Source organism: Elgaria multicarinata, chromosome 4 (genome assembly GCF_023053635.1).
Source record: "Elgaria multicarinata webbii isolate HBS135686 ecotype San Diego chromosome 4, rElgMul1.1.pri, whole genome shotgun sequence".
NCBI lineage: Eukaryota > Metazoa > Chordata > Lepidosauria > Squamata > Anguidae > Elgaria > Elgaria multicarinata.
In genome coordinates, this window is record NC_086174.1 from 121,104,921 (window position 1) to 121,249,099 (window position 144,179).

The window sequence follows — 144,179 nt, forward strand, 5'->3', positions numbered from 1 at the left end:
AACCACGAAATTCTTCATATGCAGAAAAGAAAGAAGTTGAGATAGGAAAACTTCAAATGCAGGAGAAGGTAAAACTGGCAGATGCGTCCATCCCTATGTCTTTCCAACCCTAGGAAGTGTAGCCTGCAACAACATCCGCAACCAGCATTAGCATTGAGCGAGACAAGCCACAGAAGGGTATTGTAAAACTTTGATCGATTACTAATAATTAGGAAGTCAAAATGTACTGAGCACAGTTGACAGAATTAGTATTTGACACAGCTTAAACTTCCCCAAGTTCTTTACCGATATTTTTCCAGCTTTCAAGCTGAATAAGATAGGTGTGTGTGTGTAAGAAGTAGGTAAGTCCGGGATCGTCCCCCCTCCCTCCCCAAAGGCCCTTAGGTGTAGAAAGGGGGACAGATACACACACACACACTTACCTGCTTCTGGGATTGTCCCTGGGCATCTAAACAGAAGCGCAACATCCCGCAAGGGAAGAGGGACATCGCGCCCATCACGCCTGCCTTTTTTTAAAAAAAAAACAGGAACCGGAGCAGAATTGTGCTCCAGTGAAAAAGTAAGTTAAAAAATAACCAAAAAAAGTCCCAACCCCACTCCCCCTCAATGCCCCTGGACTCCCCCCAGCCCGGCTCCTTCCCTCTGCTGACCCCCGCTAATCGCGGGGAGGAGAGAAGAAGTCGATCCCTCCCGGGAAAATGGAGGGATCGACCCTGCCTGCTGCAGGAATCCCCTGTATGTTATTTGGACGCACAGCAGTGATCCTGGGGAAAATCAAAGGTGTAGAAAGGGCCTGTGTGTGTGTGTTGGGCATAGGGAACAACCTCTAACCTGGACATCATTTCAGATAGCATCTTCTCTTCAGCTAACCTACCTGCTTAAAAAAATATTCACATAACCGTTCTGTGCATGACTGGCTGCTTTTGTTTTAACAGCCTGGACTGCACTGTGCATGAGACAAATGGATTATCTGAGTAATTCCCCTAGAAGAAATATTATTTTGATGATGATGCACAACCATTGTGATTTAGCCTGATGTGCAATGATTCTGCTGTCCTTTTTGCCATGTGCACAGGGTAGGCCTATGGTCCATTTGGAATTCACCAGGAGAAGAGCCTTTAGTGTGGTGGCCCTTTCTCTTTGGAACTCCCTGCCCCTGGAGATCAAGCAGGTGCCCAACACTAGGCTGCTTCCAGCACCCTCCTGAAACTCACTCTATTTCGAGAAGACTTTCTTAACTCAACTGACTAGCCACTGTTTTTACTGGTCCTTTGTTTTTAAAATTTACAATTTTAATTAGCTTTTTAAATCTTTTTGTGAACCGCCCAGAGAGCTCCGGCTATTGGGCGGTATAGAAATGTAATAAATAAATAAATAAATAAATCTTCTTTCTTTTTACTGTTTTTATCTATATGCACCACTCTGGAATCTATTTTAGATATGGAGTGGTATATAAATATTGTAAATAAATAAATAATAAATATAAAAAGAAGTTCCAAGAATTGCTCCTAGGGCTGAATTATTTGAGCACTCAGCAATTTCAAAACATCTGAATTCCTTTAAACTGTTGCTCTTCCACCAAAGCAATACTTCCCATTCATTCCCCCTCACTATAATTCTGTGGATTTATGGGAAATAAAGATGAAGATCCTCCATAGAATTAGTCTTCGTGCTGCCTGTCAAGCTAGTCTTCTTTGCTCAGGCTCTTAATATAGTTCTTAACATGCCAGCTTAATCTCTCAAAATCGAGCCTCATGTCTTGGTAATATGCATATTTCAGTGACAAATTAGATTTAACTGCTTCAAAGCAGTTACCAAACTGTTTTCATCATCATCATCGTCGTCATCATCAACATCTGTTGGTGGCTTGACTAGAACATAACAAATCTGCCAAGCACAGCTAAATCTGAATCAAACCAAAATAAATAAGAAATGGGTTTTCTACTCCAGGTTTATTTTCAGATTGGTCTGTTAGCACAGGCAGACTGTAGAGTCGACACCTGCAATTAATTTTAATAATAAACAATGATCTATGGTTCCAACATTAACAGACAGCTCTGCTACGAAATGTTGGACCTACCTGCTCTCCCACTAAACCTCACGCAGGCTTAGGAATGGATCCAATGTTCATTTCACCTCTATTAATTAGGTGCAGGGGCTAATAGAGATGCATATACTCCACCAACTCTACAAATTAAACTCCAGAAATGAATTCCCTTGACTACTTTCGGCTATGCAGCCAACACAAATCTATAATCCAGCAGAAGGCAAAGGAATTAGCTTTCTGTGAGAAAGGGAGGGAGAGAGGGAGGGAGGGAACAGACACGCTCTATTTCACAAAATACATACCTCCAGATTAACAGGATGCTGTATTCATGCTCAGTGCCTGCAAAGACTTTTCTGTGCTCCTTTTGTACCTTTATTTGTTTGTGAGTGTCTGAGTGCATAAAGTGGAGAATTCCCATCGTTACCATTACCCTTTAGAAAAGGAAAAGGAAACTGTAGTAAATTTCATTAAACTTTCAATACATTTGGAATGTGTTATTAACGGCACGATTCAACGATCATGTCAGAAGAATGGGGGAGTGAGTGAATCCCCCTTAGCTCAATTTTACCACTTTCACGTTGAGTTATCAGTTGCATCGCAGGACCTTTTCGTGATGCAAAAAATAATTTTATTTTGCCCTATAGACATTAACATGCTGTTAAGTGTAGATACTTTGCTATTATATTATTATCTAGGCTGCAGTAAAAATGAGATGTCGTTTCTATGCCCTGGGAACTGAAACACTTCTCACTTTAGCAATATCATAATGTTCAATGGAATGTTTAGATAATAAAAATTCCTGTTGTAATTGAAGTATTACAAGTAGTGTATCTGGGAAAATACTATACAGAAGGACACCAAATGGCCATTGAAAAATGCATTGGTTAATTCTGAATGGCCATAGGAAATCAATTGGAGGAGTTTAGGGACAATCTTCAAATCAAAACACCTGCAACAGATAAGCAGTTGGTTTTTTGTAACAACAGCAACTCCAAAATACATTCTTACAGAGGTTTTTAGGGAGTGTGAATATAATTGATGGTTTCATGTAATGTTTACTAGGGCTGTGCAAGGACTTCCCAACAGGTTTCAGAATCAGCCCCAATCTGCCTCTGCTCACTTCAGACCCAGTCCAAGCCACTTCGGATCTGGATTTGAAGTGAGATTCAGACATCTGAAGCAGGTCAGATGTTGTGGACTTACCTGACCTGGGCAGGATCTACACTGCTGCTTTATAATGGTTTATAATGGTTTTGACAACTGTTCATTACATATACCGTTTTCAAACTGTTTTCAAAGTGTTATAACCTGCTTGGTGTAGATCTGGCCCTGCCCCCTTGCACCCGGCAGCTACCCATCCTTCATGAGAGCTACTATGTTTAAGGAAGACGGAGGCTTTCTATTGTCATAGATCCACTGTTGTAAGCAACGGTAGCCTTAACGGGCCATTTCTGGAGTACGTCAGACCTGATCTAACCTTCTCCATACCACTTCAGCCCAAACCAGATTTAGACCAAAGTGGTCCAAATCAGTCCACTTCAGTTTGGAATTCGGACCCAGATCCAAAGTGGTGCACAGCCCTAATGTCTACTTTGTATGGCTCTTGTGACGTATCTTTGTATCTGTGTGAGCCTGATGCCTTGTTTTGTTATTGTCAAAAGCCTGCCTAGTAGTTGCTGGGTGATATTCTGAAGTGGCTAGTGAAGATCAGGTGTAGGAAGCAAGTGGTTGTGTTTTGCCAGGAAGCTGCCCTAAGATCTTGCCAAATGACGGTTATACAAGCAGACAGTAAAAACCCAGATAAATACTCCAAAACAGTAATGAATGCAACAGGAGGAGCTTTGGGAGTCAAAAGAAGAATGTACCCAAGAGCAAGACCTGGTTATGGAGGCATTTGGCTGGGGTGGAGGTTTGGGAAATTTGGCCTAAGGTAAAAGAAGTAATTCAGATGCTTGTAGTAGCAACAGTGTTTCTTGAATCCTTAAAAATTATCAATAAGCAGTCTTTTGAAAACCCCAAAGTAAATATTAGTATTCCCTTATGTACAAAATATCCCTTTAATACACTAACTTGTTTAATACTTCATCTCTCTGTTGTTGGTTTCCATCTTATATCTAAGCCTCTTTTACCAGGTACTGGGAGATTTTAAAGTATTCTGCACTCCCCTCCCCCCGTTATACTGAAAAACAAAGGAACAAACAACTGCTAGTGAAATATAGCTTCTGTTTGCAGGACATCTGGAAACTGAGGTGCTTCTCTTGATATCACAATTAGTAAGTTCTACATTGTATTAGTCTTGTGCTGAATTCCTTCTCACATTTTCACTCTTCTGCCCCAGCTTGTCTGCCTGCTCTAGATATGAACTCAAGGCACTGCATTGGTTGGGTTGCCTGAAGCATTACTTGGGCACATACTCTACCAACACTCACTGGACCAGATCAACACCAAGAAGGATATAACACTATGGCCCTTTCTACACCTAAGGGTATAAAGGGAAGGAGAGGGCAATCCCAGACTTACCTGCTTCTGGGATCGTCCCAGGGCACCCAGGCCGCAGTGCGACATCACAGAAGGGGAGAGGGGCGTCATGCCCATTGCGGCCGCCATTTTTTTAAAAAAGAAGAGGAGCTGGAATGCACTTGCACTTCAGCAAAAACTAAGATTAAAAAGGCCCACCCCCGCTCCCACCCCCACCCCCCGAAGTCCCTGCATTCCTCCCAGCTCATCTCCTTACCTCTGCTAACCCCCACTACTTGACGGGAGGAGGGAAGAAGCCAGGATGGACGCCCACACCTCCCGTGGTCTCGGGATGATCCCGAGACCATGAGAAGAATCAGGTTTTCCCACGGGTTTTTTCTCCCTTGGAAAACCCATGCCCGTGTCCTCCCCCCCTGCCCCCAGGAGTCCCTGTATGTCATTTGGATGCACAGGGACTCAGCTGTGACCAGCCCAGACTATTGGGCTGGTGTAGAAACAGCCTATGAAAGCAGGTTGAAAACATTATTTGGAATGTGTCATGGGCCCCAACAGTTGTCAGTGCACTTCAATACCATTATAAAGCAGTAGTGTTGTTCCTACCCTGGTCAGATTGAATGGAAGATGAAATCCATCTTCTGTAAAAGAGATGTCTGGAAACTGAACCAGATTTGGGCCTAGGCAGGCCAAATCAGCCTGCTTCAACTCAGATTCAGACTTTAGGACTGAGGCAAAGCACAGCCCTAGTGACATGCTTAATAATTGCCACCAGGTGTTTTACTTGTAGGATTGTCATGGGGCACATTTGATCCCATTACTGGATTGGTAAAGTCACTTTTTCAATCAATGGAGGATTAAAAGGATCTGTGTTAGGAGAGTTTGGCAAGAACTTTCATGTGACCTGTTGCTCCCAGTACAGACAACTGTGAATTGATGGAACAGTGTCCTGGCTCACTATAAGAAAGTGTCATATCTAACATTGTCAACACACCTACATTCATTTGAGAGAAGGGGGTGATACAAGCTGGGAAAGTATTTTTAAAAAGCTCTTTCTGTGCCACATGCTGTTTGTATGTGTAAAGCCAAGCTCTAGAATGAATAAATCATCTTGAGTACAACTCAAGTATTAATTGGATGTAGACTAATTGGTCCCCTCACTTTTTGTGTGAAATAAAACAACCGCTTTGTGTTTCTCTCGAAGTGAAAAATGTACAATTCAATTTTAATGGCATTTTAAACATTTCCATCTGAGAAAAGTTGAAGTATTAATTTAGTGGAGCCGCTTCTGCCGAAGAAAAACTCTACAAGCAGATTGTAATTTACAAAAACAAGTTCTTCAGTGTTTCTATATCTCTATATCGTCACATAAGTAGTGGACTTCAATATGATGTTTGGTTTTAACCAGTTAAACAAATCTGTATGTTTTAACTAATTCCTTTATAGTAGGGACATGGGAGCACAAATGAAATGATCCATTGCAATTTCTGTTTAATGACTTTGGTCTGGCATGATATTCCAGATCTAAATATCAATAAAAGCAGAATGGACCATAACAAAATAAAGGAATGAATTGTTTTGTATCTTTATAAGTGACCTATGTGGAAGACTGCTTCCACAGGCAGGCCTCACTTACTCGATGGAGGAAACAGTCTGTTTAGAACAAGGGCGGGCAACATGTGGCCCACAAGATGTGTGTGGGCCCCAGTGGTCTCAGGTGTGGCTTGGGCCACTGAAATTCATGGCTGTGCCCCCCCCCCAAAATAATCTGTTTGCTGCTGAATGTCATCAGCAAACTGCTGCAGAAGGATAAAAAAAGACAACAGTAACTTGAAAACGAGCTAGGTTTGACCTTTTTACCCCTACACAGTGGTAATTCAGTAGTAAACTGCCAATATTTTTTGTTGCTGCCAGATTCAGCAGCAGGGGTGTGGTCTGTGAGGGAGATCCAAGGGAATCAACAATGACCCGTGGAACACTTGAAGCTGCCCAGTCCTGGTTTAGAAGCTGCATGTTCCAACCAATGCACAATTGCTGAACCCCTAAGAAACTCACTCCCAGGTTTCCTGAAGTCCATCTGGATTCCCATACTTGAGTTGCAGGGTCTGTTCACATAACACACTAAGGCCATGGCTAGACCAGGCCTATATCCCAGGATTGTCCCAGGATCATCCCTGAGCATCCAAATGACACACAGGGGATCCCAGGAGCAGGCAGGGACAAGCCCTCCATTTGCCTGGGATAATCCTTAGGTCTAGCTAAGGCCTAAGTCACACTCAGTGGTTGAGTCCGAGTTGTTTTGAACCATGGATCGTTTCTTGAACCGTGGGCTATTGTGTTGTCTGAACGCAGCTAGGGTGTCTTATTAATCTTGCAGTGTGGCTTGTTAGCCACCCTGAACAATCCAAAAACAAGCACTGGTTCCCAAGGTACTTGGGGGGGGGGGAATAATGTACACTGCATGGTTAACAAGCCACATGGCTGCATTCAGACAACCCACACTCAACCCATTCACATGATCACGGGGGGAGGGAGTGTAAATTATTCATGAGGCAGGGAGGGGTAGGAGAACCACGATGTATGCGGCCATCACATGACCATTATCCCTGCAAAGTGCCACGGTTTACTTATCCTTCCCGAAACCATGGATAACTTTGCAGCCTGCTGCTACTTCTCCTGCATATCCTAGTGGGTGCCGTAGCGCAAATCAGGCCACAAGAGCCGACTCAGCCGCTTGATGGGCAGCGCAATCATAGAAAAAATCCACACCGGCAAGAGCACGTTGTTCTGTTTGTTTTTGTAGTGAGAAGAAATACCCATAGAGTTCTCGTCAGATGACACTGGAACCAACATGGATGTCTGCTAACCCTGCTGCAGCAGGTGGGTAGTGGGCATGGGTATTTCAACCACGGGGGGGGGGCACCCACCACACAATACGCTAAGCCACCATGGACCGTGTTTTTGAGCAATCCATGGTGGGCTAATGTGATGTTTGAACAGGTCCTTAGAGTGTTGAGTGGACAGCCCCACTGAAGTAAATGTACAAGAAATAATGGGAAGAGCTCCAGGATTCCTTTGCTCAGTTCTCCAGTACACTTGATATCAGGTTTATAAGGAGCACAATTGCATTATCAGAAATGAGGAGATGGTTAAATCTTTCTACTGGATCAATGGGGGAAGGGAGTATTCCTTGGAACAACTGCATCACATGAACACCTCTCCAGAGCTTCTCAGCATTTAGACTTGGCGCCAACCAAGGGTTGCCAATCAAAATAGAGTTGAAACCACAAGAAGTTGTTGAAACCAAATGAAGCTGTTACAAAATAAGGGTGGAGGGAGCAAGCATGGGTGTCCCGCATGCCTTCTTTCCCCCTTCAACAAAGTATAAAAATGGGTCTAATTTATTACCTCACATGTGGTGAGCTCCAAAAGTCCTTTGAGGCCCACTGTGAGATCTACATGTTCCACCTTGCATGTTACAAGAAGAAGAAGAAAAGCAAACACCATCTCTTGTACTTCTTGTTTCATAATGTCTGTACTTGTTCTGGAGTGTGTAGAGAGTTGAAACATGGATGGGAAACTGTTTGAATGCACGTTAAAGCCCGTTAAATTACAATGCAGAGTGTTATTGCTGGGAATAAAGCAAGTCTGACATCACTGGTCTTCGTATCAGAAATATGAGTACAAATCATGCGGGCTCTGTGAATACGGAGCCTGCCTATTTCAGAGCAATATGAATGTTCAGAGGTCTTTTGGCATTTCAAGCGAAACAAATGTAAACTCTCAGCACTGCAGCAACTACAAAAAAAACCTGGTAACTTAACAGATCCCTAAGCAGGTGGGGGAAATAGATATTTCAATAACATCTAATATTAGCCCTACTTGTAGCAAATGCCACATGCCCAGTTTTTATTGGGCTGTTTATATTGTTATGTTTATTGTTGTTTTTATGCTGTTGTATTTTATGTTCACTGCTGTGATACTTTGTGAAAAGCACTATATAAATTTCAGGGGAAATATGGGGCAGGGGCTTTGTGAAAAGCAATATATAAATTTGGAAAAAATACGGGGCGGGGGCTAAATTGGTGGAGATCAGGTAGCAGGTGGGTCTTGCATATTTTATTAAAGGCCCCTCTGCTCCCCCCCAAAATAATCTGAGCACTCATTTTGTCTACCTGCTTGAAAGGGCTCTGACAGATTCCACCCGCCCCAGGCCGTGTTTGTTCAATGCCGCTTTGCCTTCTGATTCCCCCCAAACCTCAGAGCATCGCAGCTGCGAAGTGGAATCAAAAGAGCTACATGGCAGGAGTGAGTGTGGACTAACTAGCCTGGGGAAAATCCCAGCGCTGTCGTCAGACAGCAGGAATGGGAAACTGCAAAGCCCTTTTCTTTTTTAATGGTAACTCTGTGCAACTTTGAAAACATGTAGCAGCTCATCTGCGCCGCTACAGTTCATGCATTATATATCTTCAATGCCCTTACTTTCGTTCTCCAACCTTTACATTGCTATGGCTTGTTGAGCCCACCCCCTGTTCTGCATTCCCGCACCTACCTTGCACTGGGATCCACTTCTTGGTACGCCCACTCACTTAACTGTATATAGACACATTTCTCAAGCTCCTCCCACTCTTACTCAGCCAATCTGCACTCCCCCTCAACCACCCAATCAACACTCAGGCATTCAACCCCACTCTACAAATTGTAAATACCTTGAGGCCTACTTATTTCCTGAACCTTATACATAATATAAACAATAACTTTGTATATATATTTACATTCATAACATATAAGGCAGCTGAACATCACAGGAGCAATTGATAAAGTCATGGTAAAATGACACTTCAAAAAAGTGTAGTTTCACAGGGAAAAGCCCAGTACAGCTGCGAATTTGCAGCTGCGTCATTTAAACAATGGGGCGCAACTGTGCAACCATGACAGGGGTATATAGGGTGTATAGACAAGAGTTTCTTCTGATAAGAAACTCATTTTGCCATCATGAAATCTCAAGAATGTTTTCTGCTTTCAGAATTAGACCTCACTGGAGTGGGCCAACAGATACTCCTACCTAACTGGAACTCTTGAAACTGCCTATGTAAAGAATTATTGCAGTTGAGTCTATCAGGTTTTAAGGAGAGGCAGGCAGGCATAAACTTTGAGCAGCTCGATATTATTCTAGTGAGTTGTAATTCTGCCAGGCCCTAAGAGGCTTATATTTGTGCCTTAAACAGCATGGATTTTATTTGCCAAGGAGACGCAGAAACATTCCCTGCTAGGATTGTCCTATTTTCTGCCAGTTCACTACAGATCTTCTCCAGACTGGTGTCTCTGGCTTCAGATGTTGCTTTTAGTTCTTTCACTAGATTAATTTCAGCAAGTTTGGTGTAGCAATTATGTGCAAAAGATAAAGGCCATAGTTAAGATCTTGAAATATATTTGGAAAGCTGCAGAAACATACATTGCTCTGACAGGAAAAACTCTCCAATACAATAGATAATACTTATCATCAAAAAGCAGACATCCAAGCAGCCAGTCAGCTTCTACATGTGATAATGTGATCACACTGAGACAACTGACGGAAGGATGGTGTTGTGCTGAAGGATAATTTCTGTACGAACGTTAGTTTTCTGTTAAAACATTTTTCCCAGATGAATACTCCTTTGATACTGCTAAAGGGGCTTTCTTGGATCTGGTCTTTGCAATTAAACAAAATTAGCTCTTGTGCTTAACCAGACAAAGTGGAATCTAAAACAGAAATAACGTTTAAAGAAATGGAATAAGCTGTTGGCCAATATTTTTACCCTCACATATAGATTATGTACAGAATCTCTCAGAGGAATTGAGACAACCACCAGTTAACTCACAGAAGGGACTACATTCAATTATATACACAGGCAGAAGACGATAATAGAATAGCCTTCCCCCGACCTGGTGCCATCCAGATGTTTTGGGTGACGACTCCCAGAGCTGTCATGGGAACTGTAGTCCAACACATCTAGAGGGCACCCAGTTGGGGAAATCTGTAATAGTCAGCAGACAGTCTGAGAAGCCTATTCTCCAGCTGCATTCAACCTGCTGCATTCCAGGGCTGTTGGACTATAACTCCCATCATTCCCACCTCAGTTACACCTCATTCCTCAGCAAATTCTAGAGCTAGGCTGAAAGTTACTCCCTACCTTTACAGCCCCATTTTCTAGTGGCAAATGTGAGGAGGCACTTCCTGTGATTTGCAGGGCTGAACAGGAGAAAACCTACAATACTTGTGTTTGAAACTGCTGGTGGCAGAGGCTCATTTCCCCCTTTCTGTTTTGTGTTTTTTTAAGGAATTTTTTCTACAGCAGACAACATCACCACACACACACACACACACACACACATATACCTCCATGGAAGGACTTTATACTGTGATGCAATATCCTTCCAGGCAGGGATGTTGCAAGACACTTACTAGATTCAAGGGCCAATCTGTCTATTGGCAACAATGGAATGTTTCCCCCCCTAAATTTAGCTGTCATGTGGAGGGGGGATTTGGGGGCCACAGAGCATAGGGAGGGTTGGCTTAATCCTCCCCTATGTGATCCCCCTGGAAATCCCACCCCACCTCACCCAGAGAATTAAGCTTTAGCGGACGGAGGGATCTCATTGTAGCTATATTTCCAGGTCCATCAGGTACACATGAATGTGAATTTCTGTACTTATGCGAATGTGCAGAAATAACTTTTTGTTGTTGGTTGTGGAATGTTCATTGTTTGTGAAAAGTGTTCCTTTTGTGTAGAATTCCTCATGAGATTTCCCCATCAGGGCCACGGAGTTCTGTGGCAAAGAATGTGTGATGAGCTCTACCTGGTCCAATATGTGTTGGTGGGATGGATGACACCATGGTAGAGAGCTTACCATTGCTGTGAATTAATGGTTGCCTTGCCATAATGGATACTGCGTAGGCATCAGGGGGGAGCTATGTTGTGATTTGTGGCTGGCAGTAGAGCAACCTCCCCCAACCTGGTGTCCTCCAGATGCATTGGACTACAACTCCCACCATCCCCAGCCACCACCCATGCTGGCTGGGGATGGTGGGAGCTGTGGTCTAATACATATGGTGGGTGCCACATTGGGGGAAGTTCCACTGGACGGACAGTGGCTCTATCTGTTGCTTCAACTGGTATTATTTTATTTTCTGTGTTGCTGTTGGGAACACCTAGGATCATCATTACATCAACCAGTACAGTGCATAGTGGCCGCTGATGCCAAAGATCAGATTTAAGTCCTTAAAGCATGGATGTACAATACGCAACATGCAGGCCACATGCATCCTCAACCAGCTACCCTTGAATTTGTTTTAGAAAATGTACTCCAAAACTGGTGTCCTCTGTAGTGCTCCGTAGTGCTACAGAGCAGTTTGCCACCAAATATCTTTCCTCATGGGGAGGAGGGGGGGTCCATGCAAATTACACAGCACCCCATGGTGGGGGGGTGCAGTGCCCAGGGGGCAAAAATGGTCCTTGGACTGTCCAAACTTGCCCAAACTGCCTTAATAAATTTATTATTATTTTTAATGGCTATAAGTTAGGGTGACCGTATCGAAAGGAGGACTGAGCTTCTGTATATTTAACAGTTGTATAGAAAAGGGAATTTCAGCAGGTGTCATTTCTATGCATGCAGCACCTAATGAAATTCCCTCTTCATTACAACAGTTAAAGCAGCAGGAGCCCTGCCTGAGTGACCAGATACAAAAGAGGACAGGACTCTTGCAGCTTTAACTGTTGTGATGAATCAGGAATTTCACCATGTGCTGCATACATACAAATAGCTCTTGCTGAAATTACCTTTTGAGTAGAACTGTTAAAGTTACAGGAGTCCAGTCCTCCTTTCCATATGGTCACCCTACCATAAGTACATGCTTGCCAGGTGGCTTTTCTGCAAAAGGTTGAGCTTCAGCTGTGATTATCCATGTGTCTCTGAGGTGGAAGTATTTTTATTTGTATTGACATGAAAAGAGGCAACTTCAATCAGATGTTTTCGAATTCAAGATGTCTGACACAAAAATGGATAATTATGCTAATTAGTACAAAGTAATTTGTTCTGCAGTCACACCAACAAATGCTGGAAGAATAGAAAGGGCAGCACATTTGTCTAGATAAAGAGGGCTTATTTATGAGTCTGCGTCCTAAAGATAAAAGCATGTCATTAAAGCTGTACATCACATTGTTTTGTCTGGTGTGTTGTAGGAAGTAAACAGTCCGACAAATATAATCAAGAGGGTTCCTTGTGCAGATAAGATGCTTTTGTGACCAGAAAACAGATATGGATAGAAGTAAACACTTAATTATAAGGATTTATTTTCCTTGATAAAATGTGTTTTCTGGCACAAATGAAATTATAGGCCATTTAATAATAACTTTAAGGTGTTGTGTTATTTTCAGATTTACCACCGGGCTGTGAAAATAAAATAAATCTGTTCTCCTACTAAAACATCCATGAGTATAGAGGAACAAGGGCATCCATTTTTACATTTCCAGAATGTTACAACTGGAGTCTCCAATTCTACGTATGTAATCATGATGAGAGTGATTTTTAATTGGGATGGTTCAGATTTTTTCTTTCTTTCTACAACATCTCCTTAGTTGTGAGAAGGTTAACTGGTCAGTCAAGGCGCTTTGGGTTGAATCCAGTAGCTGCACTAGCAGAAGGCAAATTGTACAATCCATCTTTCTTGCTCTTTCCTCTGGAGCCCCCTGTAACATCTAAAAATCTTCTCTAGATTGTCAGAGGGACATCGTGAATAGGTAGGCTGTGTTATAAAGACGTGCGGTTGGGGGGTGGGGGAATAATCTGAAATCAGGTTGAGGAATTTTGCACTAATGGATTTCCACTCATGCAAGGTCCTGCCACCCAGTTTCAGATGGTTCCTTCCTCCTGCTGTAGTTCCATACAGCACTATGAGAGTAAAGACCCAATGCTCTAGGCAGACTTTTTTGTGGGGAACAGTGCTTTTATAGGCTTGGCCTCGTCCCTGCCTCACTTGGCCCACGTGCAACACATGAGGCCTTTATTCCCCTCCTCCCCACTGCAACTACTGTTTCTACCCCTCACGCTATGCCGGCCGAGGGGGATAAACGATTCTAAGACCTGAACAGTGGGGCCTAAAATGAAATGTGTAAAGACGTAAGATCTGGTTGCATAGGGTGACCATATGAAAAGGAGGACAGGGCTCCTGTATCTTTAACAGTTGCATTGAAAAGGGAATTTCAGCAGACGTCATTTGTACATATGGGGAAACTGGTGAAATTCCCTCTTCATCACAACAGTTAAAGCTGCAGGTGCCCTGCCCTCTTTTAAATCTGGTCACTCTAGTGTAGCTCCTGCAGCTTTAACTGCTGTGATGAAGAGGGAATTTCACCAGGTTCTCCATATATACAAATGACACCTGCTGAAATTCCTTTTTCTATGCAACTGTTAAAGATACAGGAACCCTATCCTCCTTTTCATATGGTCACCCTATGGTTGCAGGAATTTCCATCTCACTTTATAATGACCATTTGCAATGGTTGTGTTGCATGCTATATGTATGTCTTATTGTATGTAAATCTCAGTGTCCTAAGAGCCCTGTAATATCTAACAGACTGCATTTTGATTTCACCTAATGTGTAACATGCAAAGATAAATAGGCTGCATTATTGCAAAAAAAAAGCACCCATTTCCTGGAAACTATAATTTGCTGGACCTGTCCTTGTCCCTGGCAGAAGTATAATGCTTTTAATAATCTCTTATTCCCTAAGTGATGTGTTTGCATCAAAACGATTGATATGAAAAGAGCTAGAAGAATTTTTAAGGACTCCTCAGTTTTATTTCGTTCTGTTAGTGCCACCTAGAGGCCTTGTCAAAGTACTCAACCATTTTGGAAAGAGCGTGCCTTATTTTCTCCCTCAAAGTTTCCTTTCAGAACAATCTGTCCGTTTACTACCACATAGGGTACAATTACCTCAGTCATGCTTTCTCTCCACTCCACTGCACCATATGTAGATAGTTTTGTATTAGGCATGTATTTCCTTTGGGCTAGAAGGAGCAATTCTCACCTAAGGACAATCAAACCACAAGAAACCTTGCATCCATTTTTTAAAAAAACAAACAAAACGAAAAACAAAAACAACACCTGTAAATTGCCCTTGTGAGGAAAATGGCACAGGACTTACTTCAAGCATATCAACAGTGCACTAATCAAAGATGATATAGACGAAGCAGGTGCTTAGAGGCACGGAAGCTTCACATCGGCCTGCCAACATGAAAGAGCCGGAAGCAACCTCACACTGGCTGACATCTTGCCTGCCTCCTGTGACCAGCCAATGATGCGCCATTTCATACTGTGATGGCCTAGAAAAGCACAAGAGGAAAGTTGCCCAACATGTCGCTTGCTGGCGAGACAAAACATGAGTCTGATAACGAACATTTTCCATTAGGAGCAGCTAATGCTCCATAATGGGCTCCAGCATGGAGGGAAACAGGACTCTGAGCCCCTGGCTGCTGTCATTTGCCACAGCTTTGTTGCCTTCAAGAAAGGGACACTGTTTGACAACAGTTATCGAACCCAGTTGATAAAAGCATGCTTTGGTCTCTCACTCAACCATAGTGTGTATGTTTTAATGAAAGCTAATAATAGGAATTGTGTCATCAAAGATTGAGTTTGCTCAGCTGCTCTGCGTGTGCAGCTGTGACCTCAAAGTTCACAGCAGCCTAGCTGAGCTTCGCATTCTAGAAACCAATACGCATGGTATGGAGAATGTGGATAGGGAGACATTTTTCTCCCACTGGCAAAATGCTAGAGCCCGGGGTCATCCCATGAAGCTGATTGGTGGGAGATTCAGGACAGATAAAAGGAAGTATAGAATCATGGAACATTAGAGTTGGAAGGGGCCTAAGGCCATTGAGTACAACCCCCTGCTCAATGCAGGAATCCACCTTAACTACCTCCCTAGATAATTGTTTCCATTGTCTTTCTGCTCTAACAGTCAGGAAGTTTTTCCTGATATCCAGCTGGAATCTGTCTTCCTGTAACTTGAACCCATTATTCCCTGTCCTGCACTCTGGGATGATCGAGAAGAGATCCTGGCCTTCCTCTGTGTGACAACCTTTGAAGTACTTGAAGACTGCTATCATATCCCCCTCAGGCTTCTCTTCTCAAGGCTAAACATGCCCAGTTCGATCAGTCTCTCCTCATAGAGCTTTGTTTCCAGACCCCTGATCATCCTTGTTGCCCTCTTCCACACCCCCTCTAGCTTGTCTGCATCCTTTCTGAAGTGTGGTGCCCAGAACTGGACACAATACTCAAGATGAGACCTAACCATTGCCAAATAGAGGAGAACCAGTATCTCACGTGATTTACACTTCTATTAATGCAGCCCAAAATAGCATTTATTTATTTTTTTGAAGCCACATCACACTGTTGGCTCATATTCAGCTTGTGATCTACAACAATTCCAAGATCCTTCTCACATGTAGTATTGCTGAGCCAAGTACCCCCCTCCCATCTTGTAACTGTGCATTTGGTTTCTTTTTCCTATGTGTAGAACTTGGCATTTATCCCTATTAAATTTCATTCTGTTGTTTTCAGCCCAACGCGCCAGCCTATCAAGATGGCTACAATCCCGAAGTCCATGGCTGCTATGCCGCCCCACCCACCCCTTTGCCAAGCTGTTGCTTTTTGCTGCGAGCTCCTGACTCAGCAAAAAGCCAATCCGCTGTCAGGGGCGTGTGCATGGGCATTGCCAAGTTTCATCACTGAGTGTCTTTTTTAAAAAACAACAACACCATGGGCGGATCTGCACGTCGGCCCCAGAGCGCATTTATGCGACTCTAGGGCACCCCAGAAACGATAGTCTGTACTTGCCTGTAAAAAGAAACTAGGAAGAGACGGAGCCGCCGCCACTGCCGCCCAGCTCTCCCCGGCCGGCTCCTCAACCGGGATGGAGAGCTCGGTGGAAGAAGGTTGGGTGGACAGCGGAAGAAGCTCTCTACCCCCGCCTTCTTCAAAAAGAACTCTCCGAGCCAGCTGGGGAGAGCTGGGTGGCGGCGGTGGCGGCGGCGGCGGCGGCGGCGGCTCCGTCTCTTCCTAGTTTCTTTTTACAGGCAAGTACAGACTATCGTTTCTGGGGTGCCCTAGAGTCGCATAAATGCGCTCTGGGGCCGACGTGCGGATCCGCCCCATATCTCCACGCAGGAGCACATTTTCAAAACAGTACCTATCCTTCCCCCCCCCTTGTGTTGCTGCATGTCTGCACAGGTGTGCATCTCTCAGGAGTTACTAGCCATCTGCCTAGTCCTGCCCACTTCCGCTGATACACATTCTGAACCTCCGTAACGGGGCACACATGCTCCCACAACAGCTCTCCTTTAATTGTGGGAAACATTGGTGGCGTGTGCCCCGTAAGCGCCGATCCCAGAAGCTGGGAACCATCGCAATCATCCCTCCTCTGTTGTAAAAGGGCTGTAGATGTAGATTAGGCCTCTGACTTTGCGGTGGGAGCAAGATCAGTATGGCTCTTCTGCCACCTGACCTCACTCCAGGGCTGATCCAGGGGGCAGTCCTGGTGGAAGGCGACAGGCGCTTCGTCACTGGAAACCAAGGAGAAGACGGGGCAGCTCCAGTACCCAGATGACCATCAGAAACCGTATACTCCCTCCGGATTACCTGATGCTACCCCAGGTAAGGGAAACTGCAGGGTTTGGGGGGAAGGTGGCACTAACTCGCCATCATGAAGACAGCCCCCAGGGTGCTACATGTGGCCTACAGGACATATCTTGTCCACTATGGCTCTGTTTGCTTACCTTCCTTATGCTATTGAACTATTTCGATCTGATCCAACAGCACATTTGCAGAGCAGATAGAGCTGAATGTTTGTAGACCAAAAATAACTGCCAGTCACCTACTTGGCAGGGAAGAGAGGGGAATACTGAATCCAAAGTGTGTGCTTCCTCAGTGGTTGGAATAGGAAGGTAAAGTATAAGGTCTGTGCCTATTTACATGCATGAGTCACTCTGTGGGTAAGGATACATGCACTAACGGAAGCTTCAGTGCTCATATACCCCATATTGTGGGTTGGGGATGGACGGACACTATTTTAATGTTTGTTACTTATACACACCTTTTTTTAAAAAAAAAAAAAATCCAAATAAAGTAAAACTGCTGCCCTGCATGCTGAAAAAATATATAAGTGCTTATTACAAATCTTCAGCCTTTTAAAAACAGTGTTCCAGCAAGTGCAAATTTCTCTACTTCAGCAAAGGATTAAATGTCACCATAAATTCTTCCCCCTCTACCTGAATGGAAATGGCTGGAGCTAAGTTAGCTAAAATGGACAAGCTAAAGGGACAGCTGAGATGAGTATAACCTTGTCTGCCATGACCAAGGATACTTCTGGAAGGCTGCCATAACACACAATAATCCAAGGGCCTTGCTAGACCTACCTGATTCAGGCGTGGTTCAGGCGAGGCCGCTACAATTAGCACGGGCCATAGCACCTATCTACACGTCAGACGCGACGAAGCCCCGTCGCGTCCACCATTATTATTTTTTGTTAAAGGGGCCGCACTGGAAAGGTAAGGGTTTTGGGGTTTTTTTAAGGATTTCCCAGGGGGCCCTGCCCCCAAGTTACCTCCCTGGCCGCGAATCCCCCCGCGATCTCCCATTTCCTCCTGGCCGTTGACTCCCGTCCCCCCCATGTCGCTGGCTGCTGATTCCCGTCCCCCCATGTCCCTAGTCCCCATTTCCCCCTGCCGCCGATGTCCCCCGGACTGTGATGGCCACCACCAATCTCCCCCAGGCCGGGGGAGATTGGCGGCAGCAGGAGCGCTGCAGCCCATCCGCCGCTGTTCCCGGCTACTCGTGTGTAAGTGCGGGAGCTGGGAACAGCAGCAGAACAGGCTACATGCCCGCAGTCTCGGGCTGAGTCTGAAACCGTGGGAAAAACAGGCTAAATGGGGTTTCACCCCTGCCTGACCCCGGGATCCCCTGTGTGTCATCTGGACGCACAGGGGCGAGCACCGGGCTAAATCTCCATCTAGCAAGGCCCCAAGTCTCTTCTAAATATAACGTACTTAGTGTAAATGGGGGGAACACAAACAGGCTATTCTGTATGTTGTGTTAGCAGTTCCTAACTGAATTCAGTAATGCTTTAACTTGTGATGTACAAAGCCCTCTATTTGTTCAATTTGGAATTGACTCCGACAAACCAAGTTACCAACAGAGTTAGAAAATATCCTGGATTTTGTTTTCATTCCCAGTCTTGAATTTGGAAATCTTATTGCACTTTCAGTGATACCATTTGGAGTATGATTGTGTTTTTGAACACTTGCCTCCAGCAGCTCACAAACACTGTGAATTCCTAAACCCTGCTCCACCCCTTCTCCCAAGCATCTCCAGCAGCAGAACAGGGGCCATGACAAAGTCTGTCTCGGGAGGCTCATGTCTCCTTCTCTCGCATCACAGCGTTGGAAGGGGCCTAAAAGGCCATCAAGTCCAACCCCCCTGCTCAATGCAGGAATCCACCTCAAGGGTCAGACTGAGGACTCCTAGGGATTCCTTGGTTGCCAGGCGTCTAGGACCCTGCTGCTATGGTATTCTAGAAGCCAGAGACAGGGAGGGGCCTGAGGCCTCCAGAGATCTTGCTGACAGGGCTGGCACTACCATTAGGCAGAATGAGACAGTTGCCTTAGGCACCAGGTACTTGGGAGACTGCAGCAAGGTGCTGGAGGAGAGAGCTCTGTGCCATGTGGCCTCACTGTGCTCCCTAAGCTAGCTGGTTGCCTTCAGGTGCAGTAGGGGATGCTGTCCCATCCCCAGTACTGAAGTAGGTTTCAACTACCAGTCCAGCTGGCTTTTATACATGGAATAGGAAGAAGCACCATCTTGTTCTTTGCCTCAGGCAGCAAAGTGTCTTGGGCCATCCCTGCTTGCTACTTGCCCTACTCTTCCACCAGATTGGTTTAGGAGCAGAGGAGGAGACGGACGTAGGGAGATCAGATTCTAAATCAAGCCAGAGAATTCTTGAGGTTATGAAGGCCAGCCTTGGGGGCTGCTTGTGCTCATGGTCTGAGCCTAGAAATGGCGAAGTTCAGCAATATCCCTCATTTAAACTACCTCATATGTCATAGGTACTAAACTGCAGGGCAAAAACAGAAAGGCAAAATTATGTGCTTTCTTTGTTTATGAAGAAAGTGAATTAAATGTCCATTGATGTCACACTGGTGCTTATACGGGACTGAACCGATGCAAGTGATGAGTGGATTACCCTCTCGAAAGATTTTATTTTCATTTTGTCATGTCGTGATTATGTGTATAGTGGTTTTTATAATCTAAGCTACTCAGCACTTCAGAAAGGGCAGCTTTTCTCTGTTCAGAGATAATCTCCTTTTTACATAAAAAGTTTTAATGAAGGAAGTTCATCAACAAAGGCCCTTAAAGTTAGTTCCAGCTAAGATAACCTCTGGAGTTCTCTAATTGGTACCTCTGGCATACAAAATAATCTGAATTTGAGGAAGACAGATAATGCCAGACTGTTGGATTTAGCACACCTCCAATCATTCCTAAACTAGTTGGGATATGCAAACACAGGCTGAAGTCTGAAACTGAACACCTGCAAGGCAATTCTCTGCTGGCCAGATATGAACATGTTATAGATTAGTTGTGCCACCTGAATGGCAACCACGCAGAAGAATATAATTTCAGCCCCTCACCCCACTATTACGTACCTCCTATAAAAGTCATGAGTAATCTCACCAGAATGATGCACCTGCAAGTGGTAAAACATTTCAGGACTGAGCTTTGGGGCAGCCTTAACACCTTAGAGAGAGATTTTACTTCGTCTTCCTGGCATAAGACCCAACCTGGAAATATAATTATGCTAGGAAGCTACCAAATGGCATAGGTGTCTCCTGATACTAGTTCCGAACTGCTTGCTGACTACGCCATAAAGTGCAAAATTAATGTAGTAAGTGGCATGGAGTGACAATGATTAACCATAATTTGTTTTCTTTATTGTAAGTCCATTGTCTGCATGCTACCAGCTGTGAAATTGTGCAATAAGCCGTAATTAAACAGAGAAAAAGAGTAAACAGAACTAGTTAAGTGTAATTTGGTGCAGAGAGAAACACAAGGTGACTTTTAAAGTTTTTTATTAGCACAAAGCAGGGTGGGGGGAAGAAACAAACAAACAACTGTGAAACTTATGGTTTAAATGAGTCCACGGTGATTGTAAAATACTACTGAAGATCAGCTAGTGCTACAAAACAGCAATGCCACAAAGGATAACTTTAGAAGGTCATTTTTTCAGCTCATCTGATTTATTTGGGGCTGCAGTCTTGAATGTGTTTACATCTCTGCAGCCCTCTTGAGCTCAGTGTGGTTTTACAAAAGCATCAAGGGTTACAGCTCAGATTAAGAAGTGAGATTCCTTAGGCATAACTAAACAGTCTGCTATTGCAGTTGCAATATGAAGAGTTGCATCCCACAATAATGATCTGGATATAATGACAACTGTTGATGTCAACTGTCACTGCAGTGGCCTTTTGTTGTTGGCAAGCCACATCCCATTTCTATACATGATGATGACAAAAAGCTCAACTCTTCCTTGGACATTGCCAATTATCTACTGGGGGAAAAAAAAAGAAAACACTACAGAACAACTACAGCTTCTTTCTAGCCTTTTATTCGTTAAACACACTCCTTCCAGTTCTACATCTTGCCACTTTCTCCAGCTTAATCCTGCATGGTGGATTCTTAAACTCCTTCCGGAGGTACTAGCCTTGCTTTACCACCTGTACCAAGTTTAATGTCAGGCACCTCTTCACCATGTTTGTACACACTTACAGTGACATCCACCATCTCACCGCCATACTTGTTCTTGACATTGATGCTGTACTTTCCTGAGTCCTCTGATGTTACCCCCTTGATGACTAAACTGGCATACTTTCCTTGCTCCAGTTTAACTACATAGTGGTCATTAAGCTCCAGCAACTTGTCATTTTTAAACCAGACCAATTCAGGGTCAGGATTACCAAACACGGTGCAGGTCAGATTCAGGGTCTAAAAGAAAAGGGAGGAAAATAAATAAATTAGGCACTGGCTTCCTCTGTTGTTGTTGTTGTTGTTGTTGTTGTTATCTCTTTCTCGCTCATGGTGGTTTTTCTAGACGGACATGATGGGCATTGCCAAGTCATGCTGTCTTTTACAGTTTCAGGAATTTCCTGACAATTGAGCATGTTTTAAGTATGACTGCTTTCTGGATGTTGGTGTGGATGTATTTTGGTAGGCCCAGTTTCTGAAGGTTTTCTGTGTAGTCCTTTGATGTGATGCTGGTGACTGATGTGACTAACAGAATAATTGTGACCTTTTCCTCTTGCCATACTTCTTTAACTTCCATAGCCAGTGGTATATATGTTTCTCTCATTTCCTCTTCCTTTTCAACAACATTTTTGTCATTTGGTATTGCTATGTCGATAAGGTATGTGTGTTTTTCTTTTTTGTCTATGACTGTTGTGTCTGGTTGGTTGCAAGGTATTGTTTTGTCAGTGTGTATTGTTCTGTCCCAATATATTTTATGATCTGCATTTTCCAAGATTGTTTCAGGTGAGTATGTGTAATATGGTGTAGGTTGTTTGATAAGGATGGATTTGATGGCCAGTTGCTGGTGAATTATTTTTGCAACTGTATTGTGTCTTTCCGTATAGTCCATTCCTGCCAGAATTTTTACATCCTCCCTTTACATGGCTTATTGTTTCTTGGAACTGATAGCATTTCCGGCATAGGTCTGTTGTTACATTATCTTTTATGATGTATTTTTGGTAGTTCTTGGTTGCTATAACTTGATCCTGTATAGCTATTAGGAATCCTTCTGTTTCTGGAAATAGCTCACCCTTCCTGAGACATTCATACGATTGTTCTTTGCTTATTTGTGGGTTCTGTATTATGTTGTAGTGCTTCCCGCGGAGTGCTTTTTGTGCCCATTTTTCTTTTTTCTCTAAAAGTGAGAGTGGTTGTGTTTGGTCTTCGTTTTGTAGTGCTAGGTTAAGTGGGGTGTAGTTTTTAATCTGCTTTTACTATGGCTTAATAGATGGGGGTGTTTTTAGTGTGGAAGAATTCTCTGAGTGATTTTATCTGTTTAGCATGGATTGTGTTAAAGCCCAGCAGACCTCTTTCTTCTTCTTTCCTGCTGATTGTTTAATAATAATAATAATAATAATAATAATAATAATAATAATAATATAGACCAAGTGCTTTCCCATCACAACTACTCTTCAAGAAACATTGGCTTTGATCCTAAGATAAGTGAATGGAGGAAGTTAATGGAAGGGACGTTTTTCATATCCTCCCCCACTCTTCCTTTGTTTCCTGATAAGCTTCAGGTACCCATCTGAACAATATGGGATGGAGACTGCTGGGAGAGTAGGGGAAATTGGTCAAAATGGGGTAGATGCTTCTACCTTTCGGGAGGCAGCTTCCCATTCCCCCAGCAGCCCCAGTACCCCCATGTTTTAAAGATGTTTTAATCATGTATGGTATGTTTTTAATCAGTTTTTAATGTGTATTGTATATCATGTTTTTATACTGTTTGTTTTATACTTTGAATGGTTTTAGTTTTTGTGAACCGCCCAGGGAGCTTCAGCTGTTGGGCGGTATAAAAATGCATTATTATTATTATTATTATTATTATTATTATTATTATTATTATTTGTTTAGGAGGACCCCCTGGTCATCTGAAGATGCTTTTCAGAAGATAAACTGGAGGTTGTAGGGGAGAACAGGGGGTGGACACTGGGCACTTTGCCTCCATTCACTTACTTTAGGATCCAAGTCATCGTAATGAGCTAAACGCTCTTAAGAATGCCTGATATATATTTCAGAAATGTGGTTTTACACTGTCAGTATGCACTCTGCAGTTCATTAATATTGCACATGCGCTTGTTGAAGTCTTGTCCTGGCTGCAGTACAAAGGCATAAAGCATATATCTCCAATGCACTCGATTTAGATGCACCTCCATCTTAGCAGCAGAGTAGCATTCCACACAGACAGTCAGCTGGAAGGTCACTGCAGACTTGCCTGAAACAGGCCCCCAATCCAACCATTAGCCAAACACGATGTTCAAATAGTCATACTTTTAAAAAAAAAATCTTCGAAGTTTCTCCCCTTTCATAGCACTTGGGATTACTGAACAAACAAGTTCAGACAGAGTCAGAAACCTCAGGGGAGCTTAATTAATTTCCATTTCATTGTGGAGTTACTTGTACTGCTGTTTTGTCCCTGGTGTAGCCCAGCCTTCTTGAACAGCCGCAATTATTGCAAAAAGGTCAGGAAAAAGCTCTCAACTCCCAGACTTTCACCTTTTTTTTTTTTCACGTCTGTTTGCATCCTGATCTTGTGCTGCTCTGTTGCCTTTTTAATATTGCGAATTGCCTGCCCTCTTGTTTCAGCCCTGTTAATGAGAACTAATATGAATGCTAGGCATATTAATAGTGCATGCCTATGCATGGCTGCTCAAAGGGAAGCTCCCAAGTGAGGGTATATATCAGAAGCGGGCAACTGGTGGCCCTCCAGATGTTTTGGCCTGCAACTCCCAACATCCCTAGCTAGTATAGCCAGTGGTGAGGGATGCTGGGAGTTGTAGGCAACAGCATCTGGAGGGGCACAAATTGCCCACCCCTGGTGCATAGGACTGCAGCCCAAACATTACTTTAAAAAATAATAATACCCTTGCTATGTGCTGCCATAAATAATTGCTTGGCTTTAAAAGCAACTGGGGGAATGAAAAGATGCTTTTTGTAAGCTTGTTGCTGTGTACTAACAGGCATGCTAATGCACATTACAAGTCTCTTTTAAAAAATCTGTTGCCATGTGCTAGTGTGCATGAAAAGTCTTCTTAAGGCTTGTTGTTGCTGTCTACTGATATGCATCAAAGCCTGGATCAAAATCATCGTCGTCGTCATCATCATCTAGAAAACCTACCTTTCCATCAGAACATTTTCATGTCTTTCGAGTACCTCCATCAAACCCCACCAAAATTCGGGGATGTTTTTTGAGGACTGGAGGAAAAAAAATGTTTGCCAAACTTGTCCCTGCTCTGCATTTCAGCTCAACATTGGACACAACTTAATTCTGAAAAAAAACACCATTGCAGATACTTCCCTGGCTAGGAACACACCCAGCCAATTCTTAGGAGGATAGGTGAAAGGCTGCTGCAGCTCTGCCTTGCCCTAAGAACAAGATGCAAACACAGACCGGGGGTGAGGGGAATGGATCATTGCAGTGGTAGTACTGCTGCCATGCGATGCCAAAAGTGTGGTGTGCTGAAATTACTGTGTGAACAGAGAGTGCTGGACTAGATGGACCCTTGGTCTGATCCAGCATCAGGGCACTTGTTATGTTCTTACTTGTCTAGTAATGTTTGACAGCAAAATATTGTCTGTAATCAGGCCTTAAGCGTTTATAGGTATGTTTCAAATACCAGTCTAATTTTATTCATTGACCAAGTGTTCTTAGGCTTTTTCTACTGGCCCTACGGTGCCATTCAAAACTTGCCGATATAGCCAAGCAATGTGTTTTATCCTTACCTTTCCTTCCATTATGGTCACAACATCGGGCAAACCACCAAGCACTTTACCACGATCTATAAATATAAAGCAATGAAGTTATCATACAATAATTGCCAGTGCATATGACCTGTAGTAGAATAATCATGCAGAATCTTAGATTACTGAAGGTGTCCTCCAAGCTACCACATATGTGGTTTAAATGCTAGGTTAAAGGACTCTTGAGACAGCAGCCACTCCCAACACAGGATTTTAAGGGATATACAAAATGTGAAATCACTGCATGCCAAGTTAGCTGGCGCATATATATAATGCAAGCTATTACACGGCACAACCTGTTTTACAGTATTTCTATACTCCATGCTTTCTCAAAGCTTTCCATTTACAACACGTTGGATGCTCCAAACCCTATGAAGTAAGGTTTCTGGGAGACTTGAAAAAGTTGGAAGTGGGAAACAACTAAGCTTTGGTGCACTGAAAAGCCAAGGAATTTGTGGTGACTTTGACACATACTTTATAGTCTCATGTCACGTTTACTCAGCTGGAAAGGCTTCAGCCTGCAGCGGGATGGATGACTGTATGTGGATGTTGTCTGCTATGGATTATTCACAATAGTCAAATGCTACCCCTAGCAACCCCCACCCCGATCACGAGGAAAATTCTACTCGTGTGCAAGCAGACGCAAGTAGAAGTCTTCTTCAGATTGTGCTATTCAACACAGCAAGATTGGAACTCATGATGTGGGGGCAAAATAAACTGGGATGCAGGAATCGGGACCATACCCTGTTCAGGCTTAATACTTGAACATGAATATTAAGATAAACATGGTCAATATCCCAGAAATGCAAAAATCCATTCTAACATGTTGAAGTACTTTGGAAAATCAAAGTTTCCCACTTCTTCTGGCTCAAAGGTGGCTCTTTATTACTATACACCCAGATCTGGACAAAAGTCTGTTTGGGCTTTTGCTGGTCAAGGTGAATTAAAAGTTGTTCCTTTCTCTCCCACCACCCAAGTTTTAACATATGCTGAGCAGCGTAACAATAGCACATTAAATGACTGAGAGTTGACTGCGATGTTAGTATGATGATTATTATTTCTTTTACATTTTATTAACCTATCACACTATTGCATTCCACAATTTTGTTAATCTGGCCTAAATACTGCTTCGAGAACCCCCATTTAACCTCTAAGTAGGCACTGAATAAGCAAATCAATCTAAAAATGCAAGCAGCAGTTCATCTCTTCAAGGCATGAAATATTTCATCTCAGGAGGTTGCCTAGTTTGCATCTATGGATTTGGTTGCCCTGTGTATATGCACTAGATAAATACCTAAGCTGACCATTTCAGGTAAAATGATTGCCACAGGAAATATGAAATGACTAGCTTCTGTCATCGTAATGGTTCATCATAATGTCATCATAATGGTTTAGAGAAATCATAGTGCAATATGATGAACTAAGATATTCCCCTGGAAGCTACAATTTTAGGCTACAATTCTAAGCTTATTACAGGGAAGTAATAAATAAATACGCTTAAGGTCAGGGTGCCAAACTTATTGCCCATGTTGTGATTGACAGAGAGTCTTCCTAACTATATTATCACCTCATTCTTCTGCATCACTCAGATTTTTTTACCACCATCAACGTCTAAACTGTCATCCTTTGTCTCTAGCTAGCATTATCTATACTCACCTGCGGTATGTTGTTACTGTTATCTCTTAAGATCCAACGTATGATAGTTTCTGGTTGGAAGGTCTTTGCTGGAAACCCATGCTCCCTCCCCCCTTTCCTATTCCCGCCAGCCAACTCACTTCCCAAGATCAACCAAACACCTAAGACAGGGCAGGTTGACAAACCTCCATCTGTTTTCGCAGTCCCACACAGGTAGCAAAACCAAGATGTGTATTGACCCCTGCAAGCCACCATACATGTCTTGTGGGCTGCATTAAGCTTGGTAGGTCACACATTGGGCAGGCTTGTGTAAGGCAACACATGCTGCTATCTATTCACTCTGAAGACGCACTGCATTTGCTCTCAACGGGAAAGCACCTGAAAGTCTGACTTCTCCCATACAAATCTACTGAGTTCTTAAGATCTTCTGGAGAGTCCCTTCTTTCAAGATCACCTCCACCAGTGGTACATTTGGTGGTGGTGTGAGAGAGGGCCTTTTCAGTGGCTGCTTCCAGGCAGTGAAATATGCTCCCAAGGGAGCCTAAGTTTGCTCCCTCTCTGCTATCCTTCTACCATTGCCCTATAAGTGGTTCTGCTGTGTAGGGTGCTGTTGTTATTCTGTAATTGTTATGCTTTTATTGTATTTTAATCTATTTTATTGTTTTAACCAATATTAATTGTAGGTATACGCTACCTTGAGTGCCATTTTTTAGAAGAAAGAAGTGCCTCAAACCAAATAAATGCCATATTCCTTCATTTTGTTGAACTTCATAGATACTCAAAATATGATTAGGATCCTTGATATCTCTATTAGCCAGCATCTGTTTGGATGTCTAAGAGGGGAAAACATTTTGGGAGGCCAATGTGTTCTTAAGGAGTATTTTTTCGCTGGTGGAGCCTGAGTCAGAGATCTAAGGTAAAGATGGCTTCAAGAATAGTTTTCCATTGTGATAGTTTGAATTTTGATTTAAGCTCCCTTATTCCATTTAGATGTAACACACTCAAGGTCTGGCTGCAATTCTTGTCAGACAATACCATAAAGAAATATATTGATTTTAATATGTAAGACACAGAACTTAACACATGTCAGTGTTCTGAAGGGAGGGAGCCAGGGGAAATACAGGCTTGCTGTTATATGTCTTGTACTATCAATTGTATAACTGGGGAAAAGAGAGGGAGGGAGGGTTCTTTCATTGTTTTAAAAAACTCAAAAAAGCCTTCCAATAAACAATAAATAGCAAAAAAAAATTGCAATCAGAGTCCACTAGGGCTTTCCCCATTAGAATGCTGGCTCCTGGTCTTACATAAAAATAATTAACATGTTTCCTCCGTAAAGAATTTACTTACTCTTCTCAGCAAAAGCAGCTGCCCTAAAGTGGGGGGAATAAATAAAAAATAAAAAATTTCAAGTTAGAATGACACTGGCAACCAAGATAATGTAATTACGATCTAAATGTAAAACACACACACACATAAGACTTACTTGAGTCGCTGGAATTCTGCGTAGGCATCATCAAATGCTGCAATGAAACATTTTAGTGTATTAGCAAGTTTGCCTTTTCAATCAGCACAAATACTGTCATCTGGTATGTTGTTGTTTTTAACTATAATGTGGCTGAGAAACATTAAACAAAACCTAGTAATATGGATCAAAGTCAACCCTGATGAGAAGAGACACAGAAAAAATGACATTGGTACTGTGCCTTGTACACTCATGGAAATTTCCGTATTGTAAGATGGCCCCAGGTAAATGCTGTACCACTGCTGAAGATTCCTACCTTGTCCAGATAGATCAATTGTCCGCTTATGGGACTCCTTGCCATCAAACACCTCAAAAGTGTAATTCCCTTTATCCTTTTCTGTGGGCTCACATATCTGCATCCAGGCAACTTCATCACTACCACCAATCCTCATCTTTTCACTAGAAGAAATCTTAGATTCCCTATGAAAATGAACAGAGACCATTTTCAAAACACAGAGAGAGAGAGAGAGAGAGCTAGCTTTGGGCTTCTGTTTCTCAAACAACAGCCCTCATGCCATATGCAGCCAAACCAATTCTGAAACCAAGGACTTTCAAAAGCAGAAATTGACTGATAGGGAATCTTGCTCTTTGAAAGAAAAAGAAATTAATGCATTCAACCACCTAGGCCAACCTTAAGCAAACTGGTTATTGGCTTAGGAATTACAATGAAAGTTGCAAACCAAAACACTTTGCAATATTGTACTGGGGGCACAAGCCAGGGGTTGGTGGAAAAGAGATCTGGTCTCTCATCTAAAGGATTCGTCATTAGCTACAGCTCCAAGAAACACAATATGGAGATTGCAAGCTAACTTTACCCAGAAGCTATCAGTGTGTTCGACATAAAAACATGCTCTGTACCTAGAGCCCAGGGTTGGGCAACGTATGGCTCTCCAGATACTTTGGACTGCAATTCCCATTAACTGTAGTCAGCATAGCCGATGCTGAGGGCTGATGGGTGTTGTAGTCAAAAACATTTGGAGGTCCTCAAGTTGCCCTTCTCTGCTGAAGGCAGAGGACAATTTGGGGAACAATTTCATCACTTCTGGAAGATTCCTTTTTTTTTTTTTTTGGAGAGTGAAGTTTCCACCTTTATCTTCCCTCCCCCTTTAAAACCTATGAGTCCCTCCTATTTCATTTTGAATTTATTTTATGCTTATTTTTGGTCTATTCATATTTCAATTTAATAATCTACATGAAGCTTAAAAGGATTTTTTTTAAAGGAAGAACATCTGTCACCCAGGGAGGGTTCTATTACTTCTGCTATTTATCATTTATAGTGCTTTCAAGATGTGCATTGCATTTTCAGAGTAAAAGAAGAGTCATATGCAAAGAGACAAGTTGAGGAGGAGTGACAGCAGGTGAAGGAGAAAGGGGGGAAGATGAAAGAGTACCCAACAGGAAAGCAAGCAAAAAGCAGGTACGTGTATGATTAGATTAGCCAAAGTTTGGTGAGTACAAGCAGGAAGGGGATAGAGGAGAGAGAAAGAAGGGCTTTCAACTTGGTAGCTGAGCACATGCTTTGCATGCCAAGGGCCCCAGGTTCAATCACTGGGACTTCCAGGGAAGACTGGGAAAGGCTCCTTCTTGAAACCCTGGAGAGCCACTACCAGTCGGTGTAGTCAAGGAATGCAGAACCCCAGGCTTGGTGGACAAATTCAGCCTGCCTGAGGCCCCAAATCTGGCCTTGTTGGGCATCACCAAGTGCAACGCCCCCCTCCCATGGCCCCACTCTCTTTCCCCCAAACACCAATCATTGGCTGGTCACCCATCTTTTGTGCAGCTGCCCCCTCCCATTCTAAAAAGTTGCAATCCCTCTCTTAAAGCTCAGTTCCCAGCAATAAGTGCTTGAAGCTAAAATTGGCTGGTATTTTGGCCCTGCCCAATACAACCCTGCCCAATACAACCCTGCCGCTTTTGTCTTCAGCCCCATCTTCCACTGGGACATCCCCCACACCTCCACAAAAGCTTCTCCAAATGGAATTTGCTCCTTTAGGCTGAAAGAGCTCCAGCATTACTGGTGTAGACAATTCTGAGCTAGGTGTGAAGATTCAGTATAAGAGAGCTTCCTATTCTGTTCCTATCTGAAGGATGAGAGGCATATCTTCAAAGGTCTTCGGGCATAAGGGGTGGCACGGAAGAAGGCCCAATTGGTTTTGCTAGAAGACGATAAAATCTTATCTTTCAACCTGAGCTGCTGAAGGCTTTAGAACTAGTAAGATTTTAACATACAATGTCTGTTTTTGTTTGTATTTTATGCTTTTTATGGTTTTAAATTTTGTATATTTGTTTTTAAAGTTCACTGTTTTAAACTTTTGTAAATCACCCAGAGAGCTTCGGCTATGGGCCGGTATATAAATGTAATCATCATCATCATCATCATCATCATCATCATCATCTGACCTGTGGATTCTGCAGTGGACTGGCTTTCCCACTGCCAGGCAGAGTCCGCAGCCTTGCGGACCATTTCTGTAACCTTTAGGAATTTTGCACAAATTTCCATCATAGAAAAATACAGGGGGGGGGGGGGCAATGAAAAAGGCAAAAGTTGCGCATTTTCCCCACAAGTTAAAGTGTGAAAAGGTGCATTTGGGGGAATTTGTGCATTTGGGGGAATTTTGTACATTTGGGGAGAATTTGCTCATTTGCACACAATCATATTTGTACAAATTTTACCTGACACTACTGTAAACCAATAACTTTAGTTGTATAGTGCTTCAAAATGTATTTTAGGCTCAACATTCATAGAATCATAGAATCAAAGAATAGTAGAGTTGGAAGGGGCCTATAAGGCCATCGAGTCCAACCCCTGTTCAATGCAGGAATCCACTTAAAGCATACCTGACAGATGGCTGTCCATTCAAGGACCAAGAAGCTCTACTGTAGTGTGTGAAACTGATGGACAGTAGGGAATAACTTAGTAACCAACAGAATACCCCTGGTAGAGAATTAGTCCTATGCACTGGGGTTATGGATCACTATGAACACTTCCATCAAAACACCAATGGGAAGGTTGCAGGTACCAGGTTCTCATCATGTGAATCTCATCTACTACTTTATCTCCTGAGGACTTGCTGCGGCCAAATCGAAATGTTCAAACATCATAAGCAATGCTCCAGCATCGTGTGATAAAGAACCTAGATATGTTGGAGTAATCTGCAACAGAACCAATTGAGTTTGGATTATTATGAATCTGACCTGCAGATTCTGCAGCGGACTGGCTTTCCCCTGTCAGGCAACTCTGTGGCCTTGCAGACCATTTTTCTAACCTTTAGGAATTTTGCACAATTTCTGTCATAGAAAAATATGCAAAAAAAATATTTTTTAAGGCCAAAAATGTGCATTTCCCCAGAGGTTAAAGTGTGAAAAAGATGTGTTTGGGAGGATTTGTACATTTGGGGGGGGGATTTGTATATTTGGGATGAATTTGCTCATTTCTGCACATCCGGATTTATACAAATTCACACTCACGCAAATTCACATGCGCACAAATCTGAAAACTTTAAAAAAATCCAATTTTGTAGGTGGGCAGATGGTGTAATGAAAGGTGCCTTTGAAACACAAACGGAATGGATTTTACATAATTTGTACATCCCTAAAAGAACCATGAAAGTTCACAACAACAAGAAACCCTTTTCCCCCATCTACTACTTTCATTTTTTATGTTTAGCATACTGTTGCAGTCAGATTTTCAATGTTTTAATAATATTTTTTCCAATTCAAAAGACTGAAATTCCTATTGTTTTACCAGTTTCAGAACTAAGCAACATTGCCATGTATGAAGCTGTGTCCTATGGAGCCCCAATTGCAGCCTATATTCCAGACCGCTGAAGAATTGGGCATTTTTATTTACATCTTTATAGGAACATAAAACACAGAACACTGCCTTATACTACATCAGATTGGTTGCTCCCCTATTCCAGCAGCTCTCCAATGTCTCCAGGGGAGATGTTTCCCTCCACTTGAACCTTTTAACTGGAGTTGCCAGGGATTGATTCTGGGACTCAACTAGCCCTCCGTTATTATAAATCTAAATTATACTTCAAACATGGGCAGCCCAATAGAGCTGGAGGCCACATGCATGCAGAAGCAAGGCTTTCACACAGTACCCAAGGCAAAAGGGGAATTCTGCGTGCAATGGGTCCTATGTTGGTCCTGTTGTTGTTAGGTTTTATCTTGTCACTATATACAATATATATACACTCAATATATATTATCAATATACTCTTTTTTATTTTTAAGCTATTTAAAAAACATATAAATATATATAAATACATTTATTTAATATAAATATATTAAATAAATGCTCTGCATGTTCTTTAGTTTTGTCTTTCCTTTTAATCCTCTAGGGAAGTTGGTGATATGTAGTAGTGGGCTGGGAAACTAGAGAATGAGGTTGGGAATGAAGAACTGATTTGCAAACAATGATTGCCTCACAGGCACACTAGGAATCTTATTTAGGTTTTGAAATGATACAGTTGGAACTGGAATGTTGAACCCTAAATCTCTGTGGTTAGAATATTGATAACCTCAGCTTAACTTCCCCCTGGAATCTTCATTAACTCCATGATACAAAGGCAGCTAAAAAATTAGTCCTAATGGAGGTGATTTGACCTAACGATGAGGAAAGGCCTAATATGAAAAGAATGAAAAACAGTTAGTTGACATTTGCTTCACTAAACTCGCTTCAGCTCACTCAACCACGCTGACCTCTAGAAGGAAGTTTCGTTAGATTCCCTGCAGTGCAATGAGTGGATGATTGCATGCTGGCTTTAGGATTTGTTTTATGCTCCCTGCTATGCAAAGTGCTGGGATGATTCTGAGCTGACTGGGGATTCACATGCAATACAGCCAGATGCACTGATGAAAGCATGATAAAAAGGCATTGGCTCATTTCTTATGAAAAATGTGTCTCCTGAGAATGTCACTTACTCATTTTTTAAAAGCAAGCTAGAGGGGAACACTGGAGGTTTAACTCCCCACCAGCAGCAGCTGCAACTCCAATATCCAAAATGTTTATTTGCAAGCCTCTGAATGCCAGGCAAAACTCACCCGGATTTAGGATTTTGTTCTGACTTACCTGTGATACCAGCTTGCTTTCATTTCCTCCATGTAGTACTTCATGAAACATTGTAGCCTTATTCCTTCCGGAGTACAGTGGATTTTCAGATCAGAAGCAGATTTACCTGCAGGCATAAATATATATATATATATATATATTCAGATCCCATGTTTAGGTTTTAAAATCTCAAATCAGCATGTAAAAAAAACCCAGAGAGCATCTTAGAATAGTTTGTTTTACCTACAAAACCCACATTTCAGTCAACAAACAAAACAGCATGCTGGGAGCATTTCTATTAAAGGACTGTGATGTAATGAAACTGTAGAAGTGGGTTTCTTTTTCCCATTGCCATGTGTTTAATTAGTACAACTTTTTTTTAAAAAAAGATGATAGGTTATTTTAACGGTATTATTACTATTATGTCATCTATATATATTGCAGTAAATGTCAGAAATCTGGAATCTGATGATATTTACTGACTTCTACCATGGTCCCTAGTAAAAGTCCAAACATTCTCTTTTCCAAAAACATCCTTGTTTTTGACATTTACCCCATAGCATGGCAAAAAAACAAACAAACATTTATGTCAGAATGTAAATGTCAGAAGCAAGCCTCTTGACATAAATAATTCTATCATTCTCGGCTGGGCCTCCTAAATTCTTTGAATTTGCTATTAAATGTCAACTTTCATCAAGTTTCTGATGTTTAGCATAATTCACATATTTCTTTATAAAGTGCGATATTGAATTCAAGGTGACTTAAGTTTTACATTGGTGCAATCTTTTCAAATGCTCCCTTTAAATAAATTGGGTCAGTAGTGAAGTGAACGAAGACCACATCTCACAGACTCACGGAGTTTTAAAATTTTGTATACTTTTTAATGTTTACTGTTTTCACTTTTGTGAGCCGCCCAGAGAGCTTCGGCTGTGAGGCGGTATATAAATGTAATAAATAATAAAATAAAATAAATAAATTACCGCAAACTTAACAAACTGCATTGTCCTAAGCCCAGGTAGCACAATATTTTATTCCTGTTTAATAATGTTGGTTAACAAAGTCAAAAACCTCTTCTGAATATTAACTACAGACCTGGAAGAGGTTATGGATCACTTGAGGTTTCCTGCTCTCAGTGGCAACTGGCTCCCTCAGTTTCTGACTGGTTTAATATATATTTTAAATGAAGTGGAAACAGCATTTACTCACCACTGACTTTACACAATCCCAGGATCATATCATCATATACTGAGGAGAGATGGAGAGAGAACATCTTGTCAGCATGGGAAATATTTATTTATTTCATTTATATCCTGTCTTTTTTCCTCCAAGGAACCCAAGGCTGTGTACATAATCCTCCTCCTCTCCATGTTATCCTCACAACAACAATCCTGTGAGGTAGGTTGGGCTGAGAGTCTGTGACTGGCAAAGTCACCCAGTTGGTTTCCATGACCGAGTGGGGACTAGAACTCAGAAGTCCCGACTCCCAGTCCAATACCTTAGCCACTATACCGCACTGGCTCCCTTTAAATATGCTATGTCATAGTCCCATGTAGATAAACAATGGTTTCATAATAGTTATTTCAGAAGGGCTTATACTGTTGCTTTATGCTTGTATATCTGCCTGCTGCATCTAGCAACTTTGGTCTTAGTAGAGTTGTGTACACAGCTTTGGAGAAGCCCCAGTGAGACCAATTCAGTCTTTGGATCTGGAGATTCCCATCAGGTGTTGTTTTGGTGAACTCTTGCTTGCCAAAACAACACGAGCACACAATAAAAGCCTCACGTAGAAAGGCTCAATGTGTGGGCCATTAGTTCCTTCAGATTGGGAAGGCTCTGGCCTCCCACTTAAAAGTGAGCCCTCCTTTGCTAGCAAATGTGATGGAAACTTTTGGGGAAATGTTTGTTTCAAGCAGAAGTAGCAGCATTTCCTGCTTGCAAAGGAGGCCCTTGCTCCCATTCACTGCCAGCAAATCCGCAAGGTCTGTAGCACATCTGCCAGCTGGAGTGATGGCTGTTAAAAGAGCATAAAGCCCTCTCAGCAGATGGGCCTACTCATGGAACCTTCCCAGCCAGCTTATTCGTCACTATTTTGTGAATATCCTTTGTGGGTGGGTGAACCCCATCAAGAGCAACAACAAAATATTCTGGGATGAAGAGGGTCAAAAAGGCTTGGAAAGACTGGTTGCCTCTAGAACCTGCTGATACTGATACTAAGGTGGCCTGTTTCAAACAAAACGGCTGCCAGGTGGAGGTGGCGTGAAAATATCTCTGCATGGTGCCTCTTCTGTGTGTATGTAGCATTTCGCCAGATGTATCAGCAGACACTATGAATCATATTTCTATACTGATGTAGAGCATGAAGTCGCCACACGCAGCAGTCACTGTCATGCTATTCACTCATTTCCCCATCACATGGGAGGAGCAGGGCTGCACTCATTGGCTGTGCCCCTCAATCACATTCCTGACAACACAGCCCCCCCAACACACACACACACGTTGTCTCCCAATGTCTGCAGCTGGAATCCTGTTGTACTCATGGGCCAAATCTACACCAAGCAGGATATGACAGTTTGAAAGTGGTTTGAAAACTGTATATGGAATGTTTTATGGGACCCAACAGTTGTCCATAACATTATAAACTGTTATAAAGCAATAACGTAGATCCTGCCATGGAGGCTTCCTATGATAATTGGAACCTTACATGGTCTCAGGTGGTCAAGAACATGATGGAGAGGGTGGGTAGCAAACATATCCCCTCTCTCTCCCCTCATGGGATGGGGAATGAGTGAATAGGGCTTATGGGGACATCTCATATGGCCATTTTGTGTTTAGCTAGATAAGTGGATTCATGAGGGACTAATTGGAGTTTAAAGCAAGGGTGGGCAGAAGGAAGACTAGGCAAGGCCTGGAGCCCAGTTGTTTAACAACAACTGAAACAAAATGACTTTCCTTCCACCCTAAATTATACTGCTGAAATAAAGAAAGCTTGGGTTACCAGAGATAGAATTTTGCATGGAAAAGCTGTGAACTCCATTCAGTTCTGGTACTCAAAACAAATTGTCAGGCTTAGAATTCTTCTATGTAATTTATACCAGCCTGGTGGATCTCAAAGTTCTAGTATAAAGAACAAACAAAGTAGATTCCTGCAAACCTGATGTCTTCCCACCCCTAATATAAAGGAATTGTTTAAACAATATGTGCAAATCTTTGGTGATCAGAAAAACTAATGCAAGGGAATGAGTTCTTCTAAATATACAGGAGTGAGCAGGGGGCAGGTGAGGCCAGGGTTTCTGAAGACAGGATGGATGAATGTCATGATATTAAAAGGAGAAGAAAACAATATAAATGTTTCAGAATTCCTAACAATTTCCATTTCAGAGGTGTTTCTCTGGCTCTTTTTAGCATAGCTGAAGGAAATACTTTCCCCTGGTTTGAAAGAATTATTAACTATCCAGGAGCAATACAGAAAATATGGACGTTTACCTTTCCCTGATACATCCAGAGCAGAGATATCTTGACCTCTGTCATCTGACAGCGTTGCCTTATATTCACCCTGCTCCTTTTTAGACAGCTAGAAGTAAAAAAAAAAAAAAAAAAAGGCACTGTTATTATGCAATTTAAATTAATGAAATCCATTTACATACCCACTACATTTCCTGTATCAGAAAGAAAATTTACTTTGAATGCTGCCTGAACATGAAGTGACATGAGAGGACACTGAGGTGATAAGCAAGGATTATGAATTATTTCATGCATACGCTTACATTTACTGCTTAAAATTAACTAAGCTGCCTATCAAGCTTTTCATTCTGAAGATATCATTTTCAATCAGGGTAAATCAGAAGTAGCTTTGTAAAGTTCAAGGAACTATTCCGAGAGACAGACACACACACACACACAGAGAGAGAGAGAGAGAGAGAGAGAGAGAGAGAGAGAGACCATTTGTAGTGTGAAGGTCGATAAATAAGCAGATGAGATAACAACAGCTGGATTTAAACAGGGCCACATTTTATTAAATGATCTGCAAAAGGGGGTGAACCCTACCGGGCATCCAATATGGCCTGTTGCCAGGACCCTGAAGTTGGGCGAGCCATTCGTGTCCCAAGGGTAGGCGCTGCGTCTTTCACCTTCCCCCAGGCCTGCCCCTTGTGGGGTCGGGGGACCTTCTTTTGTCACACCCTATCTCAGGCCGTCCAGCTCTGAGTGGGTGAGTAGGGTCAGCCCCAAAGGTAAGTCGTATCTCCCAGGTAGGCCGTGGGGCTCAAAGCTGGGAGCCTCAGACTTACCAGTCACTGTGAACAGTGCCATGTGAATGTTCACCATTCCCACTCCTACTCTGGATGCCTGTACCTAGTGCCAAATAGCAAAATGTGACCAAATTAGATAACAGATTAACCTAATTAATACACCCAGGCTGTCTCACAGTGCGGAGTAGGCGAAAAAAAATCCTGCACAATTCAGTACAGGAGTAAAAAATTCCTACTCGGCTCCAAACAGCAAGCCCACACTGCCTTCAGGGAGGGAGCTGCGCAGCAAAGAGGGTGAAGGGAGGGAGAGCCCACAGTTTCTGGGCTCCTTAACCCCCCCCCCCAAGTGGCACCATACCAGCACCCAGCCAGTGGTGGCTGGGCATGTCTCCCCTCTCTCTCGCCCACAAACGCCTCCCCATGCCCAGGCTATGCCGGTCGTGGCAGAATGGCCATTCTATACCTGCCTTTTTTCCCCGGGATCGTCCCGGGATCATCCCTGTGCATCCAGATGACACACAGGGGATCCCGGGAGCAGGCAGGGATGATCCCTCCATTTGCCTGGGATAATCCTTAGGTGTTGACAGGGAGAGAGAGAGAGAGAGAGAGAGAGAGAGAGAGAGAGAGAGAGAGAGAATGATAGTAAGGCAAATTCTTTACTACTTTGTAAGAATGTAGTAACGAATTTTCCTTATTTTTTGCTTATATCCATGATACAGGTGGGAGGTGTTTCAACATACAACCATAACAGAACAACAGTGCAATCCTATAAATGTCAACTCAGAAGTAAGTCTCATTGAGTTCATTGGGGCTTACTTCCAGGTGAGCTGATATAAGATAGCAGCCTAAAATTAGGTAGCAGTGATCATCTATAAGAAATGCAGCAAGTAAGCATATGATGAGAGTAAACCCGATGTCTCAATAAACATCCAGCACGATCTAGTTGAACCTATCACTTTTAAAGTTCCATTGATTTCAGTGCAAACAACATTACAGACTTCACTTTCCCATTGAAATCAATAGGATTTATGCTTAGCCTTGGCTAGATCATGTCCGTAATTAAGACTGGGCTATGATTCTGCAAACTCTCCTTATCATAAGCAACACATAGTAACTTTTTCTTTGTTTAAAAAAGGGAGGCTTAAAAATTAAGAGTACTTAGTCAAAAGATCAAACATTTCAAGCGAGGTAATTAAAACACAGAAGTGTCAGGTGGGAATTACAACAGATTATAATAGACTCACAATACCTAGGTAATGTGCATATATTGAACAAAAATAGAACTGAAAAGGTTAGGGCATAACAGGAGGGCTGCTAAATAGTGTAAAAGAGCTCATTCTATTTTGTTACCTTTTATAAACCTGAAGCTAAAAGTCAAATAAAAAAATCCATCAACCAATAGCATGGATAGAGAAAAGATTAAAAGAAAAAGGTGAAACAAATAGAAATAAATATCAAAAACGTCTTTGCATTAATAGCACACTGAAGGAATCTTTGCTTGTTTTTGAAGAGGAGAATACTAGGGAATAAAGCAGAGAAGCTAAGGCTAGAAGCAGGATATAACCCCTTCAGACAGTTGAAAGCACTTCCGAAGAGAAATCAACACGCTTTTTGGCTCTGTTAAATAGGTTTCCAAAGTTTTTGCATTGTTTCAAAAGCTGCCAAAGTTGTTCGTTCAAAGATGACAGTGAGACAAAAGAAATGTGTGTATTTATGGCTCTCTTTTAAAACATTATGACATTATGGCTCTCTTTTAAAAAAAAATACTGACCTGGTTCAGACATAATACTAACTCATGGTTTATTTAAAACATTGTTAACTCATGGTTTGTTGCCTTACCCAGGGTTTGTCTGGCAGACAACTGAACAAACCATAGTTTGTTTTCTCAATCCCTGGGTTGTTTGTTTCCCTCCTCATTCACCCTTTCCCTCCCTGTATCCCAAATGCCTTTGTGGTGTTGTAGTACTGGCATGTAGGGCAGCTGAGTTTCTTTTACCATTCTTGCCCGCTGCCTCTGTAACCTGGCAACACAAGCCACGAACAACCCACAGTTCTGGGTTCGCATGTAACAATAACTCATGGTTTAAACAACCCAGAGATCACAATCCAACAACAAACTATAGGTACTCTTTCTAGGTTGTTCATGATTAAGAAACCATGGTTTGTTAGTGCAGCTGAGTTCACACATTATGACAACCCAGAATTCAACAACCCATACCATGGGGTAGTATTATGTATGAACCCAGCCATGGTTTCTCTCAGACCTAATTGTGGCAAACAGTCAAATGCACAATTGTGCTTCAGGGCCAGTTTAGAGAACTCCCCCCCCCCACAACTTCCACTTTCACTGAAGGTGATCACAGAAACCTTTCTGCCCACTGACCACAGAGTGGGGACCCCATCAGAAAGGAAATGCAGGGGACAGCTGGTTACTACTTACCTAAGCATTCTTAGCAACAATGATGTATTTCTCTCTTTTTTATGTATTTGTTTAAACCTTCAAAAATATGGAAACTATTTGGGGAGGGGAGAAATGATTGCACTTCCCCAGGAATCTCTGAGGTCTTCTGGCCAATACAGAGCTAGCTACCTTCCTGTGCTCCAAAAGGAAGACATTCCTGTATGCTTCATGAGCCTCTCCAAAGCTATCTGAAGGGCCTGTGCAAGCTCAAATACCCTGAATCACTGGGTGCCTGCAATCAGATGACTATCAAGCTATACCTGTTTACATTCTCTTCCCCTCCTTATTGCTTTACTATGATTTTATTAGATTGTAAGCCTATGCGGCAGGGTCTTGCGATTTACTGTTTTACTCTGTACAGCACCATGTACATTGATGGTGCTATATAAATAAATAAATAAATAAATAAATAATAATAATAATAATACATCTTTTAAAATGCATTTTAAGGCTTTGTAGTGTCCACTCCCTGCTAGGCCTCCATGCTTCTCCACTTAAGGTTGGCTGCTTTTTTCTTTTGATATTCCTACTTACTGCTTGTCAAAACAAGCCTGTGTCCTCTCTGCATTTCTTCTTGCCTCCTCCATCCACCATCTTCCATCTCTGTTTTCAAAATTGTGGACAGACACTCAGCTTAGCTTCCATTCCCAGCACCGTGAATTATCCAAGTTTGCTTCAGCTGGGCCTGCTCAGAATTCATACATGCTCATTTACGTAAAGCCAGAGGTGTGAGAGCCAATGTGCACATAGGGACAAGTTTTGTCATGATGCTGCCTTTGCCCGTCTGGCTGATTTGTGCTGGGTGCAACTTTTCTTTGTGTTGGTATTAATTGCTTACAGTTTTCTTGACTTGTTTTTATGTGACCTGGTTTGGTATTGATATATTTTATAAGATTGTTGTCTTGTATTTATTTTATTGTTGTCTATCTTGGGACCATTCTCATGAAAAGGTAGGATATGAATATCGGGTTCCATCCAATGTTGCAAAATGGAATATTTTCTCTCTCTCCTCCCTCTGTAGCCCCCACCTGAACATCTACTCCAGAGGGTCCCCTGATCCTCTGAAGCAGATTTGATGGGCCTGGGGGGCTGCAGGGGGAAGGGGAATTTCCCCCTCCCTCCCTGTTCATCTGATGACATTCCACCAGTGGACAGACAGTCATTAGATTTCATTCTAAATAAATAAATAAATTCACAAAATGTTCATTCTTGAAGTCCCAAATCAAGACTTTGAATACCATCCGCACAATCCCATAATTGTACAAACAGAAGGTAGATGCACATTTCTGTGTTTTCATTTTATCCCACTTATCCCAATAATTCAAGGACGATTTGAAAATGGTTGTAACAGAACAACAACAAAAAACCCATACAAATAAACTCTAATATAAAATAGATAGGAAACATGGTGCAACCCCACAGTAAAAATAATAATCTATACACACAAGTTTACTCCCCACCCACCCCAAAAACCAACTAACTCAAATGCTTAGTATAGGAACATCAGTTAAAGACACACACACACAGGAGCTCTAAATCTGTCTAATAGCCAGTATGCACACCCCTCTATGATCTTATGGCTCCCAATGAGATGTTAGGAAAGAAACAGTCAATTAAGTGTGTCATTCAGGAGTCATTGCATCATACCCTTGGAATCATCAGGCTGCACACTTCTTTCTGCAAATCGGGCGTTTCAGCCTCAAGTCCAACTCCATCTTTGTACCACTTGAAAAAGGTCTCCTTCTTGGTATTTGCTACCTGAACAATGACAAGAATAAAATCAATGAAATATGATATTGTGCTAAGCAAGATATTTCTTGATTATTCGCTTGCCTTAACAGTCATAAGTGATGACAATGTATTTTGAAAGAGTGCCTGCTCCCATATGAGTCTGCCCAGCCATTAAGTTCATCTTTGAAGGCCCAGCCTACTTCGTGAGGTACCGTGGATAGAACACAGATCAGGACTTCCTCAGTGCTGGCCCCTCACTTTTGAAACTCCCCACCTATTTCACTTTATCAGGCCTTTTCTCTGGAATTCACTGGAATCTCATTGCATTGCGGTGGCTCACACGCATCTTTATGGCATTTATTTTCTTTGAAACCCGTGTTTTTATTTATTTATTTAATAATTTTATTGCATTTGTTGATTTAAAAAGGTTGCTAGCTGCCTTGAGAGTCACATCGGGTTGGTTAGATTTATTTTTTAACAACATGAGAAATGTTTTGAAATGTTGTACATAATTCCTACTAAAAATGATCAGAACAATGTATTGCATTTGATGTAAGGCTACAATCATAAGATTAACAATTTGGAAATCAATTACTTGGAAACCAGTGGGCTTGAATGCCAATTCACATGATAAAAAATAAATAAATCTGAATGTTCCAGTCACACACATAACAGGCCAGAGATCATAGGAACACAGGGACTTGTCTTACACATAGTGCTGAGTTGGCACTGCTCTGCTGCCAAACACCGCAGCATTGCTGGGGCAGGGTGGTGGCAAGGTATATACATGGTGAGGGGGCAGCGCGGGCTTTCCAGAAGTCATTAGACTTGCTGGGCACACTCCCTCCTACAGCTTCCGGTGACCAATGAGAGGTCGCCTTCCACCAGGAACACACACACATGGACAGATGGGGAAGAGCTGTGCTGAGCTCACTCTAGCAGGAAAAGTCAGGGTACGTCTCTGACTTTTCTAATGCAGGTCTTCAGTTCTTTGCCCCATGGTGGCTCCGAATTGGTGGCAGCATCATATAACCAGCGCAGTGCAGATTTAGAGCCATCCCAGGGCTTCTAGAGCATATAGACAGCCCCCAGGTCAGCGTTGGCTCATCTAGATCAGTATTATCTACACTGACTGGCAGCAGCTCTCCAGGGTTGGAGTAAAAAGGCTTTCCTAGCCCTAATTGGAGATGCTAAGGGTTGAAACTGGGACCTCATGCATGCAAAGTATGTGCTAGACCATTGAGCTACAGCTCTTCCATTTTTTTTTCAAATCCCTTCTGGTTTATAACTTTCCACTGTGTTTTCTGTGTCACTTGCTTAGGCTGTTGCAAAGGAACCCAAGGCGGTGTACATAATTCTCCTCCTCTCCATTTTATCCTCACAACAACAACCCTGTGAGGTGGGTTGGGCTAACAGTCTGTGACAGGCCCAAAGTCACCCAGTGGGTTTCCATGGCCAAGTGGGGACTAGAACCCGGATCTCCCGACTCCCAGTCCAACACTTTAGCCACTACACCACACTGGCTCTGCAATATGTTTAGCTTTGGGGGACCAATGATCATCTTGGATCAGAACTGCTAAGAGTTGTAGATTTCCTTCTACAGGGTGGAGGCGTAAAGCAGAGAAGCTGTTTGAAAGCAGTTCTTTTGAATCAATAGTGGAAATTCAGCTCTGAGTGATAAAGGAGAAACAGCAGGAGAGTTCAGATTATTATTAGAGTTCAGATCATATTTTATTAAACTGAGATATGAATGAGGCGTTTGCCTGTACACCCAGCCCCTTCATATGAGCCGGTGAACAAACGAGGAAGTCTTCCATTAATTTTAGTTACATGTTTCATCAAAGCACGCACACACATGCAGGGGGGATTAAAAAGAAAGAAAGTCCCCATTGATTCCAGTGAAGACTTTATTTATTTATTTATTTATTTATTGTATTTCTATACCACCCAATAGCCGAAGCTCTCTGGGCAGTTTTCTTTTTTTAACACCTCCCAGGTGGTGGTGAAATAGGGAGGGGGGAAGAAAGCTTAAACTCTTCTCTCCAGAAGTGCCATGGTTTGGTTCTGACCTGAATTGGGGCCATGTACATTTGCAGAAGAGTAGTGGAGATGGCTATGTGTGATTAAAGGGACATTTAGTTTGGCCCAGAAAAAGCTGAGTTTAGGCTGTGTAAGCTAACAGCATTTTAGGATAAAGGCTGTCTAAGGGCTTTGCTAGACCAGGCCGGCTAAGCCGGCCTGGAGGCGGGGTGACGGCGCGCTGACGTTAGCGCGCGCCACCCCGGCTTCCAGACACGGGACGCACAGGGACGTCAGGATCCCTGCAGCGTCCGCCATTTTTAAAAAAAGTTTAAAGGGGCCACGTGCGGCCCGAAGACTCCGGACCAGGTAAGTCCATTTTTTAAAAAAATGAAGCCCCCCCAAGACATCCCCCCAGCCCCCCTGCCCACTCTGTCCCCCCACCCTCCCCATCCTTGATGCCCGTGCCATCCGCCCTCCCTGTCCCCGGCCTTGCCCTGGCGGCGGCACTTGCCCGCTGACGTTGGCTTGCCCACCATAAGCGTTTTCGCTTGTGGCGGCTTTAAACAGGCTTCAGTGCGGCCTGGGCCCGGATTCCCCTGTGCGTCATGTGGACGCACAGCAGGGAAACCGGGCCTCACAGCGCGCTAACACCTCGTCTAGCAAGGCCCTAACTCTAGAAATTTGATGTGTGAGTAGCAGACTTTGCAGGAGCTTTTAAGCTGTGCCTCTACCTTCACTCAATAAGTATATTAGTAAATAGATTCGTGTATTACAAAATGAAATAACCTTCGACTGACCTTCTTCTGAAAGAAACAAACTAAGTACTGTACCCTGAAACATGTAACTGCTGAAGTGAGGTGAGTGAGTGTGACACCATGTTTCTGAGAGCAAAAGGAGAAACAAAAGCAAAACAAATAAACAGAAGGAGAGGGGCGTACTCCAAGTCCTGATAATTAAAAAATAAAATTATAGACATTTTATGCCATAATCTGTCCCAAGCAAGGGGCACAGAAACTAAGCTTAATGTTGTTCAAGAAATTATCGTCAAGTGCTGTTTGTGAATGGCCTAATCATGGGCGTTTTAAACAAAAAAATCTAATGCGTCCTTTATCTATTGATGCTTTTCATTACAGAAAACTAAGGGGACAAAACTCAGTGGTAGGATGTATGCTTTGCTGAAGACAATGAGCCTCATCACATGGGGGAATCGTGTTTCCTTACCGGTGTTTCTCCATCCCCACTTTTGTCCCTCATTACTTCCTCTTTCTTCCCAGAGGGGAAAGAGGAAGTAAACAAAGATTACATGGCCAATTTATTGCGCTACTTTTCCTGCAGGAGATCACACCACATTCTGTGTTTGTTTGTTTTTAAAAAATACAGATTAGAAGGGGTCTATTTTGCTACAGAAAAATGAGCGGAAGGAGCAGAAGGTGCACAGGATGTAGACAATGATGTCTAAAGGACTCATACACATCTGTAAGTGGGCAATATTGAGAGTGCAATAAAATGCTCATCTGATGAACCTCAATATCCAGCTAAATTCCAAGCATCTCTAGTTAAAAAAAATCATTGACATCAGGGCTGGGAAAGACCTCTGACTAGAACAAATAGTTGTTTGATTAGCTTTAAAATAAAGAAATGTAGGAGCCGAGACTATGCCTGCATACTCAGAAGTAAATCTCAGTGAATTCAAACAGGCTTACTGTCAAGTAAGTATGCACAGAACTGCCACCTTGAGGCTGCAATCCTGTACAAACCTGCCTGGGAGTAAGTCCCATTGTATTCAATGAAGTTACCTCGGTGTAGTATTTAGAAGAGTGCACTGTAAATATACTTATGTTGAGCCTCGTGTGGCGCAGAGCAGTAAAGCAGCAGTTTCTGCAGCTGAAACTCTCCCCACAGCCTGAGTTCGATCCCAGCGGAAGCTGATTTCAGGCAGCTGGCTTGGGTCGACTCAGCCTTCCATCCTCCCGAGGTCGGTAAAATGAGTACCCAGCTAGCTGAGGGAAAGGTAATAATGGCCGGGGAAGGCAACGGCAAACCACCCTGCTATAAGGCCTGCCAAGAAAACGTCAGCAAAAGCTGGCGTCCCTCCAAGAGTCAGTAATGACTCAGTGCTTGCATGAGAGGTTCCTTTCCTTTCCTTTGCCTGGATCATGCCCATCATTGTTTTTGGTTTCTGTGTTGTTATTTGTTACTTTATTATTTCTGCAAATAGTCCAAAGAACAAAATGTTTCAGAAACAGAGAATGGTAAACTCATCTTCATTCTAAATTCCTGTTCATTGCAACTGCTTAAATTTACACCCTTTTAGGAAAGGAGTAATTTTACGTAAACGTTTATATAAAAATATTGCTCACCTTACAGAGCAGCAGCACTTCACATTCATCTGTAATTTCCCAATACAAATACTCCAGAAAATGAGGACCTAAAAAATAAGAAAGATTTACCATACACAGACCTTCTGTCACTTCTGCAGAGAAAAAAATAAACTAGAATAAAACCGCTAGTTAAATCAGGGGTGGGCAAATACTGTTGGATCACAATTTCCATCACCTCTAACCATTGGATATGCTGGCTCTGGCTGATGGGAGTTGCAGTTCAGCAATAACTGGAGGACCACAAATTGTCCACCCCTCCATGAAGTGGGTATCCCCAAATGACATTTACTCTTTTGGTCAGTTCTACCAGTCGATGACCTGGTTCGCACGACACTGTGTGGCTTATTGTGGTTTATTTTATCCACGATAAGCCATGGTGCCCACAGGTGCCGCTTTTCATCTCCAATCCTCCATTTAGGGTTTCTTGTTTCATGGGAAGCTGACAAACATGGGTTATGTGAGGGTTAAATAACCCTAGTATAAACCATGGTCTGTTGTAGGGTTATGTGAGGGTTATTTATTTAACCCTTGTATAATCCATTCTCACAGTATTCTCATGAATACTGGATAACCAAAATGGTTGTTTCATGCACCACAGCCTATTTAACCTAAGAATGACAGTCATGTCATGTGAACTAGCCCAATGGACCTAGTTATATATACTCACATCCAAGGAATCATGGAGAGCAGCTAAAAGCCCTTGCTTTATTTATAAACCAGGTTCAGATGCCACGTTACTGAACCCATGACAAGCTGGGGTACTGCTCAGGCGTTGTAGTGTCTTGTGAACCCAGTAAACATGGGTTATGTGAGGGTTAATGTAAGGGTTAAACAACCTTTGCATAACCTTAAAATAGAGCATATTTCTTAACTCTCACATAACCCACATTTGCCAGGTTTGCACAACAAGTGAACTCCCAAGCAGGAGTTGCACATTCAAAATGGTGGCTGCACGCACGCCACAAGCACTGGAGCTTCACCATGGGTTAAATAACCCACAGTGGGCTGTTGTGTCATGCGATCAACCCCTGCAGACAGGGATGTAGAATTGGCCATGGCTCTTTACTTTTACGCAGGATGGTAAACACGCTGACCATGTATTTACCACCAAGTAGTGTGGGAAGCAGCACAAAGACTCCCTAATGTCACATTTATAATATGCATGAATAGTATCACAGGGATGGTGCACATGTTCAAATTCATCACTGTAGCATCAAAGACACCTTTGGAAAATCCACTGGGGGGAAATTGTATCTCATTCCCTCAAGCAGAGTGCTTTCTAAGGGAGTCAATTGGCATAGTCAGCAGAAAGTGCTGAGCAATTAAGGTTCAAGTAATCAAGTAATACACACCAGCTTTGAGTAACTACTTCCTATGAGTGATGGCACTGAATTTCAAAATGAAAGGGGGGGATTTCAACATATGAATGTGGAAATTCTCCCCTCCCTGCCTGAGCACATTCTGAACAGAAATCAAGTCCCCTACCAACTTTGACCAGGTACCATCTTGCCCATTTCACTGCCTCAACTGAATTTAGCAATGGAGAGGCTTCGCAGTACAGTCTGCTTTGTGCCCTAGAAAGGTGTTCTGGTAGAATCCCAATCATCAAGATCCTGGGTTTCTGAAATCCCCAAGAGCTACATTTTCTAGGGTTCCTGATGCTTGGGACATTATTACTAGGGGTGTGCACGGACCCCCCCGCTCCGCCCCGCGGGCCGATCCGAAAATTTCGGATCGGCCCGCTCCGCACCGCTCCGCCCATACTCCGCTCCTCTTCGCCGCGGAGCTCCGGCTCCGAATCAGAGCTCCGCAGTGGAGGGGAGTGGTGCCATGTAAGGCCGGGAGAGGAGGGCGGGGGGGTTACCGGGCTCTGCCGCCATCGCCACCCGTGCGGCGACGGCGGCAGAGCCCAGTAAGGGACCAAGGGGGAGGGGGGCCTTACCTGCCTCCGTCCGCAGCCTAGACTTCCTGGTTGAACCGCGGGCTCAATTGAAGAAGCTGAGGGACCGTGGACGGAGGCAGGTAAGGGAGAGGAGGGGGGGTTTACTGGGCCCTGCCACTGTCGCTGCATGGGCAACAGCGACAGCGGCAGGGCCCGGTAAACCCCACTTACCTTTCCGGTGGAGCTCCGGATCGAGGCAAAGGATCTGCCTTCACCTCGATCCTCTTCGCCACGCTCCACCGGCCCCCCAATCCTCTTCGCCTCTGCCTTAAGGGGAGGCGAAGCACCCCGCTCCGCTTCTAATTCGCCGGTCCGATTAGAAGCGGAGCACATCCCTAATTATTACAAGCATGTGAAGCAGAATTTGGGTGCCAGGAACTCTGGGAAAAGTAGTTCCCAGGGACCCTTATATTCTTGCTAGCAATATCAGGAACAATGGAACAACATTTTGCAGGGATCTTAATGCCTAGGATACTGCAGTATAGCATTGTAGGACACAAAGAAAGTTTCCTGATGCTGCCAGGTAAGCTTGGGGAAAGGGAAAGGGGGCTGGAACAGAAGGTTACATGTATGTGTGGGGGTTGTGTGCTCACACCACATCACACTTCTGATCCCATAATATTCAGAGTCAGGGCAGGGAGCAGGGGGAGAAATGCTAACTTGTGTTCATGAAATAAGCAATGCTTGATACTTTTTTTTAAGTGTAAATCCCTCACCAAAATATTCATATCTTTAAGTTAAGTCATAATTTATAATGCAAGTTTGGATGTTCCACTAATTATGAAATGTAGCAGAAGTAAGATGTAGCTGTAAAAGATACCTAACAAATTCATTCAGAGAAGAGCCAAACTTTATTTTTCACAAAACATGTAGGAATACGTGTTCTGTCTGAATGCCTGTATTTCTTTTCAGGTTTTGTCTTCTGGAAGGAGTGTGAGAAGAGATCACATTTTTTAAAAAAAAATGGACAGAGACTACATTGCCTGAAAAGGACAATGACAAAAACTTTGAAAAGAAAAGTTCAACTTAATAAAGCTGTTACGTTAATGGATTGCACCTGGAATATATGTCAGAAATTAAACTTGAGGGCCAGAAAGTGACAGAAAAGGTACTCTCCAACTATGTTGAAAGCAGTATGTGAAAAGACTGCATTATGGATTTCTTTCATGGGAAACAAAAGGTCCAACCATACAAAATATTGATTACTGGAATGCTCAGCATTTGGGGCACTCATTGATGCCAATGCAAATCAAGGCTACATATTGTTCTCTCAGAATGTTCCCTTCCATCAGAAAAGAAAAACAAAGAGTGCCTGATTTTACCTTGTTTCCTCAGGAACTCCTTTCTCTGGAACTCAGCCTCAGCCAATAAGTCCTTAAATGCTACAAAAAGATGGAGAGAGGGTGGAGCAGGGAAAAAGTAAGTGGGTTGCTCAGGCATACCGAAATATATTTCAAATATGCTGTAGCCTTAGCCAAATAGGAGAGGCACCTTACCATCACCAATGAGAACTAATGAAGATTGGTTCTTGGCTTTTCCATCATGGAGCTGTACTGTGTAGGTACCTTCATTTTCAATAGTAAAGCGATCCATGATCATCTCAATAACACCAGTGGAATGGTCACAATGAATTTTATGCGACTGAAAATGAAACAGGCCAAACAAAATATCTATAGGATAGGTCAACTCTAGATGAGAATTCTTGCATCATGCAACACTGTACACGAGTAATTTAAGTCTTGGAAACCAAATCAAGTCAATGAGAATTAGTGCCAGATAAAGTGTTAAAGATTTGAGAGCATAAGAAAACATTATAAGGCTGAAATTCTATACACAGTTACCTGTGAATAATTCCAATTAAACTCAATGAGGCTTACATCTGAGTAGACATATATAGGATTGCACTGTAAAAAAATATTGTATCACTGGGACTCTCAGTATTATTCAAGCATCTAACACAGGATAAAGGGTGGAACAATGCCTACCCATCCAGTTTCATGCAGTCACCATAAGCCACTGCCTGCATCTGTGATAAAAGTTCTGAAAAATCACATACAGTGGGGAAGGAGAGAAGTTCTATAATTGCACAGAAAACCACTCAAAGAATAGTTTTACATGAGCAATCTGATTTCCCCCTTCACTGTCTGTAGAGTTCTCTGTGCAATTATTGAACAGTCCCAAAACTGGCACACTTTCTCGCCTATGTAGAGGACAGGATGATTAGGCTTCCATTTCAGAAGCGTGCAAATCAGCCAACTAGTATGTATCCATGTTACATTTCATCTGTTAATCTCTCTCTCTCTCTCTCTCTCTCTCTCTCTCTCTCTCTCTCTTCTCTCTCTCTCTCTCTCTCTCTCTCTCTCTCTCTCTCTCTCTCTCTCTCTCACACACACACACACACACACACACACACACACACACGGGTTCTGCCAGCCTTTCTCAATCTGAATATGAATCAGCTTGTTATCTTGCAGAGATGCAGTCATACAACTCTGGCCGATGATATAATTCTAGTGCAATCCTATATCTGCTTTACTCAAAATTAAATTACCTTGAATTCAATGGGGCTTGCTTCCAGGCAACTGGTTATAGGATTGCAGCCTAAATCTATACATAGGGTAGCTTTAAAAAAAAAATCCACAAGACTAAGTGGGCATAATAATGTCAAATGGGACAAGATTCGTAATGTAGAACAATGTTTTTCTTACTGCTGCACCTTTTCCACAACTGGATTACTCCAGTACTGTTTTGAAAGTCTTTACTGTTTCAGGAAGCTGAATTCTTTTAATGATAAATGATGATGATGATGATGATGATGAGAATATATATATGCTTTCATAGAATCATAGAATAGTAGAGTTGGAAGGGGGATATAAGGCTATCAAGTCCAACCTCCTGCTCAATGCAGGAATCCACCTTAAAGCCTACCTGACAGATGGTTATCCAGCTGCCTCTTGAAGGCCTCTAGTGTGGGAAAGCTCCCTACCTCCCTAGGTCATTGGTTCCATTGTCATACTGCTCTTACAGTCAGGATGTTTTTCCTGACATCTAGCCAGAATCTGGCTTCCTGTACCTTGAGCCCATTATTCCATGTCCTGCACTCTGGGACGATCAAGAAGAGATCCTGGCCCTCCTCTGTGTGACAACCTTTCAAGTATTTGAAGAGTGCTATCACATGTTCAAAGTGCTTCACATACATTATGTAGGTTTAATCCTAACAACATCTCTGTAAGGTAAATCAGCATTACTAACCTCCATATTGCAAATGGGAGTGGACTGGGGGAGAAATGCAGCTGAAAGAGACAGTAGCATGCCAAAGACTACCTAGCAAGTTCAATGGCAAAGGCAAAATCTGAACTGAGGACAACCCAACGCACATCTTATCCTCCTAGCCGCTATGCTACACTGATATTATTATAAATTATGTTCTTTCAGAGGTTGCTTATTTGAGATGTGTCTTGCCAGACTCATACCATCCTTTTAATAAAAGTTTTTAAAATCATTTTTAAAAACAATTTGACTAGGATTTTATCATCTTTCCCCAAGATATTCTCCTGAAGAAGGTCTCTACAGCCTGAAATAACAGTCTTGTTTGCATCTGTCTTTTAGTGGCATCACCCTCTTAGTGTCTTTCCACCATCCACAGGGAACATCCACTACACAAGCCCCATTGAGAATAATATAAACTATTTCAAGAGCACAGCTGTGCACCCTTTGATATTAATATACCTTTGGAGGACAACGCACCCTGCTGATTCTACCACAATCTGTTCCTCCAACAAATGGCAACATAAATACATTACATTTGTAATAGATCCGTATTCAAAACAGAAAACAGGACTGTGATGCCACTAGCCAAAAGGAAACGAAGATTCCATCCCCTGCTCTTCACACGTCATTGGAATATATTTTCTTCCCCCTTCTTTTAGCCACAACGTGGGAGGGATTAACTATGCCAACTAGAAGAGCTAATGAATTTATTCCTCTGTTAATGTTACTTCTTTTTTTAAAACCCTTTGAAAGAAAGGCCAAAGGAAGTTGTTCCAATTAGGGCCTCATTGGAAATTATCTATTTTTGCCAATGTGGAGAACAAAACTATATTCTGGCGAGTCTGATGGTCTATTGAACATGATCAGCGGCTGCAGCGGCTGTCTCTAGGCAGGCTTTAGAATATAATTAGGTTTCTAGCTATTGCCATTATGCAGCGAGATGAAGTTCAATGGTTTTATGGCAGCCATAAATACAGGGCTTTTATGTGAATTTCTACCAAAATATCATCAATCTCCAAATGCAAACGTCACCTGTAGCTTGCTAATTAAAGAGGTGAAATAATACTACAGTTCCGTCTTTTTAAAAGGAAAAGAAAAGGTAGGTCTGATGCCAATGCTTTCGTAGCACTGCTAAAAATACAAAACTTGGGGTGGGAGGGGAGGATGGGGAGAGGTGACTCAGATTTGGAACCGGGGGAAAAGTGATAGCCCCTCGGCATTATGGCTCCAATAAGGAAATGAAAAGTAGGCAAAATATAATATTCTAAGTGGAGAATGTTTCCCATTTAGATCCCTCTGTATATAAACCAGTAAAATTACCATTGCTCTTGAGGGTTTACAAAAATAGAAAGGGTTCTTCTGCATAAAGCCTTGGGATGCTTTTTATGTAAGTCGCAGTATAAAGCCACCCCCAAGCAGAGGAAGTGTGTGTTTTCAAGAGGCTGCAATTAGTATGATTTTTACCACAAATTTATTTCATTCCTATGGGTGCTATACACCAGGGATAGGCAGAAACTAGATCTCCAGATGTTTTGTACTTCAATTCCTAGCATTCCTAACCATTGGCCAAGCTGGCCGGGGCTTCTAGGAGTTGAAAGCCAAACCATCGGGAGATCTATTCTCTGTCCACCCCTGCAGTAGACCACAGAAATGATGAAAGCCATGTTCAGAGGACTTTGAATCTGCCTTACACTAGACAATGAGCTTATAGAGGGCTGAAAAGGGATGACATGGCAGTGCTTGTCCTATGACCTATTACAAAAGAGAAGAATAGCCTGTTGCGGCTGAGTCACTGCTCATACTATGGAGGAAGGAAGTGGAGCCTCACATCCCCCTGTAAAATGGTGGAGAATTGTAGGGGGACAGGTGGATACATGAGAGGCAAGAATGAGTTCTCTGCATTACATTGACAGCTAGCATTTGAATACTGCAGCTCTGTACAAATGTATATACAAAAGCCATCTGAAGAGCCCAATAAGGGAAACTCATAAAATTTGAGCACTGAAGTTCTTATTGACTAATTTGTTTGTTTCTTGCTCCGTAATCCAGCAAGTCTACAGGCTGTCCACCACAGAGGGTATATCTTGTAAGGATCAGAAATTGGATGACATGAAGGCAGACAAGGAAGACGAGGCATTTCCACAAGCATGTCAGCCTCTACCATGGTACAGTCCTCATGGACAGCCTCAGCATATGGCATCCTCAGGCAGTGGTTTGAACCCCAACATCCTGGGAGGACCTACTGTGCTGATACCTTCAATAGTCCCACCTTCAAATCATTTTTTCCAGGACTCCAATAAGCACTGGGAGGCCACCACTTTAAGTTTGAACAATGCTCCCCACATAGCATCACTTTTGAGGCAATGTGGGAAATTGATTACTGTTGCTCCCTGCCACTGCCAGGTAATCCACTAGAGGCCACTGAGGTAGAGAGAGGGCCCACCACGCAGCACTTTGCCAAGGGTTCCCTCAAATCTACAGCTGGCTTTGCTGCTGAGGCACTGGTGATTGGTTGGAGGGGCTAGAGACTATCCAATTGCAGGTCCACTGCCAGTTGACCATCCCATTAATGCTTTATAATAACAAATTTAATGCTTCCTTTATTCACATTGAACTGTCTCGTTTGTTACAATGGGCACTTGTCACATGAACAGTTTTGCAGGGCTATGCCCACTGTTTGGACCTCACATCTCTATCTATGGAGAGATGACATAGAAGAAAATATTCCTTCACTGCCAAGTCTGAATCCTTCTCCTACAAAAGTGGCTTCGACAAAATCTGGCACCTCATTTCCTAGATATGTACTTACATCGCTGCTGACAACTTCACTGTCATTGATTACAAATCTATAGCTGGCATCAGGTGAAATGCTCTCAGCCTGAAGCCAGAAACGAACTTGTCCTCTGTCCAAAATCTCATAGGCTAATTCAGACTTCAGAGGGATTGCTGCGGGAAAAGAGCACAGCACAAAGCAAACACGTGAAGGCCTTTTTGAATAACTTAGCAAAAGATAAGTCCCACCGGTTTAAGGCTTTTGAGAACCTTAAGCAACAAACAAGTGAAATGTTATGAAAGCTAAATGGAAACCCTCAACTGTATTTGCACAGATGTGTATTAAAGCTGGTTTTGTATGAGTCAGAGCACAAGCTGAAGTGCGTATTTATTGCACTATTTAGGGCTTTTAAATACATAATCCAGTAAATATTAGACATATCCAAGCTGAATCCATTCATCCAAATACATTTGCAGTGGTGAAGAAGATCTCTCTTAAACAGAAACTAATATTTGCATTTAATTAATAGGAGGATAAGCAAGCTGTTCTATTAAAAAAAAGTTTTCATTACTTTACTCCAATCAGTGATGTGTAAATATATTCCTTCTGGGATTGAATATTAGATTCAGTCCTACTTACTTGGATTCTTGATTTCATGGCTTAATGTCATCAGACGTTCAAGCTCTGAAACGAAGAACAATTTTCATGTTTTAATTTATTCTAACAGTCAAAATAAATGTTAAGAACACTGTATGAGTCCATAAAGCATCAATCTTCAATTCAATGAGGGAAATACCTATGTGAATTCAGTTTCAAACACACACACACACACACACACACACACACACACACACACACATATATATATATATATATGGGAAGAAACAAAGATTGCATTCAGAGTTCTGACATGATGATAACTAGGGATGTGCTCCGCTCCGATTAGGAGCGTAGAAGCAGTAGCGGATTGGCCTGCTCCGCCTTACCCAGAGGCGGAGTAGGAGCGGACCGCGGACCCCCTAGAAGCAAGGCGAAGAGAAGCGGCCATTTTTCGGAGCTCCGAGTTCAGGCGGAGCGCTCCGGTCGCCATCTTGAAAACATTTCGCCATAGGATTGCATTGCGGCAAATAATCGCGCATAACTACGTTGTTTTTGAAGCTATCATTCTGAAAATTCTTGTGCACAGAGAGTCGTGGATGGGGGTCATTTTGAGACCACTCTCACCTCTCTGCATCATACGGGTCACGGGCTATATTTTTGTGAAAATCGGGTCAACCGCGCGGCTCAAACTGCGTTTCCGGCTTTTCGCCCATAGGATTGCATTGAGGGAAAGAATCGGGGATAGCTTCAAAAACAACGTAGTTATGCGCGATTATTTGCCGCAATGCAATCCTATGGCGAAATGTTTTCAAGATGGCGACCGGAGCGCTCCGCCTGAACTCAGAGCTCCGAAAAATGGCCGCTTCTCTTCGCCTTGCTTCTAGGGGGTCCGCGGTCCGCTCCTACTCCGCCTCTGGGTAAGGCGGAGCAGGCCAATCCGCTACTGCTTCTACGCTCCTAATCGGAGCGGAGCACATCCCTACTCTCAACTTTCTGCATCGTACGGGTCGCGGGCTATATTTTTGTGAAAATCGGGTCAACCGCGCGGCTCAAACTGCGTTTCCGGCTTTTCGCCCATAGGATTGCATTGAGGGAAAGAATCGGGGATAACTGGGGGGGTTTAAGCTATCATTCTGAAAATTCTTGTGCACAGAGAGTCGTGGATGGGGGTCATTTTGAGACCACTCTCAACTTTCTGCATCGTACGGGTCGCGGGCTATATTTTTGTGAAAATCGGGTCAACCGCGCGGCTCAAACTGCGTTTCCGGCTTTTCGCCCATAGGATTGCATTGAGGGAAAGAATCGGGGATAACTGGGGGGGGGGTTTAAGCTATCATTCTGAAAATTCTTGTGCACAGAGAGTCGTGGATGGGGGTCATTTTGAGACCACTCTCAACTTTCTGCATCGTACGGGTCGCGGGCTATATTTTTGTGAAAATCGGGTCAACCGCGCGGCTCAAACTGCGTTTCCGGCTTTTCGCCCATAGGATTGCATTGAGGGAAAGAATCGGGGATAACTGGGGGGGGTTAAGCTATCATTCTGAAAATTCTTGTGCACAGAGAGTCGTGGATGGGGGTCATTTTGAGACCACTCTCAACTTTCTGCATCGTATGGGTCGCGGGCTAGAAGTTTTTAAAAAATCGGCGGGAAAAATACCTTTTTCAAAGGGCTGAGGGGCAGAGTCAGCTCCCGGTCATGATGATCCCAAAGTTGGAGGAGGGCATAGGCAAAACAGGTAACTTGGGATTCTGGGAAACTTCTCTTTCTTCATCTGAACGGGCTTTTCCCCGTGTTTTTTAACACACCTCGCAGGGATGTTGTGTGTGGGGTGCCCGATTTTCAAAAATTCGCCAAAAATCAGGGGATGATGGGATTGCTTTGAAACTTGGCGTGCATGTGTATATCCCCATGAGGTGTCATGGTGCCAAACATGAGGTTTCTAACTTGAACAGAAAAAAAGTTGTATAATTTTTTAGCTTTCAATGCAAGCCTATGGGGGGGGGAAACGGAGCTCCGGATCCGGATCCGGAGCTCCGGGCGGAGCGGAGCGGAAGTGGGCGGAGCGGGGGCGGGGCGGAGCGGCCCGATCCGAAAAATGGCGGATCTGCAAGTGAAGCGGAGCGGGGGGTCCGTGCACACCCCTAATGATAACCCATAGTTCACCATGATGGGAAAAGGCCTAGCCTGCACCCAGGTGCATGTGCTGCCCTCCACCTCCTCCAGGAGAAGATACTAAACCATGACTTCCAATTCTGATTACACCTTGTTATCTCATCTAATCCTCATGAACTGTGCTTAATTTTAATAATGGTTTGTTCAAGCCATAGGTTATGAAGCTGCATTATTTAAATGACCCATAATTAAAATTAACCACAGTTTAGGGCTTGGACATAATGCTTAACCACAGTTTAGGGCTTGGGCATCACGGTTTATCATGACATTTGAATACAGCCTGAAAGTTCTAAAAAAAATGTAGCCCTTGGATTTAATAAGCATTCATAATGAAATGAATTATGAAACTTTGTAAGACCGCCTTGAGGCCCAGTATTGGGCAAAAGGTGGGATACAAATATAATAATAATAATAATAATAATAATAATAATAATAATAATAATAATAATAATAATAATTGCACTAACACAGAAGAGGTGAAATGTCCTAGGCTAGCAGGACATAACATCTCCCTTTTATCTACTGACCTTATTCTGTGGTGTATCATTTTGAAAGGGACTCTTTCAGCATTTGCAAAAGAACATAAAAGCTGGTGGACAGGAAATATTTACTGAGATATACTGTAAATGTCAATAAATCCTCATAGAAATTGTGCAAAAAGCTAGGTTCTACATAGCTGGATACAGAGATTAGCCCTACTTAACATATTAGAATTGCTAATAAGGGCTCAGAAAATGGAACTAATTGCATAATGTGCAAATTTGCAAATTACAAAGAAAATACAAAATTAGCAAGTGAAAGGAAACCAATAGATAGTTCTATCTCATTTCTAATTGGAATTATGTACATGTAAGTCCCATTCATTTCAAACTTTTATTAGTTTATGGAAATGGGTGGATCCTAGAACATGTGAAATAAATAAAATAAGATCTGTAAATACTCCATATACCATAAGCATAACAATAAGTATAATATAGAATTGGAGTAATATTAGCAAAAGTTTCTAAAGTAAAAATACCAAACTCTACTTGAAAATTCCAAATATTTCTTTCCCAGAGTGCTTCTTTTCTATAAAAAGCATTAGGTTCTTTTTGGTATAGAAACCAAGAAGGATCAGATACATTCATTACGTTTGGGACTTAATAAAGTCAGCTGTTTAGCTTTACTTAACTTTGCCATATCTTACCTTCTTCATCCATAATAAAACTGGATGAGACACCATCAGTATCACTAACTGCAATAGAGTAGGTTCCCAAGTCATCTTTGTCAGGCTTTTTAAAGTAGAGTTTAGAACTGAAAGAAGAAAGTAGGAAAAAAAGAGAGTTAGAGAGAAGAAAGAGGAATTACTAATTAGTGATTTACTGAAAGTACCCAGATTTCTAATGAAATGACTGTAGAACTTACTGTTCTCCAATTGTTTCAATGTTAAACTTATCAGCATCATCTATCTCTTCATAGAATTTGCTCCAAGCAAAATGAGAAGCATCTGTAATTTCTTTGCAGTCAAAGGCAAGGTAAATATTGCCTTCTTCATCCACACCTGCACTGATTTCCTTGGTGTCTGTAATATAGGACTGCTGTTAGAATGTAATCATTAAGGGAACGTGTCAGTTCTCCCAAAGTCTGATTCAATTAAGAGCATTTAAGGATTTGCTTACAGCCTGGAATGTTCTTTTAATTAGTTCACTTTGCTGTTACAGCAAGGAGGAAGACACATGGCTTCCAAATGGAGAGGAAAGACAGGTTTATTTTTAGAACTTGCAACAGGAAAGGGAAATGGGGCAGTTGTGGGTATTGTTACATCATCCAGTATCCTCACATAATGAAATGATAGTAATAGGGAAGGTTGCAAAGAACTGTGAGGCTATCTCAATATCCCTTCTGTGACTTTAGGGTTTCTTGTTTCCAGATGCTACTCATGAGGGGACCCACCAGAGCAGCATGCTTCAGCCAAAAGCAAAAATGGCTTCCCTGGATCCTCACCATAGACTACATCGTCAGATAGCAATAATCACCCACATTCAACCCTTTCTGAGCTTGAAATGTTACCTTCCCCGGCCTTTAAAAACAAACCGAAGGGTAGAAAATGGACTGCAGGGACTGTCACTCAGCGACAGTCTTGGATGCTGCTGCTTCATTGGCCAGAGAGGTGACGTGTGCTGCTCCTAGCCAATAAGACTGTGCCACAAATTCTAACCACCAATAGTCCTCACTGGGCGATGTTGAGGAAATCTCTGTCTCTGGGCTTGCCTGTGGTGCTGCATTGTTTATATGACGCAGCTGCCGACTCACAACCACATCAGGCTTCCCCCTCCCCCGAAACTACGCTTTTTCACAGTGTTGTTATACTGCAGCTTTTTCAGTAGCTCCATCATCACAACATTGCTTCCTCACCTGTCAGTGGCAGCCTCCCTTTGGGCTGATGAAGTGGGCATTGCTAGGGGTGGATCCTAGTTCAGGGTAAGTATGGCAACACAAAGCAGGGAGCAGACTTGACAAGCCAAATGGCCACCATGGCGGCAGTGGCTGCCAGTGGAATTTGTTGCCTGCCAGTGGCCGAATGCACTTATCCATGGTACCCTTGTGAGTGCCACTGAGCCCGGGGATTGGCTCATGCCCTCCACTGAAGAGCTTGTGCAACCAGTTGTGACACCTGACACTAGCAGGATTCAGAGAACAGTTACTACTGAGCTGCTTCGGTGGCTAAGCTCACAGGCAGGCAGGAAGCCTGGCAGCTTCCCTCCGTCCCTTGGCTCTCCATAGAGGAGACAAGGACTTGGGCTGCCTAGAAGAACACACCTGTTTCTCAGGAGATACCTCCATTCCTCCCCATCAGTGCTTCCTCCTGCCATATAACCTTATTAATTCTACCTCGCAGCAGCAATCCTGTGGGGATTTGAGGGAATCAGCTTGCAAATCAGCATCATATAGACTGTGTGTGTGTGTGTGTCTGTGTGTGTGTGTGTCTGTGTCTGTGTGTGTGTGTGTGTCTGTCTGTCTGTCTGTCTGTCTCACTCTGTGTGTGTCTGTGTGTATCTCTCTCACCCTAATCTACCTCACAAGGTCACTCTTTGGAGGAAATGTGGGATATAAATGTAACAAGAAAACAAATAGATTTCAGAACCATTCTTATGAAGACATCTGTTCCATACTGTGCATATCTTGGCATTTTAGAAGTGTGGGGATTGACATCCGATATTCATACCTGGTCTAGCCTGAACCAGCACAGCTTCAGAAACATCTGATTGCTTTCCGACGCCAGCATTATTCACTGGACGAACTCGAAATACGTAGCATTTGCCCTCATGTAATTCAGTGATCTTAAAGGAAACAAACATTGCAGTTGTTTAAACTATTTTTTTAAAAAAAAAAATAGGACTCGCAAGATTCCAAACTTAAAGCCAAAATAAAGCCACCCCAGACAGGTGACTTTCTACCTTTAAGTAACGGTGAGAGGTTGGTTTCTCATTGAAAGTAAGCCATTCTTCACCTTCTTCCTCCTTGTAGTCCACAAAATAACCAGTAACAGGGCTGCTACCAATGTAAATAGGAGCTTTCCAGAGAATCACAAGGGATGTATTCCTGACCTCACAAAATGTAAGATCATAGGGAGGACCTAAGAGGATAAATAGGGGATATTAACAACGAATTCAAAATATTCTCAAAACAACAACACACTTTTGAATAAGAGCTTTTCTCCATGAGGCTGTTAATCAGTTGTATCTACTTTCAGATTTGTCGCAGAAATGCGATCAGAGCACTACACAACAGTGGTTCCTTTCCTGCTTTCCCACTACATAACCTTTAGGTGGCACTACATAACCTTTAGGTGGGATAGCAAAATAGGACAAGCACACAAGTGAATAAAGCAGTTTCTTTTGCTTTCACAATTAAATGCAGCATTTTCCCTTCTCTATAAAAACTTGCCCAAACTGCTCGATAAACACAGAAGGGAAACTGTCACGACAACATCTAAAGACACATAAACAACCATGAGTAGGGAACGACGGGCATGAGATAAATGCCTCAGATACAAACCCCCAAATTTTGCAGATATATATTTGTGTCATCTGCCTGAAGTGGATTTTCCTCTGTCATAATTTCCTTGGTTAGAACATTTATACCTACTTCCTATCATATTTTCATTCTATACTGGGTAACTAATACACATTACTGTTTAACCAAATGGGAGCTTCCTAGCCAGAAAGTTAGTTGTAATTTTTTGCTAAGTACTGAAGAGAATTCTACCACACACATGCACCCAATCAGAAAACTGAGGAAGAAGGGGAGTGGTCATTTTTCCCCTCACCACTTGGAAGTACCGGGCAGATTACTCAGTGGATTCCAGACAAACCTTTTATCCTACAATTGTCCTGCCTCCTTCACAGAATTTTATGGTGGGCGGAGGTGGGGAGGTCCCCAGATGATGCCTTCATCCATTTGATTCCTTGTTTCCTCGCTGTTTCTTCCATGTTTTGTTTTGTTTTTTACCAGAAAGAACCCATTAAGGGGGAAAAGATAGAATAGCTGTGCAATGCCTTTTAATTGGTAGTTCTAGGAGCCTTCCATCTGAAGCACCCTAAGCTTTATGATAGGTTGTATGCACCATTCCCAATTGGAAAACAGTTGCATGGCTTCATCCACTGTTTTTCTTGTGCAATAGAGATATATTGGTAGTCAAGAGTACATCTTGCTCACTGGAACCTAGTAGTTTTAATAGCAGTAAGTAGTAAGAGGCATTTCAGTGGAAAAATCCAGGAGTTCAAACAATATTACGCCTCTGCTTGTGTGCATGTTTCTTTTAATACCTCTTTGACTCATTATTATTCTGATGTGACACCCTGCTCCACTAAGTTCTGAATTAATTCAAATGAGATCATTAACACTTACAGTATATTGATTCTACTGTTTTCCGCATGCATGAAATGGAAACCAGGAGTGTCTGAATTTCTGTTTGCAAGGGCCTTTGCATCAATCTGCTTTCTGTTTTATGAGAAAGTACTTTTCATGTTAAAGCAGCAAAAAATGGCATGAAGCAGAAGGTTAGAGGGGGGAAACTAAAGGAAACTGAATGCTATTTCCCTTGAATCTAGCTGGAAACAGGTGTCTTGTTCATGTCTTTCTACATTGAGAGGTTGAATTTCCACTTCGTGACTATTTTTCTATGGCTGTCGTTGATAGTTCTAGTGCAACACAGCTCATCACATTAATATTAATGCCCAAGTATTAAAGTATACTCATACATAAGAAACACCATAGCAGGTTTCTGCCAGTCTACCAACTTAATTCAGCCTGCTTTATTCAAATAATGCAGGACAAGGCAGGGTGCATATAAACCCAACATTCCCCCTGTTTGCATCAATTACATACGAAGAACCTAGTCTGAAATTCAACAGATATCTTGCAAACATGTATAAAGGCAGTATTCTGAAGTGGAAGGTTAGAGAAAGAACTCAAGGAAGTAAATAGTGATTCCCTTTTTATCAGCATGAAAATTGCAGCTTTCTTGATATACAAATGTATTTATGATTTAAAACTTGAGGCTAAAGGCATAGGGAAACCGCATTAACCAGAAAGTACTGTTTGCTTTGGTTAATTACAGAGATGGATGAGCTGTATGAAGTTCACCATGGATGAAAATGGGAGAAATGTGGATAATTTTCCTTTTTTCCTTTTTTTCTGAGCATTTTTTTTCTGCAATTAGAGTCAGAACAGAAGCCATTGGGGAAACTATGGCCTTAGCAAGACCTAAGGTTTATCCCGGGATTATCCCGGGGTCATCCCTGTTCATGTAAATGACACACAGGATATCCCAGGAGCAGGCAAGGATGATCCCAGGATAAACCTTAGGTCTAGCTAAGGCCTATATCTCTGAAGATCACCTGGGCTTTTGAACCCTGGTACAAAAATGCCATCCAATCTTCTCCTTGCACGCTGATATCATTGCTCCTGTCCCTTCGGGGTTGGGAGGGACTGGTTGAGAGTGATTTGTGGGGAGAGGGCTTGTGGGGATGTGTTGGGGGATTTTTCCACCCCCTTCCCCAGATTAGCTTTCTGAGAGGATCTGAGGCCTTTCAAAAAATACATTTTTAAAGAACTTGCATAATTTCTCAGTTAATCTAGTGTGAACACATGATAGCTCACCCATCAGCTATCTGGCCCACCAAGACCTTTCTTCAGTGGCAGCTGGTGCCCATGGGGGCCGGTGTAGGACAGAAGAACATCATGTGTGGCACTTGCCAGCTGCACATTGAAGCAAATGTGCCTGTTTGTTGGGGAGTGCTCTCTGCCATAGGTAGGTGAGGGACAGGCAGGGGGTTGATGCCCCATTTACCCCAAAAATAGATCTGGCTCTGCCCTTCTTCTGACAAAGAGCTCCATCAGACGAACGTTTTATTGCATGTTCGTTACTGGGCACTGATGGATTTTCGCGGGTCCTTCGCTTGACGTTGTCTGCCTCCTGCACGCCTCCCGTCCCTTCTAGACTCCTTTACATGACAAAAAAACACCCAAGAAAATTAAAGATGGAAGTTGCCACTATCTCCTGCTGTGTACAGGAGAAGCAGCATGATCAAAACGGCCCACTGAATGGGCCATGTGCACATTGTTTACTTCCTCTTTCAAAAGGGGAAGTCATGAGGGACAAACTGACGGGCAGAGAATTGATGGTAAGGAAACATGATTTTCCCCTGTGTGATGACGCTCAAAGCTTTTCCTACAGAATAATAAACCATGGCTGAGTCACTCCATAGGGGCAGGATGGGTGAGCCTTTGTTTCTTACAACTTCACAGGAGGACTTCTATTGCTTAGCCTCTGACAAACTGTGCAAACGCTTTCTTAAGGGAGAACTGAGAACTGTGGTTAAAAAGCAAACATGTTAAATTACCACCACCACCGTGTGATAGTTGTGAAATGATGATTTGTTTAAAGAATGCATTGATTTTATGAATCACCAAACTACTCACCAGGTTCTGCCATTGTCCAAGCCTCACATTTGAAATGCTCACTGGGTTCAGATGCCTGCCCTATGCCAGCGATATTTGCAGCAGCAATTTTGAATTCATAGTATGCATTTTCTGTCAGATCCTCTACCTTCGCGGAACAATTGACATTAAAAACAAATTTAATTAGGTAATATTCATATGACCTTCTTAATAGGGGGAAAAACATTCAAAAGCCATTCATTTATTCAGATTTAATCTCTTCTGCTTTGCTTGGAGCAGAATATGCAATAAAATGGGCTGGGAGGGGGAAGTCTTGCTCTAAAGGCTTTGCTATATAAATATAGCCAGCTTCCAGAAGAGCAGCTTTAGCTAGTCAATTGCAATTTTTTAAAAAATACGAACAACTGACCTGTGGTACCTTAATGATTAGCTTGTTGTGGCATGAACTTTTGTAGGAGATCGCCTACAAATGACGCAAGCTCATGTACAGAAATGTTCATCAACAAATTAATCAGTCTCTATCATTCCATAGACCTTTGTATATGCACACAGACATAGGCCAGATCTACACCAAGCAGGATATTCCACTATGAAAGTGGTATGAAAGCAGGATATAAGAGGCAGGAGCCACACTACTGCTTTATAGCGGTATTGAAGTGCACTGACAACTGTTGGGGCCCATTGACACCTAACATACTGCTTTCATACCACTTTCATCATGCTATATTCTGTTTGGCGTGGCTCCTGCCTCTTATATACCGCTTTCATACTGCTTTCATAGTGCTATATCCTGCTTGGGGTAGATCTGACCATAGTCATGGTCACATGCAGAGTCTCATCCTATTATGAACCAAGAGAGTAGGGGTATCTGCTTGCCCTTTAATTCCCTAGACTATGATAAATAATTCACCCCTGATTATAAACCTTGTCCCACCATAAAAGGAACAGAAATAAGGGCAAGGCCTTCTGTAATTAATATTCAGTCTACTTTAGGGTGATCAAGAGCACAGACCAAGAGAGAAGGAGCGGAATCTCTTAAATTTATACAATTAAGGAGATTTAATAGATCAGGAAACCTCTGAGCAGCCGAGAGCAGTCAGCTTGAAATAACAAGAGTCAACAGGAATTGAGGACCGAAAGTTAAAGGGAACATGAAAGTGGAATACTGGTATTATTTAAAAGGGCGGGGGGAGGCAGGACATACAACTGAGAAAGTGGTATCACTAAACAGTGTGTGTGTGTGTGTGTGTGTGTGTGTGTGTGTGTGTTTATGGTTTATTTCACACTGAAGAGTTGTATTTGTCTCATTTGTAATATCAAGAATTAACGGAGCTGGATTTGGAAATATGGCCATTCTGCCAATGTTCATTTTACATTTATTTAAGGAGCCTGTAAAGTTACTGGACATATCTCTTCCTGGTATGTAGAAAGTCTACTAACACCAAATTCCATATAGCACACACGAATTTAAAAATAATCTGTATTTTTTGAAACTTTATAACTAAGTGTTGTTACAGAACACCAAAAAAGAAAGAAAAGCAAGGATGCATTTATTACAACAAAATTCAGTTAAAGCACCAATTGTTTCATTTAACTTTACTCAACACTCCTTATTGTACATTGTGATGGCAGGATGTCTGCTTGAACTTTGAAGGAGCTCTGCCCACTGTACATGACATATCAATGCCCAGCATGAACCAATGCAATCTCACACCACACATCACCCACTAGCATGGGACAAACCATCATGTATGTATGTATGAGGAACATACTGCCCCTTCTACTTTATGTTGTAAAATTCTGCATATGCATCTTAAACATTTTCAAAGCAGTCCACCGTATTTGCCATCATTTTTTATTCTGATCAGAGGAACATGAGTCATTGTGCTGATTATCATCTTTATCATGAATAATCTCTCTGTGTATATGAGAGATGTGAAAGAGCCACTTATAGGAAGCAGTGTGGATATGGATGTTATCATTTACTTGTTCTTGGCCAGGGGCCAGCGGGAAGAGGTAGGAAAGGGCTGCACTGACTCAATATGTGGATCTCTCCCAACGGGTACGGCTGCATGAGATCAAGGCAGGATCTACGCTACTGCTTTAAAACTATTTATAACAACTGTTGGGGCCCAGAACACACTCCATATACAGTTTTCAAAATGTTTTCAAAGTGTCATATCCTGCTTGGTGTAGATCTGGCCGAAGTCCTGTGCTGCTTTTCTTTCTGTCAACATTTCGGAACCTGACCTACATGGGTACATAACAGCTGTGCCCAAATGAAATTGTAAAAAGAAAGCAAAATCAAATCTAAATGCCGAAGTTGTGGACCAGTACTGACCGTATAAAGTCGCTCTTTAAAAAGGGAAGAGTTGACTTCATGCCAGTTGTGGTGGTGTACTTCCCGTTTGTCTATGTAATAACCCAGGATATTTGATCCGCCACTGTATCTTGGGAGTTTCCAGCCAATGGTCATGGAGTGGCCATCACAGTTGAGAAGTGTGAGGCCATAAGGATAGGATGGACAGGCTTTAAAGAGTCAAACACAAGGAACATTATAACAATGTCCAAATGCAATCACTCACATAAATAACAATAATACCAAGCTGGCAGCATCTACACTACTGCTTTATAACAGTATTGAAGTGCACTGACAACTGTTGGGGCCCATGACACATTCCGTATACTGTTTCAACCCACTTTCAAAGTGTTATATGCTGCTTGGTGTAGGTGTTTCTCTTCTACATTTTGATTATAGTATGGTGAAATAATGGATTGGATCTAATCTAAGAAAACTATAAATTTACAGTACAATCCTATGCATGTTTACTGAGAAGTAAGTCTCTTTGTGTTCAATGAGGTTATCTCTAGTAAGCAGTAAGGATTGCAATTTTAAAAGTTTAAACTAGAGGTGGGAAACAGGTGCCCGACAGCCCTCATTGCCTCTGAATTTTGGAGAGAAAGATAAATATTGGGGGGGATTCCATCCATACGGGCTACAGTGCACCTAAATTTGACCATTTGGTCATTATGTAGTTGCTACAGAGCGCCCAAAGGGGAAAATGTAGCTTGTAAATAACCTAATTTTGTCCTTTGGGGCATTCCATAGCTTTTATGGGTTCCATTTTTTAAAATTCTCTTGGCACCCGCGGAGGGCTGTGTGGCCCATGGAAGGAGGTCCTGGGAATGAAAATGGTCCCCAGACTTCCCACAGTTGCCCACCACTGGTCTAAATACATTAGAGCTCAGAAAAAGCTTAATGAACACATTATTTCCCATTCCCTCCCACCCTCATATGAGCCTCGTGTGGCGCAGAGTGGTAAGTGGCAGTTACGGCAGCCGAAACTCTCCCCACGGCCTGAGTTCGATCCTAGCGGAAGCTGGTTCTCAGGCAGCCGGCTCAGGTCGACTCAGCCTTCCATCCTTCTGAGGTCGGTAAAATGAGTAACCAGCTAGTTGGGTGAAAGGTAACTGGGGAAGGCAATGGCAAACCACCCAGCTACAAAGTCTGCCAAGGAAATGTCAGTGAAAGAAGGTGTCCCTCTAGGAGTAAGCAGTGACTCAAGTGCTTTCACGATAGGTTCCTTTCCTTTCCTTCCCACCCCCAACAATATTCTTCCACGTTTTGTGACCACGACATTAACTTAAGAGTGCTAGGATAATCATTACCCTAATGTCCTAAATGCTTGGCAGTGATTAAGGAAAAACATCCTCTATCAAGCACTCTTCTTTGGGGGCAATACAACTGAATTCTAAATTTTAATTTTTGTGAACCGCCCAGAGAGCTCCGGCTATTGGGCGGTATAGAAATGTAATAAATAAATAATTCCTGTAATGAACCAAGCCAGCCACTTCCCCATGGTGACTCCCCACATCTAGATGTCATGTATCATATTATTTCTCACGTGGAAACTCCTGCTAATGTAAAATGTTCCCCTGCAAGTAGGACGTGGATGCTTCCAGGAACATTATGTAATGATGTAGAAAATCTACATGTTATTCAAAGTCTCTATATGAGAAGCAGTGCTACCTATTAAAGCATGCCACCGAGTCACCGCTGGGGATACAGCTCACCACATGGAACATTGGAGGAGATAACGTAGAGCCCAACCCTCACACACATGTGAATATTAAAGAGTTTCAAAGGTTTTTGGTTGCTCCTTTAAAAGATTATGCTGCATTGAGTCTCACTTACTGAGGGCCGCCTGTACTGTTATCGCTTCAGACTCCTGAGAATTTTCACTCATTCCCACTGCATTTGCAGCTTTCACGCGGAAGACGTACTGTTCCCCTGTTGCCAAGCCATGCACAGCAAACCTGAAAGAAAACAGGGATGTGGATTGCTGTTGTTGTCTCACTTTAAAGATATGTGCTTGGACTATATTCTCTAATGAAAAATCCTGTCTTATACAGGTACCTAAAGTGCATTCCAAAATGCAATATGGGCATGAGACAGAGAATCAAAAGTCTATAATGGGTTGCATCCAATGGTTCTGCTAGCACAAAGCTTCATTCTACCACTTGCAGAGACCCCATTTTCATCCTTGTGCAAGTGTAAAATACAGTAATGGTGTAGTGGCTAAAGTGTCAGACTAGGAATCAGGAGATCTGGGTTCTAGTCCCCACTTGGCCATGGAAGCCCACTGGGTGACTTTGGGCCAGTCGCAGACTCTCAGCCCAACCCACCTCACAGCGTTGCTGTTGTGAGGATAAAATGGAGAGGAGGAGGATTATGTACGCCACCTTGGGTTCCTTGGAGGAAAAAAGGCGGGATATAAATGCAATAATAAATAAAAATAAATAATTTGATTTGCTTGCATGATGTGATGTACAAGGCATTGGACAACTTAGGATGATGTCACTAGGCTAACCATTTTGCTTCCGCTAGTTTTTCTCCTAGAAGTTGTTCAACTGCTAGTGGAACAATGCCAACTCTTGTAAATGTTTATGCTACTGTAACATTAGATATAACCCCATGTATCCACACTGCTCTCCTACAGGGGATCAAAATAGCCTGTGTTAGTCCTTGTTAGTCCAGACAATGGACAGTGACCACACCACAGAGTTTTCTGCAAAATGCTCAGCTGGCTTCCAACTTATAGACCAAGATGTCTCCGGAGAAATAGTACTTGCTTTTCCTATAGATGATTCTTAGCTGTTATAAAAGTGATACGTGACTAGACCACTATGCCACTGTAATAATGTATAGATTGGGCCTTAGACTTCAATACAGTAGTCTGGGATTGAAGTTAGAGTGTCATTTAATATAATGTTGGCAATATTTCACTCCAGAACAGTTATGGAAGATGTAACCACACAATGGATATTGGCCATTTTAATTAACTGTACAGCAGTTTGGGCCCAGATAATAGTCTGAAGGTAGGTGAAGCTAAGAAGTTCTGGCTTTGGCCAATGCCTGCATTGATAACTGTAGGAAATCTAGGGCTGTGGACTATCTCAGGCCAAATCCCGAAATCTGAGTCGAGGTGGGCTGATTCAGCCTACCTCAGCCCAAATCCGAGGCAGTACCAGGTCAGCCCAAGGGAGTCTGAGGCCAAAGCAGATCAGCACTGAAGTCTCAGGGTGCCTCGGGCCAATTCAGAGCAGTGCCCCCCCCCCACTCCGCCACCTGCCCAGGAAAGCAAGTGCAAGGCCTCGCTCACCCTCTCCACCTTCCCCGATTACCCCCTCCCGGGTCACCTCCTTCCACCAGAACTTACCTTTAAATCATGTCCTTCTCCCTGAGAGCTGAGCTGTGATTTAAAGTTACCACAGGCTCTTTGTTTTTAATATATCTACGACTAAAAACTATGATGGCCATAGAATGTGCCTCTGGATTATGGAGGTGAGGGGGGGAGGGGAAGGGGAAAGGGAGGGGCTACAGGGAGTGGGGAGTTGGGAGCCCAATAGCTTCAGTGCCAACACCAGGCAGACGACCCCCCCCCCCAAAAGCACCTGAGTCAAATTGGGGCCATTTCAGAGGCTCCAAAACAGCCTACAAGGCTAGTCGGGGTGTGTGCACAGCCCCAATGAAATCCATTTTTTGCTTCTGAAATTACATGGAAGAAGGGCAAGAGTTGGCTAAGCAATGTAATGAATAATAAATCCAATTTCTTTTACCTGTTATGCTTGATCGGCTTATGGTTACAGGGCTCCCAGTGATTCGATCCCACCACAGAACAGTCAATATAGTACCCAAACAGATCTTCTTCATGTTTTGGCTTGTCCCACTGCACAACAACAGAGGTCTTTGTGTTTCTGGATGCTACTACACGTCCTGGGGCAGATGGGACAACTGTGGCAAAAAGGAAAGTATTTACTCTGCTTGCAGCAATTTACATGTCAACATATACCAACTTACTCTCCAGGTCTAAGACCTGATAACACCAGCAAGTAAGTACATGGTCAGGCTGTTCCACCTATGGAACCAGCAAGATGACAGTGTAATGGAGCCAAAGTTCGGCACTTTTCAGTCCTATTGATTAAAATGGGAGATGTGATGGTGCCAAATTTTGGAAATAACAAGTTCATATGGAGGAAATTTATTGATTTCGTGAATAATGGAGGTGGGCAAATGCCTCCATTGGCATATATCGAGTTATGAAAAGTATAGGTGGGGTGGGGTGGGGAGTAAGGAAACGAAGTATCCTAAGTATTCTAAATAAGCTAATGTTAAATAATATTAAATTCAGATGGGAATCTGAATCAAAACTGATTGTATGGGCCCATTCAGAAGACCATGGTGGTTAAGCCAGAAAGCCAGGTTGTGTTCTAAAGACACCTTAATCAATGGCTTTAACCACGGTGGTTAAGCCAGAAAGCCAGCTCGTGTTCAAAAGACATCTCAAACCATGGCTTTAACCATGGTGAATAAGGCTTTTTGCTTTATTCACCATGGTTAAAGCCATGGTTTAAGCTGTCTTCTGAACACAGCCTAGCTTTCTGGCTTAACCACCATGGTTAAAGCCATGGTTTAAGGTGTCTTCTGAATGGGGCCTATATGTATGATGTAATATTTGACATGTAACCAAAACTAAAAAAAAAAATCTTTAATTTTTTTTAAAAAAATAACAAGTTCAGAATACCCTCTGCTTCTAATGACTGGATATAATCCACGTATAGCTTCCTTGCCTTAAATTATGTACCATGATCAGAATGCAAAATGAGGTTACTGTGAGTTGATGTATTGATTTTGTGCCTGTGGTCTTCACCCATCTGACTAGGTAATCAAAGCTGGCGGGCACTGTTGGCAAATGCTCCCCCTATGCTCAGTGGAACTTTCTCCAACTGCTGTACTTGACAACTTTTTAAAATGGACAAGTAATTTGCAGAAGGATATTGGCTCTTGAGCAATCAGAAATTTCTAAGATTGAAAAAGAGTCTGGTATGTAAATATGTCTTTTCAAGAAATTCACAAGCCTGACTTTGGGCTACAGTATGTGTGTACGCAGGGAGGAGACCTCATAAATGTTCCTCACTGTCACTCACTGGGATCTGGCTCTGTACATGGGCAGGACCAGGAGGAATCAGAAGGAGCTACACTATGGCAACAGGTAGCTGCTGCCACCCACAGGGCCGGTGCCAGACTACTCAGCGTCCTAGGCTGTGAGCAGCTTCCAGCCAGGCGCGCCCTTCCGAAGCCACCGCCCCGCCCCCAACCTCAGCATCTTGGCCTTGAAGCTTCTAGGAGAGCAGCTTCATGGCACTCCATTCAGCGCCCTCCTTTGGTTGGCGCTCTAGGCCGCCACCTTAGCTGCCTATATGGCAGCGCCAGCCCTGGCCACCCATCTAGTGGGTTTTCATGTCGCTGATGCCCCCATCGGAGCTGCCTTTCCTTGCTGCACAGTTCCCAGGTAGTATTGTGAGGATGTGTGTGCATCCCAGGGAAAAGGTGAAGATGTGCAAAAAATAAGATCCATTTTACAACTCTCAAAATTGAGAGTTTCCTTGGGTTCTCTAATGTTGCTAAATACTCCTGACCTGATTCCACACTGTGGCAAGGACAAACCACAAACATATGCTTATTTCTTCCATCGAAACCTTGACAGTGCTCAACTTTGACAGAACTTTATCCAAAGACATTAAACTAACACTCACATTGTGCCCCATGACATTGCATTGACATTACAGTTGGTATTATAGTAGTTCTACAGACAGATACACAAAAACAAAGATTTAGAAATGCTAATCATAACTGCTGATTAAATTAATCCAGGATCTTATAACTCATCTAAATGCAGTGTGAATTCTGTTACTATAAGATAGAAGTCAGAATCCAAAGCATGTGTCTCATCAGAGGGATGAATTTTGCAGAGTTCTAGTTGCTTAGGAAATATTACACCCACAGACACTACTATGGACCTTAGTAGAATATGAAGATATCCTGCACTATTGTAATCACCCAATACATTGTATTCTGCATCATTTAATTTGTTGTCAGAACATTCTACTTTCTAGCATGGTTTATTCTTCAATATCATATTTTGTTCAGAATTAAATGCTTCCTCACCAATGGCCTCTTGGGCTTGAATAGGAGCTGTTATTTCAGAAGGATCGCTAATCCCATACTTGTTTGCTGACAAAACTCGGAACACGTAGGATTTCCCTTCAGCAAGATCAAACACTGCATAGCGAGGAGATCTCACTGCCACTTCAGCATTGACTCTCTGCCAACATCCACTGCCAACAACGGACTATAAAAAATGGAGAGAGATTATTACTACTTTGTGGGAGAACCATGGACAGAGGTCCTCAAAACACTTGAATTAATGAACCATAGCCACAAATCCATGTTGTTTCTAGATAGTAAGTTGCCAGCTATCTGGTTGGTTATCTGTCTGATATGCAATCACTAAGCACGGTTTCACACTGCCAGAGCCAACATAGCATGGCCTTTTTCTTTCACTTTGCAGTCGTTGGTCTATGTGAAGCTTGACGCTAATAATAAAAAAAAGAAAAGGGATTGTTTTTAAAGACTCTTGAAACAGATGCTTCTCTAGCAGGAATGTTTTCTTTTCAAGAGATTGGAAATTGTTTAGAGCAATTTGAGAATGAACCGCATTCTGATACAGTTGTTGTTGCTGTTGTTGTTGTTTTACTACCCTTGGACAAAATGCAGTGGTGTCACAGTGCTAGTGATATAATGACATTGTATGAGCATAAACCAATGCCAATGCAACATCATTAGTGTTTGATGGGCAAAGAGAAAAGACAGCAATTTGTCACCAAATTTCGGTGGCAGCAAAGAGAACAAACTTAGGCAAAGAACGTAAGGGAAAAAGAAAGCTGTCCTACTCCCACTGCTAATGGTGGAGGGAATTTCTCCTCCCATTGGAGAAATTCAATGAAATGGTCCCCACCACCACCAGTTTCCTTGACCACAAACAGTGTGGAGAATTTCAAGGGGCCGTCTGTGCACAGCTCTAAGCCAAACACTGAAAGAGCACTTTATTTTTTATTTGTTTATATCTTGTATTTCGACGCCCATTTAAATACATGTAACAAAACATCCCATTTCTGTAGCTCTTTCCTATGATTTCATTGCCTAGCTGGTGTTTACTAATTTTATTGTTTTGCTTGCGGCTGCTGAGAAAATTATTTGAAATGAAATGGTATGTGGCCATGAAATGCCTTACAGCTGAATGCAACTATACGGCACAGTACCTTCTCAATGAAATATGATAATGGCTCTTTGCCACGGGGAACAGGTGGATCCCAGCTGAGTACAACATATGTTTTGCTGGTTTCTGAAGCGTGTACATTGGTGGGAGGTCCTGGAATCTTAACGTCGCCTAGAGGAATAATAAACTCAGTAAGTGTTAAATGCCAGATTAACCTCCCAGGTCAGCGCTTATGTGAGAGTTTGTCTTTCTGAACTCCCTTGCTAGAGAGCATTGCTTTGCTATTAAGGGGCATAATATCAGCTTTATGGTAAATGAAGGCTGCTTCATCTCTATTTTGAGAAACCCAAACAAGCCAATTAAAAGTGAAGCATTGATTTTTCACAGCTAATATAAAATTTTCAGTCGTAGTGGGAGGGGGGAATCTTTGTGTATTTGTCTCACAAGATTTTTGTTTTGCTTTGATCACATTGGAATCGCTTTAATCTGCTGCACTAAATGGCTTGATAAAGTCTTCGTATTTTATGCAAATGCAAGACAGGGTTGATCAAAGGCAGGCGCCCTAGAGCTTCCGCCCCTGAAAAATGAGCAAGGAGAAGAATCTGCATGAAAGATCGCAGCAATTAAGTATAACACCATACAGGTAAAGCATGGACGGGAAAGCATCATGGAAGAGATCTCTGGAATGGCAACGAGGAGCCATGTAACGTACAGCATAGGAATGAGGAATTCCCTTTCATCTAACCACCTTTGCTCTCAAATTCCCACCAGCAGCAATTCATGGCCTTGTAATCTGGGATACTGGAGAAACGACGGGGATCTTAGTTTCTGTCTGCATTGACACAGTTTGCCTAAGATGGTTTGAGTGAGAGCTGCCCAAAGTAGCAACTACCCCAGTTCCCCGCCTCATCTTTTCACCACAATGTCTAACAATGCTGAAACGTGTGATGTGACATCACCATTGGCAGTAGCCAATGAATTGGAGCAAAGGTGGAGAAACTCCGGGCATAATGACATCACATGTTCTGTCAGTGGATTCCTAGATGTTCCTGAAAACAGCTGGCTCCTATTTCAATGGGGCGGTGAATCTGTTCTGGGTTTCGGTCAGAACTACTCAGAATGTTAAAGGAGCTGTCCAAGGTAATGAAAACATTTGGGGCCTAGGATTCAGCATGTTGGTTAGCTTCATTAGGATTCTGATTGGTTCTGACTGAAACCCAGTGCAGATTCACTGCCCCACTAAAACAAGACCTATGAGCCTCCACTGGTTCTGTATTACTAGATATTATAGGGTGAGAGAGGGGGAACCACCTCAGGGCAGCTGTTTTCAGGAACATCCATGAATCCTTGTTTCACAGCCTGATTCATTTTTTACCTGGAGGTCCGCTACTAGGAAAGTTAGGGCTGTTTCACACTTGGCATAGAAGCAAAGTTTGTTGAGGATACACTAATGTTAGGCCAATGATCGCTGCCGCAGACATGGAGTGCTTACAACAGAAGCAGCCTTGAAGGTCCATGGACGTGCACGAAGGAACGGCAGTCCCATCAAGGCTCCTAGGCAAACATATGCAACAGCTCTAAGATGTACAGTATGCCATTCACATTTGATAGGTTTGTTGCCAGGAATGCTGTTATAAGATTACTTGTGGCAAATACAAGTGTGGATCTGCTATCCTTCCTAAAGTGTAGGGACATGATGAGTGTTCATACCTGCTCAAAAGGAGTCCACTGCAAGCAAGCACCTGCCTCAATTCTGCCAATTTGACCCCCGTGAAGTAATACACAAGACTGTCTAAAGGCGCATCACATAATACCATTACGCCCAGAGTTTAATCTTATGTAGCTGCACTACTGCAGACTCTGAAGACATATTGACACACACTACAGCTTTGAACTGTTCTAATAACCTGGAATTATAGTTCAATAGAGAGTGAAGAATCTCTAAGCACTGCAGCAAACTAAACTTCCCAGGATTCATTGAGGAGAACCATGACAGTTTAAGTAATTCAAAATTGCAGCCTCATAAGAACTCTTATCTTGCTCTCAAGGTCTCTTCCCTCTAGACGTTGCCTGTGTGTATAAAGGTGCATATATGTTCATGTTTATCTCTAGAGTAAGAAACCAAAGACCAAACAAGAACCAGCAAAGCTGCAACGGAGGAGGACCGGTGCAGATGTATGGAGACGAAATTACAGCTCAGTAACATACCTTCAAGGTCTTCTTGATAGATCACAATTTCCTTGCCTCCATCCAGATGAATAGCTGAAGATCAAGGCAAAAAAAATATTTTTATTTATTTTATTTCCCCCCCCCCAATCCTTCATTTCTACCCAGAAAAATGGCACTCAAGCATAGAATCATAGAATAGCAGAGTTGGAAGGGGCCTACAAAGGCCATCGAGTCCAACCCCCTGCTCAATGCAGGAATCCACCCTAGAGCATCCCTGACAGATGGTTGTCCAGCTTGACTTCCGTATATTTACTCCTCATATTTCACTCTCTGTTTTACTTGAATGCATTCACACCTTCCAAAGAAAGTGAGGGACTTAATCAAAAGCAACCATACAGGTTGTACAAAGCTATTCTGCCACATGCGTTCTGGAAAGGGGATAATAAAAATAAATGCATGCAGTCTCCTGAGCACAACTAAAAGGAGCCCATTTGATTACAACATTTGACTTTTAATTATAATAGCAACACACACAAGTATATTAAGGCTATGATACATCATTAGGGCAGGACCTACACAACTGCTTTAAAACAGTTTATAACAGTAGTGACAACTGTTGGGGCCCAGAACACACTCCACAGACAGTTTTCAAACCGTCTTCAAAGTGTCATATTCTGCTTGGTGTAGATCTGGCCAAGGTCTGTGTTCCCTTGCATTATCATTAGCAAGTGAAGTTAGCATCTCCGCTGTGGCACCCCGGTTGTGGAATGAGCTCCCCAGAGCGGTCCACCTGGTGCCTACACTGTATTCTTTTCGTCGCCAGCTGAAGACCTTTTTATTTTCTCAGTATTTTAACTTCTAAATTTAAACTTTGCTGTTTTAATTCTGTATTTTAATCCTATATCAATTTCTGCTGTGTGGTTTTATCCTGGTTGTGCTTTTTATATTGTATTTTGTATTTGGGTTTTTAGCTTGTTGGATGTTTTATTATGTTCCTAATGGTTTTAATTTTTCTGAACCACCCAGAGAGCTTCGGCTATTGGGCGGTATAAAAATGTAATAAATAAATAAAAGAGAAAACAAAGCTGTCAATAGCTACCCCCCCTTGTCTTTCTGCGTTAAAGAAACAAAATCCTCTGACTGACAGTACAATATTAACAATGTTTACTAAAACAAACACACCCTGCCATTTATTTCAATGAAGTTTAACGTCAAACTGCACATGACAATGAATACATAGCGTGCAGCTGCCCCTCTACCTTTTCTTTCTTCACAAGTAAGTGTGTTGGTCCTGGTTTGGATTAGGACTAATTCAAGTGTGATGGAGAGGTTTAAACCTCCCCCCACTCCCCTGCTCCCCTCCCCTGCATAGGAGTGTAAAAATGAGGAAAAACTCAATTAGTGCCAATTATTTTTTTCCTTTTCCTTTTTTTTAACCCCCCGTGTTTGGGAGGGGGGAGTATACATCATGAAGGGAGCAGGGGAGAAGGTTTAAATTTCCCTCCTCGCGTATGGTGGTCCCATTCCAGATTGGGGGCCTGCATGCTTACTTCTGAGTAAATAAAAAGTAGAGGGGAGTTGCATACTATGGGTTAAATCCAACATAAGCCCTACTTAGAGTAGTCCTATTGAAATGAATAGGATGTAACTAGTCATGACTAATTTAAGTCCCTTTCATTTCAGTGGGTCTTACACTGGATCTTATCCATGTCTTTAATGTAACATGTAGCTCCTTGCTCCATTGTAAGTAGGCTTAGGGGTGCAGCTTGACTAAATACTGAAGAGTTCCTTTGTTCCCATCTTACTTACTCTGCAACCTCTCCAGGTCAACAGGGTCAAGGGCTGCCACTGCCTCAGAGATTCTCGATGGCCTGCTGATGCCAGACTGGTTGACTGCCCTCACACGGAATGTGTAGGAACGGCCTTCAAACAATCCCGTCACTGGATATTTGCAGATTTTCACAGGCGCATCATTGCACTGAACCCAGTTTTCAGTACCCACTTCACACCTGGTTTGAAAAGTTGTGGAAAGTCATGAGAGGGAGAAAGGATTTCCAATGTTTCATAATAATCAATTTACAGTGAAGATAGGATGCTTTCTTGTGACTGGAACCCACATTGCTCCAGGAGCATTTGTCTAATGAAATCAGGTGGAGTAGACAGATCATATAGGAAGTTCCTCATATATGTCCTGGGATTTTATCAGTACTGTCAAATGCACATTTTATTGCCATCAGGCCATCCATCCACAGCTGAATGTAAGGTGGAGAAGTCTGGATGGCAAACAGGTTCCCACTGTAACTGATGACACAAAGGGAATGTAGTGGGAATCTAATCTGAAAGTCATGTATTATCCTGACTGGTAAAACACATCCAGCTATGAGGAAACAAAACGATTTACACATGTCTGTTGGTGATTTGATGGTTACAGCATAATGTGGCACTTCACATGTGGGAATGAGCTGTCCTAGACCATGCAAACACCATGCAAAAGTTTCAGGTCACCTCAGAAAAACATGGAGTCAGTTCCTACATTCAGCTGTGAGTGAGGAAGTCTTGGGTAATGAAGTGTTCTACATGCATGTGTGAAGCAGCTCAAGTAGCTGAGGCTGCAGTCTTGTTCTTCATGGAGAAATAATGAAAACACCACACAGAAAGTGCAATAATAAAAGGGACTGGAATGATATAGCTCTAATTCACTACAGGGAGCAAAAATGGTATAATCATTCAGATTAAGAAAGATATATTCCCTTAAGTAGTGTTTGTAGTTTTGATAGACCAAACTAACAAACACTCTTCCCTTCAGACATATACCTGTCTACAAAATATCCAATAACTGGAGCTTCATGGGTTGTATTTGGTGGTTTCCAAGTAACAATAACATAATCCCTGTTAGCATCGTAGCATTTCACATCCATTGGTGCTCCAGGTGCCCCCATTACCAGCGCATCGGCATCTAAAACCAAGGAAAACTGCAAATGAGATCACACTTGGGCCACAATTCAATTGATACTGTAAATGTGGCAGACATGGCGCATGGTGCCTCACTCTGCATTTCAATTAAATGGAGGGACGACACAAATGGAAGAGTTGCAAGCAGATATATTTCTAAGGCCCTGTTGACCATCGCACATTTGCACTGTGAGTCCCCAAAACCCCACAGTTTCACTCCTGTGGGGTTGCACCATGTTATCCCCATGCCAAGGAGTGAGCACAGTGTTTATATGGATCATTGGGGGAGTGGGAGCTGCCGCCGCCACCACTGCCCGTCCCTCCCTGGCCTTCCCCCTTTACCTCATGGGATTTGAAGCCAAGGGAATGGAGAACTTTTCACCCAGCAAAAGGGAGACTCTTCTCCCCACTCCAGAGTCAGTGTGGAAGCATTCCGGCAGTCATTCAGCTTCCCACCCCGCCCCCCTGCCCAGCAACCAATCAGGGGTCGCCATCCACCCAGCCATGCCTCTGCCTCGCTCTGGAGTGGCGATAGATGGCGGATACGCTGACCTCGCCTCACTCCAGAGAAAAAAGTGGGGTTAAGTTCCCAACTTTTTTACTTTGGAGCTTTGGGGGAAAGCCCCGGGATGGTTCTGCAGTGGCTGCTGCATCGTATAAGCGCCACAGCACCACTGCAGAGCCACCCCGAGGCTTTCCTCATGTATAGACAGCCCCTTAGAGTGTGATGCTGAGTATGTTTACATGGAAGTAAATTCTACTGCAATCAATTAGCCTCATTTAGAAGTAAATAAGTTTATTGCCAGGGCCAAAATGTCACAGAATATAAATGGGCAGAGCTCTATTGCTTACAGCAGAGCATGCTGAGGATACAGTTTAAAGCATTTGAGAAAATCTAAAAGGCAGCTCATACAGAAAGGTGCTCAATTAAAAGAGGAATGGATGTAAAGCTGAGGCTTTGCCCATAAGAGCTTATGTCACCGTATTCTGACTTGCAAGGGGAATTGTCAATGCAAATGTGAGGTCAAATTGTGACCTCCATTCCGACTTAATATATCCATCTCCTTTTCATCTAAAAAAAACCCCTTAGGCAAACCTTTTGCTTTTCTTCTTCAGACATTACATAAATAGGGCTAAATTCTCTGGTAAGTGTGAACACTATGATGTGGACACACAAGTTCTTCACCCAGGCTCTGTACAATATTCAGTCACCATTACCATAATCATTGAAATTAAGGAACATAGCTCATAAATACCCAGCAGTTGGTGAAGGCAGGCTACTGAGACCTACTTCCCCACCCCATCTCTGATGATCAGACATGATGAACAAAACAGAATCAGCCCATTAGCAGGGAGGAGGGAGACATACCTCTCACAAACAGATATGCACTGTATTCATTGACTCCCCCTTTCGAAATTATGCGCAGGGTGTATAAGCCTTCATCATCCTTGTTGAGGTGGCTGAAAGACAGTGCTGCCTGGCCTTCTCCAAAGAATGGTTTTGTCCACTTGGATTCTTTCATCAACAAATCTGGAAGAGATTTGCAATTAATTTTATTTATTTATTTATTTATTTATTACATTTCTATACCACCCAATAGCCGGAGCTCTCTAGGCGGTTCACAAAATTAAGCATATGTCATCAATTTAAGTAGTGACGACTGACCCTGATCTGGTTCTGCCCTGTATGAGTAACTGAAGCAGCCATTTTAGAGCAAATGTATGCAGCAGAAAACTTAAAATTTATGAAATTCTACCTTCAAGGACAGTATTGTCAACCTTCAAATTTATGCCACTTCTGTTTATATAAAGATGCATATGCCCTATTTTTGTACCATTCAACACTGTCCCGTGGAGACGTAATGACAAGATGTTTCATGACTGCCATTTTAACAAACCAGCTCACCTGGAATCCCCCCCAAATAATACCGACTCTTTTGAAGCGATGTCATGAAAACCTAATCTAGAGTGTGATCCAGCCAAAGTCAAGTACTTTTAAGTCCTATTGCTTTCAACAGCAGCGAGTTAAGCAAAGACTTTGCTCTCCCACTGAAATCAATGGGATTTAAATATGCTTAACTTTAGCTGAATTGCACCGCTAATCAGGAGTTATCACTTTATGCACTTTTGATCCTTTTTAATAAACTTCCCTATTCAAGGCATGTGTCAGATTAAACTGGAAGGGGGAGGGGGAAGACTTAAGGCCAGATTTCAATTTAATCTGAAGTCTGCTATAAATACACACTTAATTTAAAATCTTTGGGGCATTCCTGCTGAGCAGTGAATCAAATTAAGTTTGAATTTCTCACAGGTGAGAGGTTGCAACTTGAGATTAATGTAAATTAGTCTGATTGACTGGGACAATTGATGCAATGAATTGTGTAGAATATTTTATCTTGGCCAAAGGAGTTCCTACCTTTCTGGTTTCTACTTATTACCTTCCTAATTGATTGGTTGCTTTTGTAGGGGGCAGGGGGCACTCCCTGCTAACTGTTCTGTACAGACAGTCTCTAATCAATGCAGCCTTGTTCCAGTATTGCTGAATGAAAACATGCACACAGCTCATTTAAAAAAACCACAGGCAGGGCATTTTGAATAGAGCTGTGCAGAAGAACCTCTCAATATCCTCCACCCTATTTGTGGGCAGAGAAATTAGGTGGTGGGGGGAGACAATTTCACCGAATTTCTCCAGGGGGAGAAGAACTGCCTGTGAAGGAGGACTTCCTCATCTTTTCCAATCTTAGTTCCATACTGAAGGAAAGGTTATAGCCAAAAAATGTTTTAAACAGTAGTAATTTGGAGCAAGCACAACATCCCCATGGGTCTAATTAGCAGATGTAAACCACAGAAGTCCTTCCATTTCCTTCCATGAAGTTTTGTTCGGTTTAATTATCTATCATCAATTATTTAAAAAAAAATTAAAACTACCTCTAAATAAAAGCATTAACTCAAAGCGGATATGCTATGTTTAGGGTCTGTTTTTAAATACAATCCAAACCAGCCCACTACTTCTGGACATGGAAGGATTCTTGAGAATTGGTTCATAAACTCAGTTAACTTGTGAGTTTCTGCAACTATTTTTCCTTTGTACTCACCTTGCATTAGCAAACGCGTCAAACTGTAAAAACCATTTGAAGAGCTAATATTTGATTAAACTGATTATTTCTTTGTCCTTTGCCTGGAATGCCTATTGAGCTACTTAAATCAAAAGGCTTTTTGATTTAACCAATGCAAAATAGGAGTCACTCACAATGATGGTTGGGGAGCTGGTGGACAGAGCTATGGCTTTCCTCCAACCAATGTGTTGACATCACAAAAATGGATAGCAAATAGCAAGTGAAGGGTGTGTTTTTTTACAAATGCCCCCACTGACAGATACAGCAGGTTTGTGCTCACTGGAAGTCTTGTGTGGTTGGATCCGGACTTCCCATGAGCAGAACTCCACACTCCTACCAGAGGAAGAGCAAGGCAGCAGCAGCCCACCACCACCACCACCACCACCATTTGTGGAACGCAACTGATATCCACCAGGCCCCATCATTACAGTCTTTCAAGTGGCCCTAAAGGTTTATCTATTTACCTATAGTTGAGTCAGGATTTTATTGGGTGCCATTGCATATGTAGTTATCTGGCTTTAATTGTCCATTTTGATTTTATTATGACTTTTCTCAGAGTTTCATTGTGTTTTGTGGTTTTTAATTTTGTATGTTGCCTTAGGAGGGTTTTTCCTAAAAGGCAGCTTATAAATATCTTAAATAAATAAATAATAAAAGTGGGTGTATTTGTCACTTTCCAGGGAAATAGCAATTTCACACATGGAATGTAGAGCCCACGGAAGATTCACGTGAAGGCAGTAGTCACTTTTTACAGGTCTGTTTCTCTTGGGAAGGTGAGGGTTCTGCTTAAAGACAGATTGGTTTCAACTGATGCCACTGCACCAGGCCTCTTGAAAAATCGCCAGCAATTTAAGGGCAGCTACATGCTTCCCCTGAAGAAAGGAAAACTTACCATCCCTGTACCACTCAGCACGAGGCCGGAGACGATTCAACTCTGGGGTGACCAGGAGACCACATCTGAGGGTAAGTGTTTCACCTTCCACTCCAAAGGTGACACCAAACCTCTCCAAAAACTGAACATCAAAATGACTGAAGCACATGTCCAGCGGAAGAGGCACTGTGTATAAAGCGAGAATGAAAGTGGTGTAAGAGATTGTCACAGAGATACTACTTATCATGTATACCTTCTTCAGGCGAGCATTTTAGTGCACGCTCACGACTGGCCACTCACGGATCTTCGTGAGTCATTTTGATGATGCAGTGATCCTCCTGTGCATCTCCCACGCTATTTCCCGGTTTTAGGGTTGTAAATGAATCCACAGAAAAGCCATTTCAAAAAAATTTTTTAAAGGAGACTTTATTTCCTGCTGCATGCAGGAAAGTTCCTCTATAAAATGCCCACAAGAGGGTGCTGTTCCCATTGATCTGTAAGGGGCAGGGGGTCTCTGCTTTCTTTCCCCATGTAATTTCAACTCATTCCTAACATGGAAGAAAGCAGGAAGCAAGAGCGACAGCACACAATGATAAGGAAACGCGATTTCCCCCATCCGAAGAAGCTCGCAGATACTTTATTATGAAACAGGGATGACACAGACTGAGGGACCAGGTCTAAAGCTGAACTTGAGATTTTTTTCTTCCAGAGAGTTGAAGGTGGTATGATAGGTGCATCGGTGCCTGTGACGTGTACACTTACAGGGCAGTATTCAACAGGGCTGCTGTGCTCCCGCTGATTTTGTTTGCAAGCAGTTGCACCCCAGTTGCACAACAGGGGTTTAGTGCTTCATAAAGCAAGCCTTGAAATGAGCAGAAACACTAGTTTCCAGATTGGGACAGGTCGGCGGAGCTCCATTATGCAAGCACAGTTGACCTCCCCCACTCTAGAAACAAGTGTTTCCGCTCCATTCCGTTTCCTATCCAAAGTGTTACATACTGGCCATTGGGTTTGCAGGGTTTTGTAGGCTTTCAAAAGCCTGCAACACCCATCTAAATACCATTGAGTGTGGGACACAAATAAACACATGAATATATACCACAAGTGGTGAATTCACTTTCAACACCCTTTAAAATTTATCATCCATCCCCAGCCAAAGAAAAGCACTGTGGCTCGTATGCTGCTGACGTTACCATCCCCAAGATGTACGGTTTTTGTCTATCTCATTCAACCCAAAGAACTGCCACGTACAGTTTGGTAATCATAAATTATTCCAGAGATAATTGTCAAATGGAAATGGGGAATCTCACAACCAAAGTCTATACTTTGTCCCTCCATCTTTTCGTGCCTACCTCACCTTCCCTATAGCCTCTGATGCATCCCTGCTTTTTGTCTAGCCTCATTCCAGCCTCAAGAATGGTCATAGCTTAGTGGCAGAGGACATGTTCCTTAGCATCTGTAATAGGGCTGGGAAAGGAACCCTGCCTCAAACCCCGGAGATGCCAGTATTTTTTAACTGGTGGCTCACGACCCAAAAGTGGGTTGCCAGATTGGGCATGGAGAAAATTGTGGCAGTGGATCCCATGTTGCAGGTTTGGAGTTTGAGGTGGGTCTTGGGTCTGGACCAGTTGAAGATCACTGGTGTAGACAACCTGACTTGGTTGTAAAGTGGCTTCCTGGTCATTTGTGAGTGGCTCTTCGAAGGGACATGAGCAAAGTCATTCACTCAAAGCCATTTCCCCCTGGAAGCTAAAATCAGCAGGAATAATTAGGAAAGCATGGAGCAGAGTGTGAATCGGCCACTTTAAAAATGTCAGTTGTTCTCAAACAGAAATGGTTATCCGATCCATCCCTCCTGCCCAAGACTGAAATCAGAGGTTAACATGTGTTCGGAGCATTCTTATCATTATCAGGTCTGGGTTACAGCCAGCCTTTATGTTTTCAGAAATGGTGCTTTGCTTCTTTGTCCCAGAATGCTAGGTGTAATCTAATACCTGCAGCAACTACCAGTGATTAATTCACTAAGTCTGCAAGCTCCATCTTGAGGCTGACTCTAAACTGCAGATCTCAGGGCCGATTTTGGGACTTTCTGTTCCTTCCCCCATCCCCTGCCTATTCCCCACCCTTTTTGCGGGGGGGGGGGGTATCACCAAGCCTGACAAAGAGTTCTAGAGAACTCAAATGCTTGCATACTCTTTTGTGGCACTGGGGTTGGTCCTAATAAAGCAAAGGTATAGTTTAATTGTGGGTTTCAGATTATTAGCATTATTGTCATTATCACCATCATCTGAACTTCTATTGCACCTTTTGTGGAACTAGAATTGAGGTAACTTACAAATGTTAAAGGAATGCATATATATTACAAGCACTGGTTTCCAAAAAAAAAAATAACCATTCAACATTAAAAACATTACAGTTGTGATTTTCCCCAAAGAGCCTAAAAGTGTTGATCATTTGGTGGGCTTCTTCTGAGTTAGAGTTCCACAAGACTGCTACTGAGAAGACCCTGTTATTAACCCCTACAGCTGTTGTTTGGTATGGGGGGAAGGCACCCAGAGCAGTACCATTCCCAAAGTCTAAAACAGGGCCTCAAACTCATACAGAGAGAGGTGTTCCAGAGGTTTGCTGGCCCTGGGACATTTAGGCCTTTACAGATCAAAATGAGCACCTTAAATTGCTACTGAAACTTCCATCACCCATATGATTGCATCAAATCACAAAATGAACTTACAGTGAGTGGCAAGAATTCCAGCAGGGTATGGTTCTTCATCCCCTAAATACCCTGGAAGAAAATGACAGACAGTTGTGATCCAAGCATCTCCTAAGCATTGTGGCATGTCTTTCTATTTCACATACTTCCATGGCTTACTTACTCCTCACAATGACCGCAGCATTGGTTGATACCTGTCCATGCACATTTGTTGCCACTGCTGTATAGGTAGCGGTGTCATCATAATGAGCTCTAAACAGGGTAAGAAGGCGAGAGAGAGATGAATATAAAGTGTAACTATTGGTACTCTCATTCAAATGCTGATGCTAAACGTCAGATGAGCATTTTATTGCACACTTGCTACTGCCCCTTCAAGGTTTTTCGCGCATCCTTTAGATGATGATGTCCGCATCCCGCATGCCTCCTGCTCCTTATTGCCTTTTTTCCGGCAAAAAATGGACCCCTTTTAATCCAACATTTTTGGGGGGGAAATGGAATGTGTCACCATTTCCTGCTGTGTGCAGGAAAAGCGGAGCGATAAAAATGCCACCTAAATGGTATGTGGTCTTTGTTTACTTCCTCTTTCTTCTTCAAGAAGAGAGAGGAAGTAATGTGCGACAGGAGCGGGAACTGAGAAGCAATGGTAGGGAACCACGATTTTTCCCTTGTCTGATGACGTGCGCAGTCTGTGCCTGGATAGGAGACTTCCTGGAAATCTTATGCACACCACCTTGAATTCCGTTCAAGAATGGTGAAGTATAAAATCAGTGCTGTGGTGGTAAAAGTGCAGGCACTCATCATGACAGTCCCTTTAGACACGCACCCAGGGAGAGTCCCCAAAAAAATCCAGGCAGCTGCGTTGTTGATCTCCCTGACGAGGCTCGCCTGGCACCAACGCTGCTATCTTTCAGGCGCCAGGTTAAGACTTTTCTCTTTGCCCAGGCATATGGCGGCACATCTTAATCACCCACATGTTTAGTTTTTTTTCAACAGTTTTTAATGCGTTATGTGTGTATGTTCTGTGTTTTAGAATTTTAACTTTTGTATATTCGTTTTTATCTTAATTTTAGAATTTCTGTAAACCGCCCAGAGAGCCCTGGCTATGCGAGCGGTATATAAGTGCAATAAATAAAAATAAAATAAATTAAAAAATCAACAAACCAGATGTAGCAGTTTTTCTCTCTACCAGTAGCTGGACTTTTGTCAAGCTAATGGGTCTTAATTGCCTGTTCAAGATCAAATGACCCTAAAATACTTGGCATTACAACAGGGAATTTGAAATTTGCAAGGGTGGGTGGGATGAAACAAATTTCATCCCACCCACTCACCCGACTACCACGATGGAACAGAGAAGTCTGAGAACTAATAAAGAAGTGTCGTCACAGTGTCCCTGTGAGCCCTGACTGCACTAGACTCCTGGTATGAATGTAATAAATAAAACACTACCTATAGGCTGGGTTCACACAACATACAGTGTGTTTTCCACTGGGTGGGTTAATGTTCTGTCTGAACACAGTACATTTTCCACAGGGCGGCTTGTTAACCATGTAGTGTGGTTTATTTTTCTTGAACAAAGCACAAGCCATACTGCAAGGTTAACGTGCTGCATTCAGACAAATTGATAACCCACAGTTCAGCAACAACCCACACTGGGTGGTTAGCAAATTGTGTGAACCCAGCCGTAGGCTCAGGTTCTGCAGCCAATAGCAACAAGCCTGATATTACACACTAGAATAAAGACTTTCCAGTGCAACAAATGAATTTGCCCGGAACAATACCAAAGGGGGGGGAGCACAGGGGCAAGGGCAGAAGCAAATTCTCTGGAACATATTGGGTAGTATTCAATGCTAATTCTGTGTAGAATGGACCCACTGAAATGAATGGGACTTAATTTAATTGCAACTACCTTCAGTCCCATTCATTTCAATTGGTCTACTCTATTTAGGACTAGCATTGGATCTACCCATCTACCCTTCTCCGTGAGCCCCTGCCAAAGGAAGTGAGGCAGGTGGCTACTAGGAGGAGGGCTTTCTCCGCTGTGGCACCCCGGTTGTGGAACGAGCTCCCCAGAGAGGTCCGCCTGGCGCCTACACTGTACTGCTTTCGTCGCCAGCTGAAGACCTTTTTATTCACTCAGTATTTTAACACTTAATTTTAACTTAAATTTAAATTTTACTGTTTTAACTCTGTATTTTAATCTTACATCAACTTTGCTGTGTGGTTTTATCCTGGTTGCGCTTTTTATATTGTATTTCATAATTGTGTTTTAACCTGTTGGGTGTTTTACTGTGGTTTTAATTTTTGTGAACCGCCCAGAGAGCTTCGGCTATTGGGCGGTATAAAAATGTAATAAATAAATAAATAAAATAAATAAATAAAATTAAACTTCCACTGTGCCTTCAGTTCCTATGGTCCTATAAGTAACTTTTTTAAAACTCTGGCTACTTCCATTATATGCTTGACAATATGTGCTTGCATAATTTTGAATAAAATCCAATTACATCCTCACCGGTTTGCTGGGCAAATATATTCCAAAGTATCAGAGACCACCTCTTTGAATTTCCTGGTAAAGCAGCAGTTTCTGCAGCTGAAACTCCCCCCACGGCCTGAGTTCGATCCCAGCGGAAGCTGGTTTCAGGCAGCCGGCTCAGGTCAACTCAGCCTTCCATCCTCCCAAGGTCAGTAAAATGAGTACCCAGTTAGCTGGGGGAAAGGTAATAACGGCCGGGGAAGGCAACGGCAAACCACCCCGCTCTAAGGCCTGCCAAGAAAACGTCAGCAAAAGCTGGCGTCCCTCCAAGAGTCAGTAATGACTCAGTGCTTGCACGAGAGGTTCCTTTCCTTTCCTAATGAAACATTTGGGCATCAGATTTCCTCTCCAAAGATCAATTTGGTGTGTGAGAGAGAGTTCTTGGGAAAATCAGGTGAAAGGGATTATAAATGCTGCTTTCAGAGTTGCATGTGGCATTAGGAACATCTGATTGGACGGACAAGAATTGACAGAGGGAGGCTGGATACCTAGTGGGATGGGATGTCAATTTCCTCAGAATCATACCTTCTGAGGAAGGCACAGGCATATCACAGCCCTGCTTTGCATGAGGGAAAGGGAGAGGAAGAGGAAGAAATAAAAAAATAGACAGTAAGAAAAAAACCTGCAGTTAAAGAACTTACTTTAGACTATGACATCACTGAAAGGTGGAATCTTCACTATATTTTCATAGCTTGCTTACAAATGTCAGTAAACCTAGCTAGAAATCTTTTTAGTGATACGCAAGGGTTATAGCTCCTCCTAGAGGCAGAATATCACTCATGCATTACATAAACCAGAGGGAAATCAGTGCAAGTAATAGTCATCAAAATGTGAATATTGTGTGTTATACTACAAAAGAGTCTTACACAGTCATTATGGAAGAAAATGTGCTGTAGATCCTATTGATTGATTAATTTCAGTTCCTAAAAAAAATATCCCGCTTTACTTTCTAGAAAAACTCAAAGCAGCTAACAATAAATGTAAAGCTGAGATTCATGCTCCTGTTCAATTAGCAAGGCTTTTATGTAAAATTTTCAGAGTACAAATATACTCAAAATTGTTCCCAGACTTCTAAAAAGTTAATGACTGTTCACATGAAACACCAAGCCATGAAGGGTTGTTGTGTGAAACAACCCATGGTGGGTTAGCATGCCATCCAAACCCACACTGGTTTTATCTGGGTGGGTTGTTTTTCCCAAACAACCCACCCTGATAACCCACAGTCTGCAGTAGGGGTTGTTTAACCCACAATGGTTTGGGGTGTCATCCAAACCTGGACACGTTAACCCTTCTCCCTTCGTCTACACCCGTAGGTGTAGAAAGGGCCTTAGAGAACTGCGCTCTGTAAAAACTGTTCTTGGCAGGGACACCCGGGGGGGGGGGGGGGGAGAAGCTGAGGACTTTTTAGTTACTGTTACATATTTTAACAACTCGTGTTTTCCTTCAGCTCCCGAAGAAGGATTTTATCTGAAATGCGTAGAGCTAATTAAAAAAAGAATTTATGAAAGAAAATATTGTTTTTACCAGCACCAGAGTTTGTCTCTCTTTCCACATTGTATTGTGGTGTTTTCCCTCCTCTTTTCTCCTCTTAGGTCAGATTTTGCCCATGGGCCTGAGGTACTACACCTCTGCCCCAAGGCCTCAAGGTAGATCGTAATACACAGGCAGGTCCATGTGGGAGAAGCAAGTCCCTGAGGAATCTGGGTCTTAAGCCATCATTGAAGACATTACCATGGTCAATAATTTAGTGGAGAGCACAGAGTAATGTCCAGGTGAAATCTGAAAGCAATTGATGTTAGGGAATCATAACATCATGTTGGACTGGTACCTGGAGAAATGCTGAGCATAGAAGAAAACTCACATCTGATGAAGGATGTAATAGATTTCAAAAGGTGAAAGAATCTCAAGCCATGAACAGCAAGGAGAAACCATTTTGTCTGCTAGCTTATATTCAAGAACAAGCTACCAGAAAATCAATCGTGTATAAAAATAGTTGCCATATTTGCTTGTTTCTTGTTTTTAAGAAGGAACAAATTGTCCAATCCAAAATGAAAAGCTTCTAGATTTTTGAGCAGACGTAAGAGTCCTCTGAGACAGGCAAATGGGCAGATGAAAGAGTATCCAGTTGCAACTTTAAAAATGGTGGGGTGATGCCACATCTTTGGCTTGTCAAGAATTTTTTCCACTGGAGCCAGGGAGCACCCAGTATATTCATAGGAATAAATGTCACACTTGCATCAGAAGGAAAAGTTCTCTGCATAAGATGACAGCCAAGAAATTCCTAAGCTGCTTTAAGTGGCCACATATCAGATGTCTTGAAGTTCAGCATATTGGCATGAACAGCTGAGAAGAATACTGAAATAGGCAGAGAATCCTAACTGTCCTAATATCCCCAAAAATTAACATTGAAGATGTTTGAGCCTTTCCTGTATTTATAACTGCAAAGGAACGACCAAGTGTTTTCTGCCCTACATTGACAAGGCAAGTTTCCAGGCTTCAATAAAACATCGGTTTTCCAATCCAGATTATGCACTTCTTTCCAGCAATTTCAAGTTCGGTATAATCTGCAAATCAATCTTGCATTAAAGGAAAGTTCCCAATAGTAACCTCTGATCCATTTAGAAATTGAAATTCAACTAAATCATATATGTCTGATTTGGAAGCCAACTAATTTCAATGTGATCTGCTTGATTCACCATTTTCAAAGAAGTACAGGCCAAAGTAAGCAAGATGATGGGAATCCATGATCAGATTTTTCTCCTCTTTATATGTTGGGAAAGCAGCTGTCAGACGCCACTTCAGGTACTTATATGTACACAATGGTGTTCACTATGGTGTATCACTATGATGTTTCCCAGGAAAACATCATGGGGGAGGGGAGTTAAGCACCCCTCCCCCAATACCACAGTCCTAATCTAAGGCACAATTTACCATTCTCCAGATTGGTTTATGGGGGGGGAAATGGGTCCTAGCTAATTAAATGCATCGTACGACATTGTCATCAGGGTTTTTGAAGTTCATATTGGAGTGAGGGCTCATTTTTATTGGGATCATAACATGTAGGGTGTGTAGGTTTAACCCTGACCTCTCCAGCCCCATTCCCACAAAGATCACCCTCACATACCCACACACCCCAATCACCCTTAGGGGAAAATATCTGCCATTGGCATCAATGGGACCATTTTTTCCTGTTTAATGGTTGGGGGTGGGGGCTTGTGGAGTTTTCAGCTTGGGAGGGGAGCATTATGGTCCTGATGAAAATTGGCAGTGGGCAGACTCAGGGCCGAACTACACGTGCTTCAAATTATGCATAGCAGAGCTATGCATGATTAGCTTAATTACCTCAGTGCTCCATTTTGGAGGGGGGTTAAGCTCCACCCACCTGTTTTCATCCCCAAATTCAACACACACACACACCATGGGGGTGTTTTTTCAATTAAAAAAAAGAAAAATCATCTTCGCTGGAATCAATCTGAATCAGTGTCACGCATGCTTACGCTGAGGTACAAAGGGCAAGATTTGAAGAAGGTGTCGTTTAGCCCTAGGGAGTGACTTAAAAAGTCACTCTGACAACACTGCTTGCTATGCATTTAACTTAAAGTTTAGTTAGTCCCTTAAACCTATGAGAGATCGAATCACGCATCTCCTTCAGGTCTACTTTGGCCATCCGTCATGAATTCCTTGTTTTTAAATAAAAACTAAGGCAAGGCGATGGAAATCCACAGTTGGCTCTCCCTTCCTGCCAGGGACAAGAATGTTAGATAGAGTCATCAAAGTGAGTTCAAATGCATGGCTTTGGAGATGACAGTGTGGAGGAAATTCTGTAATGATATCCGAGCATCGGAATTATGAATACTAGTGAGTGCAGACTGCATTGGGCCAGTGTAGGTGCATCCTTGCCTGCCACTGGAAGTCCAATTCCCAATGCCTGGTTCCAAGGACTCTGAAAGTGTGGGAAGGAAGGGTTCCCACATGCCTGCATCCTGTCCCATGAGGGGCTTTTCCTCATTTCACAGTTACATTTCTTGGCTGCTATTGAATAACCCCATTCCTTTTCTGTAATGTGGCCTGCTAGACAAACTACTAAATTGCGATGCTCTTTTGGAAGAAGAAGAAAAGCTCTGAGGAGCAATAGGAAGAGTAGTAGTAGAAGGAAGTGTCCTTTTGGATACAGCATTAAGAATAAATTATCTTACGAGGAGGGCCTTCTCTGCTGTGGCACCCCGGCTGTGGAATGAGCTCCCTCAGGCGGTTCGCCTGGCACCTACACTATATTCTTTTAGATGCCAGGTGAAGACCTTTTTAATCTCTCAGTATTTTAACAGTCTATAAATTAATTTTAACTTTGCTGTTTTAAATTTGTATTTTAAATTTGTATTTCTGCACTGCTGCTGATTTTATCCTGGTTGTGCTTTTATATTGTAGTTTATATCATGGTTTTATACTGTCATTTTTTACTTTGAATGGTTTTAATTTTGTGAACTGCCCAGAGAGCCTCGGCTATTGGGAGGAAATGCAATAAATAAATAAATAAATAAATAAATAAATAAATAAACCATAATCCACAGTGAGAGCCAGTGTAATGCAGTGGTTAGAACAGGGTTACCCAACCTGGTGCCTCCAGAGGTGTTAGTCTGCAACTCCCATCATTCCCAGCCAGCATGGGCCATGGTGGTGGCTCAGAATAATGGGAGTTGCAGTCCAATGGAGGTTGGGCAAGGCTGGGATAGAGTATCGTTTGAGAACTGGGAATGAAGCTCACTGGTGGAACTTGGGCCAGTCATGATGTCTTCGCCTAACCTACCTCACAGGGCTGTTGTAAGCATAAAATGGGAGGGAAGAACTTTGAGATACAGAGAGGGCCAAAAGCAGCTCCCTGAACAGAAAAGCATAGAAGACCATCAGCTTTTCTGCCATGAGACATGCAAATATTAGGTGAGAACAGAGCTAGTGCCAGCTCCAGGTTTTGGAGGGCCCTTGGGCAAGACACCCTCATTGGGCTCCCCTCCCCCAATGAGTCTACTTCCTTACCATCGATGTTGCCAGCTGCTGCTCTTCCTCTTCCAGAACATTACTACCACTTGCTTTCTTGCCAGGAAGGGAACCAATGAGCAAATAGGCAGTGACATCTAATTTTCCCCTTCACACCACTACCATCGTCTGAGCAGGATACAAGGGTGAAGAGGAGCAGGTCCAGGGAGCTCTTGTCAAGAGAACCCCTGCTGGCGTGAGGGCCACTGGCAGGTGCTCGACCATGCCGACCCTTGAACCTGCCTTTTGGACCAGACTCCAGGCAAGTTTCTGATGAGGGACAAGTGACTACTTCCAAAATAAATATATAAATAAATAAACTGCCTTCCCCCCTATCTTTCCTATGGAGAGTGGATACACATTAACAAAAAATGAGCATTGCCTTTCCTTTCCTGTGGGAGAAAGAGTGTTTTCTTGCTTTGTTTTAATGCTTTGGTGTCCTGCTTTCTTAAGTGAATGCATGGCTGTTTAAACTTCTGCCAGCAGCAGCAGCTGTTGACCATGGAGGGTAAAAGCCTGACTGATTCTAATAATCAGACCAGCCAAACAGCTATTTGTGCTACACCAGTTTTTCCTACACTGGGTAAAATGACATATTCGTTTCATATGTTTCCATTAGGGCCGGAGTAAGCAGCGTAAGATGGCTCCACACACACAGATACAAAGAACAGGTGAGGAGGTAAAAAGGCAGCCCAGGCTAGCCCAGCTTCCACCATCCCTATGCCTGCTATTCAGGCCCCATCACACACACCTCACACACATTCAGTGCAGCGGATTAAGCCTTTCCTTTGCTCTCAGGTGTTCAATGGCAGGTGATGGGGCTTTTTGATATTAGTTTTTTATTGTTTTTAACTGGTTTATACTCTTTATGTGTTTTATATTATGTTTTGGCATGTTGTGAACTGCCCAAGGACCTTTGGCATAGAAATGTAATGGAAGAATGGGTGGGTGGATGAGATCCAGCATCTCCTTTCCATGGATAGAAGGGCTCCATTCATAGAAGATGTCCACCTCCATTGCCATTCACATCATTCAGCAACGTCCCAGACACTGTGTCACATTTTTAGGGTTCTGGAGAGGCTGCCATGGGGAGGAGGGGGCTGGAGATTCCACTTCTACCAGCCCAGTTGCACACACCTAGATCTGGATCCAACCCAAGGTACATCCCAATGTATGTGCATAGAGCGCCTCCATATAAGTTGGAAGTAAAGAACTTTTCTACACAAGGCTGTTAATCGGCTCTAAATAGGCAGTATCTACTTTTGGTTTTGTGGCAAAAGTGAGATCCAAGCACTATATGAAGAACAATTATTTTCCTGCTTTTCTGCTACATAACCTCTAGATGGCACTGTGATATAGCAGACTAGCACAAATACACAAGAGAAAAAAGGTTTCTTTCACTTTAAGAATTAAATGCCTTATTTTCCCTGTTATAAAGAAACTCAGTGGAAGTGCTGGTTAGACACAAAAGTAGAAATGGAGAGTCACAATGTAGTCTAAAAGCTCCATCACACCTAAGAAGAAATGCTGGCTACCGTTGCTTCTCTATCACTCAGTTACTTTCTGTTTGGAAACAGGAAGTAAACAAGGAGCACGAGGCCCATTCAGTCCGGCATTGTAATCACGCTGCTTCTCCCACACACAAGAGAGCAGCAACCGGACTTTTTCTGGTTGCAAGGAAGGCCAGAAGGGGCGGAAAGCATGCGGGAGGCAGACAATGTCATGTGAGGGACCTCCGAGAAATCCATGAGTCCCCAGTAACGAGTGTGCAATAAAACGCTCATCGGATGGAGCTCTAAAAAAGCCATGAACAACTATAAGTAGGGAATGACGAGCGAATGATAAATGCCTCGTGGAGAAAAGCTCCCAGGCTTATTCAGGACCCACCTTTTCATGCATGCCAAACATGCAGACAGTGATGGGACCTGGCTGCCAGACACAGCAACAGTGGGACTCACTCACACCGCCCCTGCACATATTCTTTGAAGGCCTGAAGGGTTTGTATGAATTCACCTACCATTATCTCTACACAATACACTATATTTATAGAGGCCATTTCTATATTCACATATGCTCTGTAGGTTGCAACCCTTATACCCAGATGTGAATAGGTTTACACTGGTGATGTCTCCATAAAATTACCTGTTTATTTCCAGCATATGCACTCCATATTTGCTTTCGATCATGTACTTTCCAGGCTCACTTGAAGGAGTAATCAATTCTTCATTTTTATACCTGACAAACGAAAGGAAAACATATCGCACAGGTAAACAAACTGCAACAATAAAATAAGGAGTTGGTGCAGTTTGGACACAAAAGGGTATGATCCCAGACTGTTTACTCAGTTTTTAATGGTCATTCACAGATAAAGAGATTGAATAAAGCAATGTAGAAGCTATGTGCATTAGCCTTCAGGACTGTCTAAGGATGTATGTATAAATTCCCCCAAATAGAGCAAATAGCAACTTTGGTGGGAGTGGGACAATTTCCACTGTGAAAGCAGTGCTGGGGGAAGTATTGACCCCATGCCCCAATGTCAGGAACCCAAATCAAATTCACACCACCAACCTGTGGCTGATATGTGCTAAATGTAAAGAGATAGATTTGAACATGGGTTTCCATCATTTCACCTTAAATTCTCACCACTCAACCTAATGAGGATGGCTGGACACAAAGAAGCACAAGATTCCTGTACTTTTAATGGTTGTACCAAAGTGGCTTCTTTTATCCCTTTATGATAAGTTGACCTGCAATCATTCCCTCTTCTGTGCAATTATGAAAGGTATAGGAGGCTGTTAATCTGGAGTAACTACTTTCAGTTTCGTCACAGTATTGAGATCTGAGCACTACACTGGGAGTGCTACCTTTCCTGCTTTTCTGCGAGATAACCTCTAGGTGGCACTGTGATATAATGGAATTATAAATGACTTTGGATTAAAAGTATTCAAGACAATATCCTATCTGTGTTGTTTGCTCTGTGAATGCACTTTCAGATGTGCATGCTATCATGATGTTGCAGTTTTGAGTTGATGAGCATGATCATAAGTGCCCGATGGAAAAAAAGTCCTACAACTCCTAGCCTGCTCCAGCAAGCCATGCTCACTGGGAAATGCTGGGAGTTGTAGGATTTTTTTCTGTCTAAACATGCATTGGATTATATCATAATAGTGATTTCTTCTTATTAACATCCATTTCTCTATAACTATGTATAACTTGATAAAGTTTTAGAAGACTTTGATGGCCATATTAGTTTATTACTTCCTACACACACACATAGTTCCATTTGAATCACTTTCTCTTAGTTGACTTCACCACATTTAACTAATATTTTCAACCAGAAATGGGAATCTTTGACCACTATGCTGCTCCATTAAAATCAACAGGTGTTTTACTGCTGGTATGTAGAGCTTTTCTACAGAAAGCATTTATTGTGCACCTATCCTTTTTTAGCCATGGTTGATGATAGGTTCTTTAGACAACAAACTTTTCTACATGAGCTGTTAATCCACTGTATGTACTTTTGGTTTCGTTATAAAGTTGTGATCCATGCGCTACATGAGGAGTGTTTCTTTTCCTGCTTTTCCACTATGTAAACTCTAGGTGGCACTGTCATATAGCAAAATAGCACAAATGCACAAATGGAAACAGCGTTTTCGTTCACTTTCATGAATAGTTCTGCATTTTCCCTGTTTTTTTAAAAAAAAAAACTCGACAAAAATGCTGTTTAAAAACAGGAGTGAAGCTGGAGGGTCATGATGCCATGTAAAGAACTTATAAGCAATTATGAGTAGGAAATGATGAGTGCACAATAAATGTCTCATGTAGAAATGCTCAATGATGTGACTCTCTAGTTTTGCTTATGTTTTTAAACAGCATGGCAGGGGAGTGGGGTTAGAGTGGAAAAAATAGAGTATTATTTGTAAAAGCAAAAGATAGAGTATTTTTCCTAGTTGTGTAATTGCTTTATTCCATGCAGCAGCACCTACAGGTTATGTAGCAGAGAAACCTGAAAGGAAAAACTCTGTTTAGATCACGGCTCTTAGTTCAGTGATGAAACTGAAAGCAGATACAGCAGATTAACAGCCTCATGTAGAAGAGTTCATAGAGTAATGTCAGATATTCAAATGGAGGCTGTTTAGAAGAATACAGTGCATGTCTTCCCTTTTCTATGCAGCATATCAACATGCAGCATATTTTGAACACTAAAATAGCCGGTGTATGCTTGCACTCTAAAGTCTGATCTTTCTGTTTCTTTAGTTGCAATGATAACAGAAGTCATCCAGCAGTCTTTGAAGATTATAAAGCTTTTTAAAACACACACACACACACACACACACACACACACACACACACACACACACCCATTCTCCATAAGACCCTTTATAACTGGCCTGAAGCTACCAAATGAAAAAGCTGAACACCATCTTGAGACTCCTGGAAAGGACCAAAGCCTTACCATTGTACAACAGGAGTGGGAAATCCTTGGACAGTGAAGTAAAGTCTGACTGACATCTTTTCCCAAACAGTATGAGACCGGAGCCGTACCAAAATTTCAGGGGCTCGGCTAATACTCTCTTCAACCGCATACCTTTCCAAAGCCATTCTTTCTTCTACCTGCAACACAAGAGGGTGAGGGGAGTTACAAGAAGTAGTAGCAAGAGAGAAATAGTCAGCCCCGCTGTGACGATGAAAAACAACAACTGGGGTGCAGGGTGGATAAGTGGATTTTAAGCATGCTCACAAAACTAAGAATGGAACAAAGACGACACTCTTACAGTACCATCCTCTGTATGGTGACTTTATCCAGTTGCTCTCTAGCGAGCAGCCTGGCAGTGCGAAGCTCTTCTTCTATAGAGGCCAGATTGGAGACATACCGGATCCTCCTCTGTTCACTCCAATGCTGAGACTTTTGCTCCTGACTCCTGCATGACCAGAGGACAAACGAGATAGGATTTATTTATTTATTTCATTTCATTTCATTTCATTTCTATATAAACCGAGCATCAAAGCCTTCTTATTGTTCCAGAGATGCTGTGGCAGGCCAACCAAACATGAGCAGAGCGCTCCATGGTGCTTTCAAGCTTAGCCTATTCCCCCCCCCTCAAAAAAAGGGAGGGCAAAACTGTTGACATAGCAGTTAGCAATGCTGCTCAAAGAAAATTAAAGTTTACAATGTGGGAAAATTCCTTAGGTTGTAAACAAAGAGGTCCTTTTTATTGCCTTCATGGAGTCACAGAAACATATTTCGCATTACTAGGTGGGCTCAAAAAGCTCGGTTTCTTGGCCCAGCTACAGAAAATAGGGTCACTGCTAGTGAGCCCCATCACCTGAAGCAAGCCTAGCTGCCCGGCTGTGCCCCACAGGGTAAGAGGCATGGTGATGGTGATGGTTCCTACAGTAAAGGGCTTGGCTAGATAAGATCATTGGATTTGGGCAGCCACACTGGGACTATTATTCTTCCTTTCCTGGAAATGCTCTATGTACTCATACTTAATGCATGAAAGACGTTGGAATGTCTCTGTTTCAGAATTAATATGCAATATTCTTTGTAACAAAAATGGGAAAGATGAAGTGGAGGTGTATGGTGATCAACCCATATAAAATGTGCCTGTTCTTAGAAGAATAGATTACCATGTAAGGACACAGCTTCTGAATTGCCATGTGACTACAGGGCTTCTGAAGAAGCCAGGTCAATAAGAAGAATGGTGACAAGCCTGCACAAAGAGTCTGGAATTGCATTAAGCACCACCAGCGGTTAGTAACTCGGGCATTGAAAATGCCATTTCAGATTTCTCAAATACTGAGACTTAGTTCAGATATCTGGGTAAATGGTATAGCATATCCAACCTCTTTCCGAATCATACCAGAGGGATGGCATCCATCCGTCTCTAATATGAGTTTAAATTTAAATGATTGGAGTGAGGAAATACTTCCGATAATTCCACTCTTTATATTGTACGGTTAGTTTTGTACGGTTAGTTGTGCGCCATTTTTGTAACACTCGTCAGATTCCTAATTTAAATACAGGTGATACAACTGTATCGCTGTGACGCAGCTGCCACTAACATAGATAACTAGTATGTTCATATGGTATTGGTAGGTTAGGTCATGTAGATAGTTGACCAATGCTAGGATGGGAAGACTCAACTGATCCTGCCAGCCTATGTGATACAAACATTCCAGATGTTACAGATGTAGCACAGTAAGAGTTGCATAGTGCTGGCAACCATTTTGCAAAAGTATCATATGAAATTGTGTTCTGGTTTTGACATTCTGAATTTATTTCTGTACAATAGACTCAATCTTCACATTAGGATGAATTATTTAAACCAAGGTCAGTGTTCACCTTCTATTCACTGCAAAGCCACTGCTGCCAACAGGTAACTTGAGGACGCTTAATTTGTCTGAAGGGAAGGGTTGATGATATCTCCATTACTCTACCTTTCATAACACACTATGTCCATGTCTGTGGTGCATTTGTTGTACAGTACGTCAGTGGGCGTACAGCCACTCACACAAAACGGGAATAGAGTTGTCAGCATATTTATTACAGGAGTACATCTCTCGGCTGAAACTGAGATGTCACCTTAAACCGCCCTGGTGATAAAAAGGATGTGAGGAAGCTAACTATATTATGAGCATATTGCCTGAACATATAATGTTGGTATTTAGCAGGAGCATGCCACATTTGCTTAAACACATGCTCGCATTCAGTGCAGATTTGTATTTAACCCATTTTTTTTTAAAAAAAAAAATCAGTATTAGCATATGTCAGCTATGAGATTTATGAGACATTCAATGCTTCGGTATTCCAGACCTAATAAATCAATGTAGAACCTGGTATACTACACGTGTCTAATCATGTGACAGCTGATAAGCCAATGGCACCTATACCTTCCTTCCTATCCAGCCTCTCAGTGACATCAGAGCTGATCAGCCAATCACTAAGGGAGTGATAACGGGAGGGACATAGGTTTCTTTACGACCACCACCACTAAATCTGAGGAGCCATTAGAATTTGGAAAACATAGCTGAAGAAAACTTTACCTTGCCTGGGATATCTGTGACTCCTCTTCGGATGAGGTATGGAGCCTCCTGGCGCAAAGCCTGCATGTCGTTTTTCCCAGACTGGAAGATGTCTGATAGGAAGTAGCCTGTCTAGAAGCAGCCCTTCAAATACAAGGAATGGTCAGTTACAATGTGGTAAGATTTGCATATCGTTCTGGGTGAAGGGATTAGTAACCATTGGCTCACTCACCTACATGAAACATAAACACTTTTCATATTTTCCTCTACCCCTCATTAAAGTGGATTATCAAAGTGGCTATAAAGGTCACAGCTGTTTCAAACTGCATAGGTAGAGATCCTAGACAGCTTAGAGGGATAAAAAGGGCTGGGCTTATTCAATATAAACCTTCAGCTATTTTGTAGTATAGAAATCTAATCAATCAATCAATAAATCTGAATCTGAATTTGAATTTGAACTTAGAACCTAACAAACTCCTCTCCACTCATAGAAGCATTGGGGCTAGTACTGCAGCATGTACAGAAGGTCATAAAGGACATCTCAGTGGGACAGCTTTTCCATTAGCCTTTCTTTAACCATTTCCTTCTCATGAATCCGGTATGAAACCAATATTTCCATTTAACACCGGGAGAGTAAGGCAGCCCTCCTTCCCCTGCCCAGAAAGCGTGACAGCAAGGACTGTGGATCGAAAAGGCTTCCCTTGAATGCAACAATCCTCGACAGCCATGGCTGTCCATTTCAGGGTGGTGAAATTGCCCAAAACATACATTTAAACCGGGGAAGAAATGGAGGAGAAACAAATCCGATGTCCAAAAGCTGAAATTAGTCTGAAAAACCCACCAACATTTAGGCCAGCAATCCCTATCCTTTGGCGGTTAGTGGGATTTTGAGAGAGTGTTATGGATACTTTCACAAAATGACTACCTTAGGGGTGCCTTGCTCATTCATAAAATGGCTGTCATGGTGGACATGGCTGATCACAGAACACCTGTTTCTCAGAAGTCAAACTGGTGAGACTAAGGGCCTTGCTAGAGCGCGCCGCCCTGCCTCCTAGACAGCCAACGCGCAGGCACTACGGAAGCCCTGCAGCGTTGGCCATTTATTTTATTTTTTTTGGTTAAAGGGGCCACGTGCAGCCCAAAGCCGAAGGCAAGGTAAGTGCCTTTTTTTAAGAATTAAGCCCCCTCCGCTCCTGATACCCCCCCCCCCTGCCATCCCCGATGCCTCCCTGGCCACTCTTTCCCCACTCGCCCTCTCTCTCCCCGATGCCTGCATCGCCCATCCTCCCTCTCCCTGATGCCATCCCGGTGCCCGGCCTTCTCCCCCCCCTCTCCTGCCAGGTCCGGCTTCCCCCCCCCCACCGGGATCCCCTCCCCTGGCCCAATGGGCACAGCGTGCTGTGCCCAGTCCATGGCTTTTACCGGCTACTTGCGAGTAAGCGAGTAGCCACAAAAAGCCACAGACCTTGCTAGACGTTCCGCAGCCCCAGCCTCAGGCCGGGGCTGCGGAAAAGGCGCGCCATAAGCGACTTCGCTTATGGCGCGTTAGAGGAGGCTTCAGTGCGGCCTGGGCCCGGATTCCCCTGTGCATCATCTGGACGCACAGCAGGGAAACCGGCCCTTAAAGCGCGCTAAGGCCTCGTCTAGCAAGGCCCTAAAAGAAAAATGACTTGCCTAAGAACCTAAATACAAGGCCAAGGTGGGGTTTGAGCTCCAAAACTCAAAACCACTGTTTTGAACCCAAATAAAGATGGCTCTGGCAGGCAGCATGTTGCTTTGCAGCAAGCCAACCTCCTAGTTTAACTAAAATTTAATTTAAAAACCCGTAAGAAATAAAATAAAAATCAGGATGGGCAGGAAGTCTGGTGGGCACCCACAGACACCACATTGGAGACTCTAGGCTTAGACTGAGTTCTGACAGAACTTATAAGCCTGTGTTGGCTATACAACTTCAGACATGTAGTTCTATTAGACTAACATGATGGAATGCTCCTAACACATGAAACACTGCCAGTTCATAAAAAGCTAAGATGCCACCAGATGGCTTCCATGGGGTTATTGTTATGCTTGTTCCAGGAAGGCTTATAGTGCCTTGCAACCTCTGTAACAGACCATTATTGTTGTTTTGATTCTATTTAGTGCAAATCTACTGGCTCTAGCATGTGAAAGTGTGCGTAGATTTTTGCACACTTATGTACACACAGAGAAGGTCGGACTATGGTGGTGCCATGTCGTCTTTTGGAAAGCTTACAGATTACTTCAGCCTAAGGAAGTCAAGGAATGAATTCCGATCAGAACGACGGAGTAACAGGAGGAGTGGCAGCTACTGCTGTAGTGTCACTGAATGCAGGTCATTAGACAGAAAGTCACAGAGACCAGTTTTAGGAAAGTCACAGACACTTCCAAGAATTCCTCAATCCCCTGTCATAAACCGGATTCCTCTTCTAGATTCAAAACTGTACAGGAAAGATATGCCAGAACAGAAACAATACAGGAATCACTCTGCCCCTGATTGTCAGAAAGGGTGCACAGTGCCCTCTACTGGAGAGGCATGGCAGCTGGAAGATGACTGCACTGAACCTGTAAGGAATCCTGCCCTTCAGCCAAGGCTATAGACTGCAATGGATGAGGCGCCTTTCTGGTCCTTCAGAACTCGGTCTTTCTATATGAGGAAAAGTCTTTCGGTGGACCATCACCTGAGCTCGCTCAGCTATTCTATCCACCCCACAGAAACTAAGACAGAACGGGTCAAAACCAAAATTCGGAGGCAGTTTATGGTATTTGACTCCAGAGGCTGAAAATGTGGCAAGCTTTAAACACCTCCTGGAAACACACCTGGTTACACAAGCTTTCCCTGGCTTATGATTGATTATCATGATGCTACGCCATTTGATTGTTTTCTATTGCTGCTTTTTATTTTTTTTATTTCTCTTTGGTTATTTATTGTTATAGCTGTTATTGTTTATGAATTGCGTATATTAAAAGTCATTTTTAATACTTTGGCATTTAAATTACTTTTTAAAAATACTTTTTAAAGTACTTTTGTTTGTAAACCGCCCAGAGAGCTTCTGTTATGGGGCGGTATATAAATGCAATAAATAAATAAATAAATATTTATATTTCTCACTGAAATTTCTATACTACTTTCCACAAAGGTATCAGTGAACATTAAACATGAAATGCAATGGCATCAAAACAACAATCAATGTAAACAATAAAATACACAATACAAAATTAATCAACAGTAAAAACACACATTCCACTGTGTGCCACAAACCTTCGAATGCTGGGTTACACTTCAGGCCTATATGAAGAGATGAGTTTTAAGAAGGCATCTAAACATCTCATCAGTTCCCATCCAGTCAAAACATGCTCAAGTCACAAGTTTACTTTCTCAATGAGAAGGACTAGGCCTCTACTGTAGTTGCAAATCTGAACACAGTAATGAGGAAATTAATAAACTTTCATCATTAGTATATTCATTGGCTTAAAAACCCAAGTTTTGACATCAAATCCATTTGGTGACATGAATGTTAAATGCCTCTGGCAGGTTAAACCAAACTTTACATTCCACTAAATAAAACTTGACTTTATTACCTGCCTAAAATTATTTTTTTTAAAAAAAAATTTGCTGAGCTCCATGAAGATTTGAGGTTGTTCAGGAAATTTATATTTGTATTTGGGGAAATAATTGCTACTAGACACACATGCATGTTGGAGAAGGACATTTAAGAACTGTACAGGTTGCTCCTGCTATATTGTTAGAGGGGGAAAGCCTGATTCTGCATGGTAAAACAGAAATTTCTGGAAAATAAAACTGGCAAACGTGTAAGGCTACAGAACTCTGACAGAACAATCCTATGCATACTTATTTGGAAGTAAGCTCCACTGTGCTCTTTGGGAGTATTTCTGAGTAACCATGCAAAGGACTGCAATGTGAAAGTTATATATATCTATTTTAGCTGCTGTAGCCTTTAGCTGAAGTCGGTTTACTATGTTTTGGAATGAGTCACACTTGCCCAACTCTACCCTACTTGCCAAAAGAGACTCCTAGAGCAAAATAATCTAACAGTGGGTGGTTCTACCAACTACAGGGCTTTCGGGCCATCCTTCATACATGCTGTTTAGCATGTGTCCTACATGCATGGCATTCTGTTTTAGTTTTTATTGTTTTAGTATTTTCTTGGCTTGTTATTATGATAATTTCTAGCCACCCTGAGGATCATGCTTTTGGGGCATCAAGGTGGGATATAAAATATCATCATAAATTTTGGCGCCTAGTTAAGGGGCAAGTACTGATAAAACAATGTTGGAACCTCTAAAATTAGTCCTATGTGTTGTTGTGGTGGTACAGATACTCAGCAGAGGACTGAGCCATTAGGCCAGACCTGCACGACTTGTGACTTACCAAGCCAAATCTAGCTTCCCACACATCCTCAGCCATATACTGCAGCCTTCCACATGTTTGGCAGGCCAGTTCCTGCAAGCCCAAGCAAGCAGCAAAAACAAATGCCTCGTTGCATGACTTGGTGGGCCACCATTCAGGGCTGGTGTGCTTCCTGACTGTTAGAGCAGTACAACAATGGAACCAGTTACCTAGGGAGGTTGTGGTCTCTCCCACACTAGAGGCATTCAAGAGGCAGCTGGAGAACCATCTGTCAAGTATGCTGTAGGGTGGATTCCTGCATTGACCAGGGGGTTGGACTCAATGGCCTTTAAGGCTCCTTCCAACTCTACTATTCTATGATTCTATGATTCTATTTGGTTTGGCATCGTGGGTCAAACCTTGTGCAGCTCTGTACTATTTTCACATGGGAGCGAAAAGTACGATACTCACCTCCTTGCCGAATATTCCTGGAGCAAATACCTTGTCTGAATGTTGCGATAGGACTGGTCAAAGTGCTTGTGCCTCTTTTGGTAGAACGGCACTCTCTTGGACGACATGTTGGGATCTGCCACTGCTCCTGTAAATTCAACAGTGACACTTATATGTAACCAGGCTGTTCAGCCCATTTCATTGTTTCCCTTGCAACCTGTGGTTGAAATGGGCTGCACTGTTAAAATAAGTATTTCTGGTGCAACGTGCCAACTGCAGTGTTTGATGGAGGGTGCCCACTGCTGCATCTATTAAAGTGAAGGCAGATACCATCAAACATGCTTGATTCAACATTTAGGATCATATACTAGGAGACATGCATTCCAGCGCAAGGCATTATTATTATTATTATTATTATTTTTACTTGGTAATAAGTCCCACTCCATTCAGTGGGTTGCATTATAGCAAGGGTAGGAAACATGGTCCCACAGACACCAATGTGGTCCCAGACACTTTCCTGGCAACCTTCAAGGTGCCCTATCTCCCTTTAAAAAATAATTAAAAAATAAAAATTAACACATTTATTTACTGGCAGCTGGAGTTGCTTCAAAGCAAAGTGAAGGCCTCCAGCTGCTGCTATCTTCATTTCTCCTGAATGCCTCTGGACTACAAGATGGGGCTTGGTGACATTCTTGGGAAATGAAGATGAGTGTGTGTGTGTGTGTGTGTGTGTGTGTGAGAGAGAGAGAGAGAGAGAGAGAGAGAGAGAGAGAGAGAGAGAGAGAATATCTATAGGTGGTGATCCAGAGTGAGAGAGAGGCAGAGGAAAGGAGAGAGACAAAGAGTTTACCTCCTGTGAAATAAATTTTTGGCAGGATCTACACTACTGCTTTATAATGCTTTATAATGCTATTGACAACGGTTGGGGCCCAGGACACACTCCATAGACAGTTTTCAAACCGTTTTCAGTATTATATCCTGCTTGGTATAGATCTGGCCTTTGTTGGCGCTCAAAACTGTGGGTTCAAAAGAGTTGCTGTTGATTTATAATTCAGACTGCACCTCTGCTTTGTGCACAGTTATTTGGACAGGTTACGGCTCCTTTATGACTAAATTGCAGACATTTTGGGGTGGTGCCCACAAACCTACTCAAATTGCCAAATGTTCCACACACACACACCCCAAAGCTGCCCACCCATGTAGGCAACCTGATGCCCTCCAGCTGTTTTGGACCACAGCTCCCATAAATCCTGGTCGGCATGGCCAATAGTAAGGGAGTGTGGGAGTTGTAGTCCAAGACACCTGGAGAGCACTAGGTTGGCTACAATGTTGTATGGTATTGAAGTCTTAAAGCCAATGCACAGAGCCCAGTTTTGAATTGCCCTGCTGTATCTCATCACTTAATTGCCAGTTCTACACCAAGCAAGATATAACACTTTGAAAGTGGTTTGAAAATGGTACATGGAATGTGTCATGGGCCCCAACAGTTGTCAGTGCACTTCAGTATTGTTATAAAGCAGTAGAGTAGATCCTGTCTTCAGTGAAAAATATGGCATTTGAATTGACACTCAGGCTAGATCTACATCTTGAAGTGCACTGATAACTGTTGGGGCACATTAGACATTCCGTATACCATTTCTCTAGCATTATTTCCCATTTTTTTTATTCCATATTATACAAAATATCACAACAGATGTCATTGTGTGTGCTACTTAGTATAAATACACAAGAGAGATATAGTGTCACCATGATGGGATTGTATTGATATGACATAAGGTATAGATCTGGCCCAGCTGATATAAAAACTCTATGGTGCATGATCTGTGATGGATCATTTATATACATACATTTCAACTTGATGCTACAGTGAGTAGCCCAATCCAGCTAAAGACTGCAATCCTGTACACCACTTACTTGGACACAATCACCACTGAATACAGTGAAAGTTACTTCTGAGTAAACATACATAGGATTTGGCTGCACATCTCACCGAAAGCAACAGAAGTTAAAGAGCTCCACCTGACAAGCATTTTATTGCACCCTCGTTGCTGTGCTCTCACAGATTTTTGCAAGTCCCTCTCATGATGTTGTCTGCCTCCCGCCCCTTCTGGCCTTCCTCGCACCACAAAAAAACACCCAGAAAGTACGATGTATTTTTTAAAACAGAAGTTGCTGCTATCTCCTGCTGTGTACAGGAGAAGCAGAGTGATCAGAACAACTCACTGAATGGTCCACCTGCACATTGTTTACTTCCTCTTTTGAAAGAAGAAGTATCAAGCAATGAAAGTGGGGGCAGAGAAGCAACGGTAGGGAAGCGTGATTTCCCCCCATCTGATGGAGCTCAAAGATAGTTGTGACTGTTGTCCCATGGGTTGCAATAGGATTATATTGTCACAACTTAATTTAGGGCGTTACTAGATGAGGCTGTAGCGCGCGTTACCTTCCGCAGTCGTGTCGAGGCTTCCAGATGACGTTCACGAGGATCCGTCGTTATCCTGCGGTGAAGCCTCTTTCTCCCGATTTTAAAAAAGTGAGTTCTGGTGCGCCTTTTCCTGCCGGCCCGCGGTAATTCGGAGTACGTGTGGGAGGATGTGAGGTCACTGCGGTCCGCACTGGTCAGGAAAAGGCGTGCTAAGGGAAGTGGCCAGCGGCTTTGGTCAAGCCGCCTCCGCCATTTGCGCCCAGTCCGCAGCTGGGGCAGCGCAGCTGAGCGGCTTTTTTTTTTATTCCCACAGTGGCAGTTTGCGCAGGAACGGAGGACCGGAAAAGTGGCTGGTGTGCTGCTGGCGGTGGGTGGGGGATGGGTGGGGGATGTGCGCCTGTTTTTTCTACTTCAACCTCTGTGTGGGTCACTTTTTGGAAAGGCGGGCATCCCACAGTCATGGGAAGTTGGTGACTCCTCGCGGTGGGCAGCCACAGCGGCCGCATAATGACAGTGCTGTACGCTGTGCCGAAGATGTAAAGGCGAGCGGGGACTGAGGGGGACGGTCCAGGCATGAAGGGCTGTGTGCCTGTTGGTGTGGGTACGCGGCTGGAAGAGGGCGCAGCTGTTTCTGGGCTGCTGCCATGCCTATGCCCAGATGTGGGTTGGCTCTGTGGGATGGGGGGGAGGCCACAGAGGCGGTCATCGCCACCGACACTTCAGAGGCTTATGGGAGATGTAGGCACAGAGTGCCCATGCAGACGACTGACCTCGGGTCATATTACACCCGCCACGATCCCCATCAGGAAGTGACCGCATCAATGTTGACCCTCAACACCGGCACTCGCTGGTGCCTGAGGGGGCTGGTACGCAGCAGCAGCAGCAGCAGCAGCACTTCAGCTGGCACTGCCACTGCCGGTGCCGCCACGGCATCGCTGACGGCTGCGCAAGCGATCAACGCTGTTTGCGGTCTTTCGGACTTGTGCAAACCGTGTGGCGAGCGGAAAAAAACCCCACGGAAATCAGGCCGGTGTGGCTGCGCAACCGTGCTCGAGGCGGCAGCAGCACAACCGGCGCAAACTTCCACCACAAATCTAAGGAAGGTGTGGATCATGAGGCGTCACGGCTGAACGGGGAAATCCGCTTTCACCGCTCCTCAACGACGGAACACCTGGTAGGTCTAGCAAAGCCCTTAGTTGCATTAGTTTTCAAGAAAACATTGCTTTGCTTTACTCCAGATACCCTCCACCCAGCAGTCCCCAGATGGGTTGGACTGCAACTCCATCATCCCCCGCCAGCATTCACATTGGTTTGGGAAAGCAGCTTTACTCCTTACAGCAAACTTTCTGCCATGGTCCACTAGCCTGAATCCATCTTCAGCTGCATCTACACTCTCCTGCTGGAGGAAGGATCCAGGGACCTGGTCCTGGATCCACTGCCAAGGCCAGAGATCAACGGATAATGGCTCCTTCCAACTGGCATCTGCCATCAGCCAGACCCTGAATCCACCAGCAGCTTTGGTTTTTATTCTTATTTTTACAAGGGAAGGAACATTCTGTTAACTTGTAAGACTATTTCATGCTTACTAAGACACCCTGCTTTATCAATGTTACATTATTTAACATATTCTCCTCAAATCCTGCCACCTCTTCCCTCCTCTGTCTTATCTATGCTTGATTATGAGCCTTAAGGAGAGACTTGTCTTTTTAAAGTCCCCGTAAAGTGCTCACTTGGGTTGTTTTAAACACCGTATACATCATCTTCATGATCCAGCATGTTGGGTGGGATCATGATTGAGATGGGAGACTCTGCTGAAGCCACACAACTTCTTTCTGTTTGGTGGCAGACTTCCCACCGAATTAGCATTGAGCTAATTCCCAAGCGTTCAGGGAATCCACTGAAAGTCACTACCTATTTGTGTGTAGTCAAAATCCAATATGTCTTGACTTTTCTTTTTCTGCAATTGTGAGGATGTGGTGTCATGGCCAAACTCCAGTCAGAGTGCTGGCCCTGCTATTAGACAGAGTGAGGCAGCTGTCTCAGCTGGGTGTCATGAAAGGGAAGCAAATTGTTACTATATTTTTACCGCCAGGGAATGAGGGGAGACGCTTGTGGGACTTTCTGCCAAAATAACTTGACCAGCTTTACAGGCCTGGCCCTACCAATAGGCAAAGTGAGGCATTGACATGAAAGGACACAGAGAAGCTAATTGTTAGTCACTTAGAGTGTAATCCTATGCATGTCTGCTCGAAAGTAAGCCCCACTGAGTTCAATGGGGCTTACTGCAAGGTAAATGTGTACAGGATTCCAGTCTTAATGTATTAATGTTGTGTTTTTTACTGTCAGAGAGGGAGAGAGGCATTGTGGGAGTCTCTGCCTCAGGTGCCAGAGTAACTACAGCTATGTACTTTGACTTGGGGAGGGGGGTGCCATTTCCTGCCCAGCGTGAAGCACCAATGTGTCTTTGGTTGGCCCTGTGGATTTGGGGACTATGCACCTTGACTTAGGGTGGAGTGGCCATTTGCTGCTCTATCTCAAACTGCGAAAATGTCTCATAATCACCTCCTGCCTGTCCAGATTCCACCTGAAATTTTCATTGGACATAGGAGTTCTTCACTTCCTGTCCTAAGCGGCTAGGTTGCATGGCTATAAGCAGTTGAGCATATATCACATTCCCCACCAGAGATGGTCAGGTTACATTGGTGGTTGAACCCTGGGACAGAACGTCAAGTTCTTATTTAGGTCAGCTTCCACAGGAATATTGCATCTGAGTCTTGTTGCTCTCACTAAAAACAAAACCAGTATTGCACAGGAGGAACTTGATAAGTTACTCATCTCTTTATAAGGGATAGAGGACCAACTGCGTCTCTCAGAGTGTTACAGGAGCTGTTGCAAGGTCATTCTTTTTGCTCCTTAAGGAAAGAAAGAAAACCTATTGGTTTCCCTGACTCCTCGCTAAACCACAAACTGAAGGGAGATATGAGTGCGTAGAATTTTTCACTTCCCTGTCTCTGTGAACATCAAAGGCCCAATAAAATCTAGCTAGAGCTTCAAAATATTTCACATTTATCTGCCTTCTGGCTAACTGGATCAAAGATAACTAGTTACCACCTGGCATTTTGTTGCAAACAAGGGTTTCCATTCAGAAGGAAGACGGTCTTGATAATATATTCATTTAAATATTTATATCTAGAATATAGTCTTTGCTATATCTTGTTTCAAATCTGTGCCAGCTCCAGGTTTATGAGGACCCTTGGGCAAGACACCCTCCATGGGACCCCTCAATGGCCCCGTTCAGACAACAAGCTAAACCATGCTGCTGAACCACAAAATGGTTAACGGAATGCATTCCATTAACCATTTTGTGGTTAAGCAGCATGGTTCAGTGTGTTGTCTGAATGGGGCCACTGAGTCTACCTTCTCACTACCGTTTTCACTAGCTGCTCATCCTCTTCCTTATCATTGCTACCACTTGCTTGCTTGACAGACAGAGAGCCAGTGAGCCAGTAGGCATCTGGTTGTCTGAACCACAGTAAGAGGCAGGTGAACAAACAGGCTGCAATGGTAAGCAGGAGGAGGTCTTGTGGGCTGAAGTGTGGGCTTTTAGCAGGCACCCAACCACACCTACCTTTGATGCTGCCCCATTTCAAAGAAATGCCTGTGGCATGTGGTCAATCATACTCTATGTAATAAAACTGTGAATACATTGGAGATTTTTGAAGTCTTCCAACCCACTCAGGTGCATCCTTTGCATGCAAGACTCTTATAATATGTGTTCAACAACGCAACACAGGTGATGTCTGTTTGCTAATTTAGCATGCCTAAGATGCATAATGCTAACCCCTAAAACTGCAGTCCAGCACAATGCTTTGCACACAGCCTCTCCTTTGCCAAGTTACTCTGAGGTATGTCGCTTCGAAAGTATCCATGTTTACATTAACAGCAACAACAACAACAAGTTGCCATGAGTTTTTCCTCATCATTTTGTCATGATGATGCTTTCTTAAGAATTCCACAGCCACAATCTAAACCAGCCTTCCTCAACATGGTGCCATCCAGTTGTGTTGGGCTGCAACTGCCATAATTCCCAGCCAGCATGGAACAGACTGTGGTACGGTAATGCTAGACTGCTGGGCATCCAACAGGGAATCCTCCACTCCATGACCTGGGATAGTCCTCATCTGCCGGAGACTCCTGTCACTGGTTTCCTTACATTTGTGACACTCCTGCTCATAGGCTGGGGTTGGGGAGGGGTCAGGCATCTCATGTTGGTGGTCTTCTATTTATGAAGCTGCATTCTGGGAAGGGCTGGGATCAGACCCAGATCAAGACCAATTGTAATACCAGTGGCCAGTGACAAATTAGTCCCTCTAGAATTGAGAAGTCAATGGAATCTGAATAGGCTAAAATTCAATGAATGGGCATTAAAGTCAATACCCAGCTGGTTAAATTGACAGAGATCATGGACTTCTTGTTCCTTCAAAGCAAGATCATGGTACAAGAAGCCCATCATTGTCCTTGGAGAATTTCCTCCCAGCTCTCTCAGTATGCTCAGTGATGGTTGAGGATGAAGTCTCACACACAATACTTCTTCTCCACAGTGAAAGAATTGAAATTTAGCCTGGTGGTTTATATATACTATGAAGGGCTGAAGAGAGCTGCTTTTTATTTTTATTTTTATTTTATAGCCACCCATTAAAATAAAAAGAGGTTAACTACAATAAAACCTGCTGACATTATTCTGCAAAACATGACAATTGCATTCCACTATATTCATGTTTTATAAATATATTACATATATTTATATGTAATATATTGATGTTTTAAGGTGCCTTGGGAAGACCCTGGCTTTGAATGGCGACTGAGAATGGTGGCTGGCTACTTATTAAATCAAAGAAATGTGTTGTAATAGGGGCTCAGGAGCTACTTGGGCCCACACATTCATCACAACTTAATTTGAATTCATCGGAAAATTTCATCAACCAAACTTCCCACATAAAGAAGAGCTTGCAGCATACAGCCTATTAAGTAAGAAGACCCCAAATGCACTTTGAGTATTTCTGTCCTGTCCTTTTCATTGGATGACAAACATGAAAAACACAAAACAAGTGAAATGGCAAAAGGGAGTCAATTCAAACCATCCCAGATTCTATTACCTCTCTCATAAAGGAACTTTGATCGGCTCCTGTGCCCTGGTACATCTAATTCCACTCTCCATTTTCAGCAGACATCATTTCAAGAGCAGAAAGAGCAGTTCCGAACTCTCTCCCTCTCACCAGGAACACGGAGGGATATTTTTTTTTCAGTCAATCCGAAAAATATCTCACAGTAAAAACTAGGAAATGTTAACAATCAGAATCCTGCCTTTTAAAAGGCAGGACTACAAACCTGTGTCATACGCAAGCTGGATTTAAAACACACCTATACACAATCCAGGCAATTTGGTGGCTTTTGCTAAAGACTTCTTATTTTGTTTGTTTATTTCTTCACTACTTGAAAACAATTCTTAGACAAACTTTTGCCCACATTTCCTATAAATATATCCATACACTAAATGAAGGAATTGTTAGTAAATTATTCATAAAGCTCTTAATAATTATTTGTGCGTTTTATAAGTCACTATTCTTACTTGCATTTAGTGTAAATAGTCTAGAGTGCAATATTCCTCTCCCTGATGTGCAATGTTAAACTCCTGATGACTTTAACAAGGTTGGAATGGACCATCGGACTGCTATCCTTAAGCTGCTTAAATCCCATTGGCTTCAATGGGATTTCAACGGCTTGTGTGCAGGATTGTGGCATTAGTGGATGAAAAATGAAGATGAAAAGAATAGTTCAAAAATACCGGTTACGTTATTCCATTTCCCCCCTTCTGGTTCTTAGACACTGAGGTAATTAATTGCACACAGGAATGATATTCCCCACCCACCACCCACCCCTGCAAAAGCAGTTTCTTCTAATCTGAATACTGCAAATAATTTTTAATGAACACATACTTACGTAATGAGATGTTGAAATGGCAATGCACTGAGGAAGAGCTGCCCTTGCCCAGCTTACTAAGCTCTGGGCTGAGGAAAACAAAAATAATGTCTAACTCTAAAGGAAGGCTACTGCCCCTTCCCTCCCATTTATGGACAGCTAAGACGCTATATATAGAATCAATTGAGTTGCTCTCACAAACCAGAGATGTGTCTAATAAGCATTAAAGTACAATTTTAGTAAATTAACATTCCCAAGTTACCCTCTTCTGAAAACTATTTATTAGGGTGGAATGAGCCTTATGCATGAAAATTAATTATGGATGTACGTTAAATATTTGCATCTTGTGTTATATATACAGTGTGTGTGTGTGTGTGTGTGTGTGTCACAAGGCAGAACGAAAAGAAAATGGCTTTAAATACTACTTTAACATACTCCTGTAGGTGGATTTGCAGCAATAATGGTTAAAAGGACCCACGAAGGGTCATTAAGTTTTAAAATTGTATTAATGCCGACATGAGATCTTCCCTGGTGCCCTGAGCTGTAAATTGAGCCTCCCTAAAGTCTCTTTATGGGCTGCCTGGATTATAAAAAAAACATTGTTGCCATATGTTAAACCATATCATCTAAGTTAAAAAAAGCTTGTTAACATGGGAAGAAATCAAGGCCAGCTCCGGTTGATTACCTCCTGTGTCAGCTGCCAGGTCTTCAATACAGTTAACTTGCAATGTACTTCTGTCTGTTACATAAAACTGTATATAAAATATTGTGTATACAATACATGGCAAAGAATGGAAGGGGCTGTGGGTCAGTGGTAGAGCATCTGCTTTGCATGAAGAAGCTCCCAAATTCAATCCCCAACATCTCCAGGTAGGGCAGGAAAGCCTCTTGCCTGAAACTCAGGAGAGCCACTGCCAGTCAGAGTTGACAATACTAGGCTAGATGGACCAAGGGTCTAACTCTGTAGAAGGCAGCTTCCTATGTTCCTATGTTATGGGTACATAATGTAGGAAAGCAAAAAGGCAAAATCCAGGAGAACTTAGCTACAAATGGACATGATACATATAGTGAAACTTTATACATGGACACCAATCCTAAACTGACATTCAGAAATAAGTCCAATTAAATTCAGTGGAACATACAGTGCAATCCTATATTTATCTACTCAAAAGTAGGCCCCACTGAATTCAATGGGACTTACTCCCAGTTGTGTATAAAAGCCCCATCAGATGAACGTTTTATTGCATGCTTATTACTGGACACTCACAGAATTTGCTCAGGTCCCTCATATGACATCATCTGCCTTCCACCCCTTCTGGCCTTCCTTGTGCGACAAAAAAAAAAAACCCTCTTTAAGTCCGATGTTTTTTTAAACTCGGAATTGCTGCTCTCTCCTGCTGTGCGCAGGAGAAGCAGCGCCATTAGAACAGCGGACTCAATGGGCCTCGTGCTCATTGTGTACTTCCTCTTTTGAAAAGAGGAAGTAACCGAGGAACGAAAACACTAAGGTATAGAGCATGTTAATCCAGGTTGTGATGGAGTGTTTAGACTGCAGCTTTACTTCTGAGTTAACCAGTCTCAGTTTGCGCTGCAACTCTCCTATTTACTGCTTAGCTTTGGCTGGATTGCGACTAGTGGTAGAGAAAATGCATAGGGAGAGGAACATGCAAAGACATTCCCCGTGCAAAGAGTTTTAACGCTTGATTTCAAGGTAACAAGATACCATCGCGTCTGATGTGCGAAGGAGTGGAGACAAGTTCCAAGTGGGTGCATGACAAGGATATAAATATACTTTATTTGTGTTTTGTGGTATCTAGTATAGTCATGATTCAACTTTAAAGCAAGGCATGGGAGGAGTGCACAACTTGTTAGGAAGCAGAGTCACACTCCCAGAAGGCTCCTAAAAGTGCAATTTTGCTTCCCAACAAGGCATACCTCCCCATGCACCTTGTTTTAAAAGTAAATCATGGCAAATTTTCACAGCAAAATCAGTGGTAGTAGCAATTTCAGTGGTGGGGAGGGGTGCAGCCCACAGTGGAATTGGCCCCTGCATGGGCAACGTTACTAATCCCTGACCTAAAAGAAGTAGTTTGTTGCTGAGTGCAATGTGCCATATATAATGCAAGTGTGCTTTGTTTATTTGTTGTTGTTTTCTGATACAATGCACGTAGGTGCAAGCATCTCACATACAATTTTTGCTTATGGCAGCACAATGAATAGCGGTAACATCATTATGAATTTGAGGGCAGAGCAAAAGAATTCCTGATTCAATGTGACCTGTTTGCCCTCATGCCTTGCCAACAACCATCACTCATGATATCTGGCCAGGAACTGACACTGAGCAATATAGGACCCATTTTCCTAGGGCCTATTTTCACGCTGATGTGTGTTGTCTAAAGAAAGGCACCACATGGTCAGCTAAATTACATGGCTTTACGGAAGGAAAAAGGCAAAGATGAACGCTGGATGAATGCAGAGCAAGATGGGGAAATGACCTGATGTGGTGAGTATGTGAATAAAAGTATTTGCCTCTCTCAACATATACTATTTCCTGCATGCTATTCATCTAAATCTTGTATATATTCCCCAAAATAGAATAGGACTCATCATGCCAGCAGAGCACTTTGACACTCCATGTCATTAAATCACAGTTTGTATTAGCTGCCAGCTTAAGTGACGCTGAACCAAGCCTGCAAAACCCACATCTGCTCTTTGGGGTAGGTGTAGAGTGAGAGGACATACTTTTGGCAGTGATGTTTTCTGAGTCGCTGAGTATATGAGCAAGTCAGATTTATGGCTGACAAAGGGTGCTTCCAGACAGAGAGCTCCTAGCGCTACCAACCAAAGGACATTGCGCAGCTATTCTGTCTTTTTCTCCTGAACAGGTGTTCAGCATCAAGAAAAAAAGATGGAAGAAGCAGTGAGAAAACACAGAAGAGACAGAGATGACACATGCATAGGGTGACCATATGAAAAGGAGGACAGGGCTCCTGTATCTTTAACAGTTGTATAGAAAAGGGAATTTCAGCAGGTGTCATTTGTATATATGGAGAACCTGGTGATATTCTCTCTTCATCACAGCAGTTAAAGCTGCAGGAGCTATACTAGAGTGACCAGATTTAAAAGAGGGCAGGGCACCTGCAGCTTTAACTGTTGTGATGAAGAGGGAATTTCACCAGGTTCCCATGTATACAAATGACACCTGCTGAAATTCCCTATTCAATACAACTGTTAAAGATACAGGAGCCCTGTCCTCCTTTTCATATGGTCACCCTACACATGCACGAATGATGCAGGGTGACGGTGCCATGAAAGCTTCATTTGGAAACACTCCCAGTATAACCCACTATGGATCCCAGTCTACAGTCTGAACATCTCAGCTAGATTTCAGCTGCATCCATACTTTCCATCACCGATAGCAATGGGCAAGTTCAATGGTGCTTAGCTTTAAGAAATGAGTACGTGCTGAAGTGTGTCTTAATGAGTTGTTTTGGACTGACGCAACAGAGGCCTGCAAGGAACAGTATACCCTGAAGCTGTGTCCTGCTCCAAGATCCTGGATAGCGCGCAGTCTGCATTTCTCTTTTGGGCAGTACAGCATGTTCCCTCTGGGGTGGTTAGGTCAGCTTTATGTGTGTTGACAAATTAGAGGGGCTTCTAAAGCAAGAAAACCGAGGAAGTAAAGGTCTTAGAATGCAAGACCTTTGATGAAAGGTTAAAAGCATCAGTGTTTGTGTTGTGAATGAGACCGTGAAAGCTTTGACTGTAGGGTTACTCAGAAATCATCATCATATGAGCTTACACTTGTGTTTTTCGTTTTTGTCTTATTTTGTTAAAACTTATAATTAAAAAATTGATAAAAAGAAAAAAGAAATCGCCATCATTGTCTTCATTTGAATAGACTGGGGCCAGGGTGTAATGGCAAGGTCTTACATTTGCAGAAGGATGTAATGCATGGGGTCATACCCAAATTTTCACTTCAGTTGCCACTGGTAAGAATATCAGCAGATGTGTCAGCTATAGGTGTCTAGTGTCTGTTATGCTCTTACTTCAGCTGAAGCCACAAAAATTGTAGTGAGTATACATGCCTCCTGTTTCAGCAAGAATGACAAGGAGTACGCCAGTCTGACCTCTAATTGCTATTGTTTCAAAGTTTTACAGTTTAATTATTATTATTATCATTATTATTATTTATTTATATAGCACCATCAATGTACATGGTGCTGTACAGAGTAAAACAGTAAATACCAAGACCCTGCCGCTAAGGCTTACATTCTAATAAAATCATAGTAAAACAATAAGGAGGGGAAGAGAATGCAAACAGGCACAGGGTAGGGTAAACAGGCACTGGGTAGGGTAAAACTAACAGTATAAAGTCAGAACAAAATCAAGTTTTAAAAGCTTTCAGACCAAGGGTTCATCTAGTCCAGCACTCTGTTCACACAGTGGCCAACCAGCTGTTGACCAGGGACCCACAAGCAGGACACAGATTCAACAGCACCGTCCCACCCAAGTTCCCCAGCAACTAGTGTACACAGGCTTACTGCCTCTGATACTGGAGGTAGCACATAGCCATCAGGACTCGTAGTCACTGATAGCCTTCTCCTCCAGGAATTTATCCAACCCCCTTTTAAAGCAATCCAAATCGGTGGCCATCAGTACATCTTGTGGTAGTGAATTCCATAGTTTAACTATGTGCTGTGGGAAGAAATACTTCCTTTTATCTGTCCTGAATCTCCCATCAATCAGCTCCATCAGATGACTCCAGGTTGTAGTATTATGAAAGAGGGAGAATAATGACTCCTTATCCACGTTCTCCACACCATGCATGATTTTGTACATCTCTATCATGTACAAAAAAAAAGCCTCCTTTTTTCCAATCTGAACAATCCCAGCTGTTGTAAGCTTTGCTCATAGGGGAGATGCTCCAGCCCCTTGATCATTTTAGTAGTCCTTTTCTGCCCTTTTTCCAGTTCTGCAATAGCTTTTTTAGGTGTGGTGATCAGAACTGTACACAGTATTCTAAGTGTGGTCACACCATAGATTTGTACAAAGGCAATATGATACTGGCAGTTTTCTTCTCAATGCCTTTTCTAATTATGCCTAACATGGAGTTTGCCTTCTTTACAGTGGCTGCACACAGACACCACTGCTTTATAACAGTATCGAAGTGCATTGAAAACTGTTGGGGCCCATGACACATTCCATATACTGTTTTCAACCCACTTTCAAATTGTTTTATCCTGCTTGGTGTAGATTGCGCCCAAGTTGACATTTTCAATGAGCTGTGCACCACAACCCCAAGAACATGTAGATAGAACAAAATCCATACAATCAAATTCTCACAATAGCTTAGATGTTTCAATGTTTTAATTATTGTTAAGGGTCTCTTTTTGGTGTCTTGTACAGGACCATTGTTGTTAAAGAGAGAAGGTAAGGATCTAGGAAGACCCCTGCTGATCAGACCAAAAGCCAATCTAGTCTGGCACCCTGTATCCCATGATGGACAACCAGATACCATCCATCATCACTTCCCCATGGGGGAGGGGGAGCTGGAGCTGTGTATGGGAGTCCTATAGGGAGCTGTTATCCCAGCGAAGGCCCAGGAGAGATGGGCAGGTTTATATCCTTGTCAGTCTTGGTCATCTGCTTGGTTCCAACACAACCCTGGCTTCTCCCTTCTCCTAAGTAGACCACTTATACTGAACCCATCCAGTAGCCAGTCAAACACTCCTTGCCAGATCTACCACCACCCCAGCTCCTGGGGGCTGGGGGTGAAGGGAAGAGAGTCTGGGATTGACGTGGGGGTCCTGGTTTGTGGAGTCATCTGGAGTACCAGGTGAAGTGTCCTTGGTAACTCAGGCTGCTCTGTTGTTTAAGCAGGTCCATTAGGGTCCCCAGTTGCACCAGTTCTTTACAGGATCCCACACTGGATCAGACCAAAGGCCTATCTAGTCCAGCATTTCATTGCCACAGTGCTCAATGAAATGCCTATGGGAAATCCCACTACAGCAGAATATGAATGCAATAGCACCCTCCTACTCATGTTCTTCAGCAACCAGTATTGAGAGGCATACCGCCTCTGATCCTGGAGGTAATATACAGCCACCATGCATAGTAGTTGTTGATAATCTTATCCTCATTTATAGGTTGTGCACACAGCACAATGGAGCATTACCTACTGGCCCAAGAAAGCAGGATAACATCCTCCATTTGAGCACTAGATTTCTACTAGCAAAGTGCCAACCTTTCAGAAAGGTCATTTCAGTCTCAGCCTTCCTACCCACAACAGCCAGCTCATGTGGCACATCTGAAAATGCAATCACTTCATTTTCGGATAAAAATGAAGTAGCAAGTTTATCCTCCCTTAATTTTTGAATGCAAAGAAAGTGTGACTACATGAATCAAGTCTGATGAGTATGCAGGGGCACACTCAGAGGTACGCATTGGCTAACCTCAATTGCCTCATTGTGTACTTAAAAGAACCCAAGAAAAATAGATGGAATTTGAATTTACAGGGAAATCCACTGCATGTCTATGCAGAAGTAAGTCATATTGAGTTCAATGTGGCTTAGACCCATGTAAGGGTATATAGATTGTAGCCTTAATAATCATATTGATATATACACATACACCCATATAAGTACAATTTACAAAAGAGAAAACAAATCATAAGGTTGCGCATTATCCCCAAATTCAAAATTCAACTCAGTATTAATCATATTAATAAATTAACCCCATTGTTCAATAACATTGTTTGGAGAAATTATTTCTTTGGAATTTCTGCAATGCATAAACTTAGCTATTAAGGCAATCATCGAAATTGGAGACTAACAATCCATCAGAGATGGAGGATTTGAGGATTTCCAAGTAGCAGCAATGCAGATTCCAGCTGCTGTCAATAAGTAGAAAATCCATACATGTTTGCCACGAAAAAAACAAGTTTTCAGCTAACAAAGGAACACCATCTTTGGTCTGTAGAGCAACACACATCCTGTTATGTTCCTAATCTTTTCCAGTATGTCCTTCCAAATGTTTGTTGTTATTGGACATGAGCAGAAGCTATGTAGCTAATCTGCAGCTAGCTTCTGGGCTTTAACTATCTCTAAAATAGCAAGCTCATGAGTGCAGTTAAATCAATAGGCTTCAATCCCACTGGCCATGCAGCTGATCACCATACTGCACAGTCCCTTGCACACAAGCAGAGCAGGCAGGTCTCTAAGCACAGCAGAACACGACTCTGCAGCATTCGTAAGGTTTCACATTTGTTGCCCTCTAGTGGCCAACAGGCCATCACAGTTTAGCAAAAAAAGACCAAGCATACTCCTGGGCAGTGTCATCATCAGATGTGCGAGAATTATTGTACACAGACAAGAATTACAGTTGAGGTATGAGACCCTATGCACACACGTATGTGAGTTGTTACTCAGAAGTCCAGCCATGAAGGCTTTTGTACATGTGTATTTGTATTTGCATAGGTGTCATCCTAGCACCTTGTCTAATATTTATTTTGTTCTGAGAAAGGCTGCATGAGCAAGAGACGTATGGCAGCTAGGAGAAAGTGGATCCTGTCATTAGTATGCTAAGCTCCGTGCCTTTATTATAACTGAAGTTCATTGACTTGTGTGTCCTCTACTGTAACTTAAGCAAAGGAGTTGCTCTTCTGCAGTATGCAATGCTTGGGAACTCCGGAGACATGCAAATGCCCTTCTGCCTACCAAGTTTGATCCTGAAGGGTCCTGATCTCAAGATAGATCAACAGCTTAAACCACCTCCCCATGGCATCCTTTTGTTCCATATACCTCTACCTGGCTGTCTCTCAGAAACATGGTGTTTATAATGCTTAATCAGTTAGCTACTTGGCTGAATTAAAGCTAAGAAGCCAAATAAAGGTTTCCTTTCATTCACCCAAAATCAAGCTATCCATCCCTTTGTTCTACACCAGTGGTCTTCAACTGGTCCAGATCCAAGACCCACCTTGGACTCCCAATCTGCAACATGGGACCCACTTCCATAATTTCAAATTGCCCAACATGGCGGCAACAGCTTTGCCACGACCCAACTGAGCTGATCTCAAGACCCACTTTGGGGTCATGACCCACCAATTGAAGACCATTATTCTATACCATCCTGAATCTGCTGAAAGTTGCTGCCTTTTTTGCTCTCCCATCCTGCGTTGGGATAGTTCTGACACCCAGTAATCTGGTTTGCATGATCACAACAGCCCATGGTGATTGGTAGGGGTGTGCACGGACCCCCCGCTCCGCTTCACTTGCAGATCCGCCATTTTCCGGATCGGGCCGCTCCGCCCACTTCCGCTCCGCTCCGCCCGGAGCTCCGGATCCGGATCCGGAGCTCTGTTTCCCCCCCCCCCATAGGCTTGCATTGAAAGCTAAAAAATTATACAACTTTTTTTCTGTTCAAGTTAGAAACCTCATGTTTGGCACCATGACACCTCATGGGGATATACACACGCACACCAAGTTTCAAAGCAATCCCATCATCCCCTGATTTTTGGCGAATTTTTGAAAATCGGACACCCCACACACAACATCCCTGCGAGGTGGGCAGGGGAGGAGGGAGGGAAGGCAGGCAGGCATGCAGCTGGCATTTCTGGGGGCATAAGGAAGTGAGCCAAGGATAAGCCAGTAATGCATATAAAATGGAATAAATCAATAAATAAACAAAGGAGGGGTGGAATTAAAAGCAGCAGTGTTGCTCAATAAACAGCAAGAAATTTTTTTTTTAAAAGGCTATATCTGTCTTTTACCAGCAATAGGGGGACGTGCCCGGGGGAGGGGGAAGTAGCTGCCAGTTCAAGACAGCCACCAACAGCTCTGAGAAGAAGTAAAACGCTCACTTCAACTCATAACAGGCATTGCTCCACCACTGAAAAGTGAGCATTCACTTCAACTCATGATAGGCATTGCTCCACCGTTTTACTCTCTTTGGAAGGCTCTAATGGCCTTCCAGTGCAGGAGAGAGTGGGGGCACGTCCACGATGAGATGCCCTAGGGGAGCTCATCCCCTTGCACCACATCTTTTCAGTTGTTCACCAAGGTTAGGGTGGGGAGCAGTGCTGTGTTTCTATCTCTTATTCTTGGCTTAGTATATGATTTCAGGTTGTGTTTGTGCATTTGGTGGGGCTACTGTGTTAAAAAACACGGGGAAAAGCCCGTTCAGATGAAGAAAGAGAAGTTTCCCAGAATCCCAAGTTACCCGTTTTGCCTATGCCCTCCTCCAACTTTGGGATCATCATGACCGGGAGCTGACTCTGCCCCTCAGCCCTTTGAAAAAGGTATTTTTCCCGCCGATTTTTAAAAAACTTCTAGCGCGCGACCCGTACGATGCAGAAAGTTGAGAGTAGTCTCAAAATGACCCCCATCCACGACTCTCTGTGCACAAGAATTTTCAGAATGATAGCTTAAACCCCCCCCCCAGTTATCCCCGATTCTTTCCCTCAATGCAATCCTATGGGCGAAAAGCCGAAAACGCCGTTTCAGCCGCGCGGTTGACCCGATTTTCACAAAAATATAGCACGCGACCCAGACAATGCAGAGAGGTGAGAGTGGTCTCAAAATGACCCCCATCCACGACTCTCTGAGCACAAGAATTTCTAGAACGATAGCTTCAAAAACAACGTAGTTATGCGCGATTATTTGCCGCAATGCAATCCTATGGCGAAATGTTTTCAAGATGGCGACCGGAGCGCTCCGCCTGAACTAGGAGCTCCGAAAAATGGCCGCTTCTCTTTGCCTTGCTTCTAGGGGGTCCGCGGTCCGCTCCTACTCCGCCTCTGGGTAAGGCGGAGCAGGCCAATCCGCTACTGCTTCTACGCTCCTAATCGGAGCGGATCACACCCCTAGTGATTGGTTAGCCACAGACGTCAATCTCAAAACTACCCCTCCCTCACCCATCAGCAATAGTGTCTTCTTAATATGGAAGTGTACAGTTAGTTGTCCATCAACATGAAACATGCCCTCACTTTACTGAAAAAACCTTTGGATACCTACGGATCCATTTGGAGATCCAAACAATCTTCTAACTGCACCATGAGTTTCCGATGGTTTTAAAACTGCCCCCTAACTGCACGGTGATTTCGAAAGTCCAGCGGTGCAGAGCGCACACCCTAATAAAGAACTTTCCTCAGTAGTTAGCAATGAATTACCAAGGGAGAAAAAGTGTTTAAATTACCCCAAGAGACAAGGAGGTATGTATGGCTGTGTGAGCTTCAAATAGGTTATTACCACAAAGACAGCTGTTACTGTAATTAATATGCCACATTGACCACTTTATTTCCACACCAGTTTTTTATATATATATCATCTCACTGGCTGCATTTTTTACATGGGAGATTCTGTTGCTTAGGTTCTGGTTCTTTACAAGGTTTTCTTTATAGCCTTTTAAACTATGTTTGATTACATTTTGAAGATTTATTAGGGTGGGTGTTTTAGGGGGGGGGGAATCTTGAGGAGGGAATATTTTGGCCACAATTCAACACAAGAGTTAGGAGAGTTAGGAAAGGCCTGAGGTTTATGTTAGCAAAAGAAGAATATAAGATATAAAACCCATTTAAATAGTCCACAGTGAGAAGAATCCCAATTGTATTGGTGGTACATTGCTGATGAAATAACCTCTGTAACATTCCGCCCCGACAGAGAACCTGTCTATATGTTTGGAAAGCCCAGGGATGGATGCATGGTAGCTCAGCAGTGATTATATGGTATCACTGAAATTGCACACCCACCCTGAGGCTTTCCGCCAAAACTGCAGAGAAAATGACTTACCCTGCCTTTTTTCTCTAGAGCGAGGCGAGAATGTGCAAAATGGTGTCAAGACAGCCCTTCACCTTGCTCCAGAGTCACAGCAGAAGCATGGCCAAGTGGTGCCTGGTGGAAGTTGACCTGTGATTGGTCGCCTTCCACCAGGAAGAAGGCAGGGGTGACTCCAGTCCACGGATGGCTGCCCAGAAACCCTGCACTCCCTTCTCGGCATTGGGATTACCTGACACCACCCCAGGGGAGGGAAAGCGTGGGGTTTGGAGGGAGGCGGTGCCTACCCAGCACCATAAAGACACCCCTAAAGTCCCTGGTGTTCGAGGCAGGGCTGCTTAGTGCCACAGCTGAAGGGCAAGTTGCCCCCCACCACAATGACTTATTTCTCACTGTGGTGGTAAAACCGTGTGATGTGGTCTGTGCCATATCAAGCTGCAGGGGATGTGCTCACATGACTCTTTCATAATATTAGAACCTGGGGGGTCATCCCATGAAGCTGGTTGGTGGGAGATTTAGGACAGATAAAAGGAAGTACTTCTTCACGCAGCATGTAGTTAAACTATGGAATTCGCTACAACAAACATAGTGATGGCAACCGATTTGGATGACTTTAAAAGTGGGTTAGTTCCTGGAGGAGGAGGCCATCAACAGCTACTAGCCATGATGGCTATATGCTACCTCCAATATCAGAGGCAGTAAATCTATGTACACCAGTTGTGGAGGAACATGGGGGAGAGGATGCTGTTGCACTCATGTCCTTTTGTGGGTTTCCCCTTGGCAGCTGGGTGGCCTCTGTGTGAACAGAATGCTGGACTAAATGTACCCTTGCTCTAATCCAGCAGGGCTTTTCTTACGTGAAAAGTCCAACCCCCTGCATTGAGTAGGGGGTTGGACTCCATGGCCTTATAGGCCCCTTCCAACTCTACTGTTCTATAATTCTATGTTCTTAAGACTGCATGCTGTGTATGGGGGAAAGCACTTGAGAAGGAAAGGCTGTAACTAAGTCTTTATAGGGTGGCCATTTGCCATCTTTCACAGAGAATCACTCTCTATTTGAAGGTGTCCTCTTTCAAGACTGTCCTATCCAATACTGGTTTAAAGATAAAGAACTATAAGAACTAGAGCTGTGCACAAGCAGCATCTCAAAATTCTCTACCGTTTTTGTAGGCAGAGAAATTGGGAAGGGGGCAATGTCATTGAATTTTTCCAGGGGGAGGAGAACTTCTCCAACAATTTCTCACAGGTAGGCATCACCATTGGCAAGGGTTGTGTTTCTTTTTGGCCTAAGTGTTTTTGGAGTGGTTGGTTTTTTCCACTGCTTCTGCAAGTGCCAACAGCATCAACTATTTTGGCAGCCTGGTCCCCATTTTGCATCCTCCACAATACCCCATATACCTAATATCATTCCAAGGCATTGCAGGGAGAAGGGAAGGGAATGCAGCCAACGCAATGCACCCCATAAAATGGTGAAGAAAATTAGGAGAAAATTCTGCAAAATGATCTTTTATTTCTAGGGGCCCCCAGTTCCTGCCTAAGTAGCCATACCTCCTCAACTCTAACCCTAAGCTGAGGCAATAGTCAATAGGCAAGCAGTCCAGATGGCCCAATCTGTCTGCCTCGTCTGCTAGGCTCTTCCGTGGCCCAAATTCCTGCCTGGGGATCTGTGCCTCCTCAACCCTAACCTGAGGATTAACGCTAGCCAAAACATACCACTGAGACTTCCATCCAACCACTAAAAGTTAGTATGCAAGCCTAGGGTGATCATATTTTAGAAACCAATAAGGAGGACAACATGGTCACCCCCAAGGAGAAGGCCAGATTGGCACTGGGGGCGGTGGTTGGAAGTCTAGGAACACATTTTCCAGCCCTTTCCCCCCAGTAAATTGGGGCCCAGTCCTGGTTGCCCTAGAGATCCCCATTTTTCCAGATGTCTCCGGGGTTTTCCGGGTCATCTGGTCACCAAGCCATCCTGGTGGCCCACTCAGTCTGTCTGGCCCTGGTAGGCTCTTCTGTGGCCCTGATTCCTGCCCAGGGAGTTGTGATTCATCAATAATAACCCTAACATGAGGTTTAATCCTAATTCTAATGTACCACTGGGAATTACCCCCAGACACTAAAAGTCAGTATGCAAGTCATTTCGGAGGCCCACACAGTCTGTCTGGTCCTGCTAGGCTCTTCCATGGCCCCAGTTCCTGCCTGGTGAGACCTGCCTTCTCAACCCTAACCTAAGGATAGAACACAAAGGTGTGCTCTTGCTCTCCACCATGCCTAGGGTTTGCCCCAATAAAAGCCATTGCCCAATCCAGTTTGGAGATTTGGGAGGTCAAAAAAAGGCCCTCCTCCGACTGAATAAATGTCTTGAAGCCTTGTTCACATAGATGTAAAGCCCTGAATGCCTGGGACAGCTGTTATCCCACACCATGCTGACTAGCCTGTCTGGTTACATTTACTGGCAGTTTTCCACAAGTGCCACACATGCTGTAGCAGCATCGCTGGGCATAGTGAGAGAACTTCAGAAATCCACAGCTACTGCGCACACACAAAAACAGAACCAAGTCTTAGGCCTCTCCCTGGATTCCTTTGCAATTTCAAAGGATGAGTAGGTTGATGAAAATGTGATGCATGCTTGTATAATCAATGGGTATGCTGGTTGTCCAGTGTCCCTGGCACACAATGAAGGCAGTCACTTCCTCGGAGTGCCTCCCTGAGACTAGGGTGAGGAGGAGGCGGTGGTGGTGGCAGCAGCAGCGTGGAGGGAGAAAATATTTTAGGAGGAGGTGGCAACAGCAGCTCAGGGAGAGAAAAGAATTTATTGGAGGAGGAGGAGGAGGAGGAGGAGGAGGAAGCACGGTGAAAGAAAATAAACTCTTCTCATGGCAAGGCAGTGCAGAGAGTTCCGGCATCCATTCCACTCGCTGACCTTCCCCTTGCCTTCTGCCCCGGGTGGATGGTGACCAATTAGAGGTCCCCATCTGCCAGGAACACCCCCAGAGCAGCTACAGAGCAGCTCTGGAATGAGGGCAGACCAGTGGAAGAGCTGGGCTGCCCTCGCCCCGGCTGGAAAAATCAGGGTAAGTCCACAACTTTTCAGATGGTCAACTTCGGCTCTTCGCCCAAGTTGACTTAAAATCTGCAGCTGTGTCATCTAACCGATGCTGCACAGATTCGAAGACACCCCAGAGCAAAGAAGACACCAGGACAGACTCCAGATCACAATTTTACTCAGAACCAACAATAAATAAATAAATAAATCATAAATTTGGCTTCAGTCCTTTGCTTACTTACTTGGAAGTGATAACCACTGATACGGGGATGTCGCCAAAAACAGCATCCTGGTGTTTTCTTCCTCTTCCCAAGCACAGGATTGCTTGCCCCATGGCATGATATCATCATACTGAATTTCTAAACAATATCTAGCAGAAGAAACTGATGGCATCATGATGCATTTGTTTTAGACATTTGTTCAATAAAATGATATCTATTTAGGTAAGTGATCCAAAGTATTTTGATGGGGGAGGTCAAGAACTGAAGCCGGGATTGCCATTTTCAATTATGTGTATTTTGGCCCTTAGTGGGACTTACTTCTAAGTGAATATTCATAGGACTGATCCTGCAAAACAAAGCTTGCTTCAAACTTTTCCGTCTTTGCTAATTCAAGGTGTGGGGAAGGAATGTCCATGTAAACTGCTGCACATGCGATGCTCTAGCCCAACCCAAAATGGGGTACGTCTACCTGTAGCCCTTTTGAAAAATCAGGAATCCCATCCATCAACCAATCAGCAGGAAGAGCAAAGCAGCAACCTGGAGTCCTTTGAACCTAAATGTCACATTCTGCTGATCTCACTATAAATGTGACCATCAAATGTACAACATTGTAAGAGTTCAATTGAAAACTACAGGCCACTTATTGGGCCTGTTCAGAAGACACCTTCTGGTTTTTGGTTAAGCAGTAGGGTTTAAGGTGTCTTGTGCATTTCACTTTGCTAAACCCTGCTCACTCACTAACCACAGTCGGACTGTCCGCAGCAGGGTTAGTGGCTCGAACCATGCTTTAAAGTATTGTGTGCAACAGCACGGCTTGTGGTTAGTCCTAACTCCAGCACTAACTACAGAGCCTGAAGTGTCGTCTGTCATGAAAACATTCAATTATGTAATCCAGGATATACCTTAGAAAGCTTTTAGTGCCTTTTCCACCTTGTCCATGTTCTTCAGTGAAATCAATACTGAATTGCATAGAGTAGATGCCAGGAAAATTCAGGCTCTTGGACTCATCAGCCTACTGGGATATCATTATGAATCTCTCCATCAATTAATAAACCTGATAGAATTGTCTATGTTAGGATGTATATCATTCTAGGTTTGCTTTTGTTTTCTTTTTAAGCCAAGGTTTGTTCAACAGAAAATGTATTCTGTGGCAGGGGAAGTGATTACGGGAAACTGTAGTAAGAGGAGGAGTCAGAGACGTGTCCCCATATTATTGAGTTCCAGTGCCAAAAAATTCAGTTGAAAAATTCAGTTGAAAAAACTTTTCCAAAGACCTGTTGGTCCCAATAGCGTGTCCGTAGAAGAAAGTTTAATTTGATCTGCCATCTGTTACCTGTCAAGCAAAATCAAAAAGAAAAGGTCTTTAGAGGTTCATCGGGGTGGGTGGGGGGTATTGCATTTGCTTATCGTCCTTTTCCCCCACCCCTGCACTTTTCTCCCATAATACTTCCTCTTACTTTACACGGGGAAGAAAGAGGAAGTAAACAATGATCATGTGGCCCGTTCAGTGGGAGTTTATATCCCACCGCTTCTCCTGCATGTAGCAGGAAATAGTGGGACGTTCTGCTACAGCCGGAAAAGTCGGATTTCCCAGGTCTTTTTTTGCGATGGGAAAACAAGCAGAAGGGACAGCGGACATGTGGGAGGTTTTATTGCACACTTGTTGCTGGGCAAACTGTGAGTGCCCAGTAACGAGCGTGCAATAAAACACTCCTCTGAATACACACTTAGTGTTTATTTACCATGATCATGTCTTCTTTCATTTCATTTTTTTATCCACTAGATGGTGCCACAAAACATCAAAGATTCAAGTTGCTGCTGTTGAATGCAAGGAAAACAAAACTGGGTGCTGAGAAATATGTCACTCCATTGTCAAGATTGACAGCTAGTGCAAAGATGAAACCACGTCTGAAGAATCAACATTCTAAATAGGGCTTTCAATAACTAAAGCACAGCTGTATGGGAATGACGGCAGCTTGTTCTATTTTACTCAGAACAGGGAAAAAATATCTCTCTCGAGTGGGAAGAAGCAGAGGCAGCGGCAATTTAAGCGGCTGAAGATTTCAGCTCTGTCCCTTCTCAATAATTAATGACCCTTTAAAAAAAAACTGTGATGAAACTTTGTCAAATTTGCCACAAAGAAAGTTGGAAAACAGGAGAGAGAGAGAGAAAGAGACACTACTCCTGTCTCTGATAAGTTGTGGTTTGAAAGCACACTGTCAGTATAAAGACAGACTGATCTATTTAAAAAAATTACTTCTCTTATTCTAGATTCATTTGGCTGTCACTATATTTCTCTAAAGGTTTTGTCTTGCGTGTTTTAAAATTCTGCTTACTTTCCTTCACCTTTGTGTAGTACTCTTAAGACATGTCATTAAGAAACACTCTACAGATCTAATATGAATCGCTTGAATTCTCTGTTATTTCTACTTGGGGCTCCGTTACACCAGCGTTTTATCATCCTGTCATCCTGCCTTGTTTATCATTTTGCCCCGCGACACTCATACAATGTGGTCTTGCCTCTTCCCCTCCATTTTCTGTCTTTTTCTAAAGTGGGGAAAATGTGATTTATTTTCTCCACATGAAATAAAAGCGCCCATCCGTCCCCATGTATTGCTGTCTTCACACTATATTGCTGTTGTTGGGGGGAGGGGCTGCTGACGAAAGAGGAGTGCAGGACAGTTCTCCGGCTTGCTTAGTCTGTCCTGCTCCAAGCCCGCCCTTGTTCCCCGCAGAAATGGCTCCCAGCTTGAATCTGTAAAACGCTAGACAACATAACCAGAGCGACAGGGGGAAGGCTCCCACGTCCATCATCCGACAAGAACCAATGAACTGGAGGGAGAAGGAGAATGGGTGGGGTGAGGCAGGTGCAATAGTGGGAGAGCAAACACATGAAAAGAGAGTTCACTGGTTCAGCAGCAATTGTGAAAGGGACCAGCGCTTGCCGCACTAATGAAACAGAGGTCAAAATCACGGATGCATACCAGGGAAAAAAAGTATGTGTGATGGAGCTCTTAGAAATCATTCACACATGCATAGCTTAGGCCTTACAAGCATTCCTTCAAGTACATTTCTCACATCTGGAATGGGGGGGTCATGATAGTTCCAATGCCTTCTGCATACAGAAAAAGCATGTGCATGGTGTCCTATGCACATAGGCCCCACAGAAGCACAGAGTTCAGTTATGCCATTTTTACAGCCCATGTTTCTGGTGCACTGATTGCCCTCTTGGACTACACATGAAGGTTGGTCCTGCTGTGGAGTGCAGAGCCAGCAGAACACTCAAAATTCTCCACATCCTATCTGTGCACAAAAGCACCTAATAATGGAATGTCTCCATTGAGCTCCCATGTACAGTAATCAAGGGTGGAGAAAGCGCTGGCAACAAGTGCACTTGTAACAGAGGAATATATTCTTTTTACTTTTCAAGCAAGATCTCCGAGAGTAGGGGGAAAGGAATCCTACTATATGCTTCTGGAGTTAAGTGACTTTTCTTCCCAACATCCTACACATCATCCTCACTCCACTCTCCTCTCCACGTCACTTCTTTTAATACTCAGTGGTTTGCTTTGCAATTGGGAAAGCTATTTTTTGGCATGAGAAGTGTTTGGTTTTCTTCAAGTCACCTTCTTAGAATTCAGTTATTGATGGGGGCCTGGGTCATTGCACATTACAAAAAAATCCTCAATCACATGGAAAAGATGACCACAAGAGGCCATACTATGCTGAGAGTCAAGATCACATAAAGCAAGGAAGTTCAACACATCCACAATGGCTGGGCCCCTTAGAATAATTGGTATCAAAGTTCTGTTTGTTAAATGTGATAACAGTATCACACCTATGCCTTTGATTTTATTAACACATCAGTTAACAAGGGTGAATTTAGGACACCAGAGCCAGATGGAAAACTTTCCTTGAAGCAAAGGGCTTTAAATGTAGGTAGGAGCAGAGGCGAAGGTCTAATAAGTTCTGTGAGTTCTCCAGGTAAGCCCCATGACCCCTTTTGTCACCCACAAATCTTACCGAGGAAAACAGCATCCTTCTCTGGGACACTTTCATATAAATTATTCCCCACTGCAGACCGTTTTACTTTACTGAAGGGATTCCCATCCTCTGTGCCTCTCGTTCAAAACAGCAGCCGCTATTTAGGTCAGGCTGCCTTTTAAAACGCCAGAGGCACGGCAGCAAAGGTATGATGCACTGACAGTATGGAACTCCACAAGCAATCGGCCACATTCTACCCTCGCATTTGCCTCTCTGGAGACTCGAAGAGGAGCCCCACAAAGACATACTGTGATAATTTCCTCTTCTAGTACTGTCGTGGAACAACAGAAGTGTTGACCTTCTTCCAGCTCAAGGGCCAAATTCCATTTTTGAGAAGCTCTTGAGTGGGTGGGTGGGATTCCAGACATGGGTGGAGTCCATAGAAAGGGGTGGGGACAAAATTACAGAAAATACCCATACATTAGTTTAAAACACTTATTGCCAGTAACTAAAGCCTTAGGAGATGCATTCCAACCTTTTAGAATAGGAAAAAAACTTCTCAAAAGCTGGGACACCAGTGCTTGGGGGAAGGGGGTGGGGCCTCCTGGGGAACCCCAGAGGGCCAGATTGCAAACCGAGGTGAGACGGATATTAGGCCCACCAGCCTGAGGTTCTGCACCCCTGACTTAGAGGATGCACCAGCCAGGAAGCTAAACAAGAACTTTATTATCTCTTGTAAACAAGAACACGAGAGTAACAGGAAACTGCTGACTCTAACACAACTAAGTCCAGTGCCACCTAATGATTAAGCTATATAATGACATTATCCACAGAAATGTACCACCTCTGCTGTATGTCGTCTATTTTCCTGCAGACTCCAGAGAAATAGTATTCAATCACTCTTTGCATCCCAATCCTAAATATTTCTTTATTCATTTTATTAAAACATTTATATCCCGCCCTATATCGCTAGGATCTCAGGTCAGCATACAGATAAAATTATGCAGCAATACAAAACAATAAATATACACAGCTAAAAACAAATTAAATCATGAATCAAGCTAAAACCAGTAAAAAAATTAAAATCAGTAAAACTAATTAAAATAGTTAAAACAATGTGCAAGCTTGGTGAATTTAGCCATCAAAGGCCTTGTTAAAAAGCCATGTTTTAATTGGCGCCAGAATGAAATCAGTGTTGGCGGCAGTCAGGCCTCCAAGAGGAGGGCATTCCACAGCCAGGGTACCACAACAGTGAAAGCCCTCTCCCAGGTCCCACCACAGCCTATGTCTTGCGTTGGTGGGATGCGGAGGAGGGCTCCTCCAACAGATCCCAAGTAAATACACACACTTCCTTACTCAGTTGCAACACTGTACTAATAGAATGATTTATGATATCACATAAGGGCAGCAACTCTTATGTCCTATGCTATGGAGACATTTACCCGATCAAACTGCAGAAGTTGTAAGCTTGTTATTGTCAGATGATAGCCACAGTCTACAATCTAGATTAACACCTGATTCTGAGTGAACAAGGCATTACAGGGCATGTTAACCACACACTCTTTTCCAGGCTTGTTTGTGAGAAGGGGGTATTCATGGGTGACTGTGTGATCTCCACTCCGGAAAGATACTAACCATGCTCCCTTCTACATGCAAGAGAGGAGAGGGCGTACCCCTTTATCTTGCCATGGATTTGTTGATTTAGGAGTCCAATTTGCTTCCAACTTCTGATTCATTCACTCAAAACGCACATACACACATGTAAACAAATGAGAGGCTAAAGTGAGTTCACAGTTGATTTCCCAGGATAGCTGATCAACAGACACTAAGCAGATTCAACAACTACAAGTCTGAGCCTGTGCTCCACTTTTCAGGCTGGGTCTCAGACCTCCGACTGCTAGGGGGAACCTTGTCCTCTTACTCTGTTGGTGAAACTGCTTTGTTCCACGTGCTGAAGAGGAGGCAGCCGCTGGCCATTGCTGCTTGCACACAAGGGGAGAACATCCATGTGCCAGAATCCATCACCCAAGGGGCTTTTGGGGAATGCAGAAAGGGCGTGGGAGAGTCGTTCACTCAGCTGTGGTCCATGGAATGTGCCCACAGCTCCTATCATTAGCACAGCCTTGTGATTATTGAGAGCTGTGACAAAGTGGGGTGTCTTCCTTGCTGGTTGTTTCAAGCATGGTAGATGTGACCAGCTTTGCTTAACTTGGCTCCCGGAAGATGCCATGACAGGTGCAACAGCCCAGAACAGGATCACGCCGCAAGCTCGTCACTGCTCAAGGACTGAGAGAAGTATCTCGGAAAACGGATTTGTCTGTTGAAGCAGCTAATACCACTGCTAAATCTGTAAATATATACATCTGTCAACTCCACCCTTTGAACATTTAAAGATATACTTGCATTTGTGCTGTCACAGAGGAGAGGCATGTGGGGATTCTCTGAATTAGCACGATTATAGAGAGAGGATCAGCTTTGAGCAAACGGGGATTTAGGGTTGCTCTCCTCTTGAAATGTGCAGAGTAGCTAAGATAGGAGCCCTGTAGGGGAAAAGGAGTTAGAAGTTTTGTCCAGTGTTACTTTACTTCTTCCTTTTTGGTAGTAGTATTTTGGACTAGGCAGGAACCAGAAGTTGGTAACCCAGTATTAGAGTTACCAAGAAGTTTTCACCTTCTGATGCTGCCTGTCCATGGAATTATTACAAGCACCCAGTACTACAAGCAATCATGAGTACAATCCTGGAAGGATTTCACTACAAGTAACATCACCAGGTGTGCTGCCTTTGAATTACATCCATAGCATCCAATAACATCCAAATGCATCTGATTGCATCCAAGGTAGGGGCTCATAGCTCAATGCATGCAGAAGGTCCCACGTTTGATCCCCAGATTCTTCAGGTAGGGCAAGGAAAGAATCCTGCCCAAATCCTTAGAGAGCTGCTGTTGCCAATCAGTGCTGACAATACTGGGCTAAATGGACCAATGGTTTGACTCAGTATAAGGGAGCTTCCTATGTTCCTAACAAAGGCAGCTTGCTTGCATTATATTGTGTCAGACCATTAGTCCATCTAGCTCAGTACCATCTACACTTACCGGCAGCAGCTCTGCAGGGTTTCAGAGAGTGTTTTTTTCCAGCTCTGCCTGGAAGATGCCAGTCTTTGATCCTGAGGCCTTCTGCATGCGAAGCTTGTGTTCTGGCACTGACCTACAGCCCTTCAATAGCTGCCATATTGAATTCAGTGGGAATATATTTATTATTATGTTTCTATCCTGCCCTTTTCCCCTCTTGCAAGGAAACCAAGGTAGCTTACATGCTCCTCCTCTCTCCATTTTTATCCCCACAACAACCCTGTGATGTCAACTAGGCTGAGAGTCAATAACTGTCCCAAAGATAACCCAGTTCTCTAAAGTCCCAGGCCAGCACTCTAAACACGGCACCACAACTGACTCTCATATTTTGAGGCTTACACATTTCAACCCAAATCAATGGTGTCTGTTCTTTTGATCTAGGTTTCCACTTCATGAATGGGTGTCATTTTAAAAGTAACCTTAGAAATGTAGTTTGTGCTTACCTTCTAGAGAAAAAGGAAGGAAAGGAAAGGAAAGGAAAAAGAGGAAACAATTAATAAAATACAGTTTTCATTCAGTAAATATTGTTTTGTGCATAATCCCCAGTGCCTTTGCAGAGAGACACTTTGGAGAGAAAACTCATGGTTATCCTAATTTGTTCCTTGAATGGCATCCAGGGAGAAGAATAGTGGGAACAGGAATGAGAAAAGAAAAGAAAAGAAAAACATGCTACAAGGAATAAGCCCAGAGAAAGAGCCCATTGTCAGGCTGAATAGGGAGAATTTCCCACACACACAAAGGCCCACTCGCATGAGTCTCTTCTATTTTTCCAAGTCTGAAGCACAAAAATCTCCCACAAACAAGAGGTATGTAAAGAGAGCACATTTTGATGCAAAATCTAAAATCAGAGATTAGCATGTTGATCCGCTACATCTGCAAAACATCAAGGTCCTCCTGCATCTGGAGAAGTGGAGAGGATAAATAAACAAACCCCTCGAGTCAAGCAAACTGAGGATCCGGTGCTGCTTTCGCTTGCTGTGCTGCCATAGACTGGAGGAGGAGAACGCAGGACACCCACTTAGAGCCCAAGACTGCATTTGCACATTCCAGTAAGGGCAGCGATTTTGTGCCACGTGAACTACAGACTAACAGCTTCTAAGGGGGATTCTACACATCGTACTGAGAGCGCTTCCATGCGGCCCCAAAGCGATCGTGTAGCTTGCCTGGAGAAGAGACAAGGACGAGGCGTCTTTGCCGCCGCCGCCACCCACCTACCTCCTTGCCGGCCGGGTCGGAGAGCTCGGCGGAAGAAGGCGGGGTGGAGAGCTGCCGCTCTCCACCCCGCCTTCTTCTGCCGAGCTCTCCGACCCAGCCAGCCAGCGAGGAAGTAGGTGGGTGGCAGCGGCAGCGGCAAGGACGCCTCTTCCTCGTCTCTTCTCCAGACAAGCTACACGATCGCTTTGGGGCCGCACTGGGGGCACATGGAAGCATTCTCAGTACAACGTGTGGAATCCCCAGTCTTTCTGTGTGAATGCTCAAGATGATGCCACACAACATGCTGTTCTCCTGCTTTAAGAAATTACAGGCCTTATTAACATTTACAGATTTTCCTAACTATGAAGGAGTAGAGCTGATTACCATAGCAGCCTTGAAAGTCCACAAACATTGGGCACAAAAATTACTAACACACACATACCTTCTTCTTGATATATAATTTTTTTATACATACATAATTTTTTTAAAAAAACTTAAAAGCAAACACATATTTTTTTTCCAATGGTGCCGCTCTGCTAGTGTAGGGGAACCACTGATGGAGCTGATTTTTTCCTGCCCCCCTGCAGCTCCCACATGCTCCCCAAAATCTGCTTCAGGGGGTTAGGGGACCTGCCGGAGTAGATTCAGGGGGCATGGAGGGTTGCCATTGCACAGCCAGGGGAAAAGGGCCATTGAAGCCAATGGGACTTGCTTCTGAGAAGACATGCACAGGAGGATTGCAGTTTGAATTATGTTAAAAAGCAGGACTTCTGGCATTGAAATGATTCCCCACACTTCTGCCTTTAACAATTAACCGCTTTCCTCTGAGCATATACAAAAAATAATTATTAGTGGAAGCTGATGGCTCTGGTGTCAGTGAGGTGGTGAGCCACTCCAGGTTTCAGTCAGAAGCCCATTGGATAGCTCCTTTAGAATTCAGACTGGTTCCGATTGAAACCCAGGGTGGATTTACTGCCCCACTGACATCAGAGCCACCAGCCTCCACAGCAAAAAAAAGTCCATCTCACATCAGAGAGCCCACGTGCATTTGAAATGGAGGAGAGGGAGGGATTAAAAAAACATTATAGGTTATTTTAGCTTTACATTTTCAACTCTTCAGTTAATAATACAGGGAAATCGACTGCACTCTTACAGAATTTCAGAAGAGAGAAACCAATGGGGTGGGGAAAACTAATTCGAAATCCCTCCATTACATTCCCCCTTCGTTTCATGGCTTATCACGATTTCTAAGCTTGATTACTTGGCCACAAACGTGATTGTTATCCAGGTAAAGAAATTCAGCCTCAGACACAAAAGTAATGAAGGAAGGCATCGCGTGAGACGCAGCATAATCAAGGTTCACTACAGGGTTGATTCTCCCCCTGCTGGCAAAAGCATGCATTGCACGTCAGGACCTCTACCCAGCATGCTGTTCAATTTTGGAGTCTCTCAAGAGAGATAGCATAGGGCGCCTTTCAACATTAACCCAGCTGTGCAGGAACAAGAATGGCAACAGGTAGCCATTGGATGCCACGCCCCCAATCAATGGCATCCTCACATTTGGGACATATCACTCAATTGGGGGGAAATTAACTCACTAAGCAGAAAGAACACATATTGATTGCCAGAAAACAAAACACATTACTGAACATATACAGCCATCCTGACTAGTAGGGTTGTGTTTGTCTCCAGATTTTATTCCACCCTTTAAAAAAAAAACATATGGACGATCAAGATCTCCCCTTTATCTCCCCACATACAAGAGAAGATGTGGAAGATGGGGAGTCAAAAGTAAAGGTGTGATGGAAGGAGAAGGCAGGAAAAGTGGTCTTCTCCTGACCGCATTGGTATTCACTGCAGCGCTTACATTCACAGAGGGTAATATCCAATGTAAGTCCTACATAGAGTAGATCCATTGAAATGAATGGAAGTTAAGTTAGTTATGCCTAACTTCATTGTCATTCATTTCAATGGGTCTAGTCTATGTAGGACTAACACAGTTCCCTTCTGCTAAGCAATCTGCAAGTCTGGCTTCAGGTGCTCAGAAACTTTCTGTTTTGGTCAATCTCTTCCCTTTATACAGGATGACCATATGTAAAGGAGGACAGGGCTCCTGTATCTTTAACAGTTGTATTGAAAAGGGAATTTCAGCAGGTGTCATTTGTATATATGGGGGATCTGGGGAAATTTCCTCTTCATCACAACAGTTAAAGCTGCAGGTGCCCTGCCCTCTTTTAAATTAGGGGGGGATCCGCATGTCGCTCCCAGAGCGCTTCTATGTGACCCCAGAGCACCCCGAAAACGATAGTCTGACTTCCCTGTAAAAGAAACAAGGAAGAGCTGTCCATGCCGCCGCCGCTGATGACGAGGAGAGCTCTCTGCAGGAGTGGAGAGCTCGGCAAAAGAAGGCGGGGTGAAGAGCAGAAGAAGCTCTCTAACCCACCTTCTTTTGCCGAGCTCTCCTCTCCGGTGGACAGCTCTCCTCGGCGGCGGCGGCATGGACGGCTCTTCCTCGTTTCTTTTACAGGGAAGTCAGACTATCATTTTCGGGGTGCTCTGGGGTCACAGCGCTCTGGGAGCGATGTGCGGATCCCCCCCTGGTCACTCTCATATAGCTCCTGCAGCTTTAACTGCTGTGATGGAGAGGGAATTTCAACATATACAAATGACACCTGCTGAAATTCCCTTTCCATATGGTCACCCTACTTTATACCAAGAGCGGGGATGTTGCGGCCCTCTAGATGTTGTCAGACTGCAGCTATGCCCTCCCCATCTATGCGGGGGAGAGAAGAGGGATTTGAATTTTGCTCCCAGTTTTTAATATCCAATGAGTTTAACAAGAGATACAAATGCCAAGTCTCACAAATGTTTCACAAACTGTTTCCTATATTTGTATTTATTAAAATAATTTTGGAGGCACACATCCAATATAATGTACGGAGGGGATGGGAGTAGGTGTCGCTTGATTGCTTACAATTCCTTTATTTTTTAGAGCAAATAGACATGAAACTCACCACAGCGTGGGACTCTTGTAGCCGAGGGTGCTGGTCCAGTACTCAGGACTCTTTGCAGGCTCAGGCTCAGGAATCTCTGCAGGTTTGGGCTCAGGAGTCTCTGGAAGCTCTGCTTGGACCTGAAGTTTTCTCTGTGGGCACCACTGGATCATCAGCATCAGAGTCCATGTCACTGCTGAACTCCTGGGTCATGACAGCCTTTGGAATGATGTCATACGGGGAGTTTGTGCTTGGCTACCAGTTGTCAAGGGCAATGCTGGGGTTCTGCTCCTTCTGGATGTGATCACTAGTGACTGAGTGTTGGAGCTGCTGTGTCTCTTGGTGTTCTTCACCACCACCTGCGTCTTCTGGACAGCAATAACCTTCGTAGGTGAGAGTTGGCCTAGTTCCGGGGTCCCCATGCTCAATTTGCAAATACATCTGCCAATTAAGAACAGACAGCTCTCACTCACTCTCACGCTCTCTCTCTTGAATATAAGAACTGCCTGGCTGGATCAAATTACAGGTCCAACTAGTAAGATTGACGGTCTCTTGAAGTTCAGCAGAACCTGTGATGCAGGGCATGGAGGAGCCAGCGAGCAAGAGTGAAGCTGGTGGGATGAGAGGCTCATGGTGCCTCTGCCTCCTCCCACCAGATATGAACATATGAACACCTGGATGATTGGAAAGATTTGACTGTCTCTAGTGTATCTGGGTGGAGCATGATGGACATAGAGAAAGGTTTACCTTGATTGTATGTGTGCTGAATTAACCATTTGGACATTGTTTTAAGCTTACTGAAACCAGCCTTCCAGAGCCCCATGTTGTTGTTGTTGTTGTTATTTATTGCATTTTTATAACGCCCAACAGCCGATGCTCCCTGGGTGGTAGTTGTTGTTGTCACCCAACACTTTTGAAATTAGTGTATTTTAAAGATCCAGAGAGTTTGTGATTTCTGCTCTGCGGGGGAGAGGGGGAAAGGAAAAGGTGCAACACTTGTCTATTCAGAAGTAAACCTCATTGAATTAATAAATGGGACTTATTCCTATGTAAGCAGCAGTGGCAGAAGATGTTCCATCCACCTGAGATAGGAAATGAATGCCACTGCTGCAAGCCCCCACCTCCCCTGCACCCCAGAAGGAGAGATCAGGCACATGGCTTCTCTGGAAACGCTGCCTGAACAATCTCTTGTTCTGGAGACTCTCCCAGAGTGAGAGATCAAGCGGGCATGCTCTCTGCAGAAGCTGCCTGACCACGTGATCACTCGCTTTGGGAAAGTCCTCAAAGTGAGACATCGGGTGAGCAGGTTGGCAATCGGGCAGCCTCTCCGGAGAGCCTGCTTTCCTGATCTCAGTTTGTAAGAGGGCTTAGAGAGAGAAATTGCGGGAGGTGGCTGGTCTTCCAAGGCACTCAGCTTGCTTGCTGTTCTCCCACTGTGGCATTTGCCACAGGGGGGTGAGTGGGGGGCAGTGTGCTGGCAGTAGTTCCTGCAGTGGCTATTCCAGTGGGGGGGGAGAAGCTCATGGGAGTGGGGGAGGCATTTCAGTGGTGGGCGAAAAATACCAGCATATGTCAGCTTAAAGCTCTTGCTAACTAAGCCAGAGGCATTTCATCCTTTTGGAATGAGGGAGGGAGATGCACAAAAGTCGGGGAGCCACCAAACGATTGAGGCAAGGTGCCAGGAGAAAACAATATGGCCATCTGGAGCACTCCAGAGGGCTGGAATGAGACCCCAGGTGGGCTGGTTTTGACTCCTGAGCCTGAAGTTCTGTCCCCCGCCCCCATGCTGTATAGGGTTACAGTCTGCATATTCTTTCCATTGGTTGCAACATGTTTCTCCAAGACTTTTAGCAATTTAACATCGTTTCACCCAACCAACCTCAGTGGTTTTAGAAGAATTTCCAAATGTTTTGTTTTCCAAAAAAATAATTTGAAACCACAGGATGCAATTAAAGAAAAGCCTTTCAAGGAGGACACTGCCAAGAATTGCTGCCCAATAAAATGACCCTCCGGCTAGGTTTCAGCCTTCCAACATGAGCAGAGTGCTCAGGACGGCTTTCAAGTACAACACAGTGTGCCCTGTGACCTCCGCCATGTCAGCCAAGTTGCTCACATTGCTGTGCTTTGGCCTAAGAGGGAGGGGGGAAATCTGTTGACACAGCAGTGAACAATGCTGTTAAAAGAAAATGAAACGTGAAATGTGGGAAAGTCCCCAGATTTCGAACAAAGAGATGCTTTTTATTGCCATCCAGTAGCTCACAGGAACAGAAACACTCATGTCATTATGGTGTAATTGTAAGAAAACTGGTAATGTGGTGTTTATTTATTTCCTACACATAATCATTTTTCTATCCTATGGTGCCTTTTTAGTAATTATTTTGTGTTGAACAGAGTTGAGCCAACAGCAGGTTTGTGTGATCTATTTTGATTTACACCAGTAATATTTATTTCCATTGAGATATGATCCATCACTGGTGAGTATAAGCAAGGTCATTTATTTATTTGGCTGGGCAGGCCTCTCAGCCCATCTAACTTGCTTTCTGGGTAGTGGACAGAGACAGAGAGGCTCTTAGATCAAACAGATCCAGGCCCCTCCTCCTTCCTCTCCTCCCCATCCAGCTTCCCACCCTTTTTTTTTCTCGCTTTCTGACATCTCTTCCAAGATTGCAGTTGCAACTTCAGAAGAGAAGCCACCATGAATATTAATAATAATAATAATATACAAATTTATATTTATATCGGAGCAACTTCCAGTTAATGAAAGCATACAAAATGCAGCATATAAACAAATATCAATAAATACACATTAGATAAACTACTAACCAAATTTAAACTTTCACAACCAATCAATTAAAACCAAACCATTTAAAACTCATAAACAAACTGATCATTCCTCAGTCCATACACTAACACCTATGACTTTGACTTGAACAAACGAAAGATCCCCCATCCAATCTCTGTCATTGTAGCTTTATCCATGATTGCAGAGGAGGAGTTCTGCATCCCTATGGATCTCCAGACACTTATAGCATTGCTCTGCCTATCCCTTAAGATGGTACCAGCCACTCATTTTTTAGAATCCTGGCCAATGGAGCATGAGCCCCTTGAAATGGTCCAAAGCTTGCTAAATTCTTCATATTTTTCCTATTGATACAGCTTTCTTTCTATTGACACATGTTGAACTAAAGTCCATTGATTTGTTTTCCAGAAAGAAAAAAACCCCAAAAAAATTCCATGGTGACTGCTATAAATTGCATTCATGGTTGGAAAATATAGTAGTGGGAACCCATCCTTGTTTGAGTAAAGAAGTGCAGTGTTATTTTAAACCCCTATTTCAGTCAGCATGATAACAGGAGGAAACCTCACATGTGACAAAGTAGAATGTGACATTAAATCAGAGAGAGGCTACCCGGTGTCTCCAGATGTTTTGGACTACAGCTCCCATAATTCCTGACTTGGCCATGCTGGGTGGGGCTTGTGAGTTGTCTTTTGAAACATTTGGAGAGCACCAGGTTGCCTATGCCTGCATTAAGTCAACAGGTATTACAGAGCAAGGCAATTTATTGGGATCCAGCAGAGTGCCTTATTGACGAAGGTTTGGACTGTGAACTACGATGCTGTGCTTTACAAGCCAAAGTGTTTTTCCCTCCTTATGTTTAGGAATTAAAATAGTACATTGTTACAACATACAGCGCAAATGCTGGCAGGTTCAAAATATCAGCAAGATGGTGAGATCCAATTTTCATATGCCTCAAGCAAAAAATAGGCACAGCTGACAGGTAAAATGTCAGCATTACCTATATTTCAGCACTCGTACAGACCACAAGAAAACAGGCACAGTTGAAGGATATGTACATGAGGCCATAGGGTTGACCCAAGATGTTCTGATGCCTTAGGTGGAGCAGCAAATGGTGCCACCCACCCCCAAGTCCAGGCGCACAGAATATTTAAGGTCAGCCAAATTATTCTGGCACCTAAGTGCCCAGAAGCACCTCTTCCAAGCCCCACAGTCAAAATACAACAATAAATTAATTACCAGTCCAATCCTATAGATGTCTACTCAGAAGTAAGCCCCATTGAGTCAGTTCATCCTACTCCTAGGTAAGCAGGTATAGGATTGCAGCCTTAATCACTCACTGTTTGCTATGTTTTCATGACCCACAAAGTCAGCTGCTTGAGGTGGTCACCTCACTCCTCATAGTAGGACAGGTCCTGGAATGCAATGCAGCCCCTACATCAGTGTGGATAATCAATTGCAGGGGATCAGTAAGGCAACCTTCTATTCATAAAAATACAAATAAAATAGAAAATAATTGGTCCCTAAGGGTACAATCTTAGACATGTTTAGACAGAAAAAAGTTTCGCAATCCCCAGCGAATATGGCTCACTGAGGAATGCTGGGAGTTGTAGAACTTTTTTCCATATAAACATGCATAGAATTGTGCCCTTGAGCTACCATTCCAAGTGAAGATTTATGCTGTTGGCATCTTTGGCCCCTCCCCTGCCTTCTCATATTACCTTTTGTCTCAGGCTGTGAGCAAAAGTGAGTACTGTCAGATGTACTCTCTATAGAGGTGTCGTGTGTAACTGGAAGTTCTTAACCTTAACATTTGATTATGGGAGGTTGAGAACTAATATACTGTGTTCTTTAAGAAGCTGTTGTATCCAGAATCCTTCCACAGGAGGAAGGATACCACAGGCAGAACGGGTTTTCCCACAGCCTCTTCTCTCCCCTGTAGCCTCCCACACATCCTCTTCAATCTTCCAGAGCAGATTTGGAGGGCAGATGGGTGGCTCCAAAGGGGGAGAGAGGACACCGAAGTCCCATTCCATCAGCAGGATCCTTCCACCAGTGGAAAAGCAATTCTGGAACCAAGCCATAGAGTATTGGAACTATATGGCACTGGAATGGCTTCTTACTGGGTAAATCATCCCCTTTCATCGAATATGCCTATTAATCACAATCACATGGTTATCATCTTGCCTTACATTTATTTATTTATTGCATTTATATCCTCCAAGGAACCCAAGGCGACAAACATAATCCTCCTCCTCTCCATTTTATCCTCACAACTACAACCCTGAGAGTAGGTTTGGCTGAGAGTCTGTGACTGGCCCAGAGTCACCCAGTGAGCTTCCATGGCCAAGTGGGGACTAGAACCTGGATCTCCTGACTCCCATCCCAACACTCTAGCCACTACACCACAGTGGCTTTCCCTTTAAAACAAAATGGGAAACAGAAGCTGGCATCAGACATAAGCCTATCCTAGTTTCATGATGTCTGAATGTACCATTGTCTTGCAGTTCTGCTGAGTGAAATGAAACATGATTTGCTTGCAGTCTCTCTCCTCACCGCCCCCGAGCCTCATTGTATTATTCCAAGCTAACTCATGGTCACAATGAGAAACTAACAGATAAATCCTAATGAAGCCTCTGTTACCTGGGAGATGCTGAAGTGTGAGGGGGTGTCGCAGTAGATGTATTTATTGTTCCCTTTCATTTTGCTTTGTGACTTTGATCTGCAGAAAAGAAAATGGAGCTTCCATACTTGTGTGTTTGTGATCGTATTTAAAATTATGAATATATTCTGTTCATCGGAAAAACACCTGTAGTTAAGGAATGCAAAATCTGGTGGACCCAAAAACGGGGGGGAGGGAGTACAGATAGACTTTAGAAAGCAACAGTAGTGCCATGCCATTATTAGAACTGAC

At 43.1% G+C, this 144,179-nt stretch overlaps 1 protein-coding gene across 1 annotated transcript; it reads right to left on the reverse strand.

The window, feature by feature from the left end:
- Positions 1-21,132: 21,132 nt before the first annotated feature.
- MYOM2 (myomesin 2) lies at positions 21,133-113,259 on the reverse strand. Its single transcript, XM_063125099.1, has 37 exons — positions 113,152-113,259; positions 104,751-104,877; positions 99,935-100,057; positions 97,668-97,809; positions 97,344-97,501; positions 95,030-95,122; positions 85,490-85,578; positions 85,348-85,398; positions 82,638-82,802; positions 79,999-80,160; positions 78,492-78,633; positions 77,487-77,686; positions 75,717-75,770; positions 73,552-73,679; positions 72,398-72,581; positions 70,009-70,183; positions 68,084-68,205; positions 66,230-66,417; positions 63,910-64,036; positions 60,381-60,559; positions 60,149-60,263; positions 58,348-58,504; positions 58,130-58,236; positions 54,810-54,854; positions 54,207-54,343; positions 49,624-49,768; positions 49,450-49,509; positions 46,165-46,232; positions 41,699-41,809; positions 36,827-36,914; positions 34,550-34,588; positions 33,365-33,470; positions 28,544-28,707; positions 28,249-28,285; positions 28,113-28,135; positions 25,113-25,168; positions 21,133-21,590 (listed from the first exon to the last, which is right to left on the reverse strand). Exons 2-37 carry the CDS (start codon positions 104,855-104,857, stop codon positions 21,285-21,287), a joined length of 4,353 nt encoding a protein of 1,450 aa, XP_062981169.1. The 5' UTR covers positions 104,858-104,877; positions 113,152-113,259; the 3' UTR covers positions 21,133-21,284.
- Positions 113,260-144,179: the final 30,920 nt, after the last annotated feature.

Bases quoted from the DNA above. Each gene is read 5' to 3' on its own strand.
- MYOM2 (XM_063125099.1), bottom strand. From the start codon at position 104,857: ATGTCGTCCAAGAGAGTGCCGTTCTACCAAAAGAGGCACAAGCACTTT. The intron at 80,161-82,637 runs GTAAGTTTTCCT...AATCTCTTCCAG, and splicing joins TGCTGAGTGGTACAGGGATG to ATTTGTTGATGAAAGAATCC. The intron at 49,510-49,623 runs GTAAGGTGCCTC...ATCTTTTTGTAG, and splicing joins ATTAGTTCTCATTGGTGATG to CATTTAAGGACTTATTGGCT.